The following is a 144,179-nucleotide window of genomic DNA, read 5'->3' as shown; positions in this document are numbered from 1 at the left end:
CATTTACCAAATCTTATGTGCAGCCCGTCCAACCTCCCGATTCCGACCTGCTGCACACGGGTCCGTGCATCAGGTCTGAAGGGATGTCCATGCGATTTGGGCCGATTTCACGGCCTGATCCATCTGATTGGGGTGAAATTGGGCCCAAATCGCATAGTGTATGGGGGCCTTAACTGACCAAGAGCTCCCAAAGTAAGTGCACAAAATATGGTATAAGAGGACTAATTTAAGGGGAGTGGGGGGATTTGCGCCAATGTTTTTTTCTGGCCCAGTGCACCAAAATGTCTAGCTATGTCCAGGGGCGAATTTAGGGGCCAGGCTGCCCCTAGGCACAACATTTTTGTGCCCCCCCCCCTATTTTAATGTAATCATATATGTATATACATTGTTATTTATATATTTCATAAAAATGTAACTGTAGCCCACCTTAATATTTGTTTAAGCACTCTGGACTGCTCATTGCACGGAGGACCTGGAGGGAGGGAGGCACTTATTAGTACAGTGATTAGCACAGTGTCTCCGTCAGTCTCTCTCCGGCTCACACACTGTCTGTGACTGACAGAGCGCAGGGAGGATCTGCGCGCCGCTCAGCTCAGCTGCTGGATACACAGCAGCCAATAGACTGTGTGTGTGTTGCACACCGCCGTCCGGGCTGCGAGGCACCCGGACGGACGGCGGATACTGCAGGCTGTGACGCGGCCGGGGACATTGCCCGGCAGCGTCTCAAGCCTCCTTCTGGCGGAGAGCGTCGGGACGTTGCTAGGCAACGTTCCCGGCTTCCGCCCGGCGGCAGATGACACGCGCGCCTGACGTCAGTCAGGCGGCGCGAAAATTAAAATAAATAGCCGGCGTCTGCTGGGCACAGACGCCGGTTATAGCTTTAGCTTAGTTTAAGATGCTAGCTCTCTGCCCTGTTGGCAGATAGCTTGTGCCTCCGGTCCCCGTGACTTCTCAGCCCATTTCTCTGCATTCTGTTCCTGGTCCCTTCGTTTCCTCGTTTTTTCCAGCGTCTCCTGGTGTGTCCTGTCAGCCACCTGCTTCAGCCAGAAAACCAGCTTCAGCCTGAGCCTGCGTTTGGCCCACTGTCTCCATCATCTCGTGGGTCACGTAAGTGCTCCTGTGGAGCCCCGGTCCTTCTTTCTGTCTTCCGTGGCCCGCCGTGGCCGTGCCCCTCCGTGGGTTCTGTATTCTCTTTTTCTTCAGCTCTTGTGGCCCGCCGTGGCCGTGTCCCTCCGTGGGTTCAGGGTTCCCTTTCAATTCAGCTTCCGTGGTCCGCCGTGGCCGTGCCCTTTAGGGGCTTTATTCTTTATCTTCTTGTATCTTTCTGTCTTTATTAACACCTGTCAGGCAGGGAGTGCCCTCTTGTCATATCCCGGTTTTGAGGAGTCACTGTCCCTGTAGCTTAGCTTGCTGGAGACTCCTCTTCCCATTTGGTTGTGTCTGCGACTTGGTCGCTTCCCGGTTTGGCCTGGTGCCGGCAGTCAGGGGTCAATTCCCAGTGAGGCCTGGTAGTTAGCAGTCCTCTTGGGTGCCCTGTGGCGATCGTTTACCCCTTGTCCATACTTAAGACCTGGCTGCATCGGGGTCGGAGCGGGCCTAACTCGCTCCTTCGGACGCGGCGGCCACAGGTGAAGCCTAGCTCTGCAGGGGTTTACCATCTGCCTCAGGGACTCAATAGAGTCAGAGTAGGATCCGCTGTGGCCGTCCTAACCGGCGGTCCCGGCTGCGGGCTCACGCCTGACCACTTGCTCAAGTCCTCCACCCATCTCACCTGGTGCCACCATAGGCATCGTAACAGTGTGTGTAGAGTAGCCAATGGGCGGGCGCCGGCAGCAGTGAGCCTGAGCTATTTCCGGACGTGCAGGGGGACCGTCGGACCCAGCCACTAAGCGGTGATGTAATGTGCATGGCAGAGTGGGTGGGCAGTGGTGGGTGACAAGCGGCGCTGCCGCCGACATATGATAATTCATGTCTGCGGCGGCGGCACTCGTCACTCGCCGCTGCCCACCTGCTGTGCCATTTAACAGAATGTCAGCCTGCCTGCCGCCCATAATTGGTGCAGCCCTGAGGCCGGTGCCTCACGGGCCTAGGCACAAATCCGGCCCTGGCTATGTCACTGGTACTCGAGTATCTGCTGCAAACACCTGTGATGCTGTAATTATATTACAGGTATATTTATTTCTTTGCCTAACATCCCTCTCTAATGCAAGAAGAATTAAACACATGTTTGATTCAATAGTTCTGCTCAAAAAAGACTCAAATTACAGCTGACATTTTGTTGCTACATTTATGAAACAAATTATTTTCACCCATGACAAGTTTATAAACAGAATATTCACAACATACTGATTTCTTACAAAGCAAACCTTGATACATGGCGCACTCAGCATTGTAATTGCTCTTTTGGAGTTCTAAATAGAATTTCAGATATTCGGTATTTGCATTCCCACAGTGCCCCCTGCTGTAAGTGTGGTGTATAACACTAGAGAGAACCAAACTTTTACATTGCACAAATTAAACCACCTTAAACGCCCATATACACTAGAAGATTTTCTTTCCAATCTGGCTGGTTGGAATGAAAATCTGGACATTTTTAGGAGCCAAATTGCCAATAGATCATTTGCTCTAAAACATGGAAAATAGACAAAAATGGTCATTCAGACAAGAGTTAAATCTATTTATGCAGATCACTGATTCAGACCTGGTCACTGATCTGCAAAGTTGCCGATGACTGTAAATTGATAGCTGCCACTCAGACCAAAGGTAAACCCGCCCTGTGCAAATCTGCGAGGGAATTGCAAAAATATTTCTATTCACCCACAGATCCTTACACAATTCTTACTGTCCTTAGAAACTGATTCCTGTTGGGTATCTGGTATTCTGTATAAGGCTTTAGGTTACCCACTGGGTCAGTGATTACGTCATGTTTAATGACTGAGGTTTTACCCAAACAAACTCTTTAGCCTCCTCCTGCTGAACAGTTGAAAGGGTTTTAGGTTTTGTTACTTCAGGCAACAAAGGAACTCATACCTCCAAACTGTCCCACTTTCCACAGGAACATCCTGCCCGGGGTCAGAGGTGTCCCATGGCGAGGCGGAGCAGTTGGGAGTCCCAGCTGCCACACACTGGGCAGCGGTGGATAGACGCTGTGCACATGCACGCAGCGTCGATTCCCCACAGGCAGAAGGGCAGCAGCGTCAAAACGGGGGCATGGCCTTGAGCGAATAACGTGACTTGAAGGTCATGTGCCCTCACCGCAAGGCCACACCCACAAATTTCGGGAAGTATGGGAACTGTGGGCATGATTGATGTAATCTGAGCATGTCTGGGTTGACCTGGGTGTGACCGTTGTAATCTGGGCATGTCTGGGCTGATCTGGGCATGACTGATGTAATCTGGGCATGTCTGAGCTGATCTGGGCATGACTGATGTAATCTGGGCATGTCTGGTTTGATGTGAACATGACTGTTGTAATCTGAGCGTGTCTGATCTGATCTGATCTGGGCATGACTGTTGTAATCTGGGCATGTCTGGTCTGATCTGGGCATGACTGTTGTAATCTGGGCACGTCTGTGCTGATCTGGGCATGACTGTTGTAATCTGGGCACGTCTGTGCTGATCTGAACATGACTGTTGTAATCTGGGCATGTCTGGGCATGCCTGTTGTAATCTGGGCATGACTGTTGTAATCTGAGCATGTATGGGCTGATCTGGGCATGCATGTTGCAATCTGGGCATGTCTGGGCTGATCTGGGCATGCCTGTTGCAATCTGGGCATGTCTGGGCATGCCTGTTGTAATCTGGGCATGTCTGGGCTGATCTGGGCATGCCTGTCACAATCTGGGCACGTCTGGGATGATCTGGGCATGACTGTCTCAATCTGGGCACGTCTGGGCTGATCTGGGCATGACTGTCGCAATCTAGGCACGTCTGGGTTGATCTGGGGATGCCTGTCACAATCTGGGCACGTCTGGGCTGATCTGGGCATGCCTGTTGCAATCTGGGCACGTCTGGGCTGATCTGGGCATGCCTGTTCTAATCTGGGCATGTCTGGGCTGATCTGGGCATGACTGTTGCAATCTGAGCACGTCTGGGCTGATCTGGGCATGACTGTCACAATCTGGGCACATCTGGGCTGATCTGGGCATGACTGTCACAATCTGGGCACATCTGGGCTGATCTGGGCATGCCTGTCGCAATCTGGGCACGTCGGGGCTGATCTGGGCATGCCTGTCGCAATCTGGGCACGTCTGGGCTGATCTGGGCATGCCTGTTGCAATCTGGGCAAATCTGGGCTAAACTTTTTTGTGGGCGGCTGCAATGAAACTTCTTTGGGGTGGCTGCAATTACACTTCTTTGGGGGCGGCTGCAATTACACTTCTTTTTGGGCGGCTAAACTTTTTTGTGGGCGGCTGCAATTAAACTTCTATGGGGGCACAGGGGGTATCCTGTAGTGGGCTGCCACACATTTTTTTAAATATGGCTATCCACAGGTTGTTCAGTCTGCCATTTGAGATTGGGATCTTTCAGCACAGAGACAAACTGCACATCAGTTTAACAGTTTAGCCGCCCAAAAAGAAGTGTAATTGCAGCCGCCCACAAAACAGTTTAGCCGCCCAAAAAGAAGTGTAATTGCAGACGCCCACAAAAAAGTTTAGCCGCCCAAAAAGAAGTGTGATTGCAGCCGCCCACAAAACAGTTTAGCCGCCCAAAAAGAAGTGTAATTGCAGCCAGCCACAAAAAAAGTTTAGCTGCCCAAAAAGAAGTGTGATTGCAGCCGCCCACAAAACAGTTTAGCCGCCCAAAAAGAATTGTAATTGCAGCCGCCCACAAAAAAAGTTTAGCCGCCCAAAAAGAAGTGTGATTGCAGCCGCCCACAAAACAGTTTAGCCGCCCAAAAAGAAGTGTAATTGCAGCCGCCCACAAAAAAGTTTAGCCGCCCAAAAAGAAGTGTAATTGCAGCCGCCCACAAAACAGTTAAGCCGCCCAAAAAGAACTGTGATTGCAGCCGCCAACAAAACAGTTTAGCCGCCCAAAAAGAAGTGTAATTGCAGCCAGCCACAAAAAAGTTTATCCGCCCAAAAAGAAGTGTGATTGCAGCCGCCCACAAAACAGTTTAGCCGCCCAAAAAGAATTGTAATTGCAGCCGCCCACAAAAAAGTTTAGCCGCCCAAAAAGAAGTGTGATTGCAGCCGCCCACAAAACAGTTTAGCCGCCCAAAAAGAAGTGTAATTGCAGCCGCCCACAAAAAAGTTTAGCCGCCCAAAAAGAAGTGCAATTGCAGCCGCCCAAAAAGAAGTGTAATTGCAGCCGCCCACAAGACAGTTTAGCCGCCCAAAAAGAAGTGTAATGCCCAGTAATCTGGGCATGCCTGTTGCAATCTGGGCAGATCTGGGTGTGCCTGTGCTGATCTGGACATGCCTGTTGTAATCTGGGCATGTCTGGGCTGATCTGGACATGCCTGTTGTAATCTGGGCATGTCTGGGCTGATCTGGTTATGCCTGTTGTAATCTGGGCATGTCTGGGATGATCTGGGCATGCCTGATGTAATCTGGGCACATCTGGGCTAATCTGGGCATATCTGGGCTGCTCTGGGCATGGCTGTTGCAATCTGGGCTTGCCTGTTGCAATCTGGGCTTGCCTGTTGCAATCTGGGTTTGCCTGTTGCAATCTGGGCATGCCTGGGCTGATCTGGGCATGCCTGTTGCAATCTGGGCATGTCCGGGCTGATCTATGCATGCCTGTTGCAATCTGGGCTTGCCTGTTGTAATCTGGGCATGTCTGGGTATGCCTGTTGTAATCTGGGCATGTCTGGGCATGCCTGTTGCAATCTGGGCACGTCTGGGCTGATCTGGGCATGCCTGTTCCAATCTGGGCACGTCTGGGCTGATCTGGGCATGCCTGATGTAATCTGGCCACGTCTGGGCTGATATGGGCATGACTGTTGCAATCTGGGCATGTCTGGGCTGATCTGGGCATGCCTCTGGGCATGCCTATTGCAATCTGGGCATGCCTGCGCTGATCTGGGCATGTCTGTTGCAATCTGGGCATGTCTGGGGTGATCTGGGCATGCATGTTGCAATCTGGGCACGTCTGGGCTGATCTGGGCATGCCCGTTGCAATCTGGGCATGCCCGTTGCAATCTGGGCATGTCTGGGCTGATCTGGGCATGACTTGCAATCTGGGCATGTCTGGGCTGATCTGGGCATGCCTGGGTTGATCTGGGCATGCCTGTTGCAATCTGGGCATGTCCAGGCTGATCTAGGCATTCCTGTTGCAATCTGGGCATGTCTGGGGTGATCTGGGCATGCCTGTTGCAATCTGGGCTGATCTGGGCATGCCTGTTGCAATCTGGGCTGATCTGGGCATGCCTGTTGCAATCTGGGCATGTCTGGGCTGATCTGGGCATGCCTGTTGCAATCTGGGCATGTCTGGGCTGATCTGGGCATGCCTGTTGTAATCTTGGCATGTCTGGGCTGATCTGGCCATGCCTGTTGTAATCTGGGCATGTTTGGTCTGATCTGGGCATGACTGTTGTAATCTGGGCATGTCTGGGCATGACTGTCACAATCTGGGCATGTCTGGGCTGATCTGGTCATGTCTGGGCTGATCTGGGCATGCCTGTTGCAATCTGGACATGTCTGGGCTGATCTAGGCATGTCTGTTGCAATCTCGGCATGTCTGGGCTGATCTGGGCATGCCTGTTGCAATCTCGGCATGCCTGTTGCAATCTCGGCACGTCTGGGCTGTTCTGGGCATACCTGTTGCAATCTGGGCACGTCTGGTCTGATCTGGGCATGCCTGTTCCAATCTTGGCACGCCTGGGCTGATCTGGGCATGCCTGTTGCAATCTGGGCCTGTCTGGGCTGATCTGGGTATGCCCGTTGCAATCTGGGCATGTCTGGGCTGATCTGGGCATGACTTGCAATCTGGGCATGTCTGGGCTGATCTGGGCATGACTGTCGCAATCTGGCTATGTCTGGGATGATCTGGGCATGCCTGTCGCAATCTGGGCATGCCTGTCGCAATCTGGGCATCTCTGGGCTGATCTGGGCATGCCTGTCGCAATTTGGGCATGCCTGGGCTGATCTGTGCATGCCTGATGTAATCTGGCCACGTCTGGGCTGATATGGGCATGACTGTTGCAATCTGGGCATGGCTGGGCTGATCTGGGCATGCCTGTTGCAATCTGGGCATGCCTATTGCAATCTGGGCATGCCTGCGCTGATCTGGGCATGTCTGTTGCAATCTGGGCACGTCTGGGGTGATCTGGGCATGCCTGTTGCAATCTGGGCTGATCTGGGCATGCCTGTTGCAATCTGGGCTGATCTGGGCATGCCTGTTGCAATCTGGGCATGTCTGGGCTGATCTGGGCATGCCTGTTGCAATCTGGGCATGTCTGGGCTGATCTGGGCATGCCTGTTGTAATCTTGGCATGTCTGGGCTGATCTGGCCATGCCTGTTGTAATCTGGGCATGTTTGGTCTGATCTGGGCATGACTGTTGTAATCTGGGCATGTCTGGGCATGACTGTCACAATCTGGGCATGTCTGGGCTGATCTGGTCATGTCTGGGCTGATCTGGGCATGCCTGTTGCAATCTGGACATGTCTGGGCTGATCTAGGCATGTCTGTTGCAATCTCGGCATGTCTGGGCTGATCTGGGCATGCCTGTTGCAATCTCGGCATGCCTGTTGCAATCTCGGCACGTCTGGGCTGTTCTGGGCATACCTGTTGCAATCTGGGCACGTCTGGTCTGATCTGGGCATGCCTGTTCCAATCTTGGCACGCCTGGGCTGATCTGGGCATGCCTGTTGCAATCTGGGCCTGTCTGGGCTGATCTGGGTATGCCCGTTGCAATCTGGGCATGTCTGGGCTGATCTGGGCATGACTTGCAATCTGGGCATGTCTGGGCTGATCTGGGCATGACTGTCGCAATCTGGCTATGTCTGGGATGATCTGGGCATGCCTGTCGCAATCTGGGCATGCCTGTCGCAATCTGGGCATCTCTGGGCTGATCTGGGCATGCCTGTCGCAATTTGGGCATGCCTGGGCTGATCTGTGCATGCCTGATGTAATCTGGCCACGTCTGGGCTGATATGGGCATGACTGTTGCAATCTGGGCATGGCTGGGCTGATCTGGGCATGCCTGTTGCAATCTGGGCATGCCTATTGCAATCTGGGCATGCCTGCGCTGATCTGGGCATGTCTGTTGCAATCTGGGCACGTCTGGGCTGATCTGGGCATGCCCGTTGCAATCTGGGCATGCCCGTTGCAATCTGGGCATGCCCGTTGCCATCTGGGCATGTCTGGGCTGATCTGGGCATGACTTGCAATCTGGGCATGCCTGGGTTGATCTGGGCATGCCTGTTGCAATCTGAGCATGCCTGGGTTGATCTGGGCATGCCTGTTGCAATCTGGGCATGTCCAGGCTGATCTAGGCATTCCTGTTGCAATCTGGGCATGTCTGGGGTGATCTGGGCATGCCTGTTGCAATCTGGGCTGATCTGGGCAAGCCTGTTGCAATCTGGGCTGATCTGGGCATGCCTGTTGCAATCTGGGCATGTCTGGGCTGATCTGGGCATGCCTGTTGCAATCTGGGCATGTCTGGGCTGATCTGGGCATGCCTGTTGTAATCTGGGCATGTCTGGGCTGATCTGGCCATGCCTGTTGTAATCTGGGCATGTCTGGTCTGATCTGGGCATGACTGTTGTAATCTGGGCATGTCTGGGCATAACTGTCACAATCTGGGCATGTCTGGGCTGATCTGGTCATGTCTGGGCTGATCTGGGCATGCCTGTTGCAATCTGGACATGTCTGGGCTGATCTAGGCATGTCTGTTGCAATCTCGGCATGTCTGGGCTGATCTGGGCATGCCTGTTGCAATCTCGGCATGCCTGTTGCAATCTGGGCACGTCTGGGCTTTTCTGGGCATACCTGTTGCAATCTGGGCACGTCTGGTCTGATCTGGGCATGCCTGTTCCAATCTTGGCACGTCTGGGCTGATCTGGGCATGCCTGTTGCAATCTGGGCCTGTCTGGGCTGATCTGGGCATGCCCGTTGCAATCTGGGCATGTCTGGGCTGATCTGGGCATGACTTGCAATCTGGGCATGTCTGGGCTGATCTGGGCATGACTGTCGCAATCTGGGTATGTCTGGGATGATCTGGGCATGCCTGTTGCAATCTGGGCATGTCTGGGCTGATCTGGGCATGCCTGTCGCAATCTGGGCATGTCTGGGCTGATCTGGGCATGCCTTTTTTAATCTGGGCACGTCTGGGCTGATCTGGGCATGACTGTTCTAATCTGGGCACGTCTGGGCTGATCTGGGCATGCCTGTTGCAATCTGGGCATGCCTTTTGCAATCTGGGCATGTCTGGGCTGATCTTGGCATGCCTGTTGCAATCTGGGCATGTCTGGGCTGATCTGGGCATGACTGTTGTCAGGGCTATTTTTCAGCAGGCTCCAGTAGGAACTGAGGCCCTTATTCTAGTTCACTCTTTCTGACAAAATATTTCTTAGATGGACAAAACCATGTGCACTACAGGTGAGGCAGGTGTTACTTGTGCAGAGATAATTAGATTTGGGTGGGGTTTTACACCTGCCTCACCTGCAGTGCACATGGTTTTGTCCATCTAAGAAATATTGGGGGAAATTTACGAATATGAAAAAGCTAGTTTTTCGTATTAGTAGTTTCCCTACGACTGCATACGACTGTTTCAGTCGTATGCAAAGTCGTGTTCCGGAGGGTCATTTACAAAGCAATAGAAGGGGAGATGGGGGAAATGGGTATGTCAATCGCACAGGAGGTAAGTTTTCGTCATAAGTATCGGTCCCTCATGTATGTATTGGGAGTATAACTCAATAAAGTCTGGAGGGTGTGCTACCACTGGACAGCTGATTAGAGCAGAAGTTCATGGGGACAGAAACGGGATGTCACTGTGTGGTGCACCCAAAGAATACGTATTAAAATGTAACCTTTATTTAATTAGATAGATAAAATGTAGCGAAAATATAACAGACACAAGACATTAAACATATAACATGTAGTAAAAATGGATATCTTTATCCATGCGACGTGGGACCCCCGTTCCCTTACTAGTAACGTATTCACTTTCAATTAGTGTTCTGAGAAACTGTCTTTTAAATAAGCTTTATTAGGTACGGTATATTAGGGAATAAGTCTCCGTATAGTTAACTGTGTATGTGACACAGAGTACAGATAGTAGCGGCTAGAGCGCAATCATATATGCGGCATAGTAGCACAATGCTCGATCACGATTGTGCCTTGCGGCCGGTTAATGCCTCAGAAGTCAGGGGGTCGCAGTGCTACGCGTCACGCACTGCGCTTCCCTCGCTGACTCTGGTGTTAGCGGAGCTATTAAGACACACGGACCTTAAAAAATATATAATTTTTATTTTATTTTTTTTATAAAAAAAAAAATTAAAAAAAATTATATAATTAAGCTAGACAGATCAGAAATGCATTCAATGGGTAAAGGGAGTGGGGGGTAGCCACGAAGGTACGGTCGGCGTACGCTTCGCCACTAGCTTCATCAGGACCTATATTTTTTAAGGTCCGTGTGTCTTAATAGCTCCGCTAACACCAGAGTCAGCGAGGGAAGTGCAGTGCGTGACGCGTAGCACTGCGACCCCCTGACTTCTGAGGCATTAACCGGCCGCAAGGCACAATCGTGATCGAGCATTGTGCTCCTATGCCGCATATATGATTGCGCTCTAGCCGCTACTATCTGTACTTTGTGTCACATACACAGTTAACTATACGGAGACTTATTCCCAAATATACCGTACCTAATAAAGCTTATTTAAAAGACAGTTTCTCAGAACACTAATTGAAAGTAAATACATTACTAGTAAGGGAACGGGGGGTTCCACATCGCATGTATAAAGATATCCATTTTTACTACATGTTATATGTTTAATGTCTTGTGTCTGTTATATTTTCGCTACATTTTATCTATCTAATTAAATAAAGGTTACATTTTAATACGTATTCTTTGGGTGCACCACACAGTGACATCCCGTTTCATTTACAAAGCAGTCATATACGACTGCTTTGTAACCCTCCGATGTCGTATTCATTCTTATTAGCTGGCCATATATACGGCCGCTAATACGAATTTTTCTAGCAGTCTGCACGGATCAGTCAGATCCGTGCAGGCTGCAGAGTGTAAAAAAAAATAGAAAAATAAATAAATATTAAAAAAAACGTCGTGGGGTCCCCCCCACAGCCGAAACCAGCACCAGGCTGACAGAGCCTGGAGCCGGTAATTAAAAATCAGGGAACCCGACAAATAGGGGTTCCCTGATTTTTAACAACCAGCCCCAGGCTCCTGCTCTGGGGCTGGTTCCCAAAATACGGGGGGGGGACAAAATGAGTAGGGGTTCCCCGTATTTTAAGAACCAGCCCCTGGCAAAACCAGCCAGCAGGTTAATGCCACAGCCGGGGGGGAGACTTTTTATGCAAGTCCCCCTGGCCAAAGCATTCATCCCTACCGACCAGTCAGCCTGGCCAGGGGCCCTGGGGGAGTGGGGACCCCCCCAATGAAGGGGTCCCCCCCTTCCAGGACTTACCTGACCAGGCTGAAGCCTGGTGCTGTCCCCGATGCCCCTGGGCGGTGGGCATCGGACTGATTCAAGTGTAAAAAAAAGATTAAACTATTGTTTTTTACTGTGGCACTACAAGTGCCAGCAAGCTGGGACTTGGAGAACCACAAGTCCCAGCCGGCTGGGCATTAAAGGGCCCGCTGGCACTTGTAGTTCCACAGTTAAAAAAATAGTACACAAAACACACTGACACAAATTTTAAATAAAAGTTTAATACACACATCACACACACACTGATACTTACCTATCTTGATCCCGTCGGTAGGTCGCTGGCTCCGGTGTCTGCGGCTCCGGGGTCGGCGTCCTGTCTGAAGAAAATCCATGGTGGACCTGTGGAAGGAAATCCTACTCACCAGGTCCTCCATGGATGGTCTTGTGTCTTCTGTCTTCTTTTCCAGGGCTTATTTCTTTATCTTCTTTCTTCTTCTTTGTCGGGTTCCCTGATTTTTAATTACCGGCTCCAGGCTCTGTCAGCCTGGTGCTGGTTTCGGCTGTGGGGGGGACCCCACGCTGTTTTTTTATTTATTTATTTTATTTTATTTATTTTTACACCGCAGCCTGCACGGATCTGACTGATCCGTGCAGGCTAAAACAAGAATACGACAGGAAAATGGTGTTCTATTTTTCTGCCGTATTTTCGTGGACAAAAGCAGCTGTATTTTCTATACGGCTGCTTAGTAAATCAGGAACCACCATTCTTTTGAATGGTAATTCCTGTCGTATTCTATCGATGGTGTAGACATTCGTATTTGTAAATACAAATACGAATGTTCCATCCCTAGGACTACGAATTGTTGTAATTTGGGGTAAGAAAATCCCAAAAAGACAAATTCGTAAAAAAAAGGTGTATTTCTCCCAACGAATACACCTTTTTTCTACGAATCCATATTAGTAAATTTCCCCCATTTTGTCAGGAAGAGTGAACTAGAATAAGGGACGCAGCAGATTCCGTTACAGTGTCTTATATAGCGCAGCAGATTCCGTTACAGTGTCATATATAGTGCAGCAGATTCCGTTACAGCGTCTTATATAGCGCAGCAGATTCCGTTACAGCGTCTTATATAGCGCAGCAGATTCCGTTACAGCGTCTTATAAAGCGCAGCAGATTCCGTTACAGCGTCTTATATAGCGCAGCAGATTCCGTTACAGCGTCTTATATAGCGCAGCAGATTCCGTTACAGCATCTTATATAGCGCAGCAGATTCCGTTACAGCGTCTTATATAGCGCAGCAGCTTCTGTTACAGCGTCTTATATAGCGCCGCAGATTCCGTTACAGGTTGTTATATAGCGCAGCAGATTTCATTACAGGTTGTTATATAGCGCAGCAGAATCCATTACAGGTTGTTATATAACGCAGCAGATTCCGTTACAGCGTTTTATATAGCGCAGCAGATTCCGTTACAGTGTCTTATATAGCGCAGCAGATTCTGTTAAAGGTTGTTATATAGCGCAGCAGATTCCGTTACAGTGTCTTATATAGCGCAGCAGCTTCTGTTACAGCTTATTATATAGCGCAGCAGATTCAGTTACAGCGTCTTATATAGATTCCGTTACAGGTTCTTATATAGCGCAGCAGATTCCGTCAGTGTCTTATATAGATTCCGTTACAGGTTGTTATATAGCACAGCAGATTCCATTACAGGTTGTTATATAGAGCAGCAGATTTCGTTACAACGTCTTATATAGCGCAGCAGATTCCATTACAGCGTCTTATATAGAGCAGCAGATTCCGTTACAGTGTCTTATAAAGCGCAGCAGATTCCATTACAGTGTCTTATATAGCGCAGCAGATTCCGTTACAGCGTCTTATATAGAGCAGCAGATTCCGTTACAGCGTCTTATATAGCGCAGCAGATTCAGTTACAGTGTCTTATATAGCGCAGCAGATTCCGTTACAGTGTCTTATATAGCGTAGCAGATTCAGTTACAGTGTCTTATATAGTGCAGCAGATTCTGTTACAGGTTCTTATATAGCGCAGCAGATTCCGTTACAGTGTCTTATATAGTGCAGCAGATTCCGTTAAGGTGCGTACACACGGGGGGAGATATATTGCTAGCAATATATTGCTTGCAATATATTGCTGAGCAATATATTGCTCAGTGTCTCCTTTTCATCAGTGACCAGAGATGGTCGCTGATGAAAAAGAACCTCTGCTGGGGGAGCCGCAGAGGTAATTAGCTGGTCGCAGCAGCAAGCTCCTGCGACCAGCGATTACAATGGGGAAAAAAACGGGAGCGCGCACCCGGCAATTTATCGCCGGGGCACACTTCCATCACTGGCAATACGGTCGCCTGCGACCAAATTCCCAGCGATTATAGCCCCTATCGCCCACGTGTGTACACAGCATTAGCCACGCCCCTAATTCATTACCGGGGGGGGGGGACTGAAATATGCCCTTGCTCCGGGCACCATGACACCTAGCTACACCGCTGGGCATGCCTGTTGTAATCTGGGCACGTCTGGGCTGATCTGGGCAAGATTGTTGTAGTCTGGGCATGTCTGGGCATGCCTGTTGTAATCTGGGCATGCCTGTTGTAATCTGGGCATGCCTGGGTATGCCTGTTGTAATCTGGGCATGCCTGTTGTAATCTGGACATGACTGTTGCAATCTGAGTATGTCTGGGCTGATCTGGGCATGCCTCTTGCAATCTGGGCATCTCTGGGCTGATGTGGGCATGCCTGTTGCAATCTGGGCATGTCTGGGTTGATCTGGGCATGACTGTTGTAGTCTGGGCATGCCTGTTGTAGTCTGGGCATGCCTGTTGTAATCTGGGCATGTCTGTTGTAATCTGGACATGTCTGTTGCAATCTGGGCATGTCTAGGGTTACCACCTTTTTGTTGAGAGATTCCCGGACAGTGGCCCGCCCCTTGACACACCCCCAGCCCACCCACTGCCCCGCCCCTGTCTCACCCCTAGCTCCGCCCTTTGACCCGCCTTATGTTGATTTTTCTTTAACCTTTGCTTCAATTTCATTCTTGATTTTGCATACCATAATGCTAGTTACATGTTACATCATACACAGTAATGCCCATTAAACATTATGGCACACTGTGATGCCCATTACATGTTACGCCATACACCGCAATGCCCATGACACGATATGCCAGGACTGAAAAAGTTCTTTATAAGGAGGACCAAGAAAGAAAGTGCGCGCCGTAGGCGCGCGCCCAAAAATTTCAACATAATGCCAATTACACGTCACACACCCATTACATGGTATACAAAATGCCATAGTATACCACATGCCATAATGCCCATTACATGTTATGCCATACACCATGATGCCCATTACACATTATGCTTATTACTTGTTATGCCAGGACTCAATTTTGTAAGATAGGGACAACACGGACACCGTAATGCCGATTACACATCACACATCCATTACATAGTATACCACATGCCATAATGCCCATTACATGTTATGCCACACACCGTGATGCCCACTAAACATATGCCACACACCGTGATGCCCACTAAACATATGCCACACACCGTGATGCCCATTAAACTCATGCCACACACTGTGATGCCCATTAAACATATGCCACACACCGTGATGCCCATTAAACATATGTTTCACACAGAGTTGCTCATAATACAAATGCCACACACAGATGCACATTAGATATGCCACATACCATTATACATATGCCACAGATGACCATAGACCATTACAGACATGCCACAACCCATGATGCCCATTATACATATGCCACACATTGCGATTTTATATTGCAAAAACAAAATGGAAAGTGTGCAGGATTATCAGCAGAGCCAGTACCTTGAATTTCAAGCAGCACACCCAGCTCAGCCTCTGTTTATCACACTTTCAACTTCATCTAGCAGCACTGCACTGAATGTACCTGTGACTCGGAGTGCAGAGGTCAGACAGTGCCAGTGTAATTATTCTGACAGGTCAGTCACAGCAGGCAGCCAGATTTAGAACCAGGCACTCACCACGGTGTGCCGTAACTTGAGTTGATGTGTGTGTGTCTCCGAGTCCGCCTGAGACTCACGCAGTGCTGAGCGCGTGCAACCCGCCGGAGGAGGAGCCTGGAGGAGCTCGGGAGGAGGTGGAGTCAATGACACACACACTGTCTGTGTGTGTCCGTCCCGCCTCCCTCCTCCAAGCGAGCGCCGCAGCGGAGTGACTGACAGTGTCACTCATGACACTGCGCCGCCCCCCGCTGCCTCCTTTGTCACGATCATGGCCGCCCGGCGCCGCTGTACACCATCATAACAAGTGGAGGGACTGACAGCAGTACGTGCGTGCCGGGCCGGCTGGACAGGGGGATCATTCCCGGACAATGTATAGTCCGGGGAAGCCACCCGCCCGGACTCCGGACGCCGGTCTAAATTACCGGACTGTCCGGAGTAATCCCGGACGGGTGGTAACCCTAGGAATGTCTGGGTTGATCTGGGCATGACTGTTGTAGTCTGGGCATGTCTGGGCATGCCTGTTGTAATCTGGGCATGCCTGTTGAAATCTGGGCATGTCTGGGCTGATCTGAGCATGCCTGTTGTAATCTGGGCACGTCTGGACTGATCTGGGCATGCCTGTTGCAATCTGGGCTGATCTGGGCATGCCTGTTGCAATCTGGGCTGATCTGGGCATGCCTGTTGCAATCTGGGCATGTCTGGGCTGATCTGGGCATGCTTGTTGTAATCTGGTAAAGCAGTCAGTACAGTAGTGCAGTACATTAGGGCAGATCTGGCACTGGGGGGGCTGCAATCTCCATCTGGTCAGTTGGTACAGTAGTGCAGTGCATTAGGGCCGATCTGGCACTGGGGGGGCTGCAATCTCCATATGGTCAATTGGTACAGTAGCGCAGTGCATTAGGGCCGATCTGGCACTGGGGGGGCTGCAATCTCCATTTGGTCAGTTGGTACAGTAGTGCAGTATATTAGGGCAGATCTGGCACTGGGGGGGCTGCAATCTCCATCTGGTCAGTTGGTACAGTAGTGCAGTGCATTAGGGCCGATCTGGCACTGGGGGGGCTGCAATCTCCATCTGGTCAGTTGGTACAGTAGTGCAGTACATTAGGGCAGATCTGGCACTGGGGGGGGGGGCTGCAATCTCCATCTGGTCAGTTGGTACAGTAGTGCAGTATATTAGGGCAGATCTGGCACTGGAGCATACTTGTCGACTTTTGCTGGCTGCCTTCCGGGAGAGGGCTTGTCTCTGGTAATCTGGGTTCAACATTAATTTTGATATTGATGTATAAATTTTGGTACTTGTGAGTTATCTGGACGCCCGATTTTTTGATTGTATGCCTTAAGTTAAGGCATACAATCAGATACGATGCGATGCGATATCGCATCGCATCGCATGCGACCATCGGATGCGATGACCCGATTTTTCCATAGGAATCAATGTTAAAATGATTCCTATGGAAAAAGGGGTCCTTTTCATAACCCCTACTATTCAAGTGGGCATGGAGTTGGATATAAACCTGTGGCGAGCGTAGCGAGCCACCGAGCCCGAAGCGTGGCGAGCGAAGCGAGCCCCGCGAGGGGACGGTATTCCGTGTCCCCTCGCGGGGCTCGCTACGCTCGCCACGCTTCGGGCTCGGTGGCTCGCTACGCTCGCCACAGGTTTATATCCAACTCCATGCCCACTTGGATAGTAGGGGTATGAAAAGGACCCCTTTTTCCCATTGAATTCCATGTTAAAATGGACTCAGTCCATTTTAACATTGATTCCTATGGAAAAATCGGGTCATCGCATCGCATCGCATCGCATCGCATCCGATGGTCGCATGCGATGCGATGCGATGTGCCCGATCCGACCCGATTTTGAAATCGGGCGTCCAGATAACTCACAAGTACCTAAATTTTTTATTGTGATCACTAAAATATGTCCACGTGACCTACAGCCTCAAAAATCATACATACACACAATTACATAGCCTACTGCTTTCAACATTAAACTAACTACTATGATCTCGGCATGTCTGGGCTGATCTGGGCACGCCTGTTGCAATCTTGGAATGCCTGTTGCAATCTGGGCACGTCTGGGCAGATCTGGGCATGCCTGTTGCAATCTGGGCTGATCTGGGCATTCCTGATGTAATCTGGGCACGTCTGGGCTGATCTGGGCATGACTATTGCAATCTGGGCATGTCTGGGCTGATCTGGGCATGGCTGTTGCAATCTGGGCTTGCCTTTTGCAATCTGGGCATGCCTGGGCTGATCTGGGCATGTAAATCAGTTGGTACAGTAGTGCAGTATATTAGGGCAGATCTGGCACTGGAGGGGCCGCATTCTCCATCTGTTAAAATAGCTACTACAGTAGTGCAGAATATTAGGGCATATCTGGCACTGGAAAGGCCGCAGTCTCCATCTGGTAAATCAGTTAGTACAGTAGTGCAGTATATTAGGCCAGATTTGGCACTAAATGGGCTGCAGTCTCCAGCTGGTAAATCAGTCTGTATAGTAGTGCAGTATATTAGGCCAGATCTGGCACTGGAGGTCCGCAGTCTCCATCTGGTAAAGCAGTCAGTACAGTAGTGCAGTACATTAGGGCAGATCGGGCACTGGGGGGCTGCAATCTCCATCTGGTCAGTTTGTACAGTAGTGCAGTATATTAGGGCAGATCTGGCACTGGAGCATACTTGTCGACTTTTGCTGGCTGCCTTCCGGGAGAGGGCAGCCAGCTCTGTTATGCAGGGAGTAAAAAAAGAGGCGGATTGGGGGCAGGGCCACAGATGGGCTTTCCTGTTGGGGGGCGTGCCTACAGTGATCGCGTCATTTTAGCCCCGCCCCCTGCCGTGCAATGCCGGTATTTCAGGATTGCGTCATTTTACCCACAGATTTTTTTTTTCTTTTTTAGGATAGAATGTTGGTCAGGTCCTGGACATCCTGGGCCAACATAAGGAGGTGCTGCCTCATCCTGGCAAGTGTCCCTCGGACGCCCTCGTGGACTTGTCTCTGGTAATCTGTAGGCATGTTAAAGGGGGTTCAACATTAATTTTGATATTGATGTATACATTTTTTATTGTGATCCATAAAATATGTCCACATGACCTACAGCCTCAAAAATCATACATGCACACAATTACATAGACTCCTACTGCTTTCAACATTAAACTAACTACTATGATGGCTTATACAATAAATTATCAATGGCTTATACAATAAATTATCAATGGCTTATACAATAAATTATCAATGTATGTTTAAAAAGGCCACCTAGACTTGAACCTTTACAGTACCCTTGAATGTACTGTAAAGCTACTACCATTATGAGTACTTCCCTTTTTTCATAAATATAATCTATACACTATGTCAATGCAATGTGGTTAAGGTGTTGCTCTCATTCCCTTCCTTTCCTTAATCCATACTAACCTATGTGTGATCAGCGGTGTAGCTAGGTGCCATGGTGCCCGGAGCAAGGGCCTATTTCGCGCCCCCCCTTCCCGGTAATGAATTGGGGGCGTGGCTAACATGTGTTGGCATGTTACATTTAAAAATATATAAGACACTGTAACGGAATCTGCTGCGCTATATAAGACACTGTAACGGAATCTGCTGCGCTATATAAGACACTGTAACGGAATCTGCTGCGCTATATAAGACGCTGTAACGGAATCTGCTGCGCTATATAAGACACTGTAACGGAATCTGCTGCGCTATATAAGACGCTGTAACGGAATCTGCTGCGCTATATAAGACACTGTAACGGAATCTGCTGCACTATATAAGACACTGTAACGGAATCTGCTGCGCTATATAAGACGCTGTAACGGAATCTGCTGCTATATAAGAAGCTGTAATGGAATCTGCTGCGCTATATAAGACACTGTAACGGAATCTGCTGCGCTATATAAGACACTGTAACGGAATCTGCTGCTATACAAGAAGCTGTAACGGAATCTGCTGCGCTATATAAGACACTGTAACGGAATCTGCTGCGCTATATAAGACACTGTAACGGAATCTGCTGCAGTATATAAGACACTGTAACGGAATCTGCTGCGCTATATAAGACACTGTAACGAATCTGCTGCACTATATAAGACACTGTAACGGAATCTGCTGCGCTATATAAGACACTGTAACGGAATCTGCTGCGCTATATAAGACACTGTAACGGAATCTGCTGCGCTATATAAGACACTGTAACATACCTCCCAGCTTTCGTGCTGAAGAAATATGGACACTCGAAAAGGGGGCGGGGTGTATGCAAATGAGGGTGCGGCTTATGCTAATTAGCCGCGACCTCATTTTCATACGAGAATAGACGCTATTCTATTATATTGGGGGGTCTCCCAACTGCCACCCCCCGCAGCGGGACAATGCCTGCCGCAGGTGGGACAGCGGGACAGGACCCGAAAATCGGGACTGTCCCGCTGTAATCGTAACAGTTGGGAGGTATGCTGTAACGGAATCTGCTGCGCTATATAAGATGCTGACAGCTGGAAATAAATAAATATATATACAGATAAAGATATATACAGCACAGCAGGGTGGCAGCAGAAGCCAGAGAGATTCACTCTCCCCCCCTCCCCTCCCCTGGGCCCCACGAATCCCCCAAATCCCAAGTTTATTACTATGTTTAGTAACATCATTAATTAGCTGTAAAAAAAAAAAAAAAAAAGAAGAAATCCACCTTGAATAATGAGATAACAGGGCGGCAAGGGCGGCAGCAGAAAACCTTCTCCTCCTCCAGGCTGGTGACTCTAGGAGGAGTCTGGAGTGCTGCTGCACTGCGCTGCAAGGAGGAGGAGAGAAAAAAGGGGAGAGAGAAGGGGATGGGATGGGTAGAGAGTAAAAACGATGTGGGAGAAAAAGAGAGGGGCGATAGAGAGGGTGAGTGAGACAGGGAAAAGGGGGAAAGGGAGGGAGTGAGACAGGGAAAAGGGGGAGAGAGAGGAAGTGAGACAGGGAAAAGGGGGAGAAAGAGGGAGTGAGACAGGGAAAAGGGGAGAGGGAGGGAGTGAGATAGAGGAGCTGAGACAAGGCAAGAGGGTACGTGGAGACAAGGGAAGAAGAGGAGAGAGGAGGAGAGGGGCAAGAGGGGGAGGGGAGAGGCGGAGAGTAGAATGGGAAAAGAGGAGTAGAGGGGAAGGGGGGACAGAAGAGGAGGGAGCTGGAGACATGGGGGGAGGGGATAGAGCAGACAGATGGGTGTGCAATGATTTGAAACTTGGAACAGTGGCCAGGCATCACTTTAATTCCCCTCACCTCCCTCCAAGTACAGACTGGTCTATTTCTCACCTGCGTTGGAAGTAGTGGATGAATGTCCTCTGCTCAAGCAGGCTCCGGCAGTGGGGGGTGGGGGCGGTACTGTGTCCAGACATCAACGGGTCAAAGCCCCAGCTCCAGCACTTGCCGCTGTGTGTAACTGCGTCCCAATGCCGGCAGTTCTTTTGTACACCAGCTGTTGGGTGACCGGTGCAGTGTCCTGTTCCCTGGGCCTGGCGCCAGCTCCAACAATCACGGAGGTGGTGGGTTTGGTGAACTGTGCCCAGCGGGTCTATTGTGCACCAATATTGTGCTGTAGCTGTCTTCCCCAGCTCCGGCTCCAGCGATCGCGGTGGTGGCGAGTGTGATGTTCTGCACCCTGGCGGGGGTGCAGACACTGAAATTTACCAATATGAAAAACCTAGTTTTTCGTATTGGTTGTTTCCCTACGACTGCATACGACTGTTTAAGTCGTATGCAAAGTCGTGTTCCGGAGGGGGATTTACAAAGCAGTCAGATACGACTGCTTTGTAACCCTCCGATGGTGTAATGATTCGTATTAGCGGCCGTATATACGGCCGCTAATACGAATTATTTCTAGCAGTCTGCACGGATCAAGTCAGATCCGTGCAGGCTGCAAGGTGTAAAAAAAAATAGAAAAATAAATAAATAAAAAAAAAAACGGCGTGGGGTCCCCCCCACAGCCGAAACCAGCACCAGGCTGAAGGAGCCGGGGCCGGTAATTAAAAATCAGGGAACCCGACAAATAGGGGTTCCCCGATTTTTAACAACCAGCCCCAGGCTCCAGGTCCGGGGCTGGTTCCCAAAATACGGGGGACAAAATGAGTAGGGGTCCCCCGTATTTTAAGAACCAGCCCCAGGCACAACCAGCCGGCAGGGTAATGTCACAGCCGGGGGACACTTATAATATAAGGTCCCGCGGCCAAAACATTCTCCCTACCGACCAGTCAGCCTGGCCAGGGGCCCTGGGGGAGTGGGGACCCCCCCAATAAAGGGGTCCCCCCCCTCCAGGACTTACCTGACCAGGCTGAAGCCTGGTGCTGTCCCCGGTGACCCTGGAGCGGTGGTCACCGGGCTGATGGTATTGTGTAAAAAATAGATAAACCATTGTTTTTTACTGTGGCACTACAAGTGCCAGCAAGCCTCCCCAGCAAGCTGGGACTTGGAGAACCACAAGTCCCAGCCTGCTGGGCATTAAAGGGCCCGCTGGCACTTGTAGTTCTACAGTTAAAAAAATAGTGCACAAAACACACTGACACACTTTTAAAATAAAACTTTATTACACACAAAGCCCACACATACTGATACTTACCTATCTTCTTCCCATAGGTCGCCCTGATGTCCTGTGTCGTCTTCGGGATCCATGTCGACGTCCTTCTTCATGTCGACGTCGCTGTCGGCGATGGTGTCCCCGTCCGGATCCGAAGAAATCCATTTGGGAAGCTGTGGAAGGAAACCATACTCACCTGTCCCAGCGCGACGTAGTCCAGGTAAGTGTCTTGGCAAAAAAACAAACCGACAGCCCCGAAACCAAACCGGACTCTGACGGAGACACACGGTGTGTTTACATCGTGCGGCTCCGCCTCCCGAATGCCGCTATTGGCCGCCTTGCGGCCTAGCGGCCAATCAGGAGCCGCTAGGCCGCAAGGCGGCCAATAGCGGCATTCGGGAGGCGGAGCCGCACGATGTAAATAAACACACGTGCGTCTCCGTCAGAGTCCGGTTTGGTTTCGGGGTTTTCGGTTTATTTTTTTGCAAAGACCCTTACCTGGACTACGTCGCGCTGGGACAGGTGAGTATGGTTTCCTTCCACAGCTTCCCAAATGGATTTCTTCGGATCCGGACGGGGACACCATCGCCGACAGCGACGTCGACATGAAGAAGGACGTCGACATGGATCCCGAAGACGACACAGGACATCAGGGCGACCTATGGGAAGAAGATAGGTAAGTATCAGTATGTGTGGGCTTTGTGTGTAATAAAGTTTTATTTTAAAAGTGTGTCAGTGTGTTTTGTGCACTATTTTTTTAACTGTAGAACTACAAGTGCCAGCGGGCCCTTTAATGCCCAGCAGGCTGGGACTTGTGGTTCTCCAAGTCCCAGCTTGCTGGGGAGGCTTGCTGGCACTTGTAGTGCCACAGTAAAAAACAATGGTTTATCTATTTTTTACACAATACCATCAGCCCGGTGACCACCGCTCCAGGGTCACCGGGGACAGCACCAGGCTTCAGCCTGGTCAGGTAAGTCCTGGAGGGGGGGGACCCCTTTATTGGGGGGGTCCCCACTCCCCCAGGGCCCCTGGCCAGGCTGACTGGTCGGTAGGGAGAATGTTTTGGCCGCGGGACCTTATATTATAAGTGTCCCCCGGCTGTGACATTACCCTGCCGGCTGGTTGTGCCTGGGGCTGGTTCTTAAAATACGGGGGACCCCTACTCATTTTGTCCCCCGTATTTTGGGAACCAGCCCCGGACCTGGAGCCTGGGGCTGGTTGTTAAAAATCGGGGAACCCCTATTTGTCGGGCTCCCTGATTTTTAATTACCGGCCCCGGCTCCTTCAGCCTGGTGCTGGTTTCGGCTGTGGGGGGGACCCCACGCCGTTTTTTTTTTTAATTTATTTATTTTTTCTATTTTTTTACACTGCAGCCTGCACGGATCTGACTGATCCGTGCAGGCTAAAACGCAAATAGAACAGGAAAATGGTGTTCTATTTTCCTGTCGTATTTGCGTGGGTGTTTCACACCACTAAGCAGCCGTATTGTCAGTACGGCTGCTTAGTAAATCAGAAACCACCATTCTTTTGAATGGTGATTTCTGTCGTATCCTATCGATGGTGTAGACATTCGTATTTGTAACTACAAATACGAATGTTCCATCTTTAGGACTACGAATTGTTGTATTTTTGGGATTGTAAATCCCGAAAATACAAATTCGTAAAAAAAAGGTGTATTTCTCCCTACGAATACACCTTTTTTCTACGAATCCATTTTGGTAAATGTCCCCCTGCTTGTCATCTGCGCGCACAGCCACTGAAGGGGCGGGGGGTGGGCACGGACGGCAGCGCGGCAATATATAAAATAATTAAAAGGGAGCAGGGGATAGCGTGCTGGGTCCTCGGGCCCCATAGCAATTGCATCCCCTGCACCCATTGTAGTTACGCGCCACTGCTAGTTGCAGGGATCATTTGCGGAGGGGGGGGGCGGGCCTGCAGCGCCATTCCACCAATCGGCGCCCAGAGCATGAGCTCCGGTGGCTCCGCCCTCCCTACGCTTCTGTGTGTGATGCTGTTGCTGCTGGTGAAGGCTAATAGCATCAGGGTTTTTACCTTTTGATCCAACAGGCTAATGGATACACTATGGCCTTGGTTAATATCGTTGTTTTCTGGCCATACCCTGGATTAGAATGGTCTATAAACACAAATCATTTTTTAACAATATCCCCCATACTCTATTTATGCCATAGTCCATAGTGTCATTAAAAATACATAACATGTATGCTAATCAAGTACATGAGGCATAGGGGGAAATTTACTAAAGGAAATTTGTAAAAAAAAAAAAAAACATACAAAAAAAACTATTAATATCCATATACAACATAGTATATCCACATGTCAATTATCAGACAATTATCACACATATAGTATATTCCATTTATTCTCATTGACACCCACTTATTCTCATTGACAACCATTTAACCTCATTGACAACCATTTAACCTCACATTTTAGTTTAGTTAATAATGTTAAAAATAGTGCATACACAGGCGATTATATGTTTAATGTGGAAATACTCACATCTTTCAAGACGGCGCCTCAGACGCTGGAGGAGCCCTGCTGTCACCTCCTCAGGTCGGACCATCGCCTCTCCAGCTGGGCTACGGTCCTCCACACGTGGGTGCGGGGGAATATTCTGCGCCGGGCAGCAACATACGCGCGGCGTTTGTCTCTATTTGAAATAAATGGGCCTACACGGCCCAGCCTCCGCTCCATCACGGAGACTAGGGCCAGCAGTTCCGCAGTGGAGAAGGGTGCTGCCCTCTGGTAAGCCATCTTTGCTATGGTGCATTAAAACAAATCATGTCCTGTGATTGGTTGTTAAGTGTTATTTGGTATTAACTTTATTGATAATATTTATATGAACAGTATGTATGCGCATCAAAAATCGGCTAAACCATCGCATCGCCGAGCAACGCATGCCATCGCATAGCTGGCCTTCGCGTTACTTACTGCATGCATTTATGTATATGCGTATATTTAGTCAAATACATACATAAACATATGTGCAGCTCTCCAGTCTACACCATTATTTATGACACATTATTAACCTCAGCTGCCTGCCTTAATCACCTATTGCTACAAATATATATTTTAAATAAATTAATGTATATTTGCATTAAGAAACACATAACCAACACATAAATATCTTACAGGCCCCAAAAATTATGAAATAAAAAATACTCACCTAACATGGATCCAAACATCAACTAAAATATAGAACAAAATTATAAAGTTAAACATATATGTACAAGGTATACATTTTACCAACAACTTTGGTCATCCAAAACAAGACACACAGTGCACTTGCAATTTGTGAAAATATGCCATCATGCCTATTGTGACCTTGTGAACCCACATTTATTAGACATTTGTCACTTTAGATGTGTTTATTATGACTAAATAGTGGGTGGCAGGGCCGGCGCTACCCACTCAGCAGCTCCTGCAAAGCGGGGAGGCGCCATGCTGAAAAGGCGCTGTCTCCCTCCCTGCTCTGCTAAAGCTGCCTCAGCCCTCACTGCCTCCTGCATACCACCCGCAGCACCTGTCTGAGAGCGGGCGGGGGGCAGTATAAAGATCTGCTCCCTGCACAGTGAGTGCACACAGCCTGCATGCCGCCCGCAGTGCCTGTCTGACAGCGGGCGGCAGTATGGAGAGGCTGAGCACCTCCCTGCACCGCGCACACACTGTCCTCCTCCTGTGACCTGCCCCCTCTTCCTCACGGACACTTGCGCTGAGGCATGTTGCGCCTGCAACATTTTGCGGACACAGCACTGAGATGGTCTATGCATACATGTACATGCACCAGAGATCCTCCATAGGATTGCATGTTGCATATGCTCCCACAATCAGGCTGCAGCTTGTTGCAATGGCAATGTGAAAGGGCGCAAAATGTATGGTTTGCAGGAGGGCGCCGGACACCCTAGCACCGGCCCTGGTGGGTGGTCTTAGCAACATTCAAACATGTACCTGAAGAAACGTGAAACCACAGAGTCCCGCAGGTGGTATCCCCTGATGTTTTCCGGGGTGCGGGATGGGGGCAGGGCACCCTCTTGCGGCTCAGATGTTACTTCCCACTCGTCAAAAGGGACATTATGCAGCACAGCGATATTGTGCCAAAAGCAACATACCGCCACAATCCTCGACACCATTTCTGGGGAGTACTGCAAGTCACGACCAGTGCAGTGGAGCACACGAAAGCGACCCTTTAATAGGCCAATTGTGCGCTCCACCACTTGCCTGGTGGCAACATGCGCCCCATTGTATGCCTCCTGTGGACCAGGTGTTGGGGAGCTGTACGGTGTAAGCAGCCAGGGCATACATGGGTAACCGGAGTAACCCACGTATCACGGCCTTCAAGCTCTTGGAGTCTTTGCCAAATCCCGGTTTGTCGGATAACATCAAGTTATGGGCACTTCCGGGAAACTTCGAGTTGAAGGCGAGAATTTCCATGGATGGTCCACATACCACCATCACGTTGAGTGAGTGGAACCTTTTTCGCTTTCTATAGATCTTCTCACTGCGTGATGGCGGCATGAATGGTACATGGGTCCCATCCACAGCTCCTATCACATTAGGGAAGCCAGCAATTTGATGGAATGCCTGCTGGCTCGTGTGAAGGGTCTCTTGTGCAAAAGACATGGCCATGAAGTGCCCTTTGCGCCTAAACATGGCTGACATCACACGCCTTAGGATTCTGCAGAAAGCAGGCTGGGATATCCCAGCAAGTACTGCCACTACTTGCTGGAACGATCCTGAGGCGCAGAAATGCAACACCGCCAACAGCTGAGTGTGAGGCGGTATTGCCGTCCTGAGCCGATGAAGAGGTTCCAGATCACTCTCGATTAAAGAGAGTATTTCTAGAATCACATGTGGGGGTAACGGTACCTAGTAAGTACCTCATCATCGGGCATCCCAAAGAGTGTCACCCGTGCGCGAAAGATTCTTGTACATCCTGGCCTCCTTTGGCGACGAGTGGGTGGAGCTGCAAATGCCCTCAGCCCATGGACCAGATAAACCATTGCTGCTTCCGCAACCTAAAGAAAAATATTACAATAAAAAGGTACACCTAAGCAAAGAAAGGGCCACACTAAACTATAGTAGAAACATATGGAACCATACGTACAGGTGATGGCCGCCCGGTCAGCTCAAGAATATCCATAATGATCTACAAATATGGAAACAACATAGCACCTCAGACACAAGTTCTATATCAATATATATCTAACACACATGCTACTAATATAGTGTAAACATGTAGTTACTACAACCATGTATTCACACACATGGAGGAGGTTGATTTAACAATATGAGAATAAAGATGCCAAAAGGGAGGCCAGGTGACATGATTGCTTTATGCAAACAATGATTACTGCACAAATTGAGTGTGATATTTTAAAACCTTTAGGCCTAATTATGACTCTAAAATGAAACTTTGTACAAATATACAAATAAAACATGTAGAACCGTACCTTGCACCTGGACACACTGTAGATCTAGATTCACAAGTACATAGCATCAAGCCAGTATATATAGGCCTATCACACGTGATTTGGATGAAATTAGTGATTAGTATGTGATGTGCTGTGGAATGGCTTAGAATCTGGAATGGGTTAGTTACATTTGTTCTACCTATAATACAGGGGCGGATTGGGAGTTAAAAGCAGCGGGGGAAATATGTGGAAGCAGCCCGGGGGGGGGGGGCATGCCGCGCACCAGATTTTTTGGGGGGCGTGGCCTAGTGATATGGGGTGTGGCCTATTCAGACAAGGCCATGCCCCATATTCGCTGCTGTGGGGGCATGGCTACTGGCTCTCTGAACTGCTGGCTATGTCCCCAACCCCTCAGGCTGCAGAATAGGCGCATGGGAGGGGGGGCGCAGGGTGGTGTAGGAAGTAGGGTGACAGAGGGGAGACGCAGCGTGGCATAGGATGTGGGGTGGCGGAGGATTCAGGTAGGATGTGAAAAGGAAGACAGATATGAGGAGTCAGGGTCCGTGGCTAACCTAGGTGCTGAAAAGAGCTGAAAAAGTAGTAGGAGAGGGAGAAAAGGGTGCGCAAAAGGAGAGGGTACCCGATGTGGAAGGAGATATGGGTAGGTGTGCCAAGCAACAACCTGCCTATCTAATAGCAAAGGAGTGGAAAACCTAGGGGGTAGAGTGAGCAGGCAAGTGGTGGATGTGATATGGCAGGGTGTGCAAAGCAACACCTAACTGCAGAGCAGCGGATAAGGAGAAATTGAAGGAGTGCAGGTGTGTGTAATGTGGCTATGGGGAAGCCTCCCTTCCTCATAGCCACATTACACACACCTGCACTCCTTCAATATGCGCCGGGGGCAGGGGCTGACTGGCAACTTTTAGCCCAGGGGGCAACACAAGCAATCAGCCCACCACTATAGCCATTCTGCAACCCCTCTCTAGTATGCAGCAAGGAATATATGTATATATATATATATATATATATATATATACACACACATATACAGACATACAGTTGCTCGAAGTGGAAAATTTAAAGTGGGGGTATGGAAAAACAAAGGAAGTGGCTATGCGCGTGTCTTTAAGTATAGTGTACCACACCACGTACCCCTTATACACAAAAGTAGGACCCCTTATACTATGTAGTACTAGTGCCCCTTACACATTATGCCACAAGGTATGAGCCAAAATTCAAGGACAGGGAGAGTGACTGCAGAATAGAGAGAGAGAGGGAGATAGAGAGAGAAAGAGAGAGTGACATCGAGGACACAGGGAAAGAGAGAGTGAAAGCAGGGACAGAGGCAGTGACAGCAAGGTCATGAAAATAGGAAGTGACAGTGGGGACAAAGGGACAGGAAGTGTGAGAGACGGTGTGAGGAAGAGACAGGGAGTGAGAGAGGGTGTGAGGAAGAGAGAGAGAGAGAGAGAGGGTGGAGGGAGATAAAAAGATGAAAGAGACGGGGGAGAGAAATAGATAAAAGAGATGGGGAGAGAAAGATAAAAGAGATGGGGCAAGAGAAAAATATGAAAGACGGGGAGAGAGAAAAAGAGATTGGGACTGAAAAAAAGACAAAAGAAACAGGGAGAGAGAAAGATGAGAGAGACGGGGCAAGAAAAAGAGATGAGGAGAGAAAAAGATGAAAGAGATGAGAGGGGTATATGAGAAATGAGGCGGGGAGAAAAAAGTGGAGAGGGGAGGTGGAGAGCAGAAGTTTAAAAAGGGATCACTTTTCCCCTCATAATCCCGCTCCTCCACCCCCAGTAGTAGGGGCCTGGGTACATCTGGCAGTGCATGGTCCTTTCTCCAACACACCAGCAGTCACTGCCGGGTCTCCTACTCACCGGCGGAGGTGGGTCCCAGTCTCAAGGGTAGCAGTGGCCCGAGGCTCTCCAGGGTAGTGGCGACATCAGGCTCTCCAGGGCAGCAGTGGTGCCAGGCTGTCCAGGGTAGCTGGTCTCTATATGAGGGTGTACAGGGGTACATTGCCCTGCTTGGGTTCACTAAGACATGAAGAGAAAATATAAGTGGGGAGAAAAAACATGGAGGTAACAAGAGCTGAGAGAAATTAGAGAAAGAAAAGGGAAGGAAGAGAAAAAGGGGAGAGAGGGAAAAGGAAGGATTGAGAGATGGGGAGCAGAGAGAGTTTGAGCGGGGGAGAGAGAGAGATGGAGAGCAGAGAGAGATGGAGAGCAGAGAGAGATGGGGATCGGAGAGAGGTGGAGAGAGATGGGGAGTGGAGAGAAAGAAAGATGGAGACTGGAGAGACAGGGACACACAGAGACAGGCACCACTGTGTATATCCAGGGCAGCGGTGCCGCTGGGATGTACAGGGCAGCGGCGCCAATGAAAGTGCCAGTATGCCATACCGGCCCACTTCGAGCATACACACACACACATATATATATATATATACACACATACATATATATATATATATATATATATATATATTATATACACACACACACATATATATATATATATATATATATATATATATACACACATACATACATACATATATATATATACATACATATATATATATATATATATATACATACATATATATATATATATACATACATATACATATATATATACACATACATATATATACACAAACATATATATATATACACATACATATATATATACATACACATATATTATCAGTAAATGTGCACATACATTGGTGGCCAGGGCCAGGCTGGCAGTGGCGGCAGGAGGACAGTCCTGGACAGTGGACGCATTTCAGCGCGGCGCGGAGGTCGCGGCTTGGAGGTCACAGTCTCTGACCCGGCCTCGCGCACAGCACGCCGGCACACGCAGCGGCACCAGAGCTCACCTGCTGCTCTTCAGCTGCCGCCGGGTAGAGGGGGAATGGGCGCTAGGAGGTGCTGTGCGCGAATGCGCAGCAGCCCTCCCGCAGCCATTTTTCATTTGGGCAAAGTGCTGCGGCCGTTACTCGCGGCCCGGCCAGCCCAGGGGGGAGAGTGGCCGGCCCCTTTTAATGAGTTTTGGGTCAGCCCACCGGGAAATGGCCCGGTTTCCCGGTGGGCCAATCCGCCCCTGCTATAATACAAGCAGTGACGTGCGGTGAGGTTAGTGGTTGGTGAGGCACTGGCTTGGTGGACTGTGGGGAGTGCTGGGTCTGCATTACTTCTGTGCTGACAGGCAGCTGTGGGACCTGCCGCCTGCATAAGCAGCAGAAACCAGCAGAGCAGCTCTTGCCTGTCAGCGCAGAAGTAACCTGGACCCAGCGCTCCCCATAGACCCGTCAGCGCTAGCTCCACCAAATTGCACTTAATATGTGATATTTAATAATTAGGCCCCATCATCTCACATATATGCTATCCTATAGGGTATCCTAGTACATACTATAGGGTCTCACAGCACATACAATGACCCAGCCCCACCAAGTCTACTGCAGCCCACAGGTGGCACATGAGTGATGCCCGGGCACAGAGCGGCTGCTACAAGTGTGAATTATTGAATAGCAGAGTCTGGTGGCCACTATGACAGGTAGCAAGGAGGTGGCATGGCTGGATGGAAATCCTGGCAGGGCTTCTAGTTAGCAATCTGGGCGATAGCTGACTGTACTCTGCTCAAAACATGCTAGTGACAATGAGGAAAAGACTGTCACTGTCTGCCTTGATGGGGTACATTGATGAAGTCTATTAACCCCTTCCCGACATTTGACGTACATTTACGTCATGGTCGGGAAGCACTTCCCGACACATGGCGTAAATGTACGTCATGGATTTAAACTGTCACCGCGTCTATAGACGCGGTGACAGTTTCAACATGTCTGCTGTCCCTGACAGCAGACATGTCCGTGCATGCCCAGGGGGGGCTGCGATGCCGCCCCCCCGTCGGCGATCGCTGTGATTGGCTGTTCAGTGTGAACAGCCAATTACAGCGTTTTCCTGTGTCACCGGCGAATAACGTTCGCCGGTGACACGGGATCAGAGGTGATTGGTGCTGTAAAGTACAGCACCAATCACCGCGGGGTGTAAGGGTGACACTGGTGTCACCCCACCTCACCCCGCCCGCCCCCAAAGGCCGTGATTGGTTCGTCGGACCGACGGACCAATCACAGCCAAGGAGGGGGATTTAAACTAACGGTGACTGCACTGCAGACGCCATTCCGGTCTGGAATAGCGTGCAGTGCGGTCACCGTACCCCCCTGCCGCCATACTGACCAGAACCTTGCTCCATACTTGCTCCATACTTACCTGATCGCTGCTTCATCACTGCTTCCTGGATCCTGTTGCTACTTGTGCCTTCCTGTGAAATTGTGCTGAAATTGTGCTGCTGCAGTGTACTAGCTAGATAGAGAGAGAGATAGATAGAGAGATAGAGAGAGATAGAGAGAGATAGAGAGAGATAGAGAGAGATAGAGAGAGATAGAGAGAGAGATAGTGTCAGAGAGTGCTATATTTTGTGCTGCTGCAGTGTGATATAGTTATAGATAGAGAGAGAGAGATAGAGAGAGAGAGATAGATAGAGAGGCCTAGTGACAGAGTGCTATATTTTGTGCTGCTGCAGTGTGATAGTTATAGAGAGATAGAGAGAGATAGAGAGAGAGAGATAGAGAGAGAGATAGTGTCAGAGAGTGCTATATTTTGTGCTGCTGCAGTGTGATATAGTTATAGATAGAGAGAGATAGAGAGAGAGAGATAGATAGAGAGGCCTAGTGACAGAGTGCTATATTTTGTGCTGCTGCAGTGTGATAGTTATAGAGAGATAGAGAGAGATAGAGAGAGAGATAGAGAGAGATAGTGACAGATTGTGCTATATATTTTTGATATAACTGACTGCTGCCCCCTCCTTTTGTGCTGATCAGTATAAATTAACTGATCAGCAACTTTTTGGGGGCGCAGGTTTTTTTTTTATATATAGATATACCTGTCAGTGCTGCTGCTGCAGTGTCATAGAGTGATAGATAGTGAGAGATAGAGAGATAGAGAGAGATAGTGACAGAGAGTGATAGAGAGTGCTAAATTTTTTGTCTGCTGCCCCCGCCTTTTGTGCTGATCACTATATCTGAGGTGATCAGCAACTTTTTTGGGGGTACAGAGGTTTTTTTTTTTTTTATATATACCTGTCAGTTGCACCAAAGGTTGTGCACCTGCTGCACCTCACTGGTAATCAGTGTCGCATCACTGATCACCCTTTTTTTTTGTGTGTGTGCTGTGGGGTCTTTTTTTAATTTTTTTTTTACACACACTGTGATTTTGTGGGTGTCCTGTGGCCGCTGTGCGCTGATCAGTGACGTACATCACTGATCATCTTTTTCGGCACAGGGTTGATCTATATTTTTTTTTTTTTGATCAAATTCCTGTTGCCTTTGAGCGCTGTTCAGTGACAGACGTTACTGACCAACATCTGTGCTCAATTTTTGGCGCAGGACCTTTTTTTTTTTTTTAACCCCTTAAATTTTTTATTTTTAACCCCTTCCTTTTTTTTTTTTTTATTGGTATAAAGTATTTTTTTTTTTCTGCACCACATACACACTACACACTACATACCCCCCGGATTGAAATAAAGTTTGTACCCCCCCCTACACTATACACGTGTTGAAACATTTCACTACCAGTAACACAAAAATAAAAATGGCATCCCAAATGTCCTCCCAAATGTCCTCCCAAATGTCCTCCCAAATGTCCTCCCAGTCATCCAGGAGAATGTATTCAGTGGAGGAGGCATATGCCATGCTTGCTTCTGACTCTGACACAGCCAGTGATGCAAGCGGGGAATTTGAAGGATTCGCCTTAAGCTCCTCTTCCTCCTCTGGTGATGAGGGACCCCCTCAAAGACGCCCCCGTAGAGCAGCTGAGACCCCCCCCCCCAATAATTGATCTCGTATGGACCCCACCACCAGACAATTTTGAGCCCCAGGTTCCTGAGTTTTTGGCCATGCCAGGAATCCAATTTGATTCCACAGGTCTCAGAGAAATTGACTTTTTCAAATTATTTTTCTCTGATGATTTTATAAATTTAATGGTGGACCAAACTAATTTATATGCCCAGCAGTTTATTGCTCAAAACCCCACGTCATCATTTGCTAGGTGGACCCCTGTAGATGCAGTAGAGATGATGACGTTTTGGGGTCTGGTGTTTCATATGGGCATAGTAAAAAAGCCAGAAATTAGGCAATATTGGAGTACAGATGTTCTGTACAGTACTCCATTTTACCGTATGGCCATGACCCGGACTCGATTTGAGACAATTCTTAAATTTATACATTACACCGATAATGCACAGTGCCCACCCAGAGATGATCCCACCTTTGACCGGCTATTCAAAGTCAGGCCGGTCATTGATCATTTCAGTGCCAAATTTGAAGAGGTGTACATCCCTGAAAAATTTATTTGTATCGACGAGTCCCTTATACATTTTAAAGGAAGGGTTAAATTCCGCCAGTACCTTCCCAGTAAGAGGGCAAGGTATGGCATAAAAATGTACAAACTGTGTGAAAGCACCTCAGGGTACACCCACAGGTTTAGGGTTTATGAAGGGAAGGATTCAAGAATTGAACCGCCAGAATGCCCCCCCTCCCTCGTAGGTGTTAGTGGGAAAATTGTCTGGGATTTAGTGCACCCCTTCCTGGATAAAGGTTATCACCTCTATGTGGATAACTTTTACACCAGCATCCCCCTGTTTAAGGCCCTTGGTTCAAGAGGTACAGCAGCTTGCGGTACTGTGCGCAAGAACCAAAGAGGCCTCCCAAAAACGCACATTGCCCAAGTAATGAGAAGGGGTGAAAGCAGGGGAATATGCACCGAAAATATGTTGTTGGTCAAATATAAGGACAAGAGGGATGTCCTTATACTGACAACAATTCACGGAGACAGTACCACCTCCGTCCCTGTACGAGGTACCAGTACCCACACCTCAAAACCTAATTGTATCCTGGATTACAATAGGTACATGGGCGGAGTGGATCTTTCAGATCAGGTACTGAAGCCGTACAGTGCCCTGCGGAAAACAAAAATCTGGTACAAGAAGGTGGCCGTGTATATCATCCAGATGGCACTGTATAACGCTTACGTGCTATTCCGTTCTACCGGCCAGAGGGGGACATTTATGCACTTTCAAGAGGAAGTCATAAAGGGCCTAATATTTGGGAACCAGCAGGCAGAGGGCCCCAGTACTTCTAGTACTGGCCCCCGTATTGTACCAGGGCAGCATTTTCCTGATGAAATCCCCTCCACTGGAAAAAAGGGCAGGACACAAAAAAGGTGCAAAGTTTGCTATAAAAAGGGAATAAGAAAGCAAACTATTTTCCAGTGTGACACTTGCCCCGACAAACCCGGCCTATGTATAAAGGAGTGTTTTAAAATATACCACACATCTATGGAATATTAGGTTCATAATTTCACCGTGCTTCGGGGGTCTTGCTAATGCCACATAGCACCCACCATTCATTCCACCAGAATCTGAGCCGCAAAATCCAAAAATCACTCCTTCCCTTCTGAGTCCTGCCATGCACCCAACTGGTATTTTTTGGTCACATGTGAGGCATTGCCGTACTCGGGAGAAATTGGGGCACATATTTTGGGGTGCTTTGTCTCCTTCATTCCTTGTGAAAATGAAAAATTTTGAGCCAGAACTGCATTTTTGTGTAAAAAAATGTAATTTTTCATGTTCACTGCCCACTTGTATCAAAATTGGTGAAACCCCTGGGGGTTTGAAATGTACACTATACCCCTAGATGAATTCCCTGAGGGGTGTAGTTTGCAAAATGGGGTCACTTGTGGGGGGGTTCCACTGTATTGGTGCTTTGGGGGTCTTGCTAATGCGACATAGCACCCACCATCATTCCACCAGAATTTGTGCTGCAAAATCCAAATATCACTCCTTCCCTTCTGAGTCCTGCCACTTTTTGGTCACACATGAGGCATTACCGTACTCGGGAGAAATTGGGGCACAGATTTTGGGGTGCTTTGTCTCCTTCATACCTTCTGAAAATGAAAAATTTTGAGGCAGAACTGCATTTTTGTGTAAAAAAATGTAATTTTTCATTTTCACTGCCCACTCGTATCAAAATTGGTGAAACCCCTGGGGGTTTGAAATGTACACTATACCCCTAGATGAATTCCCTGAGGGGTGTAGTTTGCAAAATGGGGTGACTTGTGGGGGGGTTCCACTGTATTGATGCAACATAGCACCCACCATTCATTCCACCAGAATCTGTGCTGCAAAATCCAAAAATCACTCCTTCCCTTCTGAGTCCTGCCATGCACCCAACTGGTATTTTTTGGTCACATGTGAGGCATTGCCGTACTCGGGAGAAATTGGGGCACAGATTTTGGGGTGCTTTTTCTCCTTCATACCTTCTAAAAATGAAAAATTTTGAGCCAGAACTGCATTTTTGTGTAAAAAATGTAATTTTTCTTTTTCACTGCCCACTTGTATCAAAATTGGTGAAACCCCTGGGGGTTTGAAATGTACACTATACCCCTAGATGAATTCCCTGAGGGGTGTAGTTTGCAAAATGGGGTCACTTGTGGGGGGGTTCCACTGTATTGGTGCTTGGGGGGTCTTGCTAATGCGACATAGCACCCACCAAAATTCCACCAGAATCTGAGCTGCAAAATCCAAAAATCACTCCTTCCCTTCTGAGTCCTGCCATGCACCCAACTGGTATTTTTTGGTCACATGTGAGGCATTGCCGTACTCGGGAGAAATTGGGGCACAGATTTTGGGGTGCTTTTTCTCCTTCATACCTTCTGAAAATGAAAAATTTTGAGCCAGAACTGCATTTTTGTGTAAAAAAATGTAATTTTTCATTTTCACTGCCCACTTGTATCAAAATTGGTGAAACCCCTGGGGGTTTGAAATGTACACTATACCCCTAGATGAATTCCCTGAGGGGTGTACTTTGCAAAATGGGGTGACTTGTGGGGGGGTTCCACTGTATTGGTGCAACATAGCACCCACCATTCATTCCACCAGAATCTGTGCTGCAAAATCCAAAAATCACTCCTTCCCTTCTGAGTCCTGCCATGCACCCAACTGGTATTTTTTGGTCACATGTGAGGCATTGCCGTACTCGGGAGAAATTGGGGCACAGATTTTGGGGTGCTTTTTCTCCTTCATACCTTCTGAAAATGAAAAATTTTGAGCCAGAACTGCATTTTTGTGTAAAAAAATGTAATTTTTCATTTTCACTGCCCACTTGTATCAAAATTGGTGAAACCCCTGGGGGTTTGAAATGTACACTATACCCCTAGATGAATTCCCTGAGGGGTGTAGTTTGCAAAATGGGGTGACTTGTGGGGGGGTTCCACTGTATTGGTGCTTGGGGGGTCTTGCTAATGCGACATAGCACCCACCAAAATTCCACCAGAATCTGAGCTGCAAAATCCAAAAATCACTCCTTCCCTTCTGAGTCCTGCCATGCACCCAACTGGTATTTTTTGGTCACATGTGAGGCATTGCCGTACTCGGGAGAAATTGGGGCACAGATTTTGGGGTGCTTTGTCTCCTTCATACCTTCTGAAAATGACAAATTTGGAGCCAGAACTGCATTTTTGTGTAAAAAAATGTAATTTTTCATTTTCACTGCCCACTTGTATCAAAATTGGTGAAACCCCTGGGGGTTTGAAATGTACACTATACCCCTAGATGAATTCCCTGAGGGGTGTAGTTTTCAAAATGGGGTGACTTGTGGGGGGGTTCCACTGTATTGGTGCTTGGGGGGTCTTGCTAATGCGACATAGCACCCACCAAAATTCCACCAGAATCTGAGCCGCAAAATCCAAAAATCACTCCTTCCGTTCTGAGTCCTGCCATGCACCCAACTGGTATTTTTTGGTCACATGTGAGGCATTTCCGTACTCGGGAGAAATTGGGGCACATATTTTGGGGTGCTTTTTCTCCTTCATACCTTCTGAAAATGAAAAATTTGGAGCCAGAACTGCATTTTTGTGTAAAAAAATGTAATTTTTCATTTTCACTGCCCACTTGTATCAAAATTGGTGAAACCCCTGGGGGTTTGAAATGTACACTATACCCCTAGATGAATTCCCTGAGGGGTGTAGTTTTCAAAATGGGGTGACTTGTGGGGGGGTTCCACTGTATTGGTGCTTGGGGGGTCTTGCTAATGCGACATAGCACCCACCAAAATTCCACCAGAATCTGAGCCGCAAAATCCAAAAATCACTCCTTCCGTTCTGAGTCCTGCCATGCACCCAACTGGTATTTTTTGGTCACATGTGAGGCATTTCCGTACTCGGGAGAAATTGGGGCACATATTTTGGGGTGCTTTTTCTCCTTCATACCTTCTGAAAATGAAAAATTTTGAGCCAGAACTGCATTTTTGTGTAAAAAAATGTAATTTTTCATTTTCACTGCCCACTTGTATCAAAATTGGTGAAACCCCTGGGGGTTTGAAATGTACACTATACCCCTAGATGAATTCCCTGAGGGGTGTACTTTGCAAAATGGGGTGACTTGTGGGGGGGTTCCACTGTATTGGTGCAACATAGCACCCACCATTCATTCCACCAGAATCTGTGCTGCAAAATCCAAAAATCACTCCTTCCCTTCTGAGTCCTGCCATGCACCCAACTGGTATTTTTTGGTCACATGTGAGGCATTGCCGTACTCGGGAGAAATTGGGGCACAGATTTTGGGGTGCTTTTTCTCCTTCATACCTTCTGAAAATGAAAAATTTTGAGCCAGAACTGCATTTTTGTGTAAAAAAATGTAATTTTTCATTTTCACTGCCCACTTGTATCAAAATTGGTGAAACCCCTGGGGGTTTGAAATGTACACTATACCCCTAGATGAATTCCCTGAGGGGTGTAGTTTGCAAAATGGGGTGACTTGTGGGGGGGTTCCACTGTATTGGTGCTTGGGGGGTCTTGCTAATGCGACATAGCACCCACCAAAATTCCACCAGAATCTGAGCTGCAAAATCCAAAAATCACTCCTTCCCTTCTGAGTCCTGCCATGCACCCAACTGGTATTTTTTGGTCACATGTGAGGCATTGCCGTACTCGGGAGAAATTGGGGCACAGATTTTGGGGTGCTTTGTCTCCTTCATACCTTCTGAAAATGACAAATTTGGAGCCAGAACTGCATTTTTGTGTAAAAAAAATAATTTTTCATTTTCACTGCCCAGTTGTACCACAATTGGTGAAACCCCTGGGGGTTTGAAATGTACACTATACCCCTAGATGAATTCCCTGAGGGGTGTAGTTTGCAAAATGGGGTCACTTGTGGGGGGGTTCCTAACTTTTAGCATCTTATGGTGCCTTGAAACCTACATGGTGCCTAAAAAATAATCTCATAAAAAGGAGGCTCCAAAATCAAGTAGGTGCTCCTTCTATTATGAAGCCTGTGGTTTGGTCACCGTGCACACTAGGGCCACATATAGGATATTTATGAAAACAAAAGAATTGGGGGAATCAATTTTTAGTCACATTTCTCTAGTAAAATGTACTGTGTTCCTTATAAAAATGTATTAAAATTGCAAATCTGCAAAAAAAAAGAAATTTTGAAATTTCACCTACACTTTGTTTTAATTCCTGTGAAACACCTAAAGGGTTAACAAACTTCCAAAATGCTGTTTTGAATACTGTGAGGGGTGCAGTTTTTGAAATGGCATCATTTATGGGGGTGTCTCACATACAAGTCCCTCAAAGTCACATCAGAACTGAACTGGTCCCTAAAAAAATCAGTGTTTGAAATTTTCTTGAAAATTTGAGAATTTGCTATTCATATTGTAAGCCTCCTAGTGTCCCAAAAAATTAAAAGGAAGTTGAAATAATGATGTCAACATAAAGTAGACATATGGTCTTTGTTAGTTATTCACTATTTTGAGTGGTATGATTATTTGTCTCACAAGCAGAAAATTTAACATTTTGCAAATCGCTAAATTTTCCATTTTTTCACGATATTTTGGTATTTTTCACAAAAAAACACAGACTGTATCGACCCAAATTTACCACTAATTTGAAGTACAATGTGTCACGAAAAAACAATCTCAAAACCACTGGGATAAGTAAAAGCAAAAAAAAGTTATCCCCACTTAAGTGAGACATGTCAGATTTGAAAAAAAGGGCTCTGTCAGGAACGCAAAAACTGGCTCTGTCAGGAAGGGGTTAAGGCTGTCCCTGCTGTGCTATAATCTAATGGCCATGTTCTGGCTGGGGACAGAGTAGAACAGGGTACCTGTCTTCAATTGCCAGCTCCAGTCTGTTGCCTCTCTCCTCATGGGTCTTGTTCACACGGCCTGTCCCCTCATTTGCTTGCGCAGCTCCTCTGCCTCCGCTGTGTTGGTTGGTGCACCCGCTGTGGCGCTGGACTGGAGGCATGAACAGTTAAGCTGCCCATACACGGCCCGATGCCGGGCTGTGCGTTCCTTGCTTTGAGGCACCTCATCGCACAGTACAAGAAGTATGTGCTTGCACATACTTTTTGTACTTAGTTCTCATCACATTGCATCGCATTGCATGCACAACGCATGCACATGCAATGCAATGTGATGTGATCTGTGCTATTTAAGCCCACAACGCACGCCCGTATCGGGCCGCGTATGGGCAGCTTAACTCTTCTGGCAGGAGGGACTCGGCCCTGCGCTCCCATCCCGCCGTCTCCCGCACGAGTGATGTGTGCATCCGCTCCCCGTCCAGCCTACTCCCCTCCAATCTCACTAGTCTCCACCCGCTGGTCTGTCCCAGCAGCGCTCCTCTCCGTCCACACAAAAATAAGGCTGCGGCTAGCAAGAAGGAGGGCACCGGCAGTGAGGAGAGCTCCAGCGGGTAATCACAGCGAGGAGAGAGCAGGCAGTGAGGAGTCGGCGGGCAGGAGTTGAACTAGTGCCCGGCAGCATGGAGCAGAATCAGCAGAGTCAGACCTCCATCTGTAGAAACGGCACCTGTAGAAGTGCCTCAGTGACGTGCTTTCTGCCTATATGAAAGTACACCCGTCACTGAGGCAGATGTGATTGCCCAATCACATCTGCCTCAGTGACAGGGGTGTGCTTTCATATAGGCAGAAAGCACGTCCCTGTCACTGAGGCACTTCTACAGGTGCCGTTTCTACAGCTTTCTTGAATGGGCTTTTAAAGCCTGGTGCTTTGCCCCGCCCACTGCCCGCCCCCATTTTTTGTCTCTTAACATTGTCAGCAGGAGGCACCGCTCTTGGTGCCTCCTAAACCAATAAAAACGGGGTAAAAATTATAATAATAATAATAATAATATAAAGCATATATTTATTACACATAATAAGTATTTGCTTTTTATTATTTTATTATGTTGCTCAATAATGACAGGGGAGGCACTGCCTCCCCTGACTGCACGTCCCTGAATACAAGTGTTGCACATTACAATTCGCCATTCACATATTGTATGAGCTGTATGAGCTGTGATGGCGAAGATTCCCCCAGAACGTTGAATAGAGCGAGTGGCCAGCGAGGGGGTTAAACAGAGAGGATCCCTGGTTCTATGAGTTCCTCCCTGTTTAACCCCCTTCCCGCCCATTTTACACACACTCACAGATTGACACTCACAGATTGACAGCATTATACACCCACTCACAGATTGACAGCATTATACACACACTCACAGATTGACACTCACAGATTGACAGCATTATACACACACTCACAGATTGACAGCATTATACACACACTCACAGATTGACAGCATTATACACACACTCACAGATTGACAGCATTATACACACACTCACAGATTGACAGCATTACACACACACTCACAGATTGACACTTACAGATTGACAGCATTATACACACACTCACAGATTGACAGCATTATACACACACTCACAGATTGACAGTTCTGAGCTATTATATAAGAGATAGGAGATTATTATATAAGAGATAGGAGATTATTATATAGGAGATAATTAAAATAGATATTAACTGAAAACTATAGACACAGTTGCTTTGACTATTACATGTACACCTAATATATCTCCCTGGCCCTGGTGCTACTGTTTACGCGAGGTGCTATGGAACTACACATCCCAGCATGCTCTGCCACAGAATGAATACCTTTCAACTTTAAAGATTCCTTAGTTGGGACACTGTGCGTGCCTGCGTAAGGGGGGCAGCCTCATTGCAAGGGGCGGAGTGGCATGGCACCCCATTCAAACTATTGTGGTGGTTATGGTCATTTACATCTACAATGTCATATGGTCGACCACTAATGGTCAACAGTCCAAAGGTCGACGGGGTCCAAAGGTCGACAGTGAAAAGGTCAACAGGGTAAAAAGGTCAACATGAGTTTTTCATGTTTTTAGGTGTCTATGTCAACATGGACACCGTCTAAATGTTCCGCGTCCTCTCGCAAGGCTCGCCATGCTTCAGGCTCAGTGCCTCGCTGCTCTCAGCACACTTTTACTTTTGTCTGTCGACCTTTGGACACTGTCGAACTTTTGTCTGTCGACCTTTGGACCCTGTCAATCTTTTGACTGTCAAGCACTAGTGGTCGAACTTATGACTGCCGACCTAGAGTCAATCTATCATGGGCTTGGAATCATTTGGTCTACAGTATGTTGGTTGACAAGCATTAGGTCGACACCAATATGTCGACATGGTTCTAGGTCGACATGGGTCAAGGTTGACATAGGTCTAGGTCGACATGGGTTTAGGTTGACACAAGCATTAGGTCGACACAAGCATTAGGTCGACAGTGTCTAGGTCGACATGGGGTTTTTCTTTCTTTTTTCTTGTCAACCTAAACCCATGTCGACCTAGACCCATGTCGACCTTGACCCATGTCGACCTAGAAACATGTTGACCTAGAAACATGTAAACCCAATGCTTGTCGACTAACATACTGTAGACCAAATGACTGTATCCCCTATCATGAGTCCGGATACCATTGTGGTTGTATGCCCAGCACTCTAAAGCTGTGTACACATGGGGGCGATTTCAGCACATATCGCTGAGCGACCATACTGCCAGTGATTTCATGTGCTGTGGGAGATAAATCTCCAGTAGCGCGCTCCAGCTGCCAGCCCTTCATGGCCGCTGGTCGCAGGAGCCTGCTCCTCCCATTATGGCTAAAAATCGCTGGTTGCTGGTGCACAATGCACTGTACAACACCTGACTACACCTGTGCACCAGCGATTTCTAATCAAAATGAGGTAGAGACAGAATGAGACAGAATAGCTTGCAATTTTCAGCCAAAATCACTGGTCACTGATGAACACGGTACACTGAGCAATATTTTGCTGAGAGATATTACCAGTACACTATATATTGCTGAGAGATATTACCAGTACACTATATATTGCTGAGAGATATTACCAGTACACTATATATTGTTGAGAGATATTACCAGTACACTATATATTGCTGAGAGATATTACCAGTACACTATATATTGCTGAGAGATATTACCAGTACACTATATATTGCTGAGAGATATTACCAGTACACTATATATTGTTGAGAGATATTACCAGTACACTATATATTGCTGAGAGATATTACCAGTACACTATATATTGCTGAGAGATATTACCAGTACACTGAGCAATATATTGCTGAGAGATATTACCAGTACACTATATATTGCTGAGAGATATTACCAGTACACTATATATTACTGAGAGATATTACAAGTACACTATATATTGCTGAGAGATATTACCAGTACACTATATATTGCTGAGAGATATTACCAGTACACTGAGCAATATATTGCTGAGAGATATTACCAGTACACTCAGGGGCGGGCTGGGCCGGGGGGCAGAGTGCCATATGCCCCCCGGGCCGCTTACCCACCCACTGGCTGCGGGCCGTGCTGCGGCTGGATCAGCTTCTCCAGCCCTCCTGCACTGGCCGCGGCTTACAGAACACGGCCGCGGCTACAGGAAAATGGCCGCCGGCCCCCTGCACTGAGGACATGTTCTCAGTGCAGGAGGCCGGCGGCCATTTTCCTGTAGCCGCGGCCGTGTTCTGGAAGCCGCGGCCAGCGCAGGAGGGCTGGAGAAGCTGATCCAGCCGCAGCACGGCCCGCAGCTAGCGAGTGGGTAAGCGCTCTCCCCCCCCCCCCCTCCCTCACCCCAGCATATTTGTTTCTGGCACTGTGTGGGGGCATATCTGGCACTGTGTGGGGGCATATCTGGCACTGTGTGGGGGCATAGCTGGCACTGTGTGGGGGCATATCTGGCACTGTGTGGGGGCATATCTGGCACTGTGTGGGGGCATATCTGGCACTGTGTGGGGGCATATCTGGCACTGTGTGGGGGCATATCTGGCACTGTGTGGGGGCATATGTGTATCTGGCACTGTGGGGGGCATATCTGGCACTGTGGGGGCATATATGTATTTGGCACTGTGGGGGCATATGTGTATCTGGCACTGTGGGGCATATGTGTATCTGGCACTGTGGGGGCATATGTGTATTTGGCACTGTGGGGGCATATGTGTATCTGGCACTGTGGGGCATATGTGTATTTGGCACTGTGGGGGCATATCTGGCACTGTGGGGGCATATGTGTATCTGGCACTGTGGGGGCATATGTGTATCTGGCACTGTGGGGGCATATGTGTATCTGGCACTGTGGGGACATATGTGTATCTGGCACTGTGGGGCATATGTATCTGGCACTGTGGGGGCATATGTATCTGGCACTGTGGGGGCATATGTGTATTTGGCACTGTGGGGGCATATGTGTCTCTGGCACTGTGGGGGCATATGTGTCTCTGGCACTGTGGGGGCATATCTGGCACTGTGGGGGCATATGTGTCTTTGGCACTGTGGGGGCATATGTGTCTCTGGCACTGAGGGGGCATATGTGTCTCTGGCACTGTGGGGGCATATGTGTCTCTGGCACTGTGGGGGAATATGTGTCTCTGGCACTGTGGGGGCATATGTGTCTCTGGCACTGTGGGGGCATATGTGTCTCTGGCACTCTGGGGGCATATCTGGCACTGTGGAGGAATATGCGTATTTGGCACTGTGGCAGAATATCTGGCACTGTGGCGGCATTTGTGTCTGGCACTGTGGGGGCATATGTGTATTTGGTACTGTGGCGGAATATCTTGCACTGTGGGGGCATATCTGGCACTGTGGACATCACATTGTGCGGTGTAATGGGCATCATGGTATGGGGCGTAATAGACATTACGGTGTGGGGAGCATTGGGTAATTGCCATCACAGTATGAGGTGTAATGGGCATCAAGGTGTGCAGCATAATGTGTAATTAGCATCACAGTGTGCGGTGTATTGAGTAATTAGCATCGCAGTGTTGGGCGTAATGTGTAACTGGCATCATGGTGTTCAGCATAATGTGTAATTGGCATTACGGCATGTGGCTTTATGTGTAATGGGTATTACAAGGTTCGCTAAAATGTGCAATCTGCAGGTACACAATACAATCATGGTACAGGCAACGCCCCTTATGATAGGCCACACCCCTAATTTTTCGGCGCGCCTACGGCGCGCAAAAGCATTCCTTCCGACGGTGACTTGGCTGATTATGGGCCAGTGCTCTGGACTTGCCCCCTAGGCTAAAAGTTGCCAGCCAGCCCCTGAGTACACTATATATTGCTGAGAGATATTACAAGTACACTATATATTGCTGAGAGATATTACAAGTACACTATATATTGCTGAGAGATATTACCAGTACACTATATATTGCTGAGAGATATTACAAGTACACTGTATATTGCTGAGCGATATTACCAGTACACTATATATTGCTGAGAGATATTACCAGTACACTATATATTGCTGAGAGATATTACAAGTACACTATATATTGCTGAGCGATATTACCAGTACACTATATATTGCTGAGAGATATTACCAGTACACTATATATTCATACCTCCCAACTTTTGAAGTTGGGAGGTCGGGACGTTCGCGTGGCCTCGAGAAAAGGGGGCGTGGCCTCACGGGGTGACGCGAACTCCGGCCACGCCCCCGTTTTCGACGCTCGTCGGCGCTGAATAGATGCTGTGCGCATGCACACAGCGTCTATTCTTGGCAAGCTGGGGGTGCTCCCAACTGTCCCCCCCACCGCGGGACAATGGCGGCCCCGGGCGGGACGCGGGAACGTCCCCGAATATCAGGACGTTCCCGCGGAAATCGTGACAGTTGGGAGGTATGCATATTGCTGAGCGATATTACCAGTACACTATATATTGCTGAGAGATATTACCAGTACACTGAGCAATATATTGCTGAGAGATATTACAAGTACACTATATATTGCTGAGAGATATTACAAGTACACTATATATTGCTGAGAGATATTACAAGTACACTATATATTGCTGAGAGATATTACCAGTACACTATATATTGCTGAGAGATATTACCAGTACACTATATATTGCTGAGAGATATTACCAGTACACTATATATTGCTGAGCGATATTACCAGTACACTATATATTGCTGAGCGATATTACCAGTACACTCTATATTGCTGAGAGATTTTAAGCCAAAATCGCTCAGCGACCAAATCGCACCGTGTGTACAGAGCTTCAGGCTATTGCATCATCATGGCCACGTCCCCACTGTACAACGCTGATATTATAGGCATTGTACAGCGAGAGGCGGGGCCACGATGCTGCAATTCAGTTTTTTTCACTTTGCGCAATGCAATAGAAATATGATAGGTAGAATCTTGGTTGCTATGAGTACAGTACTTGTACCAGTGGCGTAAGTGTGTCCAATGTGCCCGGAGGCAAGATACATAGTTGTGCCTCTCCCCACCCACCCCCCCCCCCACACACACACACACACACACACACACACCACCTTTTATAAATATACTGTATATATGTATGCATGTGTGTATGTATGTACAGTATGTTATGCATATTATGTTTAAAATAAAGCGACTGTGACGTCTATCGTCCTACTAGGAGAGGGAGTCAGCCACAGAAGCCAAATCTACAGCTTTCAATGATCCGATTCAAACTTGCAGGGAATATGAATATGTCCAATGTCAATTCTTTTTGTCCACTAGATGGAGCCAAATGTTAGAAATTGTAATAAACATAAGTCGCTGCCTGTACATGCACATACACATGATGGGGGGAATTTACTAAGAAGGTCGATTATGGCCGATCCCGTGTATGAACAACCCGGGATCGGCCGCAATTGGCCAAAAATACGAATTTAGAATAAAGCAGATTTACTAAGCTGCCCTATGCTCCTGATTCGTTTTTTTCCCATGGTGAAGCCATCAGTATTTGGCTGCCAACTTTACGTACGAGCCGCCAGCATCGCACGGATCAGTCAGATCCGTCATATCAGTCAGATCCATGCAATGCTTCTTAGTGTATAAAGAAGCACTGCATTTCTATGTCGACATTTTACTTGTGTCGTTACCTTTGTCAATGTCTAACTAATGCATGTCTAATGTTTGCTGTCGACCATTGACTGACTAGACATTGAGCTACACCACACCCAATTCTATCTGATCCATAGTTGCCTACCCTCCTGCATTCTGCAGGAGACTCCCTGAAATAGCAGCAATCTCCCTCTCTCCCTCATTAGTCTAGCAATCTCCCTCATGTCACCTGGCCCACATTACACTGTTACATCATAGTTACCTCCCCTCCTGCATTCTGCAGGAGACTCCCTGAGATAACAGCAATCTCCCTCTCTCCCTCATTAGTCTAGCAATCTCCCTCATGTCACCTAGCCCACATTACACTCTTACATTTTTGGGACAAAAAGGAATGAGAGATAGATACATCAGGGTTGCCGACCCTCCCGAAATTTCCGGGAGTCTCCCGAAAATTGGGGCTCCCTCCCGGCCCCCCGGAAGGGTGGGCAACCCTCCCGGATTCAGGGGGGACCCCCGCTGTCCCCCGGATCGCGGCATTAAAATGCCGCAATCCTCGGGTCTCAGAGGAGGGGGCGGAGCTAAAATGACACAATCGCGTCATTTTAGCCCCGCCCCCCTCCACAAAGATCTCTGAATTCGCTGGTTTACCAGCATGGGGGCGTGGCTTAGTGATGTCACGCTTAAGCCCCGCCCCCTGAGCGGCTACTGAATCTCTCCTCTCCGGGCTTCTCCCGGAGAGGAGAATGAGAAAGTCGGCAACCCTGAGATACATTTACATTGAATCATCAGCACCATTTCCCAGCATTTTACCAAGTATAGTAGCTCTTACTAACTGCTTTGGGGCTCATCTACATTTGGATATAAGTTATTTTTAAAGATTCCTCTCAGATGTAGCAGTACACACCCACGCTTCTAGGTGCCACATTCACAATCTCTTTTCACAATCTCTCCATATATGGAAATAGACACGCCCCTTCAATAGGGCGCTTTGCAAAATTCTACTACCAACCATAATCTCCCTTAAACTAGTTTTCAAAAGTAAGCAAGTATGATCTGATCCCTACAGGAGGAGGCTGGCCTACAAGCAGCATTGCCCACCGGGTGCTTCCCCTGTGTCCCGGTGGGCCAGTCCAACCCTGCTGGTGGACAGAGCTACACTAGTGAGAAAGGGGAATCCTCATGTTGGAGAACAAGAGTAACTAGTAAATACACATGTGGCCCAGCGTACGGCCGAGGTGTCCGCGACATGTGGCCGAACCAAGAAGATCTTTCATCCAGTGACAGCCTTCTGTTGCGGTGCTATAGTTACACCCCCCCCCCCCCCCAATCCCCCGCAGACTTACCTATCTCGCTGGTCCCGGCGGCTCCGTTCTTCTGCTGAGGACCACCACAAAATGGCCGCCTCCATATAGCACACAGTTCTCTGAAACTGTCTGCTGTATGGGGGCGGCCATTTTGTGGTGGTCCTCAGCAGAAGAACGGAGCCGCCGGGACCAGCACGATAGGTAAGGCTGCGGGGGATTGGGGGGGCTTTGCATGGGCGGCGGGGGGGGGGGCGCCCAAAACTTAGCTACGCCACTGGGCCCAACCCTGACAGTAATTACAGATGGAAGCTGCTGGATGGGTAAGAAAAGATTCTACAACTCCATATAGAGGGAAACAGCTGCGGGTATACCCTGTGCTGTACTCATTACACGTCTCCTGCTGCCTTTATTGTGGTGGAGCCGTCCAAAGTAAATTACACACTACAAGCTGTGTGCGATCCACAAGCTGCAATCAGAGCCCCGGCTATATATATATACCGCAGCAAATCATTTCCACACGTGGGCCCTCAGCAACACACATTACACACTGGTGTTACGTATCCCGGACACATTACCGTAGAGATGGGCAAAGTGACTCACTAAGGAGAGCGGTGATCAATTGATCGTTCAGTGAAAAGATCCAGTTCACTTGCCCACTTTGAGTGAAAAGAATGGTTATTTACGGTTTGAGTGTACTAAGGGCCTGATTCAGATCCATTCGGTACTGCGTGCATTCGCACGCAGTACCGATGCAGTGCGTCTGCGCATGCACAGGCAGGTATATGCGCATGTGCAGGCGTATGGTGCATGCACCCACGGCGACCTTTCGGGTCGCCGGGTGCACGCACCCATGCCGGCGTGGGGGGGGGGCGGAGATGGGCGGAGGGCGCCGGGCTGCCCCATTACCATATGGGAACGCCCAGCGTTCTCATGGTAATGAGGCAGTGACACGGGTGTGGGGGGCGGGTGGCTGACATCACCAGATGTCAGCTGTCCGGCCGTATCCACGCCAGCGTGCACGCATATATACGCAACTGAAAAGTCACTTATATATGCGTGTACGCTAAACATCAAAGATGTGGGCGGTTACCCGAGCCATGGGAATGGATGTTTATGCAAAACATCCATTCGCAGCTGTTTGGGTGAAGCCGCACTTTGAGGGGGCGGACGTTCGCCGGGCGGGGTTTGGTGGACTCGCAAGGCTGCGAATTCGCAGCCTTGCGAATCAACCTGAATAAACCCCTAAGTGTAGTATCTGTTCACTTTATTACATTTCTACTGATTCTAGTAATGTAAAGCGAATTTCGTACATTAATCTCACAGGTGGTTATTTTCACTTATTTTTATTACTTATCCTGACACTTTTCTTTAAAGCTCTCCGTAGTACATCTCAGCTGCCACAGGTGGCAGTGCTGCGTTCAGACATGGTGTAGTTCACTGATTCATACAGATCACTGATACAGCCTGAATGAGTCACTCAGTACAGTTCCTCTAAACTACCCTGTGTGGCACTGCTGTGCTCAGGCAAATGCATTGTATGCAGGGGTGCCGATTTATGTTTTTGCTGGTGGTGCCCAAGGGGGCATGTCCTTTATGTAAGGAGTGTGGTCCTGCAATGGGTCCCCACAGATCCCCCCCCCCAGTCTGGGACAGAGGCAGACGGGGATCCAGGCAGTGTCGCAGCGGGGTCCCTGACGCCCTGGGGAGGCAGTGGGGTCCCAGCGGCGGAATCCCTGTGGCGGATGGGAACTGCCGCAGGAACCACGCTGCTGACTTCCAATCCGCTGCAGGGACCCCGCCGCTGACTGTGTTTTCAGACTCAGCGGCACAAGTTAGCGGCAAGCGGCGGGTGAGCTCCGGCCATGGCCCGTGGGTGCTCATCATTTTCCATGGGTGCTCGGGCCCCGGAGCACCCACGGTTTCGGCGCCTGTGATTGTATGAAAACAAAACTGAACATATTAACAATAGGCCTCCAAGAAGAACTGAAGCACGACCATTCACCATTTAGTGAGCAACAGCTCACTCGCTCTATCAAAAGAACCCTTCAAAAGAACTCATGAACGACCCATCTCTACACTGCGGGGAGGACTCTGGATACTCCGGGGACACTGGTTATTGGGTAAGGGGATATTGCCCCGGGTCACTGTTACACTCTAATTGTGCGAGGGTCGATTCTGGTACAAGGCAAAAGTCAGCTGTTGGGAGGGGTCCCCATTATACAGTGGGGTGAAGGGGGGGGGGGTCATTGGAGTTGCCTGATCTATGCCATCAGATTCTGCAAGCAAGGCAGGGGGTGCACTAGTTTTGGGGTACAATTAAATTTTTCTCATTACTCTGATAGGGGCATAGTCATTACTTATGGGGTGTCAGACCTAGTGCCAAATTATAATTATCCTACCCTGCTCCCTAACCCCCCCCCCCCCCACACACACACACACACAGCGTAACCCTAAATGCCCCCTAGTGCCTAAACACCTCACCACCCTCTGTCTGACCCCGCCACATACTTGCGTTCAGGATTCCGGTACCGGTCTTCTGGCCGCTGCAGCAGCAACCATCTAGAGCTCAACCCACTCAAAACCGTCTTGAGATGGTAGTGGACTTTAGGAAGAAGGCTGTTGGTGTTCCTCCACTAACAATTGCTGACAGTGTGGTGTCGCTACTGGACTCCTTCAAGTGCCTAAGAACCACAATCTCCCGGACCTTAAATAGGGGCCCACCACTCATACTATTGTTGGAAAAGCGCAGCAGAGGCTATTCTTCCTTAGGCAACTGAGGAAGTTCAACATCCCACAGAAGATTCCGCTCCTCTTCTACTCTGCAATTGTGGACTCTGTACTGTGCTCCTCAATATTAGTCTGGTACGGCTCCGTCAGCGAGAGAGACAAATGCAGACTCCAAAAAGGTAATCAGAAGATAATCGGGACAGACCTTACCTCTGTCCAGGACCTGTTCCCGTCCAGAGCAAAAAAGCAGGCAATGAAAATAATCAAGGACCAACTACATCCTGGCCAAAACTTGTTTAACCTGCTGCCATCAGGCAGATGCTACAGGGCTATTCCCACCAGGTCCATCTAAAAAGTTTCTTCGCTCAAGCCTGTTGACACGTGAACTCATGAACACCTCACTGTCTAGTGGCGCCATAACCCTCTGCACATAATCTAACACGGTGTCCCCTTGGAATAACTTTCTATATGACTGTACATGTTCCCCATCTGTTTATATTGTTTATTGTTTATACTGTGTGCTGTTTACTTGTTACCCACCTGGCTGCTGCACAGTCAACCGAAAAAAAAAAATCCTAGTATACGCAAGTATAACTGGCCAATAAAGCTGATTCTGATATTGGTGATGATATTTGGACACCAGAATGCTAACCGTAGCACATAAAGCTCAGTTAAAGATGAAATTAGCTAGCACAGGTAATCTGAGTAAACTCAGCCGTAAAGTAGCAGCACCCCATACATACATACATACATACATACATACATACATACATACATACATACATGGGGAACTTTATATGTTGTGCATGTAATAAAGTGGAGAGTGATACACAACCAGCATATCAGCTCATAACTGTCATTTTTCAAACCTACTCCATAACATGACATTTAGGAGCTGATTGGCTCTCCACTTTATCACTTTTGGAAGCTTAGTACATCTGGCCCTTAGTCTGCTTCATTACCACTTGTTTTTTATTCAAACAGAAGGATTTATTATTGGTAAAATCTTACATCACATATATACCATGGCCATCTTGGTTAGATGTTGCTAATACTTGCTGTCTCACCTTAGGGGGCGAGTCCCTCTCTGCTCCTACCTCCAATCTCTGTCTTCACAGCTCCCTCTCTCCAGATCCATCAAGTTTGAAACAGATCAGTGTCCCTGCAAACATTGCTTTCACTTTCTTTTATGACATCTTTTAGCACACAAAGGAGTAATTTGGTCTGTCGAGTGACAGAGGTGAGGAGTAGTTAGCCATATATATATATATAAATGTATAGACAGGGGGTTCATAAAAGTATAAGCGACCTACGGTTTCTAGGGTAATGCCGCCCATACACGTCCCGATACGGGCGTGCGTTCCGTTCTTAACTAGCACGGATCACATTGCATTGCATTGCATTGCCTGTGTTGTGCATGCAATGCGATGCAATGTGATGAAAACAAAGTACAAAAAGTATGTGCAAGCACATACTTTTTGTTCTGCGCGATGAGGTGCCGCGGGAGCGCCCACCTCGAAGCACACATCGGGACAGCCCGCTTCGCAGCGTGTATGGGCTGCAATAGTCTGATCTAGTCTAATCTCGTATATAAATCACAAATTGGTTAGATGAGCTAGGGTTGAAATTTTTTTAAATTTATTGAAGAAAAATGAATTCATATTTTTATAAAACGGAATACATATGATAGCTAAAAATCTAGGAGGAGGTACAGATGGAGCCACTGTCCTCTATACCTATAATAGGATTAAGTGAGTAATTGGATTACTTTGCTAATCCCCTACTGTATTGTTCTATGTATTGTATTGCAGCTGAGAACAAAAGGATAGCCATGGCTAGCAAGATAGATGAGATGGGCTCCTACTGTAGGTCCCACATTAACTTACCTCCTCAAAAAGATAAGGACTATTGTTCCACTGTCTAGGTTTTATGTATTTTTTTGTTATTTTTTTTTTACTTTTTGATTTTTATCTATCCATTTGTATTCCATTTTATAAAAATATGAATTCATGTATCTTTAATAATCAGATCAGTCTAGGGCCCTTATTCAGATCTGTTTGCAGCACAAATTTGTTCTCAAAATTGGCAAAACCATATGCACTGCAGGTGGGGCAGATGTAACATGTGCAGAGAGAGTTATATTTGGGTGGGGTGTGTTGAAACTGAAATCTAAATTGCTGTGTAAAAATAATGCATCCAGTATTTAGCCTGCCTGCAAAGAAACAAAATAACTCACCCAAATCTAAAGGGGTGTACACACGGGGAGATTTTGACTAATGGACAGTTTGACTAAGCAATTTTGACTAAGCAATTTTGGGAGAGATTTTGGCTAGATGCACTGGAGATTTTGACTAAGTGATTTTGTCTAAGCAATGATAGTCTATGATCTAGTCAAAATGTTCTTGCCTGCAAAGTCAATCTATACTAAGCAATTTCTGCTAGACAATATTGACTACGCAGGAGATAAATAGGGAGATTTTGGCTAACCTTTTAGGAGATTTTGACTATCTAGTCAAAATCTCCTGTTAAAAGTTCTCCGTGTGTACACCACTTTACTCTCTCTCTCTCTTTACATGCTACATCTGCCCCCCTGCAGTGCAGCATGGTTTTGCCCATTTTGAGAACTAATTTGTACTGCAATCAGATCTGAATAAGGGCCTAGATCAGACTATCTCTAGACTAGATGCCGTAGTTCGCTAATACTTTTATCAATGACTATACATTTTCCTGACACCCACAAAACATTGGGAGTATCTAGTTATAATAAGATACCTGGGACATTGGCAAAACCTTCCCTAGTGGCACCACACTTCTCTCTTTTTTTCCAGATATATATATAGGCACTGTGGACTGTTCCCTGTGCTCAGAGGAAATGACTGGTCACCAGCCAGACGTGCATCTGCACACTCTCTGATAAGGGACCAGGGGAGATGCAGAATACATAGAGAGAAATATTATCCTCCCAGCTGTACCCAGGATGGTGACATGTGCATACCTCCCAACTGTCCTGCTAAACGCGGGAACGTCCTGCCCGCGGCCAGCAGTTGGGAGCCCCCCCCCAATCTGGCATGCGCACAGCGTCTATTCAGCAGCGCAGTGGGCTAAAATGGGGCGTGGTCTAATTTGCATAAATGACACCCTCATTTGCATACACCACACCCCCTTTGTCGCATCAGTGTCTTTATTCTTTAATTAAAAAAGTTGGGAGGTATGCATGTGGCCCATTCTGAGTAACACATAATGACCATATCCAGTAAAATGGTCAACTGGGCATATATCACAGTCAGACTCACACTTATACACCGGGGAAGGGGATGATACTGGCATTGGCATATAATCACATCGGTACTTGTGTATTCTCACGGCGCCCCCGATATTGATCGCACGATGTTTTTATCGCATCGCATGCCATACACCCAATGGCATGCGATGCGATGCGATTTTAGACCCCTATTCAAATAAAAATTGTATAAGCATCCTAATGGGTGCTTTTAAGCACCCTAATGTATACCTGTGAAGTTATGTGCGTCCCCTCGCGGGGCTCGCTGCGCTCGCCATGCTTCGGGCTCGGTGGCTCGCTGCGCTCGACACACTTTATAAAATCAGCTCTACGCCGACGTGGATAGTGGGGGTATGAAAAGGTTGTAGGACGCGTCCCACTGCCGCCCCTCGCTTGCCACGCTTCGGGTTCACGTTTATAGTGGGGGGTGGCGTGGGGGTGCATTTAACATTGTAAGCACCTATTAGGGTTCTTATACCATCGCATCCCATCGCATTGTATGCCATATACAATGTCATACAATTTTAAAATTGTATGACATTGTACAACATCGCGTAATATCGCATCGCATACCATCGTATGCCTTATGGTATGCGATGCGATGGGCGCCGTGATAATACACAAGTACCATCACATTGGGCCCAATGTTAAATGCCCCCCAGACCCCAATTTTCATTGTATACCCACCCTGATGGGTCAAATGCCCCCCCATTGTTAACGCCACCCCACGATGAACGCCAACCCGAAGCGTGGCAAGCGCAGCGAGCCTGCGAGGGGCGGCGGTACGCGTCCTCCGACCTTTTCATACCCCCACTATCCACGTTGGCGTGGAGATGATTCTATATAGTGTGGCGAGCGGACGCGCATTACTTCACAGGTATTACGCGGCCTCTCGCGGCCTCTCGCGGGGCTCGCCACGCTTCGGGCTCGGTGGCTTGCTGCGCTCGCCACTCTGTATAAAATCAACTCCACGCCGACGTGGATAGTGGGGGTATGAAAAGGTCAGAGGATGCGTACCGCCGCCCCTCGTGGGCTCGCTGCGCTCGCCACACTTCGGGTTGGCGTTCATCTTGGAGTGCCGTTAAAAATGGGGGGCATTTCACATACAAATTACCCATCAGGGTGGGTATACAATAAAAAATCGGGTACATTGGCCCATTTAACATTGTTCCCTATGTAAAATCGGGTCCATTACATTGGTCGCATTGTGTGCCATTATAATGGCATACAATGGACCCGATTTTACATAGGAATATAACATTGAGTACAATTCAATGTTAAATCGCGTCGGTCGCGCCGGTCGTATCGCTTGCCATTATAATGGCATGCGATGGACCCGAATTTTTAATTGTCGGAAAAAGGCTAAAAATAGCCCAAAATCACATCGGTCGGGTCCATCGCATACCTTAACTTAAGGTATGCGATGACCCATGACGGGCACCGTGCTAGGAAACAAGTACCAAAAATTCTTGTCGACCTTTTGCTTGTGTCGATCTTATGTCAATGCCAACCTTGTGCATGGCAACATTTTGGTGTCGCCCTATTGACATGCTGCTAGCTGGGAATAGGATCCCCAGGCAGTGCTGATTGGCAATACTAAAGCAGGAGGTGCCCAGTGCAGACATCGTGACAATCTGTGCGCTGTGTGGCGCATGGTAATCCTGATGACTTGCCTCACTGATGGCCCCCAGCAATGACAGTAAGGAGAGTCATTGGCTGACGCACACCTGCATTGCTTACATTATTATTACCCACTATTCCTCATAGTGCGAGGTGGTCAGGGCCGCTGAGACATACAGTGGGCGCAGGTACTAGAGGAGGTGTCACCGATCACAGCCTCTGGTGCTAGTCAGCCAATGGGCGGGGCTAGCTCAGGAGTGGATCGGCATCATTGCTGCCACTTGGAACGGCGCATTACCCCATGTTCTGAACTGATAAAGTGGAGAGTGATAAAGTAGCAGCCAATCAGCTCCTAACGGTCACATTACAGGCGGTGTTTGGGAAATGACACTTAGGAGCTGAACGGCTGGTACTCTATCTCTCGTTATCACTCTCCTCTGTATCACTTGTTAAGGCTTCATTACATTTGGCCCAATGTGTGATGAGTATTGGGTCACTGCCAAGAAGCAAAACATCCCTGGATATTGTATTAAGATGTTGTCATAGCTTATACACTTGTTATGTATGAATAAATAATAATGCATAGATACTTCTCCACTAACCGCATCATGTGATGGTAACTATAATACATCAATTATACATTGTAGCATAGTGCCGCAGTATACACAGGGATACAGTGCCCATTACTATATTATCAGCATAGGAGAAGATGCGGCAGGGTTCTGTGATAATTGTACGATTCCAGTAACGTAAATCCGGAGAGACGTCTAAAGGCCCGTACACACTGGGCGACTTTGAGCTGAAAGTCGCTCAAAACAGCAGTGTGTATGCCCGGGCAATGAGCGGTGAGCGCTGCTGCCTGCTCCCGCAACATCGCTGGGAAAGCCCTTCATCTGCTGGTTATACCGTGAGGGGACGCAGATTACTTTACATGTGTTCCATGTCCCCTCACTGCTCACACTTTATTAAATCAGCTCCACACCAACGTGGATAGTGGGGGTATGAAAAGGCCAGGAGGACGCGTAAAGCGTCCGCTCGACAAGCTTCGGACTGGCATGGATAGTGGGGTTTTGAAATGGAGGCATTTGCCAAATTAATTCCAAAAGGATGGACAAAAAGTGAATTTCGCAGTTTAGGTAATGTGTCCGTAAAGCGGTATCCTTTCTCAGACACCAGACACTTAAATACACCAGGTATAATTAGTACACAAGACTTGGTATAAATTTGCATGCCGCAGGGAGCCGGGGGACGGTGGCAGGCAGGGGGATGGAAGCCTCCCTGCCTGCACCGGAGTCTGTGTGGGGGATAGGAGGGCCCCCCCCCCCCCTGGGAGAGCTGTCAGGGGCGCTGTGTACGCTGACTATGTGGGAGGCCCCGGGGCGGGGCCAGGCGCGCACCACTCGCTGCGCGTACTCACCTCGCTGCGCTCCGCCTCCTACCTTCGGGCCTGTGACGGTCCCGGTACCTTCCTCTTGCTGCACTGATCTCCAGGAGCGACTGCACCTGTAGGGGGAACCAGGGGGAAAACCCCCTAAGGGGGGGAGGGGATGCTCATCACAGGCACTATTGGCCTCAGAGTGGTTACGCCCGCTTGTGGAACACGGCAGGCGTAACTGAGGTGGGGGAACGCTCCGGGGAGGGGAAGGAGCACAAACAACAAGACAACAGATTCAATACAATTTCTACTCACCAGTCGTTCACTGGTCCACCGTCACACTTCCAGTGCGGATACCGCCACCTGAAAAGGAACTCACGTAACCTCCTGCTCCCTAAGGCAGGGCAAAACACCAACGCGCCTGCGACTTACCTCCTGCGCACCCTGCGGCCTGGAGCCGGCTTACGTAACTCGCGACCTAGCGCTGGATCCTTAGATGCCCCAGCCTAGCGTCGCGCGACCCAGGACCTAACGCCGGATCTTCCGATGCCACGGCCTAGCGTCCTGCAACCTGGCGCCTAACGCCCGCGCAACCTGTGACCTAGCGCCGGATCTTCCGATGCCACGGCCTAGCGTCACGCAACCTGGCGCCTAACGCCCGCGCAACCTGTGACCTAGCGCCGGATCTTCCGATGCCACGGCCTAGCGTCACGCAACCTGAAAAGAACACAATCTGCACAGGGCCACGATTGGTGAACCCCAGTACAGCATACAGTACACGGTGTCAAGTAAAACAGTACAATGTAAAGAGACCACACTGCACCAACACCTAGCGAGGGCCTACCTCCCTCTGGCTGTTCCTAGCCTTGCCGCGATACCCCTTGCGGCGATAACTGCACCCGAGGCCTGTCGATACAGGCCTGTTCCTCCTACTGAGAGGCCTCAGCCCTCGCGGGGTCTGGGCCTCGTACACGGACAGGGTCTTGCGCCCCACAACCAGCTGGACCTGGTGCCCAGCGACTCAATAACACAATGGGGCCGAGGGGCCTGCTATGTAAGGGCCTAAAGCCCAGAGCACCACTGGGCCTAATGCCCACCAACACACAAAGGGCTGATGCCCAATAACCCAAAAGGGGCCTAATGCCCAACAACATGAAAGGGGCCTAATGCCCAACAGTACACAAGGGGCCTAAGGCCCAACAATACAAAAGGGGCCTAAGGCCCAACGATGCTAAACCTTAGGTCCCCACGGGCCTAGAGCCCGACTACAATGCACACAGGCCTGGTGCCTGAATTGGGCCCACGGACCTATTGCCCGCACACCTGGTGGTCTAGGGAGGGGACCCACATGATGGACTTACCCGTCCTAGGGCCTTCCGCTGGACCAAGCCTGGTCCAGCCACGAGGGTGGTCCGTCTTCACCGGAGGTGGGATGCTTCCCACCACCTCCGGGCTTCCTGCGGTCTTCACCGGGGCAGCGGGGGCCGGGGCAAGCTCTTTTGCGTTGCACCCCGCCGCACCCGGGCTTCTTCCGTCTTCGCCGGCTGTCCCCGGCACTCTGTCCTTCGCCCGGCGGGCGGCAGCGTGTAGCAGTCCTGCGCACACAGCTGCCGCCTCCCGGGGCTTCCGGCGGCTGCTCCTGCTCTGTCCAGCGCTCTCCGCTCTCGTCTTCCTCCGTCGCCGCACTCTTCTTCCCGCCCCCGGCGCTGGTTAGTTCAAACCAGCACCCGGGGGCGGGGCTAGTGACGTGGCGAGCCAGGAATGGCTCGCCGCCGCCACTTCCCATTGGGCGCCAGAGCGAGAGCCATGATTGGCTCTCCTTTGGCGCCGTATTCGAATCCCCTTTGTTCGTGGGGATCAGCGGCAAAGGCTCGCCGCTGCCCCCACACCCGGCGTCACTGGAGGGTCTGCTTCCGGCTCCCTGGGGTGGCGCCAGGCCACCCCAGGCCAGGAAGCAGGCGCCAGCCAGCAGCAGGGCCAGTGACCGCACTAGTACACTGGCTCTGGCTGCAGGGGGCGGCGCCACCCGGCGGCGGCACTGCCCCTTTCGTCCCGGTGCAATAGCACCGGGGCGTATTTCTACACTTGCCCCCCCCTTTTCCTTTGTGGTCCCCACAAAGTGAGCCATTACCTGCGTTCCGGCGTCAGGGTCACCCTGGTCCTCTCGGGAGGTCGGTCCTGGTCCGGGTGTCCCATCTGGGGTGCCTGGGCCAGAATCTGCAGAAGGAAAACTCACCTCCACCTTCTCGTCTGGGGGTGTGGCTTCCGGGTATAGGTCTCCTGTGTCGCGGGTGGTTGTCTCCAGGGACTGGTCCTGGTCCTCTGTGGGCAGTGGACTCCTGCGTTTGGCTTCCGGCCTCCTCCGCCGACTCCTCTGAGGGAGGGGTCGTTCGCCGGGGTCACCCGCCATAGGCCAACAGGGAGATTCCCCTTCCAAGGGCATCACCTCTACCCATTCTTCTCCCATCCGGCAGGGGGCCTCCATCCGGTTTTCCTGTTGAGGGGTTGCCCTCTGGCCACCGGCTGTTCCCTCTGGGGCACTTCCTACCTCTCGGGCAGCCGCCCTTGAGGGAGGGGGGTCGTCCTCCTCTTCCATAGTCTCCCAACCGTCGTCCTCAGATCCTCCAGGGTCAGTTTCTTCCCGCGAATCGTAGTCCATAGGCCAGGGGCATTCAGGGCGCATGTGGTCGAGGTCGCCGCAGCCCGTGCACCTCTCAGATTCCTCTTCGCTCCAGTCGTCCTCTGAGGACCAGTTGGTGGGGGCAGGGTGGTCGACATACCCTTGGCACCAATTCTTAATCGTTTGGGCTGAGACGTAGGGGCAATCCGGTGGCTCGTGGTCCACCTCGTTGCAGAGTTCGCACCAGGGTTCATCCCATTCGGTATCCTCTCTTGCTGTGTAGCCTTCATCTCTCTCGCTGGTATCTGCTAACCACTGTGCCCTCGGCGAGACATCTCGCTCCAGGACGTCCTCTTCCTCCGCGGACTTCCTTCCTCCTATCGGCACGCCCCTACCTTCCGGAGCTTCTGGTCCCAACCGTTCGAGTTGGAGACTGGTCCGGCCTGGGGAGTCGCGAGGGTTTTTTGGTGTGCCTTCCTGCCCTGTCCAACATGGGGGCATCTCCGCGATCCAGAAGGGAGATATCACGGCCATCTCCGTCACCAAGGGGTCTTGCTGCCTTGGCCCCTTCCACTCCGTCGATCTGGTTATTTCCATTGCAGCCTGGCTCTGGGGGCAGTCGCTGGTAAAGTGTCCAATCTGCTGACACGTCCGGCAAGGGGTCATCAGAGCCTTCGCGAGCCTCTCCTCCCGTCGCTGGTCCTTGTCGCGCTGGATGGACCTCTGTACAATCCTCATCAGGTCCGCTCCTGTCACCGTCACCCAACCGTCTTCATCAACACAGGGGTAAGGTGCTTCCGGAAGGTCCCTCCGGCGGGTCTCCCTGGGGGTGCCCCACATCGCAACTGTGGATTCAGATCCTGCCGACTACGCCAAAATGTGGGAGGCCCCGGGGCGGGGCCAGGCGCGCACCACTCGCTGCGCGTACTCACCTCGCTGCGCTCCGCCTCCTACCTTCGGGCCTGTGACGGTCCCGGTACCTTCCTCTTGCTGCACTGATCTCCAGGAGCGACTGCACCTGTAGGGGGAACCAGGGGGAAAACCCCCTAAGGGGGGGAGGGGATGCTCATCACAGGCACTATTGGCCTCAGAGTGGTTACGCCCGCTTGTGGAACACGGCAGGCGTAACTGAGGTGGGGGAACGCTCCGGGGAGGGGAAGGAGCACAAACAACAAGACAACAGATTCAATACAATTTCTACTCACCAGTCGTTCACTGGTCCACCGTCACACTTCCAGTGCGGATACCGCCACCTGAAAAGGAACTCACGTAACCTCCTGCTCCCTAAGGCAGGGCAAAACACCAACGCGCCTGCGACTTACCTCCTGCGCACCCTGCGGCCTGGAGCCGGCTTACGTAACTCGCGACCTAGCGCTGGATCCTTAGATGCCCCAGCCTAGCGTCGCGCGACCCAGGACCTAACGCCGGATCTTCCGATGCCACGGCCTAGCGTCCTGCAACCTGGCGCCTAACGCCCGCGCAACCTGTGACCTAGCGCCGGATCTTCCGATGCCACGGCCTAGCGTCACGCAACCTGGCGCCTAACGCCCGCGCAACCTGTGACCTAGCGCCGGATCTTCCGATGCCACGGCCTAGCGTCACGCAACCTGAAAAGAACACAATCTGCACAGGGCCACGATTGGTGAACCCCAGTACAGCATACAGTACACGGTGTCAAGTAAAACAGTACAATGTAAAGAGACCACACTGCACCAACACCTAGCGAGGGCCTACCTCCCTCTGGCTGTTCCTAGCCTTGCCGCGATACCCCTTGCGGCGATAACTGCACCCGAGGCCTGTCGATACAGGCCTGTTCCTCCTACTGAGAGGCCTCAGCCCTCGCGGGGTCTGGGCCTCGTACACGGACAGGGTCTTGCGCCCCACAACCAGCTGGACCTGGTGCCCAGCGACTCAATAACACAATGGGGCCGAGGGGCCTGCTATGTAAGGGCCTAAAGCCCAGAGCACCACTGGGCCTAATGCCCACCAACACACAAAGGGCTGATGCCCAATAACCCAAAAGGGGCCTAATGCCCAACAACATGAAAGGGGCCTAATGCCCAACAGTACACAAGGGGCCTAAGGCCCAACAATACAAAAGGGGCCTAAGGCCCAACGATGCTAAACCTTAGGTCCCCACGGGCCTAGAGCCCGACTACAATGCACACAGGCCTGGTGCCTGAATTGGGCCCACGGACCTATTGCCCGCACACCTGGTGGTCTAGGGAGGGGACCCACATGATGGACTTACCCGTCCTAGGGCCTTCCGCTGGACCAAGCCTGGTCCAGCCACGAGGGTGGTCCGTCTTCACCGGAGGTGGGATGCTTCCCACCACCTCCGGGCTTCCTGCGGTCTTCACCGGGGCAGCGGGGGCCGGGGCAAGCTCTTTTGCGTTGCACCCCGCCGCACCCGGGCTTCTTCCGTCTTCGCCGGCTGTCCCCGGCACTCTGTCCTTCGCCCGGCGGGCGGCAGCGTGTAGCAGTCCTGCGCACACAGCTGCCGCCTCCCGGGGCTTCCGGCGGCTGCTCCTGCTCTGTCCAGCGCTCTCCGCTCTCGTCTTCCTCCGTCGCCGCACTCTTCTTCCCGCCCCCGGCGCTGGTTAGTTCAAACCAGCACCCGGGGGCGGGGCTAGTGACGTGGCGAGCCAGGAATGGCTCGCCGCCGCCACTTCCCATTGGGCGCCAGAGCGAGAGCCATGATTGGCTCTCCTTTGGCGCCGTATTCGAATCCCCTTTGTTCGTGGGGATCAGCGGCAAAGGCTCGCCGCTGCCCCCACACCCGGCGTCACTGGAGGGTCTGCTTCCGGCTCCCTGGGGTGGCGCCAGGCCACCCCAGGCCAGGAAGCAGGCGCCAGCCAGCAGCAGGGCCAGTGACCGCACTAGTACACTGGCTCTGGCTGCAGGGGGCGGCGCCACCCGGCGGCGGCACTGCCCCTTTCGTCCCGGTGCAATAGCACCGGGGCGTATTTCTACAACTACGTGGGGCGCCCGCGGAGTCACTACGCTGACTACGCTAGGCAGCCATTGGGCTATGCTGACAACGTAACTTAGCCTATGCTGAAAACGTAGCGTAGCCGGGCGCCGTGATATTACACAGTTACCTACATAAGATTACAAGAGATAGGTAGAAGCTCAAACTGGTCTGAAGATAATCTTCTAACACTAATGGAGAATATGGGAATAAAAGCATAGCAGCAGTTCTAAAGAAGTATGGAATTGAGCAGCAACTAACAATTGCGGTACTTGTGTACTAGCACGGCGCCCACGATATTTGGTTGCACTACATATAATCACATCGCATCGCATGCCATACACCCGATTCACTGCGATGTGATGCGATTTAAAATTGTATAAGCCCCCTATGCGATGTTAAATTGTATAAGCACCCTAATGGGGTTTACAATGTTAAATGCACCCCCACGCCACCCCCACTATGAATGTGAACCCGAAGCGTGGCGAGCGCAGCGAGCCCGCGAGGCGCGGCGGTACGCGTCCTACGACCTTTTCATACCCCCACTATCCATGTCGGCGTGGAGTTGATCTTATATAGTGTGGCGAGCGCAGCGAGCCACCGAGCACGAGGCGTGGCGAGCGCAACGAGCCCGGCGAAGGGACGTGTATTACTTTACATATATTCCGCGTCCCCTTGCCACGCTTTAGGCTTGGTGGCTCGCCACACTATATAAAATCAACTCCACACCAACATGGATAGTGGGGGTATGAAAAGGTCATAGGACACGTATCGCCGCCCCTCGCGGGCTCGCTGCGCTCGCCACACTTCGGGTTCACATTCATAGTGGGGGTGGCGTGGGGGTGCATTTAACATTGTAAGCCCCCATTAGGGTGCTTATACAATTTTAATTTGCATACCATTGTATATGCGATACAATGGTATACAATGCCATACAATTCGATGGTATACAATTTAATATTGTATAACATCGGCTGCCATCGCATCGCATACCATCGCATGCCTTATGGTCTGCGATGCGATGGGCGCCGTACTAGTACACAAGTACCACAATTGCATACCCACTAGAACACAATGGTGTAAGTGAGCCTGGCTACTGTACAATTGGGGAAAAAGCACAACAAAAACCTACAGAAATACTTTGGGGCAGAAGCAGTCTACCTTGTGCATCCATAGTTTCATTACAGATAAAAATCTTCAGAGGTGTTGTCTGGAACTAAGATAGGGCATCAATCATCCAAAAGTATTTGGAAGCAAGGCTTATGCTCACATACCTAAAGAGCAAAGGCGTAAGCTGGTTCCCAAATCAGTGGTGTGCAGCATGTTTGGCTATTGCCAAGGAAGCAACAGATACTGACTTTGGGACACCACATAGAAAGAGATCACGAACTCAAAAGACTTGCCTATAATGTAGCTGAAACAATAACTGGAGAACGAGTTACATTAGATATGCCAGCATCAGAAAGCATGTATGAATTAGAAACTGACAGTACAGACATCCAGACTCAACAACATGTGGATGTTCCATGAAACACATGTAGGCAAACCTGTTAAAAAATATTCTGCCATGGTGTGAACCGCAAAACATTCAAGAAGCAAAGTCAAGAAACAACTGTCGGCACATGTCGGCTCCAAATATTTTTTTAAAACTCATGTCGACCTTTTATTTATTACCAGTTATTTATATAGCGCACACATATGCCTCATGGCTGTACAGAGAATATTTGAACATTCACATCAGTCCCTGCCCCAGTGGAGCTTACAATCTATACTCCCTACCACATGAACACGCACACACATTGGGGGCTATTTTCGAGAATTCGCAGCCTTGCGAGTCCACCAAACTGTCTTGCGAATGGTTGGATTGCGCCACCCATTCGCAAGGGTGATTCACAGGCATGGGTTTGCGAATGGATGTTGCGCAGTCGCCGACCATCAAAAGATGTGGAGGTGCACGCATATAAAAGTGACTTTAAAGTCACTGAAGGTGCCCATACACATTGCGATAACAGCATGCAATGTGACGTGTTATCGGGTGGATCGCATCGCATGCGATTTGCGTGCAATGCGATACGTGGGCAGTACAAAAAGTATGTGCAGCACATACTTTTTGTACTGGTCAATGCGATGCCCGTGGGAGCGTGCATTGCATCTTGTAGCTGTGCACGTTGCCTATCGCAACGTGTATGGGCACCTTTACATATGCGTGTACGCTGGGAAGGAAATGGGCCGGCAGCTGATATCCGGTGATGTCAGCCACCTGCCCCATGGCCTCATTAGCATGAGAACGCTGGCCGTTCTCATGTGAACGCCTATGAGCGTTTGTCTCCGGCGCACCCCAAATCGTCCCCTGTCCTTGGTGCATGCACCCCGGAAACAGTCAGTTTGCCTTGGGTGCACGCACTCTGGGTATGCACATGCGCAGAAATGCACACAGCGCCACCATCGGTCCCCGTGCGAACATATTCGCAACCAGAATAAGGCCCATTCATTCTAGGGTTAGTTTGTTGAGAGCCAATTAACCTACCAGTATATTTTTATATTGTGGGGAAAAACCCATAGTACCCAAAGGAAACCTACGCTTCCACGCAACAGGGACGTTTTGACTGTCGACCTTTCCACTGTCGACTTAATGCCTGTGTCGCCCTATAGACCCTGTCGACTTTCAGTGGTCGACCAAATGACCGTATCCCTGTAAGCAGGGGGATGTGAAGAAGCCGGAGAAGAAGGAGGAGGAGTAGAGACTTGGAGGAGGAAGAGGAGGAGGTGTAGGGACTGGGTTGTGTCTGAGGGGGACTGGGAGGAGGAGGTGTAGGGACTGGGAGGGGTAGGTGGTGCCCGGTGGCACAGTAGTAAGTAGCATTATAGCCGGTCTCCCGGTGACTGACATTACTCGGTGTCTCGGGCGGCACCAGCGGGTGACTGGACGCATTCTCCCCGGGACCGGCCACGCCGGGAGGCACCGGCACAATGCTCCGCTCCGGGAAGAAGGAGGAGGAGACCCTCATAGAGATGTCTGCGGCCACGGACGGTGAGTGTGTAAGTGAGTGACCCTGCGCACATCCCCCCCATGAACCAACGGAGCCAGCAGCGCTGCATCACCCGGCGGCAGCTCAGCATCACCCGGGCACATCGCACCCCACCATGGAGCGACGTGTCGGCCGCAACACAGCTGTCCCCCCGCCCGTTTAAACAGGTGAGCACCGGGGCGCCCCCTCCCTATCCCGCCTGGGGCGCTCCGGTGACTTGCACCGGCACTGGGTGACCATCTCACAGGCTGGGTGCTAGGGGGGAGAGTCACCCAATGTGCGTCACCGTAGTGCCAGCTCACCCGGGGCCTCACCCTGTGTACATTACACAGCACCGTGCATGCTGCCAGCCCGGGCGGTTATACAGTGTTTGGGCACAGCTGGTATTGTGTCTGGCCTTCCTCTCCTGTGTCAGGGGGTGCAGTCTATGAGGTAGTGCTGCCACTCTGCTGCATGTAAGGTGGCTGTGCCCCCCTGGTGTGTGACATGTCCTGTGTGTGTGTGTGTGTGTGTGTGTGTGTGTGTGTGTGTGTGAGAGTGTGTAGCTGTGTCCCCCCTGGTGTGTGTGTGTGTGTGTGTGTGTGTGTGTGTGTGATATGGGTAGCTGTGCCCCCCTGGTGTGTGGTATGGGTAGCTGTGCCCCCCTGTGATGTGTGGTATGGGTAGCTGTGCCCCCCTGTGATGTGTGGAATGGGTATCTGTGCCCCCCTGTGATGTGTGGTATGGGTAGCTGCGACCCTGTGATGTGTGGTGTAGGAACCTGTGACCCCCTGTGTTGTGTGGTATGGGTATCTGTGTCCCCCCTGGTGTGTGGGGGGTGTGTGTGTGTGGTATGGGTATCTGTGTCCCCCCTGGTGTGTGGGGGTGTGTGGGGTATGGGTAGCTGTGCCCCCCCTGGTGTGTGTGTGTGTGTGTGTGTGTGTGTGGTATGGGTAGCTGTGTCCCCCCTGGTGTGTGTGTGTGTGTGTGTGTGTGTGTGTGTGTGTGTGTGGTATGGGTAGCTGTGTCCCCCCTGGTGTGTGTGTGTGTGTGTGATATGGGTAGCTGTGTCCCCCCTGGTGTGTGTGTGTGTGTGTGTGTGATATGGGTAGCTGTGTCCCCCCTGGTGTGTGTGTGTGTGTGTGTGATATGGGTAGCTGCGTCCCCCCCTTGGTGTGTGTGATATGGGTAGCTGCGTCCCCCCCTTGGTGTGTGTGATATGGGTAGCTGCGTCCCCCCCTTGGTGTGTGTGATATGGGTAGCTGCGTCCCCCCCTTGGTGTGTGTGATATGGGTAGCTGCGTCCCCCCCTTGGTGTGTGTGATATGGGTAGCTGCGTCCCCCCCTTGGTGTGTGTGACATGGGTAGCTGCGCCCCCCCCCCCCCCCCTCCCTTGGTGTGTGTGACATGGGTAGCTGCGCCCCCGCCCCCCCCCCCCCCCCTTGGTGTGTGTGATATGGGTAGCTGCGTCCCCCCCCTTGGTGTGTGTGATATGGGTAGCTGCGACCCCCCCTTGGTGTGTGTGATATGGGTAGCTGCGTCCCCCCCCCCCTTGGTGTGTGTGATATGGGTAGCTGCGTCCGTCCCCCCCCCCCCCCCTTGGTGTGTGTGATATGGGTAGCTGCATCCCCCCTTGGTGTGTGTGATATGGGTAGATGCGTCCCCCCTTGGTGTGTGTGGTATGGGTAGATGCGTCCCCCCTTGGTGTGTGTGGTATGGGTAGATGCGTCCCCCCTTGGTGTGTGTGGTATGGGTAGATGCGTCCCTCCTGGTGTGTGTCAGTAACTGTGCCCACCTTGTGTGTATGATAGGGGTAGATGCGTCCCCCCTGGTGTATGTGGTATGGGTAACTGCGTCCCCCCCCCGTGATGTGTCAGTAACTGTGCCCACCTGGTGTGTATGATAGTGGTAGATGCGTCCCCCTGGTGTGTGTGTGTGGTATGGGTAGCTGTGTCCCTCCCCTGTGATGTGTGAGTAACTGTGCCCACCTGGTGTGTATGATAGTGGTAGATGCGTCCCCCCTGGTGTATGTGGTATGGGTAACTGCGTCCCCCCCTGTGATGTGTCAGTAACTGTGCCCACTTGGTGTGTATGATAGTGGTAGATGCGTCCCCCCTGGTGTGTGTGGTATGGGTAACTGCGTCCCCCCTGTGATGTGTCAGTAACTGTGCCCACCTGGTGTGTATGATAGTGGTAGATGCGTCCCCCTGGTGTGTGTGGTATGGGTAACTGTGTCCCTCCCCTGTGATGTGTTAAATGTGCCCAAAAGTCAGATGTTGCTGAGATGCTGCCAACTTTTAGGAATGTTAAATATTAGCAAATCCTTCTAGAAGTTGCACTGAGCCCTTTGCCCGCGGCTCGGAGGGTAGATGTGGCTGCTGCTGTATATTCGGTTTATTGCAGAACATTTTGAAGCCCCGTGTGGTTAAGGTGCCCACACACGGTCTGTTTTGGGCTTGCAATGTGTGCCCCCGCGCACATCACATCGCATAGCACAAATAGTATGTGCTGTGTCTAGTTCGCACCTGTGGGCACTTTTATATTTTGACTAACTTTCTATTCGATTTTGCTTATATAGTCTGAATCAAATCGAGCGGTTTTCAGGCGCATTCGATCCCTTTGCGCGACATTGAAATTGAATAGAAAAATAGACTGTGCGGGCAAGACTACATAGTATAGATCTGTAAATCTAATGTGCACACAGCGCTGTGCGATTCGATCCCAATCAAATCAGGATTGGATAGAAAGTGAATGGCACCGTGTGCACAGGGCTTTAGACCCATATGGGGAGGTCTGTATACAGATAATGGTGTGTTCCATTGGCTGTTACTGTATACCTGGAGGAGGCTGATCAGCAGCGCAGACAGCATGGGGTCTGTGTGTCACACAGCAGTGTACAGTCAGCCATCATGTACTGTCACACAGCATGTGGGAAAGTGAGGTTACATAATGCTGTGAATCATATGTAAAGAACATGCCTTCCAGCGGTGATTATGACTGATGTCACTGGTGAGCGCCAGAAATACCAGACAGCATCTGCATCTAATGGCGAGTTACCTGTCACAGGTAATTCTGTGCAAAGAAAAATGGTTTGTACCGGCGCTGGCTGAAATATACACTTGAGACGGTATATTGTTATAAATTTTACTAGTTAAATCACAATATTTTACAAATAAATAAAAAGATATTTAAAATTCGCCCTTACCTTACACTAGACACTGCAAAAACTCTAATCCATGCTCTCATCATCTCACGCATTGATTATTGCAATAGTCTCCTTATTGGCCTTCCCCAATACAGACTCTCACCACTACAGTCCATTATGAATGCAGCTGCAAGGCTAATCTTCCTAGCCAGACGTTCATCGTCTGCAAAGCTACTCTGTCAGTCACTTCATTGGTTACCTGTATTCTACCGTATTCAATACAAAATTCTTTTACATACACACAAAGCCATAAACCAAACTACACCAACATACATATCCTCTCTTATCTCAAAATATCATCCAACACGACCTCTACGCTCCTCCCAAGATCTGCGTCTCTCATCCACACTCATTACCCGCTCCCATTCCCGACTGCAGGACTTTCTTCGGGCTGCACCCACTCTGTGGAATGCCCTCCCAAGCACAATAAGACTCTCCTCCAGTCTCCAAACCTATAAGCGTTCCCTGAAGACTCATCTCTTCAGGCAAGCTTATCAAATTCCAGAACCAGTCATAGAACCTTGCGTTCTGGTGGAATCGATGCAATAAAGAATACAGTATCTATCCTTATGTATCAATGCCTATTTCCCTATAGATTGTAAGCTTGCAAGCAGGGCCCTGCTACATTTTGACTGTCTGTAAATACCCTGTTTTGTTTCACTGTCTGGAATATGCTGCGCTATATAAGAAACTGTTAATAAATAAATAATAAATAAAGATATACATTTATAATAAAATTTTAAAAAGATGACTAATTTGTAGGGCTCAGTCTCTTCATATGAATTGGTGGTATATAAGGAATGAGAAAGTTATAACCAGCTGAAAAAGGTAAGATATATTACCATCCTTGTAGATATAATTTGTATTCCAAGGGTTAATTTTGACCAATTGTTCCCAGTGCTCTGAATTTCAATGAGCTCAGGATTCCCTTATGGCTCACCTAGGTATCCAATTCAAGGATTATACTGAATCCCACAGCCGCAGCTTGATTCCTGGATCCAAATATGTGGTGTGCTGGTAGCAGGGATGGTTGGTGTAGGTCTCTGGGATGGGTTACCCCTTAGCTGGTCAATTGCTGGTGCTCAACGCGTTTCCCCGGTAAAGTAAATATCCGGCTCCTGGATCCATATTTGGATCCAGGAATCAAGCTGCGGCTGTGGGATTCAGTATAATCTCTGAATTGGATACCTAGGTGAGCCATAAGGGAATCCTGAGCTCATTGAAATTCAGAGCACTGGGAACAATTGGTCAAAATTAACCCTTGGAATACAAATTATATCTACAAGGATGGTAATATATCTTACCTTTCTCATTCCTTATATACCACCAATTTGTATGAAGAGACTGAGCCCTACAAATTAGTCATCTTTTTAAATTTTATTATAAATGTATATCTTTTTATTTATTTGTAAAATATTGTGATTTAACTAGTAAAATTTATAACAATATACCGTCTCAAGTGTATGTTTCAGCCAGCGCCGGTACAAACCATTTTTCTTTGCTTGCCATAAATATTAGGGACTGACAATCCCTAGTACCGGCTGCTGCTAATTGCGCACCCCACACTTTCTATATTTCCTTGTCTACAGGTAATTCTGTGGCCGGCTTACCTGAAGTGCTGGCGGTAATTACAAATACTCCAGGTCGATGCCTTCATAAAAAAAAATATAAAAAATAAATGTCTGTCTTTGACGTCGATTTGTTAGACTTTTTGAGGGGCCTTTTTGTCCGGACGGCTCTAGTGTATTAATTATTTTACTAAGTCGATTATAGAACTTTTATCTTTGAGTAGCCCATTGATATTCGGTGTTATTGGGGTAGTGCTGTGCACACCCTTCCCTGGTACCGCCCTGGGCTGTGAGGATCCTGGTCTGGTACATCTACCTCGGAGCTTAGAGACAGCGCTGTTGCTCCTCTGCCATTTTGGAGCGTGACCTTCGCTGGGGTGAGGATTTGGAGAGCGAAGCAATAACTGTTAAGGTGGCCATACACACGCAGATTTATCTTCAGATCTGGCTGGTTGGAACAAAAACCTGGTTATGGATGAGAGCAAATGACAGTTGACCATTTGCTTGGAAATGCTGGAAACCTGACAAACTATCACTCATCCATTACCAGGTTTTTGTTTCAACCAGCCAGATCTGAACATAAATCTTACTAGTGTATGGGCACCTTAACACCTGCACTCTCTGGCTAATATCTCTCTCCCCGGTGCACTGCACTCTGTGGGCCAGATGTATCAAGCTTCAAAAGTGAGAAAATGGAGAGTTATAAACAACCAGCCAATCAGCTCCTAACTCCGAAGTTACAGGCTGGGTTTGCAAAATGACAGGTAGGAGCTGATTGGCTGTCTGTTTATTGCTCTTCACTTTATCATTTTTGAAGCTTAGTGCATCTGGCCTTGTGTGAGGTAACGGTGCGAGGCCTGAACAGCTGATGACAGTGGAATGGGGGCCTTACAGCTGTATGATTGTGGTCATTAGGTCGACAGTGTCTATTTCGACAGTCAAAACGTGAACTACTATTGGTCGACAGTCAAAAAGGTTGACACATGAAAAGGTCAACATGAAAAATGTGTGTCTGCCAAACTTGGGTGTTGCTGAAGGGGTATCCCTGTATAATTTAGGGTTGCAGTGTACTGCTGAAGCTAGCATTGTGTAACTGTTGCAGAGCGTTAGTCTTCAAGGGAACTGAAGTATGTGTGTTGCTGTTTAATAATGGGCCCACTATTGAGGTTAGACTATCAGGTCAGGATGGCGGTGATAATGGTGCAGGCCATAATAAAATATTATTCTACAGCGATATGTATGGTACAAAGGCCGAATGTCGCGGGACGTCCTGTTACATCACAGCGCTGCATGTATAACATCAGTATTAAGAAACGGATGGACTCTTTCTTTATTGCCGCTGATTATTGTTTTTACAGTATTGCGCAGCAGAAGTGACGCGGTTATATATAGTATATATGTACTGGGAGAGTAGGCAGCATAATCTCACTGCGGGGTGAAGGAGAACGAGCTGATTAATTATATAGATAATAGCGAGTAGGCGTGAATCCCTGATTGTATATTATCGCATTGCCATAGCAACTGCAGCGCAATAATGAACCCTATCTGTTTATTAGCAAAAATCAGCTGTGGCCTCTGTGGCCTGGACCCATATTTAGCCGAGCAATACCCTGCAGCTACTGCCAATCACGTTACTGAGGTACGAGGCACATGTATAGTTTTCTACTTTATAGAAGAATGCCTCATGCCTGATCACGTAATCTCGTGAGGCTGTATATGGGTACGTCCCATAGAAATATCGGACCTCAACTCTGTGTAGCACGTGGTGCCTGTACCCCAAAACTTACTTTTCTTCCTTTCCTTATTTTCATTGTTTTCACTGTGATGATTTGGGGTTCCTGGGAGCTGTACAGAGAAGTAATGTTCTGCAGGATCCTCCTGTACAAGATTATGGGCATTATTCTGGTTCACTCTTAGAGGCAAAACCATGTGCACTGCAGGTGGGGCAGATACAACATGTGCAGAGAGTTAGATTTGGGTGGGGTTTTCTTCAAAGTGAGATCTATATTGCAGTGTAAAAATAAAGCAGTCAGTATTTTCCCTGCACAGAAACAAAATAACTCACCCAAATCTAATTCTCTCTGCACCTGTTACATCTGCCCCCCTGCAGTGCACATGGTTTTGTCCATCTGAGAAGGAATTTGCCTCTAAGAGTGAACTAGAATAAGGCCCTATATATATATATGTGTGTGTATGTATGTATGTGTATGTATGTGTATATATATATATATATATATATATATATATAATGGTGCGTAACCATTGCTCAATGTTCGGCAGCAGTGAGAGGGTTAATCCCCCCATCTTGCTGGGCACCGCCCTCACTGCATAATACATATATTTTTAGCATCAGAGGTGGTCCCCTCCCCTGGCTGATAGTGATTACTACCCTTCCTTTCACTTTAGCTTACTTTCTAGAGGGGAAGATATTCTGTACCAGGCCGTACTGGCAGGGAGATCTTCTGTGCCAGGCCATACGGGTAGGGCTGCGGTATCCTGGCGCCCGCCGCTGTATAATGTATATTATGTGCACTGTAGGTTAGGGCTCTCCCCTCCCTGGTGTGAAGCTGCACAGACGGCTGTCTGCCACGGAGGATTTCTCGCCAATAAACGTTACATAAATAGAATTACTGCTCAGTTCCGGCTAAGACCTTGTCTGGAATCTTATACGTTTTGTCAAATTGGTATTTTGGCCCCGAGTTACCCCCCTATTACTAGCATACGCTGAACAAATTCCCTGTTATTATCACTAAATTCCTGGACAAGGTTCTGGGGTTTTATTTGAACCGGATGCCGTGTGGTAACCAGCTGCTGCTGTGCTAAAATTGGTCTCCAAGGTTACATGGAAATCCGATGGTGTCACGTCCTTTCCCCCTCAGCATTTTATCTGTATGTCCCACCCTCCCTCCACCACAGGATAGGGGCCTGCACCTAACCCCAGTAGTGGCTTTTTGTAATACCCTTTAAGTGACCTTGTTGGATATTAAACCCGCATTTGGCAATTACTCCAGAAGCCAGCGCGAGCCAGGTCAGTAATGAAGTGACTGGAGCAGTGAGTCCAGGCCTTAATGATAAATTAGGTCCATCCCCTCACACAGAAGAGATGGCCACATGCACCTACAGTAGTTACTTGAGGCCACAGTAGGGCTCTGTGCCGGCCCTGGGGGGCAAGTTACTGGGTCTTGGAGTGCTATCCGGATGGCTAACAGACAATGTCTAGGTAGACAGGCAAAAGGTTGACACATGAAAAGGTCAACATTCATTGTCTATTTTTTTTAAAAATGCTCTACCATCCATGGGGACTCTAATTGGTGAGGGTACAGTAAGGCATGGCGAGGGTACGCAAGACACAAAATGTGGGTCCACGTTCTCAGTGTCGACTTGACACCAAAAAAAACTTTTTCATGTCAATCTTTTGCTTGTGTTGACCTTTTGTCACTATTGCCCTATTGGATTTTGTGGACTGGGTAATACATCCACAGTGTCTAGAGCTGGGGTAGCCAACCCTAGTCCTGGAGAGCTACCAACAGTGCATGTTTTGCAGGTCTCCTCTCAGAATCACGTGAGCTAATTAGCTCCATCTGTGTATCTTTTAAAATGTGTCAGTGATTAATGAGTGCAGCTGTGCAGCAGCTAGGTTGTCTGGAAAATGTGCACTGTTGGTAGCTCTCGAGGGCTAGGGTTGGCTACCACTGGCTCTAGATAGACCGCCGATAGGTCTACCCTAAAAGGTCGACAGGGTCAAAAGGTCAACATGAAAAAGGTAGACACATGACATGTCGACATGATCCTTTTTTCTTTTTTAAAACATCCTTGTCAGCGGATAGAATATAAATGTATGGCGAGCAATGTATGGCGAGCAAAGCTTTGCACTAATTGGCGGTACATGTCAATAGTTGTCGTCATTGAAACAAAAAAGTGAAAACCTCATGTCAACCTTTTCATGTGTCTGCCTTTTTTTTTTCATGTTGACCTTTTGGCCCTCCAGCTGTTGTGTAACTACACATCCCAGCATGCCCTGCAACAGTTTTAGCATGACCAAATAGCAAAACTGTAGCAGAGCATGCTGGGAGGTGCAGTTCAACAACAGCTGGAGGGGCCAAAGGATTCCCATCCCTGATGCACCTAGCCATTGTCTGTGGGCTTGCTCTATTTCCTGGCTCCTGTGGTGTTGCATTGCGGACCAGGGTGTTCCGAGGAGATGTAAAACCGCACACACACACACACACACACACACACACACACAAACAAACAAACAAACAAACAAACAAACAAACAAACAAACACACACACACACACACCTTGTTTGTAGTGATGTGACTGTCAGTTTGCCCTGCATGCTGACATGTGTGAGGTGTCAGTGGCTCTCTGTATCACAGAATGTAATCACCTGGATATGACACTGCCTGCAGGTAGGGGACAGGTGTGCTCATTGTTTAGTGACCCGTGTGTCTTGTCGCTCCACCTGGCGTGTGTGTGTGTGGGGAGGGGGGGGGGGGGGTTACTGGTTATATATGATCTATTTGAGCTAAAGAGTAGTTACAGCTGTCACACGCAGTCTGGGATATACTTGGATCCCCAGCACCTACACACTGGAGGGCATCCTGAGCATGTGACCATAGCAGTATACTGGGAACCAGTCATGCAGACACCGTATAAATGGTCTTATTGTCTCTCCACCGGATCACACCGAGGATTTAGTGGGGAAATGTAATCGCATTTGTGTTATTGCTGCTATTTAATTCATTAGAGAAACGAGAAGGTGTTGGAGGGTATTGTATGTCCTCTGTCTTTAGACTGTAAGCTCTTATGGTTAAAGGGGGGGGGGGGGGGGTAGGGGGGAGTTATTGTTAGGCTGCAGGGATGGGGGGTTAGGGTTAAGCTGTGGAGGTAAGCGTTAGGCTGTGGGTGGGGGGTAGGTTTGGTTAGGCTCACGCTGTGGGAGGAAGGGATAGGGTCAGGTTGTGGGTAGTGCGTGAGATTGGGTGTGGGGGGAGATAGAGAGGGTGATAATTAGAGAGTCTGGTCCTGTGTGGGTGATACCTGGGCGTTTCTGCCAAAAGCGGAAAAGAGGCGATCCCTGCACTAATCTAACATAGGCCATCTGACTATCAGATTGGCTGACTGCTGCCCCGCCCACAAGGGCCAGCTCTGTCCTAATTGGATGGCATTAAAAAGCTACCTTTCCCCTGAGGTTTCCCGTATCTGCTTCCTTATATAAAGCAGATTAGCCCAGGTGCTGTGCAGGCAGCTGTACCCTGCAGCCGGCCAGCAATGGCTGCTCTGTATCCTTCACAGACCTATGGTAAGTGCTTAGCTATGCCGCTGGCTGTATCTGTACACCCCCCCTCCCCCCCCCACAACAGTCTTATTTGCTGAATTTCTTTATGCCCCATTACCCGGGGCTAATGCATGAATGAAGATTGCACTAATGATATTGGGTCAGGACTTTAATTTACCGTAATCAGGGCAGCTGGGAAGCAAATATTGTACTATATAACTTATGTTAGATAGAGCGCACTCCCCTCCACCTCCCCATGTCTGTGTAACCTTTCCTCCGCTCCTTATCAAATGCAGCGCTAGCGAAGGCCCTCTCCTTACCTCTTGAACTTTGGGATATTATAATCAGTCAGCACATCGCAGTTCACAAACTGTACAGACATGTTCTTATGTCCTTATATACTGTAGGCTGTCCCGTGACACAGAGCATATTGGGAGATGAGGGTCATTCAGGACAGGTCTGCATGGCAGGCAATAATGTGAGGAGGCAATAGGATGCCACAGACTAAGGGTTATATAGTGGGAGGAGCAGGGTCCCCAGCAGCACAGAGTATATCAGGAGATGAGTAATGTGTCAGTGAGGACAGGGCTGCATGTGACAGGGGCAGTGACATGATGTGAGGAGGGGAATGGGGGCAGCAGGAAGCCACAGACTGAGAGTTATATAGTGGGAGGAGCAGGAGACTCGGCAGCACAGAGTATATCAGGAGATGAGCGCTGTGTCAGTGAGGACAGGTCTGCATGTGACAGGGGCAGTGACGTGATGTGAGGAGGGGAATGGGGGCAGCAGGAAGCCACACAGGCCCTTATTCTAGTTCACTCGCAAAGGCAAATTCCTTCTCAAATGGACAAAACCATGTGCTCTGCTGGTGGGGTAGATGTAATATGCGCAGAAAGAATTAGATTTGGGTGGGGTTTTACTTCAAAGGGAGGTCTATATTGCAGTGTAAAAATAAAGCAGTCCTTATTTTCCCTGCACAGAAACAAAATAACTCGCCCAAATCTAAATCTCTCTGCACATGTTACATCATTCTGCCCCACCTGCAGTGCACATGGTTTTTGTCCATTTGAGAAGGAATTTGCCTTTGCGAGTGAACCAGAATAAGGGCCACAATGTATATATCCTATCCTCCACTTCCACAAAACTACATTGGTAGTGTGGTCTTCACATTAGCCAGTATTTGCCTGGTCCTTATACTGTAGGTAACTAATATGAGAAGGTACGTACAGTAGTACTGTAAGTAACTAATATGAGGTACGTACAGTAGTACTGTAGGTAACTAATATGAGGAGGTACGTACAGTAGTACTGTAGGTAACTAATATGAGAAGGTACGTACAGTAGTACTGTAGGTAACTAATATGAGGAGGTAAGTACAGTAGTACTGTAGGTAACTAATATGAGGAGGTACGTACAGTAGTACTGTAGGTAACTAATATGAGGAGGTACGTACAGTAGTACTGTAGGTAACTAATATGAGGAGGTACGTACAGTAGTACTGTAGGTGCAGTGATTTACAATATGAAATGCATCAATAATTGACGACTGCTGTAGTTCTGTCTCCTGCAATCTTCTGTTCATTATCTGGCACTTTATGGTCCAGGGCAGAATAAACTATCAAACTTTAATTTGTAGCTTATTCTTAGATAAGAACTACAAACATTGTAAACTTTTACTGCGGAGCAGATATACTGTGTGTGCATGTGGCTGTATGACACATGTCAGCCAAGAGCCGCTCAGTAATGCTGCTATCTGCAGTGACCATACCAGGGTGTGCATGTGGCTGTATGACACACGTCAGCCAAGAGCCGCTCAGTAATGCTGCATGCTGCTGTCTGCAGTGACCATACCAGGGTGTGCATGTGGCTGTATGACACATGTCAGCCAAGAGCGGCTCGGTAATGCTGCGTGCTGCTGTCTGCAGTGACCATACCAGGGTGTGCATGTGGCTGTATGACACATGTCAGCCAAGAGCCGCTCAGTAATGCTGCGTGCTGCTGTCTGCAGTGACCATACCAGGGTGTGCATGTGGCTGTATGACACACGTCAGCCAAGAGCCGCTCAGTAATGCTGCATGCTGCTGTCTGCAGTGACCATACCAGGGTGTGCATGTGGCTGTATGACACACGTCAGCAAAGAGCCGCTCAGTAATGCTGCGTGCTGCTGTCTGCAGTGACCATACCAGGGTGTGCATGTGGCTGTATGACACACGTCAGCCAAGAGCCGCTCAGTAATGCTGCATGCTGCTGTCTGCAGTGACCATACCAGGGTGTGCATGTGGCTGTATGACACATGTCAGCCAAGAGCGGCTCGGTAATGCTGCATGCTGCTGTCTGCAGTGACCATACCAGGGTGTGCATGTGGCTGTATGACACACGTCAGCCGAGAGCGGCTCAGTAATGCTGTGTGCTGCTGTCTGCAGTGACCATACCAGGGTGTGCATGTGGCTGTATGACACATGTCAGCCAAGAGCCGCTCGGTAATGCTGCATGCTGCTGTCTGCAGTGACCATACCAGGGTGTGCATGTGGCTGTATGACACATGTCAGCCAAGAGCAGCTCGGTAATGCTGCATGCTGCTGTCTGCAGTGACCATACCAGGGTGTGCATGTGGCTGTATGACACGTCAGCCAAGAGTGGCTCGGTAATGCTGTGTGCTGCTGTCTGCAGTGACCATACCAGGGTGTGCATGTGGCTGTATGACACACGTCAGCCAAGAGCGGCTCGGTAATGCTGCGTGCTGCTGTCTGCAGTGACCATACCAGGGTGTGCATGTGGCTGTATGACACATGTCAGCCAAGAGCAGCTCGGTAATGCTACGTGCTGCTGTCTGCAGTGACCATACCAGGGTGTGCATGTGGCTGCATGACACACATAAGCCAAGGGTGACTAATGTAATGCTGCTGTCTGCAGTGACCATACCGGGGACCATACCAGGGTTTAAAAAAAAAAAAAAAAAAAGTGTGTTTATTATTTTATTATCGACTATAAGAAGAAGAAAATTATTTCTACATTAGCGGAAGATGATTCAGCAGTCAGAAGTTGTTCAATAACGGGTAATACATTAGGATTAATGAATGTTGGGGGAGAAGCTTGATGCTAGGCAGATTTAACAACTCTCATCTGAATCACCTCCCTATATCGTGCGCGTGTGTGTGTGAAATTTGCTTCATTGGGTCAGATTACTCAAGGTGCATATACACTGGCCAATATATCGATACACCATCGACCAGTGTGTTCGAGCGATATACCTGTGAACAGCGTCGTTCACAGATATATTGCTTCGGCTCTATCTAGAGATGGTATAATCAAGCTGACTGCGGTACAAATGTAGGCACCTGTACCTGAGCATGGATAGCCTTAAAACCTGTGCTGTTGGTGTGCCTTGAGGACCACTACTATAGAGGACACTGCTCAGCTGTTTGTAATCATTAGGCCCATTGGGGCAGATGTATTAAGCCTTAACAAGAGATAAATGCACAGGTGATAAGGAGAGATAAATGTCCAGCCAATCAGCTCCTTATACCCCTTTTACACCGCCGAAAAATCCGGGTTAGCGGCGGGTCAGACCCGGATCTTCGGCGGTGTAAATCCCTAACGCCGTGTCCCTTTACACAGGACTTCTACCCAGGTCCTGGGTAGAGGGCGGTGTAAATGGGAACGCCGGGTCGGATGACCCAGCTCCCATTTACATGAATGGGGAACGTCCAACCTGCGGACCGCAGCGTCCGCAGGTTGGACGGGTTGTCAGCTTGACACTGACAGCCGGCGCTGCTGTCTGCTATACCCTGCAGACAGCGGTGGGGGAGGGAGGTGAACGGATGCCTGTGTGCGGCATCCATTCACCTCCTGTGCGACGGTGGGGGGGGGGGGGGGCGGCGCGCGCAGTGACTGGGGGCAGCCCAGCAGCTTACCTTAGTGCTGGGCTGCCCCCAGCAGCGTTCCGGTCCGGCGGTGGCGGTGATTGGCGCTTGGAGATGACATCATCCTGTCATCTCCAAGCACCGGAAGGGGAGGGGGGTGCGGGCCGGGCTGTCCGCCCGGTGTAAATTGCACTAAACGCCGGGTCACACCCGGCTTGAACCTGGGTCTAAAAAAGCCGGGTGCGACCCGGCGTTTTGGTGTAAAAGGGGTATTACTGACTTTTTTCAAACACAGGCTGTAACATGGCAATTAGCAGGTGATTGGCTGGACGTTTATCTCTCCTTATCACCCTTGGATTTATCTCTTGTTAAAGCTTATACATCTGCCCCATTGTTGCATAGTTTTGCTGGATCTTCTATGTTAAGAAGGACTCTTGGCTACAGCGATGAGCTCTAACAAGGGTGAAGCAGTTCGGGGGTGTGAGCCTGCCTCAGCAATGTCCTTTATTACGGAGTACCCAGCAATGGCTGCATTGTAAGTCTCATTTCCCAGATTGCTTTCACTCCAGGCGTTCGCGTGCTATGAAGAGACATTGCAATTAAATGAAGTCCTCCTGGAGATAGCCCAGTTATTAATGTGTAGTAACAATGGCGTGAAGCAGAGGACGGCTGCCGGGCCTTGTAAAGCTGCTTTATAGCGGTCTCATTACAGACATTGCTGCATGGGGCCGCGGCCTGCACACAGGAGATAACATTGCTCACTGTGCTGGAATGAGGATCTCCTGTCGGTGACCCCTACCCCTGACTTGTAGCTGTACAGGAATGAGGTATCACAATGCAGATGATTGGCAGCGTGCATTATACATAGTGTTCATTCTAACCCCCTGCATCTATCCAAACCCGTGCAGTTCCTCTTCCCTACTCTGGCTCTTCTAGCATAGTGATGTCTGCATATTAGTGATGAAATACAGACCACACTGTGCTACAAGCACCACAGCAGAGTGCAACACTCCTGATGCATGTGCTGCTGCTGTATCCTAGTGTCTACCTTGCGCTCGTGCCACTGCTGTATCCTAGTGTCTACCTGGCGCATGTACTGCTGCTGTATTCTAGTGTCTACCTGGTGCCTGTGCCGCTGGTGTATCCTAGTGTCTACCTGGCGCATGTACTGCTGCTGTATCCTAGTGTCTACCTGGCGCATGTACTGCTGCTGTATCCTAGTGTCTACCTGGTGCCTGTGTTGCTGCTGTATTCTAGTGTCTACCTGGCGCCTGTACTGCTGCTGTATCCTAGTGTCTACCTTGCGCTCGTGCCACTGCTGTATCCTAGTGTCTACCTTGCGCTCGTGCCACTGCTGTATCCTAGTGTCTACCTGGCGCATGTACTGCTGCTGTATTCTAGTGTCTACCTGGTGCCTGTGCCGCTGGTGTATCCTAGTGTCTACCTGGCGCATGTACTGCTGCTGTATCCTAGTGTCTACCTGGCGCATGTACTGCTGCTGTATCCTAGTGTCTACCTGGTGCCTGTGTTGCTGCTGTATTCTAGTGTCTACCTGGCGCCTGTACTGCTGCTGTATCCTAGTGTCTACCTTGCGCTCGTGCCACTGCTGTATCCTAGTGTCTACCTTGCGCTCGTGCCACTGCTGTATCCTAGTGTCTACCTGGCGCATGTACTGCTGCTGTACTCTAGTGTCTACCTGGCATCTGTGTTGCTGCTGTATCCTAGTGTCTACCTTGCGCTCGTGCCACTGCTGTATCCTAGTGTCTACCTGGCGCATGTACTGCTGCTGTATCCTAGTGTCTACCTGGCGCCTGTACTGCTGCTGTATTCTAGTGTCTACCTGGCGCCTGTACTGCTGCTGTATCCTAGTGTCTACCTTGCGCTCGTGCCACTGCTGTATCCTAGTGTCTACCTTGCGCTCGTGCCACTGCTGTATCCTAGTGTCTACCTGGCGCATGTACTGCTGCTGTACTCTAGTGTCTACCTGGCATCTGTGTTGCTGCTGTATCCTAGTGTCTACCTTGCGCTCGTGCCACTGCTGTATCCTAGTGTCTACCTGGCGCATGTACTGCTGCTGTATCCTAGTGTCTACCTGGCGCATGTACTGCTGCTGTATCCTAGTGTCTACCTGGCGCATGTACTGCTGCTGTATCCTAGTGTCTACCTGGCGCATGTACTGCTGCTGTATCCTAGTGTCTACCTGGCGCATGTACTGCTGCTGTATCCTAGTGTCTACCTGGCGCATGTACTGCTGCTGTATCCTAGTGTCTACCTGGTGCCTGTGCTGCTGCTGTATCCTAGTGTCTACCTGGCGCATGTGCTGCTGCTGTATCCTAGTGTTTACCTGGTGCCTGTGTTGCTGCTGTATCCTAGTGTCTACCTTGCGCTCGTGCCACTGCTGTATCCAATAGTAATTAATTTGAATGATACAATTTACATAAATAATTGAGACCACAAACTGCATTCAGTATTTTAATGTTAATATTTATATTTAGTGGGCACCTGCTTTTAGTTATGTGGTTTTATAAAACAATGATGTGAATAATTATGTTGGTTAGTCTCTTCTGTTTGGATAGTGTACAGAACAATTCTCCCTGGATGCACCTCCCGCTGATGTATTTAAAAATTTAATTATTAATTGAAACAACTGTTTATCATTTTGTGTGTCTGTGTATTTACCACCTACTATCCTTGCAGAGCCGCTGTCTGCCTGTCCTGCTGTCCCCTGACAGTGTGACTAACACATGATGCTATAACTGTAACGCCCTTAGGGATGGATTTGTGTCCTACAAATTAACATTTTGTTTTATTTTATGCATAAAGTAACTCTTCTTTTTTTTTTTTTCTTGCTTTTATATTTTTAGTTGTTTTACTATTTTTCTGCGGTTTCTTGTTTTCCCTGTTTAATGCATGGAATCGTATAATGCAGAATGTTTTTATTTTTCCTCTTCTATTCGCCACTAACGATTCATACTAACCTTTAATTTGCTATATTTGTTTTTGTTTAAAGATGATATTTCTGTACTTACGGAAATCAGGACCCCCGATACGGAAGGTAGAGTACTAACTGCTCCTAACATGTATTGTGGCGTGTCCTCTTGTGCGTTACATGTGATGGGCCATGTCTGTGTAGCCCACTGATTCCATGTCCTGTCTGGTACAATATAGCTGTTCCTTGAGGGTGACCTCACCTTGGTTCCACGCTGCTTAATAGTTTTATGGGATTTCAGAGTACATCTCATTTGTAGATTAGCTTACAAGGAATGTCTGGGTATCTGGGGAAAGAGACCTAGATAACGTCCAGGGATTCCACTAATAAATATATCACGCGCTCTGCAATCTAAACGTATTCTTTTTAAAGCCATAAAATAAATAGAATCGGAAATCTACCTGCGCAGAGGACACCCGTCATTGAAGTGCAGCCGCTGGGACACCGTCGGGCATATTCCTCATGCGTTAGTTGGCGATCTCAGCGCAGTATATAATATTTGTAAAAGCAAATTATTATTATTTTTTAAATAAATGTCAGTTGCGCAGCTCAGCTTTGGCCTCACTAGCGCCAGTTGCCGATTGCTCATTGCTGGATGGGAGACCGTTTAGTGAAATGAGTGATTGGTGGAGGGACCAACCACTCATGTGGAAGGACAACATATAATTTGGCTTGTATGTTGTTCTTATAGTTAGTTTTTGCATCTGGGTGTGGTATTTTAAGGCGACTGTCTAGGTGGACATCACTGCCGCGGTGCTTCTAGCACAGTCTGTCCTGTATTTCAGCAGAGGGATACAGATCAAGCTGTGCTAGAAGCACCACAGCATAGAGCGACACCCCCTGGCAGGAAAGGGGAACTGCACAAAAGACTTAGGGTTCTACAATGGTTTCCACCACCCAGCTGGCAGCCGGTAGTGGCCAGATCTGCCCGTTACTCTTCATAGGGCCCGTGTGCTAGGAGAGATGTTAGATGTCTTGTGCATGTACTTCTATATGTGGTGTTGTGTGCATCTAGCAGACTGTGTATCTGTGCCCTGGTGCTACATATGGTATGTGCAGTCATGGGAAGGTTCCCGTCCATATGTCTACCATGTTTATTACATCATTTCTTGCCTATCATGCGTGGGCTATATATGTGCCAATCCCTGGGCCCAGCCCTAGTGACAATCGGCCAGGTCGCTGCTAACATTGTCCGTAAGTTCAGGCGTCCGCTCTCTGACTGGGCAGCTGCGTCATATTCAGAACACATTAAGCCCTGTTGCAAATAACCCACGTATCCTGGCTCACAGCAACTCTCCTATTTACTAATATGTCTGCATGATGCTTGGCCCACAGCACCTAAATGTTGTGGCCTTGTGTGTAATCTGGATAACATGTACACACCGTAGCCCAGTTGGGGAATTACTCGCCCTGCTAGGAGTGGATTCTGGAGGCCAGAGGTACGGGAATGCCTTCTACAGCCTTTGAAGCCACCATTTTACTATTTCCTCAGCATGTGGTTACTGACAGGAAGTCTGCTGTGCGTAGGAAAATATCCCCCTCCCCCCTCCTCCTTCCATCCATGATCATATGTTACCTCAGAAAAGTCTCTGATCGCCCCTGGGGCTGTGATCGCTACTAGCAGCTCTGTCTTATAAACCCGCACATTTAGGGGTATGATAGGGTAACAGTGTCTAGAAATCAGGCACAGGCCTGCCACAGTTTTAGCACTTTCTGAAAACAAAACTGTGGCACGGCATGCTGGGACTTGTAGTTTCACAACAGCTGGGGAGCCACAGGTTGCCTACACCTGGTCTAGATGGACTCTGCATGTTGACCTTTTGGTATCTACCTATTGAATATGTCAACAAAAGCACAAGGCTAACCTGACAACGGTCGACACATTCAATTATTATTATTATTATATTTTTTGGGTGGGGGCGATGACTTTTTTCTAGTCCAACATCTATATGATTGTGCAGGGTAGCGCCCCAAAGCACGGTGAGCGAAGCAAACCATGCGAGGGTACGCTTTATGCTAATTGGGGGTCCATGTGCTCCGGTGTCGACATTGTACATTTTGGAAAGTATGTCACTATCTGTTCTCCCCGCTGGTGTGAGTAAGCGCTCAGCCTTGTGTGACAGCCCGGCGTTCTCCGCATCCTGTCACTGGGTTACATGAGTCACAATCAGGGTCTGTATCTCTGCAGCAAGAGCCACCCAGACCTAACCAAGCATATAATAAGGAGAACGATGGTTCTCCTGCAGATTTGTGTGGAGGTTTCCTGACGCTGGAAAGTAGCCGGAACCTTGTTGATCACTGTTCTCTCTCGTTTCCTAGGAGAAGACCTCAATGGGCCGCTGTATGAGCTTAACTCTAATGCCGATTCCGAGGTGCCGAGTAACTCTGAGGTAGGTGTAACTTTGTGTCTGTCATGTAATATCGTGGCGCAAACAGAACTTGTGTCAGACTAATCTAATGTGACATTAACGTTCCTAAAGCCTTTTATTAAGAGCAGAATGGCCGAGGCGCAGGTCCTTGCTTTGTGGAGCATCCCCTTGAGCTCCGTCGGGGTTTGCTGAGCAAGGTGGCGGCATTGCGGAGGAGCAGAATGGAGGCACTAGGTGCAGCGTAGTGATAAGACTCTGCGGGTGAACTGCCAGAGATCGGGTCCTGGGGACATCGGCCCTCTCCTTCTGTATAGCAGACTGAGCTGAGCAGTATTTCTGGGGAGATCTTTTTGTAATAAAATGAGGCGAGGGGCACTGGATGTGAGGTTTGTAGATTGGCCCTGTGTCTCTCCACCTCATTCCACTGAGTGCCTCATTCCTGATTATAGAGTCCGTATCCTTATAGACTGCTGTATTCCTGATCGCTAATGGTTCCTAATCAGAAGAAACCCTGCACAGTGATGGGTCCCAAATACAGCTCCGCCGTTTCCCTGGTGATTGGAGTCTTGAAATAATTTTTTTGGAGATAGATAAAGTGCAGGCGTTCCTGCTCATTTTTTTTAGGACATTCTTTGAAACCAGCTGATTTTGTTTCCTTGGGAAACCTCCACATTTCCCCACCAGAGTTGGCTCACATGGAAATATGCGTTTTCCTATGTGGCTGGTGTACAGGAACCTTCTACCGATACCGCACAGTAATTACCGGTGTCAATGTGCTCCTCACGTCTTTGGCACCATCCATGTGTGAGTGTTGGTGGTTATTTACCCCTACGTATGACTGCATTGAGGTTAGAGCGCCCCCACACCCCCCCAGAGAAGCCTATCGCAATGCAGCACAAAGTCTTGTTGGGTTTTGCACCCTCTGTATATAGCACAACACAAGCCCTATCCGCCTGTCTCCTCCGCCCAGCCTCTGCAGATTCTGCTCCACCGCACCAGCCCCCAACTTGCTCTAAAGGTCATGCACTTCAGGGAATATCTGGCTTCCCCATGTTCCCTTGTGGTGGGTGATGAGCATTTCCCGCTGTGCCTGGGCCATTTGTAGACTCCACACGCACCTTCATTCTGCCGTTCATGGTTTCTGTGCGAGGAGGGGGGTCTCGGTACAAGATATCTGATCCGCCCTATGCAGAATGACTGAAACAAATATTCCATGCACAGGTGACTTCACTAATATCTCTGTCTGCGTTATGCTAACATCTGTGCATAAACAGGGATACCCTTAATACCTGCACTGTTGGGGCACCTTGAGGACAGTGTTTGGAAACCATTTCCAATATGTTACAGTGTTTATCTATTCTGCAAACATGAATGAGTGATTGCCAATCCCTTGTATAGGTGGCACCAGAACCAGGGACCCATTGCCCAATCGTGGCTGCGGACATTTCCCCACATGCCCTATCTCTAATCCATGCCTAATGCCAGCAGAGGGCACAATTATACTGCATGTTAATTAACCCCTCTGACTTATGTAATTGGCTACAAGCACAAGTTCTCTTAATAGGAGTATTCATAATGACTCATTCCACCACCTGCATCTTCCAGAACCCATACAGTTCCTCTTCCCTGCCTGTGGTGTAGCTCTCTGCTGTGGTGCTTCCAGCACAGGTCTGGTCTGCATATCAGTGCTGAAATATAGACCACACTGTGCTAGACGCACCACAGCAAAGGGTGACCGTGCAGGCAGGGAAGAGGAACTGCATGGGTGTTGGAATATGCAGGCTGCTGGAATGAACCACTAACGACCTTCCTCTGTGTATATAGTAATGCCCTGTTCTGTAGTGTGGTTGGTGTGTGTGTGTGTGTGTGCCTGTGGCTGTCCTGTTACAGTGTGTGACTGTAGCACCAGGCTGGAAGATGACCTCTTACTGTAACCCTATGAATTGCTGAATTGGGTGGAGATCCCTCCCCTGCCTTGCCACCAGTAACCGCTCATCTGCTATCCCAGTAACATACCCGTATCCTGCACCCACGCTAACCTCACCTGTTTGCGCTGACATACGGATGACGACCGTTTTATTTTGTGCCTTGTTACTAACCGCATTATTTTTCCCATAATGCCGCTCTCAGGGCCTGAGCAGCACAGAAAGTACCTTTCTCATCACCAACCACCAGAGGGTAAGCGGCGGCCGAACCGGTTGCATGGTGTTTTCGTAGATGGGCGTATCGGGTGGCGGTCGCTGCTGTAGTTGCATGCCTAGTAGTGTGTGCGGCGCATGCCAATGAGTTACCTTCCATACACATTTTGGGGTTCTATGTGTATCCAACTATATATCCCAGGAGTGGCGGAGGGTAGCTGGTGCCAATGGGCGCTGTGGGCTTGACCAGTTCCGTGAGTATACAGTCTATCCGTTGCTAGTGAATTGACGGGCTGGGTATTTGCAGCCCAGGTGAGGTGTATAGACAACCGGTACAGAACACACTATATCCTCATTCGGTAACATTTCAGCTACGGCTGTGACCCTGCCGGTATTGAAGCCGGCGGGGAGACCGTGTATGGAAGGTGATATTGGCATGTGTTATTTAGTATCACGGTGAAGGGCGCTGGGTCGGGTCGTGCTTGGTTGTGTTGTGTTGGCTGTTGCTGCACTAACTTGTTCATTTACTACATAACCTTTCAATACCAGACTCCCTCCATCCACATCCACACTGCCACCATGGGGGTGATTCAGGTTAGGTAAATCAGCTGCTTGCCAAGCTCTTAAACCTCGCCCGTCAGCACTCACAAATAAGTCTGATATGACTTTTATCTGGGCCGAACAGGGTGGGGGGAGGCACTGATGTCATGGGACACCAGCTGCCCGCCCAGTGCAGGCTTCGACCTGCCTGCGTTTGCATGGGGACGACCAATGATTTTTACTCCTCTCCGCTTCGCTGTGTGCAATCTCCCTGGTTACTGTGATAGTCGCTGAAGGCGTTCGCACTGCAGCTCTGCATACACGTATTTTTGCATATACACATGCATCGGACCCTGGTGCAAATATGCTGGGGACCGAATGAACCTGAATCAGGCCCCATATCTACTAAGTTTATGTGAAATGAGTAGTAGAACGGAGAGGTTACGTCGTAGTATACAGGAAAGCCCTGTGTTAGTAACTCCCGGACCCTGCAAGGTCTCCTACAAGGGACTGTGTGAAGAAATATAAACAGGATGCAGTTCTTGGAGTGGACAGAACTTCCTCCATTTATCCTTTGTAGCTGCGCTCTCTCCAGGGGATGTGTACTGTCACCTCTGCAGAACAATGCGACCCTGTAAATGACATGGTACAGTGACTAGCTGCTGCACATTGCTCCGCAGCCAGCTTCTCAAGTTATGCGTCTGTGTATGCGCTACACTCGTGGCACGCCTGCGGTTAAATTACGCATGATGACATATCTGAGTTCCACCATCTTTTTCAATGGCCAAATCATTTCAATGGATTTTCTCCTCCGTTGAAAACCCATTGAAAAGAATGTTAGGTGCTTTGCTAGTAAATAATGAAATTGCGGCATTTTCCCTCGAACAGCGCTAGGTGCTCGGGACTGGCTACCAGTAGAGGAGGAGACCAGTGAGTGGATTAGTAAGTAGCATAGGCTGGAGAAGGAATCATGGCGTTCTAGAGCCGGACCCAGGTTGTCTGCTGAGACTGCCGCTTATAGTGTACCTGTATTCTATTGCAGTTCTTCCTTCACTTAGGTTGGGTGTAAATGCTGACACATGTCGGCAGTAGGTACAGTCCTCAGGAAAGTCATCGTCACTTGGTCACCGCATGTTCGCTCACTACATGTTATCTTGGCTGTCCATGTTTTCTGGGTTTCCAACAGGCACCTAGTAATTATTTCTGTTTTGTGTTCCCTTAGTTCCGTTCTCCAGGTTACACACCAATATACTGTATCATATTCTCCCTGAGACTAGAAACTGAAATATGCTAGGAATGCTGATCTTCTAGTACAGTCACTAACAGCCCGTTCCTCTCGCTGTATGTGTGTGGCTGCTCCTAGCACCTCTGAGTGGGCAGCGGGCATATGCTCTGGCACTTGTGAGACGTCTCTGTGGGTGGCAGAATACAGCCTGGGACCCGTAGTTTAGCGGAAGACCCTTATGCTGTTTATTTTTGTTTGTTCCGTTAAGACCAATATTTTATTATTATGGTTCAGCTTTACATTGTTAAAAATTTGCAGATTACTCCACAGAAATGGCGCAAGCTCGGCCTCTTCCTGAAACGTCGCCTAAGGGTACAGGACCTGCCTGCGTTGGTTTGACTGGATGTGGTTTTTGGAGACTGCTCAATTAAAAATAAATGTTGTCTTGTATAACAATTAGACTAATAATATTTACATATTTATATCTATAAAACGGCAATAACCTTGATGTGAGCGAGATGTGCGCGCTTCAGCTGCCTGTGCAAGGATCAGTCTGTGAGCTCTGGTTCTATAGGAACCTGGGGCCCAATGTAATAGATCCGGCTTTCTGCCACCAAAGTGGTGTCTGTGAAGCGCTATAACGGTTATTTATAAGGACTTGTTTGCGAATGGAGCAACTAATATTTGCCTGCAGTATAAGCGCATGGGAGGGAATATCCGGTTATACTACCATGATCCGCTGAACTCTGTAACCACTAACAAGTCTGGACGCTCCGTTGCATGTGCACAGGGATCTGCTACTTCTGTCTGGATTCTGTTAATGGCATTTGTAACAGAGTTGGCCAAATTTTTAGTGTTTGTATTATTAGGCATGTCAGGCACTCACGTCCTTACGTCATTTTTACTGGCGGCTGCTATCGTTATTCTAATGGCTAAAATGAACACCTAAATCTGGTCTAAAACGAGCCGATAGGTCCTGACGCGCAACCTTAATCCTGGCCAGTTTGTACCATCAGTTGGTGACTTTACACATGCGGCGGTAGAGGTTCTCAAGGCGCACTTTGCCAACATTCCTGATTAAGAGCTGTGCGGGATGCTGCATTGTATGCACTGAGACACTCCATAGGCGCCCCCACAACCCCGAAATGAGGAGAGTGCAGAAGCGTTACTATCACATTAAAGTCTGACCTCCGATACTTCAGAACTTACCCTGTATAAGAAACTGTCCTCTTAATACCATTCTGGCAGCAGACTTATTTATGGATTTGAGTTAACGACGACCAGGAAGAGGTAGGTGGAAGCTCTCATTACGGTTTAGTGCATTGATTGCGCCAAGTCCAGCCTAGCGGTGCAGAACAAGTCATCTTTTAAAACCTGAAAGGAGTCTGAAAGGCCGCCATCTGCGATCTGGTTCCAAATAAAGGCCCCCTTGTGCTTACACCGTGATTGCTGCTGAGAATCTAGGAACAGGACACTGGGTCATCTTATGTCTCGCGGACGCCCTCCAAGAACATCTTTGTACAGACCATGTGTGATTAACCTGCCTTCACGGAGGATGGGACCGGAAATCCTCCATAAGTCGCAGGAAAAGTGGTTGTAGGACCTTCTGCAATTTTCTTTTCCTACTCCTAACGCTGCTGTAGGTGCATCTATAGTGACTTCTGTAACGTGTATTATGAAACAGCGCTGTTTAGTAAATGTGCCCCCTAGTCTGTATGTCTGGTCTCTCAGCCTAGATGCTACGTCCGGTCTCTCCTCCTAAGGGACATTTCTCCTCTGAGCTGGTGTCTCCACACCTCACTACTCTGAGATACGTCCTGCCACCGTGTGATGATGCCGCAAGGACCTGTCCATTTCTCAGGACAGAGGAACCGGACTCCCAGCACCTCAGACGCGGGGAGTACCTGGCAGGTGCATTCATAAAGGCAAAATCTGCCCAGCTCGTGGCCCAGCCTGCCTTCCATCCAATAATGCCCAAGTCGGGCACAGCACTGCCCAAATACAATGTAGTGGTTCTGCTGCTGGTTTTGTTATTGTTCCCTACTGTACATTGTACCGCGGTTTATGTGTCTATTGGGCTTATTGCCAGCATGAAGGTAGCAGCTCTTGCTGGGTAAGCCGTTCTGCACAATGATCGGTGGTGTTGGCACAGAGTAGGTAAATGTTACATGTGCATTTGATAAAGTATTACTGAAGCCTACGTTGGCAGGCGTGGTGTAACATAGAGGTTACCTGTGGACACGGAATCTAAGCCAGGTTTGTGTTATTTACTATTCTAGATCTGTAACCCCTTCAGGATACTGGTTAGTAGCTACATATAGTCAGTGTGTCCTGGGCCGCAGAGTCCAGTAGACTGCAGGGATCCATGTTGTACTTGGAGGTTTATGGCTAGTTATAAGCTGCCCAGCCATGCGGTTGTAATTTACTAGACCATTACAAATTGCCTAATAAGCAAGGAACGTTAATCTGAAGCCACTGCCCAGACATAAAGAGAAACCACCTCATGCACATTTGCCATACATTCGCAGACCCTGAAACATCAAAGAGCCTTTACCGTCTGTGCAAATGTAAGTCAGAGGCTGACTGTAATCTGTGTCTGAGCCAGGTTGGAAGTGGTAAGCGCTGACGTTCGAGACACACTTTAAGAACACCTGGGCATGGGATTGGTACGATTTTGACTGCCGGGATGCCGATCGCCGGGATTTTAACTGCATCCCCTGGGCACGCCTTTTTTTTTTTCAGCCACACCCAGAAAACTCCATGTTTCCGCCCGCAAACACCGGCATCCTGTCACAGAAACTGTGTCTACATTGTGATGACGAATTATATTTGCGCAGTGCAATGTTGAGAGATTGAACAGACTTTGATATATGATAGCTGAGAATCTGCCGATCAGCCTGGCTGCAGGAGAACACACGACTGACGCGTTTTGTACAGGACTGACGCGTTTCGGCTAATGACATCTGTTGCCAAACTAAACCTTAATCCACTTACTCGGGCCAAAGCCCTCCATAGGTCAGAGTCTGTTTTTTAGGAGAGAGAAAATCTATCTGGTAACATTTTTAGACCCATGATTGGTGACGGTGGGACATTACATGTCTGTAACCTCTGTTCCCCTCTTTTATTTCCACAGATAGATAAACATCACCAGAGTAAGGACTCTGTCTTCTTCCGCGATGGGTTCCGGAGAATCGATTTCGTGCTGTCCTATCTGGATGAACCACAGATGGAGAAGAAAGCCGTAAGTTAGCGCCTTCCTTATAAGCCAGGAGTATATCCTCCTTACATTGTGTTTCGTGTATATAGAACATTTTCTGTTTATTTATAATGCACCTAGACAGATTGGATTCATCGCAGTCCAGCCAATCAGCGTGGTAGCCAGAAGCCAGTCTATGCGGATGTTAACGTATGCTGACCTAGACACTGTACACCTATTACCGGGGAACCCTTTATGTAGGTAGGGTTCTGCCCAGCGCAGAGCAAAGTGGCATTCATCAGTAACCAATCTGCTCTAAAGGTGCCCATACACATACTGATTACCCGGTACTTTTTGTGCTAAAATAGCATCGTTGTGCACAGTGTCGGACTGGGGCATTTAGGGCCCACAAGGGAAATATAGCCGCAGGGGCCCACTGAAGGGGTGTGGTCAGCCACTGGTAGGTGTGGTCATCAATGTGAGCAGTGGCGTCACTAGGGTTGGTGTCACCCGGTGTAGGAATTCGCAGCTTCACACACACACAGGGCCTTATTCTAGTTCACTCTTTATGACAAAATCAATAAGATTTAGTGAGATCTATATTGCAGTGTAAAAATAAAGCAGTCAGTATTTACCCTGCACAGAAACAATATAACTCAAACAAATCTAAATTTCTCTGAACATGTTACATCTACCCCACCTGCAGTGCACATGGTTTTGTCCATCTAAGAAGGATTTTGTCAGAGTGAACTAGAATAAGGCCCAAACACACACACCCTCCCTAACCATCCAGAAGACGTAATGTTTGTGTGCGCCGGAGGTGCGCCGAAAATTTAGGGGTGTGGTCTATCATAAGGGGGCGTGGCCTGTACCATAATTGTATTACGTACCTGCAGATTGCACATTTTAGCAAACTTTGTAATACCCATTACACATAAAGCCACATGCCGTAATGCCAATTACACATTATGCTGCACACCGCAATGCTAATTACTCAATACACCTCACACTGTGATGCTAATTACACATTATGTCGCACACCTTGATGCCCATTACATCCCACACTGTGATGGCAATTACCCAATGCTCCCCACACCGTAATGCCCATTACGCCCCATACCATGATGCCCATTACACTGCACAATGATGTCCCCAGTGCCAGATATGCCCCCACAGTGCCAGATACACATATGCCCCCACAGTGCCAGATACACATATGCCCCCACAATGCCAGATACACATATGCCCCCACAGTGCCAGATACACATATGCCCCCACAGTGCCAGATACACATATGCCCCCACAGTGCCAGATACACATATGCCCCCACAGTGCCAGATACACATATGCCCCCACAGTGCCAGATACACATATGCCCCCACAGTGCCAGATATGCCCCCACAGTGCCAGAGACACATATACCCCCACAATGCAAGATAATCCCCCACAGTGCCAGAGACACATATGCCCCACAGTGCCAGATATTCCGATCAGCAACTCACCATTGTTGCTGTCTCCCCATCTGCTGCTGCTGTGCGGGGGGACGTGGGGTGGAGCGCAGTACATGTCCTCCAGCTCTGTCCACTCAGGCTGAGGGCAAACAGCAGCAGGTGTGAATACACAGGTTGCAGTCCCTGGAAGCCCGCAATCATAATTAGGTTGAGAGAAGCTGGCCGGGCCCGGGGCCCTGTGTGCAGGAAGTGGGGGGGAAGAGAGACTGATGTTCACTGGTCCTGGACGGTGCGGGCGTACAGCACTGATGGCGCCATTGTTAACATGAGGGGAGCCGCTCTTCAATCTGTCTCCAGCGCTGCGCTGTCAGTGTGACAGGCATAGCGCAGCAAGTATTAGCAGGCGCAGCTGACAGCAGCAGGGTCGGCAGAGCAAGGAGCGCTCAGCCGGCAGCTTTCAATCTCGGCAGCAGGGACCCGGGAGTACAGCGCCGCTCTGCCTCCCGCGCAGAGCCAGATGTGAGGCCGGGATATGGTTGTCTGACATGACTGCCCGCAGCCGACGCGGGGGTAGCGGCAGGCGGAACTGCGGCAGCATGTCAGTCACAGTCAGACTGTCCGTATGCCGGGTAGCTGCCGGTGCCCGGCGCCCACCCAGTCACCGCTGCCGCTTGCTCCCCCAAGCGGCAGTGGTGGCTGCCTTACACAAGTTACGCCCTGTGCTGAGCGCTCTCCTTCCCTCCCCTCTGAAGCGGCGGCAGCGGCGGACAGTGAGGGACTGGGTAGCCACGCCCACATGCCAAAGAGGGCGTGGCTACACATCGGCAGGGCCCACCGGGGATTTCCCCGGCTCACCGCCGGGCCAGTCCGACACTGGTTGTGCATGTGATGCGATACTATTTTAGCACAAAAAGTACCGGGTAATTGGTACGTGTATGGGCACCTTTAGGCCACTAGATCGTTCATGGCCGGCCTTCTGATTGGAGGATCAATGATTGGGATTGTCTGGCATGTGCAGCTACTACAGCAGTGATGCCTAACCTTGACACTCCAGCCATTGTTAAACTACACACCCCAGCATGCCCTGCTACTGTTTTACTATTTGGCCATGTTAAAACTGATGCAGGGCATGCTGGGATGTGTAGTTCAATAACAGCTGGAGTGTCAAGGTTAGCCATCACTGCACTACAGCAATAGTTCCAGAGGACTACAATGTGTCTTTAACCTTTTGATTGCCAAAGTTGATGTGCAAAATATCCACTTAAAATGCTCACAGCGACGTTTTTGTTTTTTTTGGAGGGGGGGGGGGGGTGTCCAATATTTAACAAAACTTAAATGAATTGACTTCAGACCATTTCTAGCATAACTAAAGTTACTTGTCTTCCTTGACTACGGCCCTGGCATTTTTAGCAGATATATCTCTCACAGCAACGCTGGCCCTCAAGGGTTAAGTCTCCTATATGTTATAACATAATAATAAAACACAATTTTAAAATAAAACAAGAAAACGGTGTCCACGTATTACCTTCACTAGGCCACACCCACTAATTATACTATATCTCAATAAGATTCACAGGAGAGCTCTTGGAGAAAATGAGATTCTGGGGAAGAGAAGACAAACAATGACACTTATACTTCTCATCGTGAGCTTTACAAACCACACACATACTTGTTATATTCCTATTCCAGAATGTTTCCTTTGCTTTCTGTTAATATGACCGTGGAGGAAAATGGGTGTATACCTTCCTCTGTGTAACATAAACAGGTCGCACTGTGTGTAACTTGTAGATACACTTCTATGCATAAACAGCGGCTGGAAATAGTGACACCGATAACCTCCGCTCTGCAGTGATCACACGTCTCCTGTGGAGGGATTTGGCAGCAAGCCTCTGTCTGCAGCAGAACGGCATCGCAGGGCGTCTCCTCCCTCTGAGTGCAGAGCGCAGCTACAGGCGGCTGGACAAGCGCTGCCCGTGTCACAGGCTTTATTTTCCAATAACATTTGCGTAACGGTTTTACATATCCTGGTCTCTTACAAAGCGGTATTTGTTAGGAATTCTTGGCAGATACAGTGCAGTACCGGTCAGATATTTTATCCTGAGTATAAATATCGGGGAAGGGGCAGATTTATCATCTGTGCAGTGTTATTGTGACAGGCGGTGTGACTGACACCGCCGGGACAGCTGGCTGGGGGCACTGCAGAAGCGGCAGCTGAGATTTAGCATTGGGTAGCGGTTAAGGTTACTGTGTCATCAGGTTACTGCATCATAGACTGTCTGCATTACAGTGGAAGGAAGAGTCCAATATCTGCAGCATGCACTAAGGCGGGTTCCCAAGCACCCTAATGGTGCAGCACAGATGAATAAACCAAGATCACTGAGGTGCTGGTTAAGTTGTCTGTGCACAAACATGGATATCCTTAAAACCTGAACCATTTGGGTGTTTTTGGGAACCTCTGCACTAAAGAAGTTGCACATTTTCTGCCCCACCAATCCGAATTTGCATATGTCTGCCCCAAGGAGGAGAAGGGGATCAGGACAAACCATAGTAAATATGGGCAGATTGAGAACTCCCGCACACTGCGAGATATCAGAGGTTTTTTATCAGAGGTTTTTTATACACGGTTCTCGAAGCTGAGAATTCTGCACGGTTTCAGATTTGTGGGGGTTTGGGCCAAAGCGCTTACACATACGCCTTATACAGATCACCCGATGACCGCACCGATCACCCAATTGGCAAAATCGGTCCAAAACTTGTACAGTGTGTCGCAGCATCTTGCGATGAGACATAGTAAAATAGTAATTAGGATGAAAAAAGATGTTAATCCATCTAGTTCAACCTATCTGACTTGTAACTACTGACTTGAGTAAGTCATATCTATAGGATTCCATTAAGGCGCCCATACACACTAGGCGACTTTAAACTGAAAGTCGCTCAAAACAGCAGGTTTGAGCAGCTTTCAGCTCAAAGCCGCTAAGTGTGTATGGCCCGGCGGTGAGCGCTGCTGCGCGCTCCTGCAACATCGCCGGGAAAGCCGTTCATCTGCTGCAGATGAGCTGCTTTCAGGATGGCTTTGCATAGCACTCCGCTATGTAACGCCGCCCCCCCCCCCCCCCCCCCCTCCGTCGGCGCCAGGCAGGAGTAAAGCTGCTCAGTGTGTATGCACTGAGCGGCTTTCCCCGCAGCGATAAACGCTATCATCGCTGTCCATACACGCTGGGCATAGTCGCCCAGTGTGTATGGACCTTATGGGGGGTATTCAATCTTTATCGAAATGGATTGTTTCTCGTTTTTTTTTTCACTTTTTCACATGGAAGAGTCCCCAGCTATTCAATCTAGTCATTTTTCGAGTATGTGAAATGTTTTTTTTCACTATGCATTTTCGTTTGATTCGTTAGCGATATTTCCACTTTTTCACTTTTTTTTTTATTTTTTTTTCGACTTTTCACTCAGACATATTCAATGATATGATACCGATATGAATGTTTCCGCGTGTATGCTCTTTTTCTCAATTTTCCTTTCACCATGTCACGGGTGATGAATTCATAGATTCAACTCTGTATTTTGTTAAGTAATGGCTCGTTTGATCTCCAGAATAAAATATATGCAGGATTGTTTGCCCTTATTTTGTTTTTTTGTTATTTGTGTGAAATATTAGTTGTTTTATTACAAATCACTTCCCAGCATTGATGCCATTGCAGTTGATTCCCAAGTGCCAGAGACAGGCCCCAGTTCTCAGCTGCTGTGGGAAAATGGTAAGTAGCTGATTCATGTGCCCCTGCACCACTGGTCTTCAATCTGTGACACTCCTGATGGAGGGCCACAGGTTGAAGACCCATTCCCTAGTTTAAACCCAAAACAAACCAAGGGCGCATGCGCTGTGTGCCAGGTGTAACTCGGTGCCATGTCTGTCTAACAGGGCCACCACTGACCAGCTCTCTATGTTCCCATTAATGTTTCCCCTTGCAGGTCCTTACGTCTCCTGCTGCCTCCGCAAACTGCCCTTTGCAGTTTAATGTCTGCCTTGATGCCATTGCAGTCAGAGCCGGCCCTAGCCTAAATGATGCCCTAGGCAAGATTTTGGCTGGTGCCCCCTAGCACCGCCACTAGTTCCGCCTCTGACACTGCTCCCCTTTCCCAGCACCATCAACCCTCATCATAGCAGTCATCATTTTGGTGCTCCTACCTGCAATATTTTAAATAGAAACAGTGCACACATTTGGTGCGCAGCCCAAATAGGGGTGCGTTCTTGCTGGGAAGGGGCATGGCCACACAATTTTACCCCAAATTCAAATTATGCCACACAGTAGTGCAACTTTATTCACATTATATCATGTGAGAGTGTCCCTTATTCATGTTACATCACATTGTAGTACCACTTTACCTTATATACATTACTCATCAAATTATACCCTTAGAAAAAAATCCTGAGAAAATATTGTATTTTAACCACCTCCATGGCCACACTGCAACCCAGCACAAAGCAGTGTGTGCTGGGCAGAGGAGAAGAGCTGCAGCTGCTGCTGTCACTTAAGGGGAGGGGGCCCAGGGCCCCCACTGGGCCCTCCCATCAGGCTTTGGCCTGGGTAATTTGTACCCCCTACCCCTTTCTCTCGGCACCCCTGATAATACCACACAGTAATGCCCCTTACACGACACACATTATTTATGTCCTTATAACCGTAATGCCCCTTACACATTATGCCAACCTTTATTAATGCCCTTCATACACATGACACACATAATGCCCCTTACACATATGTTTCACATTACTAATGCACTTATACACATGACACACAAAATGCCCATTACACATGTCGCACATTATTAATGCCCTTATACACATGACACACATAATGCTTGTTACACATATGTCGCACATTATTAATGCATTTATACATGACACACATAATGCCCCTTACACATATGCCGAACAATATTGCACAACCAACCCACCCGCAGACCGCACTCGCACAGCCGCTAATACTGTGACCTCTGCCTCTGCTTGGATTCAGATGTTTCCTCATACATCTTGTCTCAATAGGCCATGCAGCTCCTGGCCCTTCTGCTAACGTTGGGTGCCTTTTTTGCTGAAAATTCGTCTTATTTGCATTGTTATGACCAGCACACACAAGGAGCTTCCGATGATTAAAATGATATGCGGCATGCCTATATTTTGTGTGCGACTGTGGCTGTACCTGCATACGGAATGCTATGTTACAGTGATTTCCATGAATACACTACAGCCTCACTCACACAGAATATAGGCATGCTGCATATCATTTTAATCAGCAGAAGCTGCTGATGCCCCTAGGAATTCCAAATGCCCTAGGCAATTGCCTAGTGTGCCTATGCCTAAGGCCGGCCCTGATTGCAGTTGATTCCCAAGTGCCAGAGACAGGTTTCGCTTAGCGAAAAAGTCACGCCCATTTTTCGATACATTTCACTTTTTTCACTTCTTGCTGTCTCCGAAAAAAAACCTTTTGAATACATCGAAAAAAAAAATAGCGAAAAAGGATTCTTGATGCGAAATAAACGAAAACATATTGTTAAACGTAAAATAGTTTTTTTCGGAGCACATTGAATACCCCCCTATGTGGTCAAAAATGCATCCAGTTTTGAATTAAATTCATTAACAGTAGTTGCTGTAACCACCCCCACCGGCAATGAGTTCCAGAATGTTACTGCTCTAATGGTGAAGAATCCTCTTCTTTATTTTCCTCGAGCCTCAGTACATGCCCGCGTGTCCTCAGTATAGGCCTGTTAGTGAACAAATCATCTCCCAGTTCCATATGATTCCCAATCCTGTATTTGAACATATCACCTCTCATCCTCTATTTCTTCAGTGAAAACATATTCAGCCTGGATAACCTATCTTTGTATTCTAGTGATTCAAGACCTTTTACTAGCTTAGTCGCTCTTTTCTGTACCTGTTCCAATTCATTTATGTCTTTTTAAAGGTGCGATGCCCAGAACTGAACACACCAATGCCTTGTAAAGAGGCACTATCACATTGGCATCCCTTGAATCCATACCCCTTTTAATGCATGCCAGTGTCCGGTTTGCTTTTGCTGCTGTACTTGAGCAGTGAGCACTATTACCCAATTTATCATCTATGATGACCCAAGTCCTTCTCTACAGCAGCATTCCCTATAATAACTCCATTTAGCCTATAAGTAACTTGTTCATTTGTGTTCCCATAATTAATTTTACATTTTTCAACGTTAAACTGCATTTTCCACCTTTCCAGTTTATTTAAGTCACTTTGTAGTGTTTCCACATCCTCATTTCCTTACTCCATTTTGTGTCGTCTGCAAATATTGTGTGTTTCGTGCGGTGAAGATGAACATGGTGGGGATTTCCTGCGGTGTCACCGTTCCCTGCATATTATCTGCATGAGTTACAGCTGTGCACACTTATCTGGTTATGTGTGTGACGTATACTCAAGCTGACCCCAGAACCTCAGCTCACATCACCGGAATGCTCTCTGTAGTGAGTCACGCTGTACGGTTCATTCCCTGTTTGCTGCTGGCGTTGTGTGCAATCTGCGGCCTGGCAGACAGTACACACAGTCTTTATACAGTATGTCTCTGGTGATAGGCTGCAGCAGTCATTTCCCTGCAATTACAGGAATCTACTTACTCACTGAGGCCACCTAGTGGTGGGTGATTCTATGTGCTTAATAAAGCCTCCGTTTTACTGCTCACCCAAGCTCACAAGGCAGGTTCTTGGGATGGCTTTTGTCAGGGTCAGCATGTAGCAAATAAATGTATATTTCTGTGTCTTGGCATGGTATGACCATGTAGTAAAAGATATTTGTCCTGATTCAGGCTGGGTTGTCATTTTGCGAATCCTTTCAAAACGGCAAATTATGGCGGCAGGCTGCATGGGGTCGCCCAGCATACCGGGTCCCGCCCCACGTGGTGCCTGCTAAATTTTGCAGGCACTTTGCTGAAGTACAAGCGCTTTGCTACATAGCGCAGTGTTCTTACAGCTCAGGCTGACATGTGTCGGGTCATAGCATCTGCGTGTGTTGTCACGCAGCCGCCATGACCCTTCCCCGAGCAGTCTGGACATGTCTGCTCCCACAAAACTTTCTGTCACTGCCCCAAATGGTCCCCCCGCCCCCCATCGTTACTTAAACTGCGGTCGCAGTGAGAATGCAGTTTAAGTACACGCGGCGCTTGTGCAGATTCCCAGAAATTGCTCCTCAGCAATGGACTCTGGTAGGGATTGCCATCGATACATCCCCCATCGATGGCTTTTAAGCAGGAATCATCGATGGCGATAACAGTCTATCACCAGCCATCAATGGTTCCCGCCATCGCTTAGCTGCGCATGCGCAGGAGAACGGGCCGCCTCCCAGCCAGACACCACCTGGGGTACCGTGCTCACTAATGAAATATGGCCGCAGAAGTTGCAAAATGTGTAACCCGGACCAGTGGGGTAGACAGGAGACGGACTGTGTGACTTACTGTCCAACTGGCAAGGGGAAAAACCAAAAACATCGGATGCCGTCCATTGATGGCATTACACTATCGACCCTCCCCTTTTGATGCCCAAAACATTGACCACTAGGTCTCAACCATCAATGTTTTGGGAAAATGTATAGTCGTTGGCCATCCCTAGACTCCGGCCCATTGTCACTAACTGGGTTGTTGCAGACAGAGGTAAGGATTTCTGTTTCAGCGGTGTATAGTATTCTCCTATCCCTCTATCATCCCATCCTATAGCATCTGCCGCAGTAACATTAATATTTCATGTTGTCAGAGAGCTGGTCCATCAGGTCAATGTAACCCTTTTATTTCTCCCTGTAGGAGAGGAGGAAACAATTTGAAATAAATCTACAGAAGGCCGGGCTGGAGATAGAAACTGAAGACAAGAAGGTGGGTAGGACCCGCAGGTCTCTGGGAAACCAAGAACCCTTCCCGGATTTGTACTAGTCTGTGAATTATCTAATAACTGTGATTTGGTGTCTGAGCTATGTAGCCCATGTATCATAGTCTCCTACTTAGGGCGGAATGTAATAGCACACAAGTCAATTTAAAGCACCAGTTAGTTTAAAGGCAAAATAAGGTTGGAAAACAGACTTTTATATAGTGGAAGGAGCAGGGGCCCCAGCAGCACATAGTATATCAGGAGATGAGTGATGTGTCAGTGAGGACAGGGCTGCATGTGACAGGGGCAGTGACATGATGTGAGGAGGGGAATGGAAGCAGCAGGAAGCCACAGACTGAGAGTTATATAGTGGGAGGAGCAGGGTCCTCACCAGCACAGAGTATAGCAGGAGATGAGTGATGTGTCAGTGAGGACAGGGCTGCATGTGACAGGGGCAGTGACATGATGTGAGGAGGGGAATGGAGGCAGCAGGAAGCCACAGACTGAGAGTTATATAGTGGGAGGAGCAGGGTCCCCCAGCAGCACAGAGTATATCAGGAGATGAGTGATGTGTCAGTGAGGACAGGGCTGCATGTGACAGGGGCAGTGACATGATGTGAGGAGGGGAATGGAGGCAGCAGGAAGCCACAGACTGAGAGTTATATAGTGGGAGGAGCAGGGTCCTCACCAGCACAGAGTATATCAGGAGATGAGTGATGTGTCAGTAAGGACAAGGCTGCATGTGGATTCAGTATGAAATCCCGGCGGTCGGGATCCCGGTGTTCAAAATCCCGACAAGGGGGGGACGTGGATCGCCCCCCCCCCCCCCCCCCTGCGGGCTCGGCACACTAATTTATTCTCCCTCCAGGGGTGTCGTGGACACCCACGGAGGGAGAAACTGTTGGGATTTCAGCGGTCGGGATTCTGAACGCCGGGATCCCGACCGCCGGGATTTAAACTGCATCCCCTGCATGTGACGGGGGGCAGTGACATGATGTGAGGAGGGGGCAGAAGGAAGCCACAGGCTGAGAGTATATTACAAATACAATGCTTCTGTATGTCTCCAACATTACTATGTAGTTCAGGTAATGGGTTGTAGTAGATTCCTGAAAGGAATCAGCAGATGTAGTCAGGACAGTGTAAGGATTAATAGGCGCTCGCTCATTGTATCTGTATGTACTTCCAGCAGGTGTCACCCGTCAGCTTCCTGTTGGCGGTTCTGCCTTTGCGCGAGGTAGCGGCGCGGTTCTCTGTGTGTTACCATCACCAGTTATACATAGTGCGGCATTGTATACCAAGCCAACGATTTAATTTTTTGGTTTGTTCCTGCAGGAATCTGAAAATGGAAAAATATATTTTGTTAAAATCCACGCACCCTGGGACGTTCTCTCCACCTACGCGGAAGTGCTGAAAATTAAGGTGCCTATTAGGGAGAATGACCTGACTGAGAAGATGGTCAATCCTTTAAGTTACGTTTTGAAGCTCTTCAGGCTGCCAGACCAAGTTATGAATCCGGAGCCAGATTATTTCACCGCCCCATTCAGCAAGCAGCGACAGGAACTGTTCCTTATCCATGACGAGAACACGTTCTTCTCCCCAGCCACCAGGAACAGGATAGTAAGTGATGGGGCGGAGGACACATGGGGTGATCATAATGCCAAGTGCCCGCTCGCATTGTATCTGGTCACCGGCATTTATCTTCTAATCTTCCCTCGCTCCAGTCTTTGCTGCCTGATCTCCTTTCCATCGCCGTTACATCATCTGTACCCTCTCCACAGGGCTTTACCTGCTCTCACCCAGGTTGCTATTCAGTTACATACTTAAAATATAGGTTGAGAGTAGGTCGCCTCAATTAATGGCAATCCCATTCAAACTGAACCTGTTGCTCTATGGACATTGCCACCACACTCACACACACACCTACACACAGACACAGATACACACTTAGGCTAAACTAAGAAGCCAGCTTGCATTTTTTTAAAGCAAATATTTATGAAACAATGAATGCTGCCATTTGCACAGATCAATACAGACCTCTCAGGGAACAGCCCTATAATACAATACCAGACGCTCTCCACAGCTTTATCCAAACTAAAGGACCATACACACTGGGCGACTGAGCTGAAAGTCGCTCAAAACAGCAAGTTTGAGCAGCTTTCAGCTCAAAGCCGCCCAGTGTGTATGGGCCGGCGATGAGCGGTGATATGGTGAGCTCCCGCATCATCGCACCGGGAAAGCCGTTCATCTGCTGGTATTACCAGCAGATGAGCGGCTTTGAGGATGGCTTTGCATAGCACTGCGCTATGCAACGCAGTCCTCCCCCCGCCGTCGGCGCCGGGCAGGGGGAAAGCCGCTCAGTGTGTATGCACTGAGCAGCCTCCCCCCCCCCCCCCCCCAGCGATGATGGCGATCATCGCTGTCCATACACGCTGGGCATAATCGCCCAGTGTGTATGGACCTTTAGGGGCTGATTCAGCACTGTTCACACAGGTCCGAATTTGTCCCTGTCCCTGATGGTGGGGGTCTGTGCATGTGCAAAACCCCCGGAGTGAATGCTTTCGCCAAGTTATACACTCGCTGGGGTGTTCGCAAAATGATGGACACGGAGGGGGTAGTCTCAGGGGTCCGCCCAGTGGCAGGATTGCATGCGGTCCTTCTGTGTGCAATATATCACATGTGATTCCATTCTCCTCTGTCGGGAGGCGGTCCGAGTCAGAGGTTGGACGAACAAGCAGGTCTCAGATCCGATGCTCACACGGGACCGCCCATAGGATTGGATGACAAAAACATTTGGCCACATTTCAACTGATTTCTCGGCCCGATCCATCGGAATCGGGTGAAAAGTGGCCAAATCGCACCATTGTGTGGCCAGCTTTAGAAGCCCTCTTGTCCTATTGAAATCAGTTTTAACCCATAAAAACAGCACAGAAAATAACTGTGCACATAATGGGCCCGATTCTGGTTCACTCACAAGAGGAAATTCTCTCTCTCTCTAATGGACAAAAACATGCAGGGGGGGCAGATATAACTTGTTCAGAGAGAGTTAGACTTCAAACTGATATCTGTATTGCAGTGTAAATATAAAGCAGACAGTATTTACCCTGCACAGAAACAAAATAACTCACCCAAATCTAACACTCTCTGCACATGTTACATCTTCCCCCCTACAGTGCAGCATGGTTTTGTCCAATATCAGGCCCAATATCCCCTGCATATCACAAAGTTTGGTTGGTCCCAGGTCACATAAAATGTGCAAAGGGGTATGAATGTGCAGTGACTACGCTCTATAGCAACTTGTAACCGAGTATGAGAGGAGTTCCGGGTCTCCCACCTACCCGCAGTACACGTTGATGATTAGTTATGAGTGGGGAGCAGATCACTGGTGCAAGGGCGTGACGACCCCTCATCTGTTGTTCTGAAACGTCCAGCGATGGTTTATCTCCTCCAATGAGGATTACTGAACAATCTCTCTCCATGCAGGTGTACTACATTCTCTCCCGCTGCCCGTACGGAACATCAGAAGATAAGAGGAAGTTTGGATTGAAGAGGCTGCTCAGCAACGGAACGTACAATGCCGCTTATCCCCTCCATGATGTGCGTATAACACAGTGTATACCTCTATGGGAAGGTCCTACTTGGCGGCTTCATGCTGCGCTCCAGGAACGCTGGTCTTCCCCAGGGCTCTGCGGGTCACTGGTCTGCCTCTAATGTTCTGTGTAAAGCTTGGTTATCCCGAGTCGTATTGCTGGTGTCATTACATCTGTACATTGCTGGGTTCCAACTTGTCGACCTGCCGCCTGTATTCCTAAACAGGGGCGGGTCCTGTGATGTCACTGCAGGACAGCTGACTGCAACCTCACATGTTACACCTCTGTCTGATCCCATTACCTGTAATAGAAGTGTGAGATGGTACTGTAATACGCAGCAATGGGATATCAGGGTAGCACTAAACTGCGTATTTCACTCTCATGCCTAAAAATGCCAGTTTGGAAGTATAATGGATATTCTCTTAATTGAAGAGACCTTTATAAAATTATAATAATGAATAAATGGATAACGATGTCATGTTCGGAGCTGGTTGGTGTTGTACCTACTCTCGGTCTTACTCATCCCTGCAGTGTCAGTACTGGAAGAAGTCTCCGGAGGAGAAGTGTGAAAATGAGAGGTACACCCTGTACAGTCACTGGGCCAGGTTTGGCAAATTTTACAAGGAGCAGCCTCTGGACCTCGTTAGGTGAGTGGTAGATGACTGAAGTGCGATGATGTGTATTAAGCCCGATATTCTGGAAGTAGCTACTGCTGCGGGATGTCCAGTGGGCTGAAGCACCTGTGAAACTAATCTCTGAGCCTTTGTGCTCAATGCTGACTTTCCTCCTGCAGGGTGATGTCACCGGTGCTGCTCTGGAGCTCACTTAGCATTCTCTGTGCATTCTACGTTCATGAAGATGCATAAATAATAGTTACAAATTCATATTCAAACAACCTTATTTTTGTTTCTTCCCTCTCCTTCCAGAAAATATTACGGAGAGAAGATCGGCATTTATTTTGCCTGGTTGGGGTTCTACACGGAAATGTTATTTTATGCTGCTGTCGTTGGCTTTTTATGCTTCCTTTATGGCCTGGTAACAATGGATGACAGCATCAGTAGGTAAGAGGAATAATTGCTACATCGTAAACCAGTACTTCGATCACGTCAGTGGGATAAATGCCTTTGAGAAAATGTTGAAATTTATTTAAAGAAAAAAAAATTCCATTTGGGAAAAATCTTAAAGATTCCTTGGATTTAAAAAACAAACAAACAAAAGAAACCTAAATACATATATAAAATGTCTCTCCCTTCATTTACTTTGAACCTGCTTCTGATGTCCTGGGCCAACCCATAGTGGTAGGGACCTTCTGACATGTCAGCTTCAGTCAATAACAGACAAAAATGGCTGCGTTTGGCCCATCCCGCCACACATGGGGTCAGATGTAGCACTTGACTCGGCCATGACATCAGGATGGATGTGAAGAAGCCAAATATAAAGAATCTATTTAGCATTTTTGCTTGTTTTTGTTTATTCAGGCTGAAATAATGATTTATAATTCAGCAGAATCTTGGGACTACAGTACCACAGTCCACAAAGTCATTTTGAAGTGAGCAGAGAGGCTTCTGAATGCCACTCTGAGCTCTGTGTGTACTGTGACATCTTCTCCCTTCTTCTCCCCTTGTGCCTTCACGTGACACGCTGACTGCTTGTGAATACGTAACAGGCTGACTGTGTGTGTGTCTGGCTGGCAGCCATACTTCACCCAATCAGATTTAGGAATGTAAACAAAATGTGCATTTCTAAGCTTTAAATAGCCCATAGTGTTATGCCCCTTTCAGACCGCACTTAAAAACCGGTATTTTGCCGATTTTTTTTACCGTTTTAAAATGGTAATCTGTGCGGTCTGAAAGGTGCAGAACCACTTTACCGTTTTACAAAAGCCGTTTTTGTAAAACGGTTAAAATGGGGGGTCCTACCCGTTTCAGACCCGGTATTTTGGCATCAAAATCGGGTCTGAAACGGTATTTAGGACCCAGCCAATGAGCTGGGTCCTAAATTCAGTGCAGTGAATATTTAATGAGCGCTCATTAAATATTCATAGCACCGGAGCAACCCACCGCCACCCTGCCGCCACCCCCCCCCCACCCCCAGAGCTGCTGTACCTTACCTCTGTACCACCTCTGTACCCTCTGTCTGCGCAGTATGCAGACAGCTCTGTTGTAGGCTTGGCGCCACTGGGCTTCGGTGAGACGCGGCGGGTGCGACGGGTACCCTGGAGACAGGTAGCAATGGGAGTGCTGCGATAGGTCCGGGGGAGGGGAGAGAGTTCCAGCCCCTGGCACACAGCGGGGCTCAGGCTGTCAGAGTCCTGGAATAGAGCCACGCCACTGCCCTCCTCCCAACACTCCCTCCCCGGGCATCCGAGCTCCGTCCTGCTGAACACCCAGGCTCCCCCCTTGCTCTCCGTTCTGTCCCCGCTGGAGACTGATGTGCAGAGCAGCGGCCGGAGCCCGGGGGACGCGTGTCTCGGGTAGATGTGCACGCAGCAGCTCCCCGCGCACCCACAAGCTCCTGCGCCCACTGCTTGTGCTCTTCAGCAGCTTCCGATCCAGGCTGCGGGAGCCGGGCCCGGGGGTGGCCGGGCTCTGGGGGGATGAGGATGCGGGGGAACCGCACTGGCTTTGACCCTGTATTTGGAAAGCTTCCAAAAACGGGTCTGCCAGTGTAAAAAAAACGGCACTATACGGTATATTAAACGGTAATATACCATTTAAGAGATGCGGTGTGAAAGGGGTTTTACCTGGCAGACCCGTTTTTGGAAACGTTTTCAAATACGGGGTCAAAGCCAGTTATGCGGTCTGAAAGCAGCATTAGTCTGTTGTGCTTTAATTGTGTGCTTATATCCTCTTGTGCCTGCAGCAAAGAAATCTGTGACAAGGACATTGGCGGACAGATCATCATGTGTCCTCTATGTGATCAAAGATGTGAATTCTGGAGACTAAACTCCACCTGTGAACCTTCGCAGGTCAGTGACACCCCCCCACCCCAATTAATGTTCTTTATTTCTATGATAACCAAATCCTCTCTGACCTACTTCTCTCTCGCACGCAGTATTCTCATTTGTTTGACAACGTGGCAACACTCTTCTTTGCAATGTTTATGGGAATATGGGGTAAGTAGTCCCTCACTAGTATAGGATAGCATATGCCATAGCACACAAGGGAACCTTCACAGAAACTGTTGCACAATGAAATGTGTAGTAACCCTTAGCAACCCCTCAGGTCGTTCTTTTCCTAAATTCTACTTGCAAATTATCAGTCTTAGTGTTGCTATGGATACGCTGCCAATTCCATTGATTCCCATCATTGTATGTCCACACCTCAAACAGCATCTACAGTGCAATCATCTCAACTCCAGCGGCCAAGTTCAGTGATCCAACCGTACGGTGATCCGGTCATACAGTGATCTGATGATCCGGTTATTCGGCAGACCATCCTGTTAGCCAATTTATTGCTGACTATAATAAAATGATCGCCACATTTACAACTGAAGAATCATGGGTTCCTTGCCTATATAGCGTTTGTTCTAGAAACCTCTATAGGTGTGTATGTAGTTCTGTGCAGATTTACCCCTTCAGTATTCTTTATACTGAATTGGTATGTATACGTTTTATGTATATGTACATTGTTGTTTATTGTGCTGTTTGTTGTGCACACATCTTTGCGGAGCTGGGTTTGGTGGCGCTCACTCACTGTCTGGCTTTGCAGTAACTTTGTTCCTGGAGTTCTGGAAGCGGCGACAGGCCAGGCTGGAGTACGAGTGGGACTTGGTGGATTTTGAAGAAGAACAGCAACAACTTCAGCTAAGACCGGAATATGAAGCCAAATGTACTCAGAAGAAGAAAAACCCAGTCACTCAGGTAATGTCTGTACCTGTAGCATACACACAGCCATCTAATATTCATGAAAAGGCAGTCTATTACATCACTGGGAGTAAGTGACATCAATGAGCATGCATCCTATGAAATCACTGGGAGTAACTGACATCATTGAGCAAGCAGTCTATGATATCACTGGGAGATAGTGACATTACTGAGCATGCAGCCTATGAAATTACCAGGAGTTAGTGACATCACTGAGCATGCAGCCCTGTAAATCATTGGGAGATAGGGACCTCACTGAACATGCAGCCTATTAAATCATTGGGAGTTAATGACGTCACTGAGCATGCAGCCTATTACATCACGGAGATAGTGACCTCACTGAGCATGCAGCCTATTACATCACTGGGAGATAGTGACCTCACTGAGCATGCAGCCTATTAAATCATTGGGAGTTAGTGACATCACTGAGCATGCAGCAGATTAAATCACTGGGAGATAGTGACATCACTGAGCATGCAGCCTATTACATCACTGGGAGATAGTGACCTCACTAAGCATGCAGCCTATTACATCACTGGGAGTTAGTAACATCACTGAGCATGCAGCCTATTAAATCATTGGGAGTTAGTGACATCACTGAGCATGCAGTCTATGAAATCACTGGGAGATAGTGACCTCACTGAGCATGCAGCCTATTAAATCATTGGGAGATAGTGACCTCACTGAGCATGCAGCCTATTAAATCATTGGGAGATAGTGACCTCACTGAGCATGCAGCCTATTAAATCATTGGGAGTTAGTGACATCACTGAGCATGCAGCCTATTAAATCATTGGGAGTTAGTGACATCACTGAGCATGCAGTCTATGAAATCACTGGGAGATAGTGACCTCACTGAGCATGCTGTCTATGAAATCACTGAGCAAGCAGCCTATGAAATTACCAGGAGTTAGTGACATCATTAAGCATACAGCCTAAGAAATCACTGGGAGGAAGTGACCTCACTGAACATGCATAGTCCAGCCTTTCACACGCAACCCTCCATTCCCTTACCAAATGCGATGCATAAATGGTCACTATTACATAAAGTTAGGTTTCCCATACTCTCCTTTTAAACAGGGACACTAATGAATTACACCTGTTTATTGGCTGGCTACAAACTGCATTTCAACTGGTTCTACTACACAGAACCTGTGTAATCCTTGACCGTCCTGTCTTTAAAGGGATAGTCTGGTTAGCCTACCTAAAGCACAAGTTGGAGTCCAGCGTGAGAGTGTGACGTATCGTCTGCACTAGGCCTCAGAACCTAAGATATTTCATGTTAGATTTACCAATATTTTCCATCTATTGGGCCCAATTCAGACCTGATTGCACAGCTACAAATTAGCACAGCGTCCGATTATTGATGAACTACGGATGGGCCACAGTACGCTGGCCAGCGTTGAAGTCTCGCTACTTTTTCTATTTGCAAGCTGATGGCAAGGTGATTGACTGGAAGTGGGTGTGTGGTGGTTGTAGCCGCGGTTTCATGGGAGTGCCAAGAAAAACCCAGCCATGCCAGAATCAGTGTCAGGGGAAAAGCAGGCGTTCTTGAGCGTTTTAGTGGAGGGTGTGTGATGTCAGCACCAGGCCGGATATACCTGTATTAGTGGAGGGTGTGTGATGTCAGCACCAGGCCGGATATGCCTGTATTAGGGGAGGGTGTGTGACGTCAGCACCAGGCCGGATATGCCTCTATTAGCGGAGGGTGTGTGACGTCAGCTCCAGGCCAGATATTCCTGTATTAGGGGAGGGTGTGTACATCTGCACCAGGCTGGATATGCCTGTATTGGGGAGGGTATGTGATGTCAGCACCAGGCCGGATATACCTGTATTAGGGGAGGGTGTGTGATGTCAGCAGCAGGCCGGATATGCCTGTATTTGGTGGGGTGTGTGACGTCAGCACCAGGCCGGATATACCTGTGTTAGGGGAGGGTGTGTGACGTCAGCACCAGGCCAGATATGCCTGTATTAGGGGAGGGTGTGTGACGTCAGCACCAGGCAGAATATGCCTGTATTTGGTGGGGTGTGTGACGTCAGCTCCAGGCCGTATATACCTGTATTTGGTGGGGTGTGTGACATCAGCTCCAGGCCGTATATACCTGTATTTGGTGGGGTGTGTGACGTCGGATATGGCTGTATTAGGGGAGGGTGTGTGATGTCAGTACCAGGCCGGATATACCTGTGTTGGGGGAGGGTGTGTGACGTCGGCACCAGGCCGGATATACCTGTATTAGGGAAGGTTGTGTGACGTCACCACCAGGACAGATATACCAGACTGTTAGGGAAGGGTGTGTGATGTCAGCTCCAGACCGGATATTCCTGTATTAAAGGAGGGTGTGTGATGTCAGCACCAGGCCGGATATGCCTGTATTAGGGGAGGGTATGTGATGTCAGCACCAGGCCGGATATACCTGTATTAGGGGAGGGTATGTGATGTCCGCACCAGGCCGGATATACCTGTATTAGGGGAGGGTGTGTGACGTCAGCTCCAGGCCGTATATACCTGTATTTGGTGGTGTGTGTGACGTCAGCTCCAGGCCGTATATACCTGTATTTGGTGGGGTGTGTGATGTCGGATATGGCTGTATTAGGGGAGGGTGTGTGACGTCAGCACCAGGCGGGATATGCCTGTATTAGGGGAGGGTGTGTGACATCAGCACCAGGCCGGATATACCTGTATTTGGTGGGGTGTGTGACGTCAGCTCCAGGCCGGATATGCCTGTATTTGGTGGGGTGTGTGACATCAGCACCTGCCGGATATGCCTGTATTATGGGAGGGTGTGTGACGTCAGAACCAGGCCGGATATGCCTGTAGCCATCGCAGATGCCAAGTAAGTCTCTGGCTGCTCCGAGCCTGCGATGACTGGTGACCAGTGTAACAATGATTCGATGGTGCGCCTGTAACAAAGCGTTTTGTACATATTTGCTCAACTGGGAAGTCTTGGTACGTCATACACATCCATTTGCAAGGCGGGATTTCACTATAGTGGGGCGGCCTTTACCTGATCACTGGCCATTGCACATTTGCTGCTGTGCGGTCAGGTCTGAATTACCCTCATTGTTCTCTGGTATCAGGTGATGAAAGCAGTGTCCTGAAATGGGAACCCTGTGAGTAAAGTCTCCGTCTGTACTGAAACTGTTCCTAAAATCTTCCTGATTTACGGAACGTTATGAGCACCTGAATTAATATTTGGTAACCGTTTATTGTTGCCTGGGATACCTATCCCATGCAGGATACAGCGTTAGATACAATGGTAACTGTTAATATACTGTATTTTTGTTTTCAGGTCCATCCTCTTCGCTATATAAATATGAAATGTTTAAATATAACAGAACCTTTTTGGCAGCAGAGTATTACATCTGCCACTGCGTAGTTTCTAGATACAAATTTTAATTGGTTATTCTCTATTATCTGACGTTAATGCGTCATATTACGTGTACCCCAGCAGCCATTTTGCGGACTGAACCCTTATTCAGCCAATACACTTGTTACCCTTTGGCGATATCACTGATCATGACGCCTCCACGACCTAACTAGACCAGAATGTATTGCCAGGCTATGAGCTCCGCCCACAAAATGGCCACCCTCCACAGTGCTTAGGCCACTGGGACACCGGTATATCCTGTTTTTCACACTGGTTTTTTTCTTGTTCTCCATGGACCACGTTCTGACTTGTTGTCAGCCTTTCTACATTTGTAGGAAATAGAACTGGTCATACATCAAAGTCCAGCAAATATCTGTGGGAAAATATTACTGTGCTGGATGTCCATTGTGTTCTGGGTAAGAAGCGCGCCCGGGGCCTCGAACGCTACACAACTAACCAGATTAACGGTTTCTGTCGGTTTTGCTTCAAGAGTGAAATCGGGGTCTCTGGAGTGGTTATCGCGCAATGTTGCGGTGTGGGCGGGTAAAAGGGCGCTATGGAAACCATCTTGTGCTGATAAAATCTATCGTGGATAATACCAAGTGGCAGTATTACTGTAGAACGTCAATACTGCGCCAAACACAAAGTACAGTCTGATTAGGGAGATAAATCCATCTGCTGGCTGTGACTGGTACTACACACTAGTGGTATTTTCATGATGTCACACTTCACTTTTACTAGATGTTACATGCAGCAGATTAATAGACCTGTTATACATGTATAATATTTATATATTACGTAGCTTCACACATACTTATCCCTGGCGGGGGTATGTTCGCAGAGGTTACGGAGTGGATTAGGGTCTGCCTAATACAACAGGATGGTTTCTGTGCCCGCTTCACCCCAGCACAGCACTTGGCCAAGTCCTATATTCTACTTTGTGGTGAGCATCTACTTGTTGGTGAATTGTGGCCTTGCTTGCTTGCCTATTTCAGGAGATGGAACCTTATTTGCCCCTAACTAGCAAGGCAGCACGGTTCTGCTTCTCTGGAACCACGGTGCTCTTCTGGGTGAGACATCTTCTTCTTTTTAGTTTTGTTTTGTTTTTTACTCCTAATACTTTATTAACCTCTTCCTGTGGTGTTGTCGTTCTGTATTCTGTCTGCTCTTCTCCGCTTCTCTTATAAGTTCGTTATTTACACTCCGATCACAGTTATGTTCCGGTAACCCAGGTTCAGCAAAATGCAAAAATGCTAATTTAATTCCAATATTTCAGTGTTGGGCAGAATGGCCGCCCACAGGCGGCGCTGCGTGTCACACGGTGGCTGCCCACAAGTAGCGCTGTCTGTCACGAGTGGCTGCCCACGGGTGGTGCTGCATGTCATGCGGTGGCTGCCCACGGGTGGCGCTGCATGTCATGCGGTGGCTGCCCACAGGTTGTGCTGTCGCTCGGTGCCTGGCCACAGGCGACACTGCATGTCACGCGGTGGCTGCCCACAGGTGGTGCTGCTTGTCGTGCGGTGGCTGCCCATGGGTGGTGCTGTCTGACGCCCGGTGGCTGCCCACAGGCGACACTGCATGTCACGCGGTGGCTACCTACAGGTGGTGCTGCCTGTCATGGGTGGCTGCCTGTTAGCATTGCAGACAGCACTCCTCTGACTTTGAACTACGTACTGATGATTTGTGAGGCAAGATGTTCTCACACTACAGAGAACTGTGCCCAGGACAGAACATTCATGATTTATACAGTTAGTACATAAGCCCTGACTGCGCTTTTGTTTAGCCTGGGTAACAGAACCTGACAATGCATTGAAATGAGCTTGTTTAGTTTAATGATAATCAAATCTTTACATAATAGAATGTTGCTATAATTTCCCACTAAACCCAAGAGTTCTCCCGTTTGTTAAAGCGGCAATCCTTAACGCAGCACAATCAGCCTGGGAGTGTCAGCGGTTTCTTCTGTGGTTTTAACCATGTTGATATCAGAGGGGAAATTTACTAAGATGGAAGTTCTATCTCACATGGGCTGTTGCTATGGGCAACCAATAAGAATCTACTTATTTATTTAGCACCTTCTAGAAGATAATAGATAGTATCTGATTGGTTGTCCATGGCAACATCCCATGTGAAATAGAACTCCCATGTTAGTAAATCCCGCCCCCCGGAGTCTCCCATTTTCCTAGCACTTGGATGTGGCTCAGACCGGCTCTGCGTATACAGCTGCATCCAGTATGATGATCAGAGCTGCTCTGTGTTGTGTCCAAGGGCATCTAACGTAAACAAGTTGATGTTATAATATACAGGTTTTGGTCAGAAACACAGAAGAAGGGCAAAGCTTCGGCATTGTATATAAATTGCGTGAAGGCGCGCGCAGCCGACTAAAGTTATCTGAGGGTGGAAAATAGATTTGGTGGATATAAATATATTAACTTTTACAATTTAGTACTGTAGCATCCTTAACAGTGTCTTGTTCTGCTCATACTACCCCCAGCAGGAACATACACTGCAGAGCATCTCGCTGCACTCCCAGTGGCCCTAAACTTTGACTTAATTTGACTCTGAGTTAATTACTAACCTTGCACAACATTCTCTGTCAGTTATCACCCCCCCCACTGTCTTCTCCTATAACTCTGTGATTTGTGCCCTCTCCAGATCATGCTGATCATAGCCAGTATGATCGCGGTTATAGTGTATCGGCTGGCGGTCTATGCCGCCTTCGCCAGCATCATGGAGAACAACCTCACGCTGGAACCCATCAGTGGATTGCTGACGCCACAGTTGGCCACGTCCGTGACCGCGTCCTGTCTGAACTTTATAATGATCATGATCCTGAACTTCCTGTATGAACGTGTGGCCATCTGGATTACCGACATGGGTAAGGTCACCGGGTCTAGTGCTGGGTACAAAAACTGGGACTGCCGTGGGAGATGCCATGGTGGGCTAGGGATCAATCAGTCAGCAGGGGATTGCCATAGTCATCTGTCTAAAGGTCAGATGGCCAGTGTAGCAGTCCATTATATCCTATCACATGTGGTCTGATGCCTGGGCAAGATTACCCAGTCTACCCTGGCTAATGTCAAGTGATCCAGTTCCTTAACAGGCATTTAAAGGATTAATCTCTCGCCGTAATAACTATAGTAGTGAAAGGCCTTTGTGGCCTAGTCTGGACTGGGGCAGATGTGTAAAATGTGTTACACTCATGTAAAGCTGTAACAGGCATTTGTTACATTGTGTCTTCCACCAAGAACTAGTCACACGTGTCTGTTACAGAATAAAGTGCCGCAGTCCGTTCCCAGGGCTGTTGTGTAACCACACATGACATTGTCTAGACATGTTATTGTGTATGTAGAGAAGAGTGTGATAAGTCCGTACACACATGTGGGGCCATGTTCTCCCTCCTATTTGTATATCTGACGTCTGCAAGGCGTTCTCTGACCAAATTAAAAACAAAATAAATTGCCATGTGCTTTTATACCAATTGGGAATAGTGGGCGTATTATTCTGTAAGTTTTCCTAATGGATTGGATGACACCAGATTCTTTTTTTTTTATACTGATTTTAGTTTTATATAATTTGAGTATTTTATATTGTAGTCCATAAAATATGTACCTTAAAGATGGAAATGTTTAATGCCGTCTTAGTACTGGCTGTATATGGTTTGTGTACATCGTTGAGGGCAAGTGCTCTGCGCAGGTTTTTCTATGTCACGGGCAGTGCCTGTTTGGCCAGCCGTGACTGCCTAGGGGCAGGGAGAGGGCGGCGCCAGTCATGGTGGAGTCTGCTGTGCCTCAGCTGCTGTTCTTACTGTGCCCAACTCTGAAGCAGGCTTCGACGGTGATCTGACTATAGAGACGATGTATCCTGGCTTATCGCTACGGTGTATGTGAGACTATATTCAGATGTTCATGGATTTTATTTATTCTTTTATACTCAGAGATCCCCAGGACTCACCTGGAGTACGAGAACCGCCTCACCATGAAGATGTTCCTCTTCCAGTTCGTCAATTACTATTCGTCGTGTTTCTACGTGGCTTTCTTCAAGGGCAAGTTTGTGGGTTTCCCTGGCGAGTACACCTATATGTTCAGCCAATGGCGCAATGAGGAGGTGAGTCAGGTGACGGCGTGCCCTTTCCCAACGCCTGCACGGATCTTTCTCCCCTGACTGATAACACTGATGGGGGTTTGCCCGCAAGTTGCCATGGAATAAAGGAGACATTGCCATAGCTGACTATAGATGAATCTGTTATTGATTGGTGATGTCTTCTTCACTTACCTTATAACTGCGCAATTCCATATTAACATTCCACACCCACTGCGCTTCTGCCGGTCTCATGTCGTTATTCTGCAGCCCTACACGTGGACAGATTTAGGGAAATGTAATTATTATAATCTGATCCGGAATCCTCTGTCCGTTACCTACGGAATGTATGTAACGCCCCTTTAACACATGGCATGTGGACCCGCCTCTTTGGCTAGGTCTTGCGGACTCAGCAGTCTGCGGACGGCTGTCCCAGGGCTGCCAGTGACCATGCCCGGTACCAGAGTTGTTCCCAGGACATACACTTGTCACCTGTATTGTAAATGGTGTGACCCTGGTAATGCATAGAAGGGTCTGATTAGTGGGGGCCGTAGCAGATGGAGGTGACCCCATCTCCAAGCGTTCACTAAGCCAGAGGACCCGGGTCCAGCGGGAACGATGACGTGAAAGTATTGAAACTCCAGCTTCAACCCATGCTGGGCTTTACGAAGTTATGAGTTCTATTAAAGATGGGAAGTTGCCCTTGGCAACCAATCAGATTCTGCTTCTATATTTAGCACATTCTAGAAGAGAGTAGAAAGAATCTGGTTAGTTGCTCACATCTTAATAAATTTACCCCAAGGTCTAAGTTGGGATCAAACTGGGTTTTATGTGTGACTGGGGATAACTGACATGAAACACGTGAGGAACCAAACCGGAAGACACCCGGGGTCTATCCAGCTGTTACTGTATACGTGGTTCCATTGAACACTGATCTATTTATTACCAGTTCTGTATATAGCGCACACCTATTCCGCAGCGCTGTACAGTCCCTGCCCCAACAGAGCTTATATGTTCCCTTTCATTCGAGATCACCCATATACTGGGGTTGTTATTTGTCAGATCCCGCTTAACACAACAGTGTGTTTTTGTATTGTGGGAGGAAAGTGGAGCACACAGAGAAAAGCCACAGAAATCATAGGAGCACATACAAACTCCACACCGACACAGCCCTAGGGAAAACGTACCCATGACCCTCTGCACTGCATGTTAATCACTGCATCACCGTGCAGTAATATTTATATTGGTATTCTGACGGCCGTTCTCCTTCTGTTGATCACTGTAGGACAGTGTATTGTTACTCACATGTACAACCAACACCAGTACAGGTATAATACAACTAGAGACGGGACAATGACATTGTATCTCCTTCCCTTAGTGTGACCCAGCCGGCTGTCTGATAGAACTCACCACTCAGCTCACCATCATCATGGCTGGAAAACAGATCTGGGGAAATATTCAGGAAGCTCTATTTCCGTAAGTAGTGGGTTTATGTCTCATCCTCTAAAGTGTCACCAATCTCACCGATGACACGAGCCAGGCAGACCTGCTGAGAGCCGTCACTCTGAGGACACGAGCCAGGCAGACCTGCTGAGAGCCGTCACTCTGATGACACGAGCCAGGCAGACCTGCTGAGAGCCATCACTCTGAGGACACGAGTCAGGTAGACCTGCTGAGAGCCGTCACTCTGATGACACGAGCCAGGCAGACCTGCCGAGAGCCGTCACTCTGAGGACACGAGCCAGGCAGACCTGCCCGAGAGCCGTCACTCTGATGACACGAGTCAGGTAGACCTGCCCGAGAGACGTCACTCTGAGGACACGAGCCAGGCAGACCTGCTGAGAGCCGTCACTCTGAGGACACGAGCCAGGCAGACCTGCCTGAGAGCCGTCACTCTGAGGACACGAGCCAGGCAGACCTGCCCGAGAGCCGTCACTCTGAGGACACGAGCCAGGCAGACCTGCCCGAGAGCAGTCACTCTGAGGACACGAGTCAGGTAGACCTGCCCGAGAGCCGTCACTCTGAGGACATGAGCCAGGCAGACCTGCTGAGAGCCGTCACTCTGAGGACACGAGCCAGGCAGACCTGCCTGAGAGCCGTCACTCTGAGGACACGAGCCAGGCAGACCTGCCCGAGAGCCGTCACTCTGAGGACACGAGCCAGGCAGACCTGCCCGAGAGCAGTCACTCTGAGGACACGAGTCAGGTAGACCTGCCCGAGAGCCGTCACTCTGAGGACATGAGCCAGGCAGACCTGCTGAGAGCCGTCACTCTGAGGACATGAGCCAGGCAGATCTGCTGAGAGCCGTCACTCTGAGGACACGAGCCAGGCAGACCTGCTGAGAGCCGTCACTCTGATGACACAAGTCAGGTAGACCTGCTAAGAGCCGTCACTCTGAGGACACGAGCCAGGCAGACCTGCTGAGAGCCGTCACTCTGATGACACGAGTCAGGCAGACCTGCCCGAGAGCCGTCACTCTGATGACACAAGTCAGGTAGACCTGCTGAGAGCCGTCACTCTGAGGACACGAGCCAGGCAGACCTGCCCGAGAGCCGTCACTCTGAGGGCACGAGCCAGGCAGACCTGCCCGAGAGCCGTCACTCTGAGGACATGAGCCAGGCAGACCTGCCCGAGAGCCGTCACTCTGAGGACACGAGCCAGGCAGACCTGTCCGAGAGCCGTCACTCTGAGGACACGAGCCAGGCAGACCTGCTGAGAGCCGTCACTCTGAGGACACGAGCCAGGCAGACCTGCCCGAGAGCCGTCACTCTGAGGACATGAGCCAGGCAGACCTGCCCGAGAGCCGTCACTCTGAGGACACGAGCCAGGCAGACCTGCCCGAGAGCCGTCACTATGAGGACACGAGCCAGGCAGACCTGTCCGAGAGCCGTCACTCTGAGGACACGAGCCAGGCAGACCTGCCCGAGAGCCGTCACTCTGAGGACACGAGCCAGGCAGACCTGCCCGAGAGCCGTCACTCTGAGGACACGAGCCAGGCAGACCTGCCCGAGAGCCGTCACTCTGAGGACACGAGCCAGGCAGACCTGCCCGAGAGCCGTCACTCTGAGGACACGAGCCAGGCAGACCTGCTGAGAGCCGTCACTCTGAGGACACGAGCCAGGCAGACCTGCTGAGAGCCGTCACTATGAGGACACGAGCCAGGCAGACCTGCCCGAGAGCCGTCACTCTGAGGACACGAGCCAGGCAGACCTGCCCGAGAGCCGTCACTCTGAGGACACGAGCCAGGCAGACCTGCCCGAGAGCCGTCACTATGAGGACACGAGCCAGGCAGACCTGTCCGAGAGCCGTCACTCTGAGGACACGAGCCAGGCAGACCTGCCCGAGAGCCGTCACTCTGAGGACACGAGCCAGGCAGACCTGCCCGAGAGCCGTCACTATGAGGACACGAGCCAGGCAGACCTGCCCGAGAGCCGTCACTCTGAGGACACGAGCCAGGCAGACCTGCCCGAGAGCCGTCACTCTGAGGACACGAGCCAGGCAGACCTGCCCGAGAGCCGTCACTCTGAGGACACGAGCCAGGCAGACCTGCCCGAGAGCCGTCACTCTGAGGACACGAGCCAGGCAGACCTGCCCGAGAGCCGTCACTCTGAGGACACGAGCCAGGCAGACCTGCCCGAGAGCCGTCACTCTGAGGACACGAGCCAGGCAGACCTGCTGAGAGCCGTCACTCTGAGGACACGAGCCAGGCAGATCTGCCCAAGAGCCGTCACTCTGAGGACACGAGCCAGGCAGACCTGCCCGAGAGCCGTCACTCTGAGGACATGAGCCAGGCAGACCTGCCCGAGAGCCGTCACTGAGGGCACGAGCCAGGCAGACCTGCCCGAGAGCCGTCACTCTGAGGACACGAGCCAGGCAGACCTGCCCGAGAGCCGTCCCCCCGTAAACATAGATTTTTGTAGCAACAAAATCGGCGAGTCTGTAAGCCGGTTCCGTAAATAATTGTGATCTATAGGCCCGGGGTACACGGAGTGCATGCTCAGCTGGCCAGGCTGGCATCCCTATGACTTGTTTATATCTGAGATGGGACAGCAGGGAGCATGAGATTATAGGGGTTATTCAGACCTGATCGCACAGCTGCGAATTCACAGGCCGTGCGATTATTGATGGACTGTGCATGTGTATGGTTGCAGTACGCATGCAGGAGGCCACCCTGTGATACAATCTAGCGTCTTTATTACTTATTTATTTTATCGCTGGCTGTATGTAAGTTGATTGCCAGGAGTTCTGGAGTTTGGGGGTAGAACCGCCTGCTTTTTCTGGGAGTGTCAGGAGGTGTGGCCAGGTGTTTTCAGAGACTGTGTGATGACCGCTCTGCCCCCGATCAGCCTGTTTCTATCACACTGGCTTAGTAGATTCTGGGCTGTGCGCACTGGGAAAATCATATGATGGGCTGCAATATTGCGCAGGGCGGGATATCACTCTGGCGAAGCAGCGATTACCTAATGCACCGATCTGAATAACCCCTATAGTTACAGAATGTAGTTATCTAATGAGACCCTCGTGTTCAGCGGCTGACCTGTAGCTGCCTTCAGAGAAGATATTGGAAAATGGGTCTATTGATCCTCCCTAAGTCCCGCGTAATGGGGGCTGTATAGTTAACCCTTTGAGTGCCAAATTCTCTTGCGAGACGTTCAAAATATCCACGTAAAATGCCAGCGTCGCTCACATTTGTTATATAAATTGAAATAATTTAAAACTTTATGTATAAAAAGATTAGGTACTTCTGTAGTTTCACGGCGCCGCCGCGCGCACACTCTGGCTCAGAAACTTGGCAGACTGCCAGAGGCTCTGATTAACCGTGCGCGTGCCGCTCTAGCTCAGACAGAGTGTGCTCGCGCCGCTCTAGCTGTACTGACAGCTACGTAAACAGCGTGGCGGCCGGGCAGCAGCAGCAGCGCTGGCAGGTCACTGTGGTACTTGTAGTTCCACAGTGAAATAGGCAGCGCCTGGGCAGCGCTGACAACAGCGGGGGCAAGTGGACACACCCCGGGCACAACGCTGACGTGCCGGGGCTTGTAAAGTACTCACCCCGGCACAGCGCAGTATCCCCCATGTACACGCTAAATCCAATGGCTTGCAGCCTAGATCTAGGCGCTAATGCCCCTGGATTCACACTCCCTGCAAGCCGCTAAGAAGGAGGGGGGCGCCTGGATTTAGGCGCAAAACCCTCTGAATCCAGGCGCCTTGCGAGCCGCTAAGAAGGAGGGGGCGCCTGGATTTAGGCGCAAAAGCCGAAGGAGGGGGGCGCCTGGATTTAGGCGCAAAAGCCAGGCTCCCTGGGAGCCGCAAAGGTGGTTTAGCATCTAAATTTAGACGCTAAAGCGCCTGGATTTAGTTGGGTGGAGGGGTACATCTAAATTTAGACGCAAAAGCATCTAAATTTAGCTGGGTTTAGGGGTACACTATTAAAGCCCGTCCACAGTGGCAGTAGTCGACGCAACAGCTGTCGACTGTGTAAATCCCACTATCCACGCCCACCCGAAGCGTGGCGAGCGGCGGCGGTACGCGTCCTACGACCTTTTCATACCCCCACTATCCACGTCGGCGTGGAGTTGAGAATAGAATAGTGTGGCGAGCGCAGCGAGCCACCGAGCCCGAAGCGTGGCGAGCGCAGCGAGCCCCGCGAGGGGACGCGGATACCTTCACAGGTAAACGCGTCCCCTCGCGGGCTTCACAGGTGTCCGCGTCGCTGCGGACACCTGTGAAGCCCGCGAGGGGACGCGTTTACCTGTGAAGGTATCCGCGTCCCCTCGCGGGGCTCGCTGCGCTCGCCACGCTTCGGGCTCGGTGGCTCGCTGCGCTCGCCACACTATTCTATTCTCAACTCCACGCCGACGTGGATAGTGGGGGTATGAAAAGGTCGTAGGACGCGTACCGCCGCCCCTCGCGGGGCTCGCTGCGCTCGCCACGCTTCGGGTGGGCGTGGATAGTGGGATTTACACAGTCGACAGCTGTTGCGTCGACTACTGCCACTGTGGACGGGCTTTAATAGTGTACCCCTAAACCCAGCTAAATATAGATGCTTTTGCGTCTAAATTTAGATGTACCCCTCCACCCAACTAAATCCAGGCGCTTTAGCGTCTAAATTTAGATGCTAAACCACCTTTGCGGCTCCCAGGGAGCCTGGCTTTTGCGCCTAAATCCAGGCGCCCCCCTCCTTCTTAGCGGCTTGCAGGGAGTGTGAATCCAGGTGCATTAGCGCCTAGATCTAGGCTGCAAGCCATTGGATTTAGCGTGTACATGGGGGATACTGCGCTGTGCCGGGGTGAGTACTTTACAAGCCCCGGCACGTCAGCGTTGTGCCCGGGGTGTGTCCACTTGCCCCCGCTGTTGTCAGCGCTGCCCAGGCGCTGCCTATTTCACTGTGGAACTACAAGTACCACAGTGACCTGCCAGCGCCTGGGCAGCGCGCTGCTGCTGCTGCCCGGCCGCCACGCTGTTTACGTAGCTGTCAGTACAGCTAGAGCGGCGCGAGCACACTCTGTCTGAGCTGCTAGAGCGGCACGCGCACGGTTAATCAGAGCCTCAGAGCCTCTGGCAGTCTGCCAAGTTTCTGAGCCAGAGTGTGCGCGCGGCGGCGCCGTGAAACTACAGAAGTACCAAAGATTATATTTCCTATATAAGGGAACGGTACAGGTCATTATCATGAATAAAAATCCCCATTATTTGGGGCCTGTCCCTAACAACGTGTCCACCGTCCTGTCCTACAGGTATATAAAGAACTGGTGGAGCAGACGGAAAACCACCCACGGCCCAGAAAACTTATACAGCCGGTGGGAGCAGGACTATGATATGCAGGTGTTTGGTGCTCTGGGCCTCTTCTATGAATATCTGGAAATGGGTAAGAAGTTCCGTGGAGCCGGGACCCTCACTGGCACCATATCGGTTGCTGTATGCCCAAGTACAATAATGTAGGCCTGCTTCTGCTAGCCACACCCCTCTCCGTACTTCCTATAAGCGCTGTTCCTATTGCAGGCAGCCAGGTATTCGCAATGGTTAAACGTTGGTCCGTTATGCTCGACGTTGCAGGCTTATATGAATCAGGCCCTGTATGTCTATACAGAATCTATAGTGGATGAATTGGGTGCAGATGATTATAACATTAAACACCTAATAAAGCATATGTCACCCATGCACATGGCTGCAGGGCTGGGCTGCAGAGCTTACTGCTGTCGCTGGTAAATCTCCTCTGAAGAGACTGTTGTCAGACCCATCTTGCCCTGCACATTACTGAGATGATCACAGCTGTATCATTGCCAATGTTACCTATATCCCGCCTGTGTGACCTGTATCTTGTTTTTCTCCTACAGTCATTCAGTTTGGCTTCATCACGTTGTTCGTGGCGTCTTTCCCGCTGGCGCCGCTTCTCGCTCTGCTCAACAACATCCTGGAAATTCGCGTGGACTCATGGAAACTGACCACACAGTTTAGACGCCCGATTGCATCCAAGGCTCACAGTATTGGAGTGTGGCAGGAGATCCTGAACGCAGTGGCCATTCTGTCCGTGGTGACAAACGTGAGTATTTCACCAGGGCTCAGCGCCGTGTGCCCGGCCATCTATTTGTATATCAGTCCCATCAGCCCCTTCCCTATCACACGTACACACATTACAGAGAGCGTATCAGTCACATCAGCCCCTGCCCCAGTGGAGCTTACACCCTATATTCCCTATCACATGTACACACATTACAGAGAGCGTATCAGTCATATCCGCCCCTGCCCCAGTGGAGCTTACACCCTATATTCCCTATCACATGTACACACATTACAGAGAGCGTATCAGTCATATCAGCCCCTGCCCCAGTGCTGCTTACACTCTATATTCCCTATCACATGTACACACACATTACAGAGAGCGTATCAGTCACATCAGCCCCTGCCCCAGTGGAGCTTACACTCTATATTCCCTATCACATGTACACACATTACAGAGAGCGTATCAGTCACATCAGTCCCTGCCCCAGTGCTGCTTACACTCTATATTCCCTATCACATGTACACACATTACAGAGAGCGTATCAGTCACATCAGCCCCTGCCCCAGTGTTGCTTACACCCTATATTCCCTATCATATGTACGCACACACATTACAGAGAGCGTACCAGTCACATCAGTCCCTGCCCCAGTGCTGCTTACACTGTATATTCCCTATCACATGTACACACACATTACAGAGAGCGTATCAGTCACATCAGCCCCTGCCCCAGTGCTGCTTACACTCTATATTCCCTATCACACGTACACACACATTACAGAGAGCGTATCAGTCACATCAGCCCCTGCCCCAGTGCTGCTTACACTCTATATTCCATGTACACACACATTACAGAGAGCGTATCAGTCACATCAGCCCCTGCCCCAGTGCTGCTTACACTCTATATTCCCTATCACATGTACACACATTACAGAGAGCGCATCAGTCACATCATCCCCTGCCCCAGTGCTGCTTACACTCTATATTCCCTATCACATGTACACACATTACAGAGAGCGTATCAGTCACATCAGCCCCTGCCCCAGTGTTGCTTACACCCTATATTCCCTATCATATGTACGCACACACATTACAGAGAGCGTACCAGTCACATCAGTCCCTGCCCCAGTGCTGCTTACACTCTATATTCCCTATCACATGTACACACACATTACAGAGAGCGTATCAGTCACATCAGCCCCTGCCCCAGTGCTGCTTACACTCTATATTCCCTATCACACGTACACACACATTACAGAGAGCGTATCAGTCACATCAGCCCCTGCCCTAGTGCTGCTTACACTCTATATTCCATGTACACACACATTACAGAGAGCGTATCAGTCACATCATCCCCTGCCCCAGTGCTGCTTACACTCTATATTCCCTATCACATGTACACACATTACAGAGAGCGTATCAGTCACATCAGCCCCTGCCCCAGTGGTGCTTACACTCTATATTCCTTATCACATGTACACACACATTACAGAGAGCGTATCAGTCACATCAGCCCCTGCCCCAGTGGTGCTTACACCCTATATTCCCTATCACATGTTCATACATTACAGAGAGCGTATCTGTCACATCAGTCCCTGCCCCAGTGGTGCTTACACCCTATATTCCCTATCACATGTACACACACATTACAGAGAGCGTATCAGTCACATCAGCCCCTGCCCCAGTGCTGCTTACACTCTATATTCCCTATCACACGTACACACACATTACAGAGAGCGTATCAGTCACATCAGCCCCTGCCCTAGTGCTGCTTACACTCTATATTCCATGTACACACACATTACAGAGAGCGTATCAGTCACATCATCCCCTGCCCCAGTGCTGCTTACACTCTATATTCCCTATCACATGTACACACATTACAGAGAGCGTATCAGTCACATCATCCCCTGCCCCAGTGCTGCTTACACTCTATATTCCCTATCACATGTACACACATTACAGAGAGCGTATCAGTCACATCAGCCCCTGCCCCAGTGTTGCTTACACTCTATATTCCCTATCACATGTACACACACATTACAGAGAGCGTATCCGTCACATCAGCCCCTGCCCCAGTGGTGCTTACACTCTATATTCCCTATCACATGTACACACACATTACAGAGAGCGTATCAGTCACATCAGCCCCTGCCCCAGTGCTGCTTACACTCTATATTCCCTATCACACGTACACACACATTACAGAGAGCGTATCAGTCACATCAGCCCCTGCCCCAGTGCTGCTTACACTCTATATTCCATGTACACACACATTACAGAGAGCGTATCAGTCACATCAGCCCCTGCCCCAGTGCTGCTTACACGCTATATTCCCTACCACATGTACACACATTACAGAGAGCGTATCAGTCACATCAGCCACTGCCCCAGTGGTGCTTACTCTCTATATTCCCTATCACATGTACACACATTACAGAGAGCGTATCAGTCACATCAGCCACTGCCCCAGTGGTGCTTACTCTCTATATTCCCTACCACATGTACACACACATTACAGAGAGCGTATCCGTCACATCAGCCCCTGCCCCAGTGCTGCTTACACTCTATATTCCCTATCACACACACACATTACAGAGAGCGTATCAGTCACATCAGCCCCTGCCCCAGTGCTGCTTACACTCTATATTCCCTATCACATGTACACACACATTACAGAGAGCGTACCAGTCACATCAGCCCCTGCCCCAGTGCTGCTTACACTCTATATTCCCTATCACATGTACACACATTACAGAGAGCGTATCAGTCACATCAGCCCCTGCCCCAGTGCTGCTTACACTCAATATTCCCTAGCACATGTACACACACATTACAGAGAGCGTATCTGTCACATCAGCCCCTGCCCCAGTGGAGCTTACAATCTATATTCCCTATCACATGTACACACACATTACAAAGAGCGTATCAGTCACATCAGCCCCTGCCCCAGTGGAGCTTACAATCTATATTCCCTATCACACGTACACACACATTACAGAGAGCGTATCAGTCACATCAGCCCCTGCCCCAGTGCTGCTTACACTCTATATTCCCTATCACATGTACACACACATTACAGAGAGCGTATCAGTCACATCAGCCCCTGCCCCAGTGGAGCTTACACTCTATATTCCCTATCACATGTACACACACATTACAGAGAGCGTATCAGTCATATCAGCCCCTGCCCCAGTGCTGCTTACACTCTATATTCCCTATTACATGTACACACACATTACAGAGAGCGTATCAGTCACATCAGCCCCTGCCCCAGTGGAGCTTACAATCTATATTCCCTATCACATGTACACACATTACAGAGAGCGTATCAGTCACATCAGTCCCTGCCCCAGTGCTGCTTTCACTCTATATTCCCTATCACATGTACACACACATTACAGAGAGCGTATCAGTCACATCTGCCCCTGCCACAGTGCTGCTTACACTCTATATTCCCTATCACATGCACACACATTACAGAGAGCGTATCAGTCACATCAGTCCCTGCCCCAGTGCTGCTTACACTCTATATTCCATGTACACACACATTACAGAGAGCGTATCAGTCACATCAGCCCCTGCCCCAGTGGAGCTTACACTCTATATTCCCTATCACATGTACACACACATTACAGAGAGCGTATCAGTCATATCAGCCCCTGCCCCAGTGCTGCTTACACTCTATATTCCCTATTACATGTACACACACATTACAGAGAGCGTATCAGTCACATCAGCCCCTGCCCCAGTGGAGCTTACAATCTATATTCCCTATCACATGTACACACATTACAGAGAGCGTATCAGTCACATCAGTCCCTGCCCCAGTGCTGCTTTCACTCTATATTCCCTATCACATGTACACACACATTACAGAGAGCGTATCAGTCACATCTGCCCCTGCCACAGTGCTGCTTACACTCTATATTCCCTATCACATGCACACACATTACAGAGAGCGTATCAGTCACATCAGTCCCTGCCCCAGTGCTGCTTACACTCTATATTCCATGTACACACACATTACAGAGAGCGTATCAGTCACATCATCCCCTGCCCCAGTGCTGCTTACACTCTATATTCCCTATCACATGTACACACATTACAGAGAGCGTATCAGTCACATCAGCCCCTGCCCCAGTGGTGCTTACACTCTATATTCCCTATCACATGTACACACATTACAGAGAGCGTATCAGTCACATCAGCCCCTGCCCCAGTGGAGCTTACACCCTATATTCCCTATCACATGTACACACATTACAGAGAGCGTATCAGTCATATCCGCCCCTGCCCCAGTGGAGCTTACACCCTATATTCCCTATCACATGTACACACATTACAGAGAGCGTATCAGTCATATCAGCCCCTGCCCCAGTGCTGCTTACACTCTATATTCCCTATCACATGTACACACACATTACAGAGAGCGTATCAGTCACATCAGCCCCTGCCCCAGTGGAGCTTACACTCTATATTCCCTATCACATGTACACACATTACAGAGAGCGTATCAGTCACATCAGTCCCTGCCCCAGTGCTGCTTACACTCTATATTCCCTATCACATGTACACACATTACAGAGAGCGTATCAGTCACATCAGCCCCTGCCCCAGTGTTGCTTACACCCTATATTCCCTATCATATGTACGCACACACATTACAGAGAGCGTACCAGTCACATCAGTCCCTGCCCCAGTGCTGCTTACACTGTATATTCCCTATCACATGTACACACACATTACAGAGAGCGTATCAGTCACATCAGCCCCTGCCCCAGTGCTGCTTACACTCTATATTCCCTATCACACGTACACACACATTACAGAGAGCGTATCAGTCACATCAGCCCCTGCCCCAGTGCTGCTTACACTCTATATTCCATGTACACACACATTACAGAGAGCGTATCAGTCACATCAGCCCCTGCCCCAGTGCTGCTTACACTCTATATTCCCTATCACATGTACACACATTACAGAGAGCGCATCAGTCACATCATCCCCTGCCCCAGTGCTGCTTACACTCTATATTCCCTATCACATGTACACACATTACAGAGAGCGTATCAGTCACATCAGCCCCTGCCCCAGTGTTGCTTACACCCTATATTCCCTATCATATGTACGCACACACATTACAGAGAGCGTACCAGTCACATCAGTCCCTGCCCCAGTGCTGCTTACACTCTATATTCCCTATCACATGTACACACACATTACAGAGAGCGTATCAGTCACATCAGCCCCTGCCCCAGTGCTGCTTACACTCTATATTCCCTATCACACGTACACACACATTACAGAGAGCGTATCAGTCACATCAGCCCCTGCCCTAGTGCTGCTTACACTCTATATTCCATGTACACACACATTACAGAGAGCGTATCAGTCACATCATCCCCTGCCCCAGTGCTGCTTACACTCTATATTCCCTATCACATGTACACACATTACAGAGAGCGTATCAGTCACATCAGCCCCTGCCCCAGTGGTGCTTACACTCTATATTCCTTATCACATGTACACACACATTACAGAGAGCGTATCAGTCACATCAGCCCCTGCCCCAGTGGTGCTTACACCCTATATTCCCTATCACATGTTCATACATTACAGAGAGCGTATCTGTCACATCAGTCCCTGCCCCAGTGGTGCTTACACCCTATATTCCCTATCACATGTACACACACATTACAGAGAGCGTATCAGTCACATCAGCCCCTGCCCCAGTGCTGCTTACACTCTATATTCCCTATCACACGTACACACACATTACAGAGAGCGTATCAGTCACATCAGCCCCTGCCCTAGTGCTGCTTACACTCTATATTCCATGTACACACACATTACAGAGAGCGTATCAGTCACATCATCCCCTGCCCCAGTGCTGCTTACACTCTATATTCCCTATCACATGTACACACATTACAGAGAGCGTATCAGTCACATCATCCCCTGCCCCAGTGCTGCTTACACTCTATATTCCCTATCACATGTACACACATTACAGAGAGCGTATCAGTCACATCAGCCCCTGCCCCAGTGTTGCTTACACTCTATATTCCCTATCACATGTACACACACATTACAGAGAGCGTATCCGTCACATCAGCCCCTGCCCCAGTGGTGCTTACACTCTATATTCCCTATCACATGTACACACACATTACAGAGAGCGTATCAGTCACATCAGCCCCTGCCCCAGTGCTGCTTACACTCTATATTCCCTATCACACGTACACACACATTACAGAGAGCGTATCAGTCACATCAGCCCCTGCCCCAGTGCTGCTTACACTCTATATTCCATGTACACACACATTACAGAGAGCGTATCAGTCACATCAGCCCCTGCCCCAGTGCTGCTTACACGCTATATTCCCTACCACATGTACACACATTACAGAGAGCGTATCAGTCACATCAGCCACTGCCCCAGTGGTGCTTACTCTCTATATTCCCTATCACATGTACACACATTACAGAGAGCGTATCAGTCACATCAGCCACTGCCCCAGTGGTGCTTACTCTCTATATTCCCTACCACATGTACACACACATTACAGAGAGCGTATCCGTCACATCAGCCCCTGCCCCAGTGCTGCTTACACTCTATATTCCCTATCACACACACACATTACAGAGAGCGTATCAGTCACATCAGCCCCTGCCCCAGTGCTGCTTACACTCTATATTCCCTATCACATGTACACACACATTACAGAGAGCGTACCAGTCACATCAGCCCCTGCCCCAGTGCTGCTTACACTCTATATTCCCTATCACATGTACACACATTACAGAGAGCGTATCAGTCACATCAGCCCCTGCCCCAGTGCTGCTTACACTCAATATTCCCTAGCACATGTACACACACATTACAGAGAGCGTATCTGTCACATCAGCCCCTGCCCCAGTGGAGCTTACAATCTATATTCCCTATCACATGTACACACACATTACAAAGAGCGTATCAGTCACATCAGCCCCTGCCCCAGTGGAGCTTACAATCTATATTCCCTATCACACGTACACACACATTACAGAGAGCGTATCAGTCACATCAGCCCCTGCCCCAGTGCTGCTTACACTCTATATTCCCTATCACATGTACACACACATTACAGAGAGCGTATCAGTCACATCAGCCCCTGCCCCAGTGGAGCTTACACTCTATATTCCCTATCACATGTACACACACATTACAGAGAGCGTATCAGTCATATCAGCCCCTGCCCCAGTGCTGCTTACACTCTATATTCCCTATTACATGTACACACACATTACAGAGAGCGTATCAGTCACATCAGCCCCTGCCCCAGTGGAGCTTACAATCTATATTCCCTATCACATGTACACACATTACAGAGAGCGTATCAGTCACATCAGTCCCTGCCCCAGTGCTGCTTTCACTCTATATTCCCTATCACATGTACACACACATTACAGAGAGCGTATCAGTCACATCTGCCCCTGCCACAGTGCTGCTTACACTCTATATTCCCTATCACATGCACACACATTACAGAGAGCGTATCAGTCACATCAGTCCCTGCCCCAGTGCTGCTTACACTCTATATTCCATGTACACACACATTACAGAGAGCGTATCAGTCACATCAGCCCCTGCCCCAGTGCTGCTTACACGCTATATTCCCTACCACATGTACACACATTACAGAGAGCGTATCAGTCACATCAGCCACTGCCCCAGTGGTGCTTACTCTCTATATTCCCTATCACATGTACACACATTACAGAGAGCGTATCAGTCACATCAGCCACTGCCCCAGTGGTGCTTACTCTCTATATTCCCTACCACATGTACACACACATTACAGAGAGCGTATCCGTCACATCAGCCCCTGCCCCAGTGGTGCTTACACTCTATATACCCTATCACATGTACACACACATTACAGAGAGCGTATCAGTCACATCAGCCCCTGCCCCAGTGCTGCTTACACTCTATATTCCCTATCACACACACACATTACAGAGAGCGTATCAGTCACATCAGCCCCTGCCCCAGTGCTGCTTACACTCTATATTCCCTATCACATGTACACACACATTACAGAGAGCGTATCAGTCACATCAGCCCCTGCCCCAGTGCTGCTTACACTCTATATTCCCTATCACACGTACACACACATTACAGAGAGCGTATCAGTCACATCAGCCCCTGCCCCAGTGCTGCTTACACTCTATATTCCCTATCACATGTACACACACATTACAGAGAGCGTACCAGTCACATCAGCTCCTGCCCCAGTGGTGCTTACACTCTATATTCCCTATCACATGTACACACACATTACAGAGAGCGTATCCGTCACATCAGTCCCTGCCCCAGTGGTGCTTACACTCTATATTCCCTATCACATGTACACACATTAGAGAGCGTATCAGTCCCATCAGCCCCAGTGGTGCTTACACTGAATATTCCCTCTCGTGTACACACACATTACATAGAGCGTATCAGTCACATCAGCCCCTGCCTCGTGGTGCTTACACCCTATATTCCCTATCACATGTACACACATTAGAGAGCATATCAGTCACATCAGGCCCTGCCCCAGTGGTGCTTACACTCTATATTCCCTATCACATGTACACACATTACAGAGAGCGTATCAGTCACATCAGCCCCTGCCCCAGTGGTGCTTACACTCTATATTCCTTATCACATGTACACACACATTACAGAGAGCGTATCAGTCACATCAGCCCCTGCCCCAGTGGTGCTTACACCCTATATTCCCTATCACATGTTCATACATTACAGAGAGCGTATCTGTCACATCAGTCCCTGCCCCAGTGGTGCTTACACCCTATATTCCCTATCACATGTACACACACATTACAGAGAGCGTATCAGTCACATCAGCCCCTGCCCCAGTGCTGCTTACACTCTATATTCCCTATCACATGTACACACACATTACAGAGAGCGTACCAGTCACATCAGCTCCTGCCCCAGTGGTGCTTACACTCTATATTCCCTATCACATGTACACACACATTACAGAGAGCGTATCCGTCACATCAGTCCCTGCCCCAGTGGTGCTTACACACTATGGGGTAGATTTATTATAGCGGCGCCTATCGCGCCGCTATAACAGTTCCTGCTTCGCCTCATTAGCGAGGCGAAGCAGGAGGGGACACCGACAAGATCTATTAAGATCTTGCCGCCGGAGTGGGGGAGCGCTAACTCCCCCCTCCGGCGATGTCCCTCCTGGAGACAGCGCATCAGTTAATACTGATGCGCCGTCTCCTTCCCCCCCCGGCCGGCTGACTGCGCATGCGCGGGATCTCGCTAGTCTCGCGAGATCCTAGCGCAGCTCAGCGCCAGCAGCAGGGACAGAGCTGTCCCTGCTGTTAGGTATAGGGCATCGCCGCCTGCAGCTGGCGAAGTGGACAGCTGCAGGCGGCGGAACGGTCAGGGATGCTGACCGTTCATAAATCTGGCAGGAGGCAGGGGCGCAGTGCAAAATATCGCCCCTGCGCTATGCCTCCTGCCCCACACCGCCGGCGTTAGAGTAAACGCTTGGCGGGTGTGATAGATCAGGGGAAGCGCTATCCCCTGCTATAATGCACGGGGATAGCGCAGATTCCCCTGATCGCCATATAATAAATCTACCCCTATATTTCCTATCACATGTACACACACATTACAGAGAGCGTATCAGTCACATCAGTCCCTGCCCCAGTGCTGCTTACACTCTATATTCCCTATCACATGTACACACACATTACAGAGAGCGTATCAGTCACATCAGTCCCTGCCCCAGTGCTGCTTACACTCTATATTCCCTATCACATGTACACACACATTACAGAGAGCGTATCAGTCACATCAGTCCCTGCCCCAGTGCTGCTTACACTCTATATTCCCTATCACACGTACACACACATTACAGAGAGCGTACCAGTCACATCAGCCCCTGCCCCAGTGGTGCTTACACTCTATATTCCCTCTCACATGTCAGCCACTGATGCTGATCACTTTCATGTAATAGTTTCACTCTGTTGTCTTTTGCTTCAGGCTTTTATTGTAGCATTTACTTCTGACATGATCCCCCGCCTGGTGTTTTATTACGCCTACTCGGAAAACGACCGCTCTCCCATGTCCGGGTACATCAGCAGCAGTCTGTCTGTGTTTGATGTCAACGATTTCAATAACATCAGCATGCCGCTGGAAAATGCAATGAACGTCATATTTTGCAGGTGAGCGGAGATGAGTTTTGTGTTTTAATTCTTATTATTTCTTTCTGCGTAACTATTCCTACAAACAAGCTCCAGATTTGGGATCCAGTGAATGCTTGATAATCAAAACCATTTATCTCTTGTGGCTGTAAGAGGAGACACCAGCAAGGCCCAGGACACATAGATTACACACTTACCTACCAGGGCCCATCAGAGCAGCTGTGTCACCAGCAAGGCCCGGACACATAGATTACACACTTACCTACCAGGACCCATCAGAGCAGCTGTGTCAACAGCAAGGCCCAGGACACGTATATTACACACTTACCTACCAGGGCCCATCAGAGCAGCTGTGTCACCAGCAAGGCCCGGACACATAGATTACACCATGGGTCCTCAAACTGCGGCCCTTCAGATGTTGTGAAACTACAAATCCCAGCATGCCTTGCCACAGTTTTGCTATAAGGGAGTGTTAAAACTGTGGCAAGGCATGCTGGGATTTGTAGTTTCACAACATCTGGAGGGCCGCAGTTTGAGGACCCATGGATTACACACTTACCTACCAGGGCCCATCAGAGCAGCTGTCACATAGGGCCTTATTCTAGTTCACTCTTTCTGACAAAATCCTTCTTAGATGGACAAAACCATGTGCACTGCAGGTGGGGCAGATGTTACTTGTGCAGAGAGAATTAGATTTGGGTGGGGTTTTACTTCAAAGTGAGATCTATGTTGCAGTGTAAAAATAAAGCAGTCAGTATTTACCCTGCACAGAAACAAAATAACGCACCCAAATCTAATTCTCTGCACATATTACATCTGCCCCCCTGCAGTGCACATGGTTTTGTCCATCTAAGAAGGATTTTGTCAGAAAGAGTGAACTAGAATAAGGCCCATAGTTACATCACAACTAGGAATCTGTCTCAGCTAGAGTTCTTTCTGCTTTGGTGCAGAGAATATAATAATGGGACAGGTCAGGTTTAGGTAGTTACATACATGACTGTGTTGGTAGCAAGGTTTCCAGTTGGTCTCTGTATTCACCTTATTAAATGAACTTCTGTAAAGTCTCTAGCCTGCCCACTTGTGAGTTGGAGATTTTAGTTGAGAAGTATAAATTAAATGTTAAAGCTGCCAGCATGCGCTCTCGCCACCCTCTCTCTACTGTCCGTGGCTGCTGCTTCTCCAAGCTAAGACCTCTGGCTGCCACTGCTCTGACCAGACACTGGCGCATCTCAAATGTTTCCGGGGGGATGGGAGGCGAACTGCCCTCTTGCCCCACCTCTCCCCCCCCCCATTCCGTTGCCTGTTCCGACACCTGAGATAAACAGGCTGACCTGCAGAGTAATCGTTGACCAAGACTATGCAGGTATAGAAAGCCCATACAGAAGCTCACATTTCTTGTGCCATCTTCCATCCCCCAGGTACAGAGACTATCGCTATCCACCAGACCACGAGAGGAGATACCTACACACCATGCAGTTCTGGCATATACTAGCTGCAAAAATGGCATTTATAATCATCATGGAGGTAGGTGTTCTTTCCTCTGAGCCTTGTGCGCGGTGTTTGAAATCATTGGAACAGCGCAGTGGAGTCTGTATGGTCCGTCTATTCTTGTGTGGGGTAAATGGTGCTGTTCCGGTGACACCGCAACAATTGTTTAGTATTTTGTTAACTTGCGGTCTACTTGGGACTGTAGCATAGAAAGGGTTAAACAGTCTATTGTCCCTATGCGGGTATCCATAGTCCTACCAGATGACAATTCACCACGATGTCTGTCAATTGTCATCTTCCGGAAATCCCTTGTTCCTCAAGACCCGCATGCCTCAACCACCCGTAAAGAGTTAATATATGTTTCTACTCCAGCACCTGAGTCACAATGTAGCTGCCTTCAGACACAATTGGCGATATTGCTAGTAATGTGCTGATTACAGGTCCGTGCAACGTTCAGGAGACTTATCCCAAAGGAAATCTGAACCGCATTTGTCCATGAATGCCCATGGCCGTAGCGGAAGGTCACAATGGTGGATAAGATGGTGTTCGCACAGCGCTCAGAGGAGGGGAGGGGGTGAACCCTTAGCAGCCTGCACCTGTAGGGGGGAATCCTGGTCACCTCTTATTTGGAATCTAATGCAGGTTTATGGTGGTGCTGGCGCTCTGGGGTTGCAGTGAAGGGTGAACGATGTCTAGAGTCACTGGGTGTGTAGTCTGTGGCGGGGAGCAAAAACTGTTGGCTGGGTGTTGCGAAAACTGCTTTGCTGTAGTTGGAAATGTGGAATATGCTGTCCCACGAAGAGAGATGTTTGACCATCTTCGACAGTGCTTGGTTAGCAACACCACTCTTGTATCTTACCCGGGGTAGCCGCGCCCCCCGTAACGGAAGGTCAACTCGACACTATATACTCTAGATAGAAGGGAACGGACCGTTCTATAGGAACATTGTGCTGCGTAACTGTGTGTTATGTAATGGTTATCTCTATTGCAGCACGTGGTGTTTATCGTCAAGTTCTTTGTGGCCTGGCTGATCCCTGACGTCCCGTCCGAAGTGAAGGCCAGAGTCAAGCGAGAAAAGTATTTGACGCAGCAGATCCTCCACGAATATGAGCTGAAGAAGCTGGAGAGGAAGCTGCGCGAGAGAGACGGCTGTGCCGCCATCTCCAAAGAAATCACCGCAACGGAGGGGAAGGTTCAGCTCTCGGCGGCCATGTAGCGAACGTTCTCCTGCACTTCACAACACTTTATGCTTCCGAGCCATATAATACGGCCTTGTGCTCTACTTTAGTTCTGAGTCTCACCGGAGGTGCGGTAAAGATCGCTGGCAATGCTGCAACCAATTACAGGGCCATTGTTCTCTGGCAGGCCGCAACCAATTACAGGGCCATTGTTTGATGCACTGGCCCCTGTGATGGTCTCCCGTCACTGCATTGTCTGATGCCCAACGCCTTTCATTCAGCTGGACTCTATGTAGAGGTATTGGAAAAGGGCAATGGGAGGTTCCCCCAACAAACTGCTACACGTACAGCATTTTCCCGACAATGTATTTTATTAAACGTTTTTCTGAAATGGTTATTTACAATATGAGACCCGTATAGAGAACCTTATTCGCCTGTTATTCTGAGCTGTAGCGTGGGTATTACGCTCCATGTGGGCACTTAGTTTGCACTTCTATACCAAGATACTGGCAGAGTTTGTACCTCGCCTTCAGGATCTTTAAATACAGATTTCGGGAAGCGGTTTAGTGGCATCGGATAATCTGTGGTATAGAACGGTTTATAGTGTTGTGTAAATATATAGCCACGAGCTATGCTGTATATTTAATTGCTCCTATATCAGGTTTGGCACTCATGCTGTTCCCTTTCCCCTATGCCACTACTTTCTACAGCCGTGTCCTGTTTACAAACGCCTCTCGGTGGCACCTAAAACCGCACTCACTTCATACCAAAGCTGCAGATATATCGTCATAACAAAACTTTTTTTTTTTTTTTTAAACGCTTTGCTGACTTCAGTACGTACAACTCATTACCATGGTAAGGATGCCCCTTTAATGGCCGCGAGGCCGCCTTGTCCCGGGATTTCTCAGGGAAGACTTCACTGTGTAAGGTCCGGTGGTCTTCATGTATCTTCCGTGTGTCTCAGACCGTGGACAAGTCTAAACATTGGCTGAATGTGACTGACGTCTCTCGAGTAACAGTAATTATGGACAATCTACAGAGCCGCCAACTTCCGCCATTGCGGTGTCTGTAGCATCTGTGTTTGGCACCCAGCGGATCCCGTAGGGTTGAATGTGGTTACTGCGCAGGAAACTGTGTGGTTATTGGCAAATCAATGGGCTATTATTGTGCTTTACCCAAGCCTACCTCTCAGAAGTGCTTTATATTATCTTCCAAACACGTTTTATGAAGAAGTCGTTAGCAGTGACTGTTTGCATGAGACCTTTCTGTGCACACTATTTAATGACCTTTTTTTATTTAGACTGATTTCATTATTCTAATTATTATTATTTTGTTTGCGTTTTAGCTTTGATTCCTATGTGTCATGTGCCTTGTATTCAATTACAGTGCGTTCCTGTAAACGCCCCACCAGTGCTGATGTGTGTCTGTGACTGTGATTAACGCTGACCCGCAAGTAACTGTGCAGGTAGGTGCTACCCAAAGCAACCAATCAGATTCTATGTAAAACTTAGACTAGGAAAGCCGGAATCTGATTGGGCAATTTGGGAGTTACCACCCTTTCTGTACGGTTCCCTGTAGAACAGTGTTCAAACCATCCCCCTATTCATCTGCGTAAGATAAAAGCTGTGCGAGTGTCGGACCTTAAAGGTAATCTATTTTATAATAATTGATGCTGAATAATTAGGAATGCAAACGTGGACGAACGTCAGGCGGGCGTCAGCGTCTGCTTTAGAACTCAGCCGGACTGCGGAGCCCTTGTTAGGTTGTGCAGATAAAGGCAGCATTAAGTCTAGTGCTAAATGCACCTACACGTGTGTGTGTGTGTGTGTGTCTGTGTGTGTATGTATGTGTGTGTATGTGTGTGTGTGTATATATATATATATATATATATATATATATATATATATCTATATCACATCTCTGGTCATTGAAGAAAGTGTAACGTTCAGATTTGTTTCCTTTGGGTTTTATTGGCGGTTTCTATAGTCGGCCAATGAGGTGGCAGTGTGTCTCTGTGTCCAGACATCAGTGCGAATGGGCCATATCCGGCCCTGCAAGCAGTGCGCCCTTAGGGATAACGGTGTCTCCAGATCCTGGGAAGTGCTTCCTAATAACGGTCACATTAATCAGTTACTGTATTATACAAGACTGGGCGCTGTACCCGGCTCTGCTCAGCGCCCCTTACCCGCAGCACCAGGCATTGTGAAATGCGTTAACAGTGCAGGGGACCCCTCCCTTATTTATGGGGCAGCACTGGGGCACTTTCCAGGCGTTCCAGTGACCCCACCAGTTCCTAATGAGGCGATGGTGCTGTGAACATCCCATACAGTGGTTGGGGCGCTACACAAGAGTGACCCATGCAGTTTATATAATCGGATGTTTTGCTTAGAAACTCTTTGTATCACCAGTGCCGTCTTATGTGCCAAGGTCGAGAGGCTGACCCATCTTGCCGGGCACTCCAGTTCTAACAGTATTTTATAATTTTTACAATGATGTTTTACACCCGAAAGTATTTTATTTTTTAGTTACAGAAACGTAATCTGCGTCAGACCTGACGAACATGCACGGTGTATAGCGCCTGCTTGTGGCGGCACGGTGTATAACGCCTGCTTGTGGCGGCACGGTGTATAGCGCCGGCTTGTGGCGGCACCGTGTATAGCGCCGGCTTGTGGCGGCACGGTGTATAGCGCCAGAACGTGTGGCGGCACGGTGTATAGCGCCAGAACGTGTGGCGGCACGGTGTATAGCGCCAGCACGTGTGGCGGCACGGTGCATAGCGCCAGCACGTGTGGCGGCACGGCGCGTAGCGCCAGCACGTGTGGCGGCACGGCGTGTAGCGCCAGCGCGTGTGGCGGCACGGCGTGTAGCGGCACGGCGTATAGCGTCAGCACGTGTGGCGGCACGGCGTATAGCGTCAGCACGTGTGGCGGGTGGCGTATAGCACGTGTGGCGGCACGGCGTATAGCACCTGCTTGTGGCGGTACGGCGTATAGCACCTTCTTGTGGCGGCACGGCGTATAGCGCCAGCACGTGTGGCGGCATGGCGTATAGCGCCAGCACGTGTGGCGGCACGGCGTATAGCGTTAGCACGTGTGGCGGGTGGCGTATAGCGCCAGCACGTGTGGCGGCACGGCGTATAGCGTCAGCACGTGTGGTGTATAGCGTATAGCACGTGTGGCGGCACAGCGTATAGCACCTGCTTGTGGCGGCACAGCGTATAGCACCTTCTTGTGGCGGCACGGCGTATAGCACCTGCTTGTGGCGGCACGGCGTATAACTCCTGCTGCTGGGGGCACGGCGTATAGCGCATGCTTGTGGCGGAACGGCGTATAGCGCCAGCTTGTGGCAGCACGGCGTATAACTCCTGCTGCTGGGGGCATGACATAGGAGTATCCTGTGGTGCCAGCTGTCACTAGAACACTTTCCTCATTATTCAATATAGAAGTGTAATACAAATACTTGTTGGACGGGACATTAATTAGCAGGTTTTCTGATTTCTGTGACCCGCCCTCAGTTTAGTTTGGGATCGGAGACCCCATACAGTGGTGTGTTTGCAGCTGATTGTATCTTAAACTCCAAGCAATGACTGACAATACTGGTCTATCCTTATTTCTACTTAATCGCTGTCATTCTCTATTTGTCTGTCTTAATAGCATGGTTATAATGTTATTTAAGTTAATTTCCAAATTTCTCTCTTCTAAAGAGGTTTTCCCCTATCCAATAACTGGAACTTGCTGGTTTGCATATGCAGTTCCTGCCTCTTTCATTACAAACATGACTGTATTTCTGTGCTCTTCAGCAAGATGTTTATATCATCCATTCAACACGTTATTGGTTATTTGGCAGTTACACAGCACACTGGCCGGCCATTCGCAGTTCATACAGACCAGTTTTTCTGTCTCTTGGAAATAAACGCATTTCAGATGTTCTAAAGAATTTGCTGAAACACCCAGAAGGTCAGAAAGATAATGCAGGATTTCTGTCTATCATCATCCGTCAAGCTCTGACGCTAAATGGTCCTATATTGTATTTCAGACTGTTATAGGATGCGCAAATATGTTACTGCAATCCCACCACCCGCACGGACACGGCGGAGGCAGCCATATTGTGTGCCGAGCCAGTCATCGTGAGAATAACCCCCTCACTCGCATAAAGGCTGCCATTCTGTGTGTGCCCATGACGTCCGGGTGAGGAGACCCTCAATTTCATCTTAAAGTGTAAATATCTGTCATAGGGTTGAATAATGACGTTGAAACATGAGGGGAAGAATTTTACAGAGAACTTTTTACTGATTTAAGTGATATTTTTTTCTGTATTTCTACCATAAATTGTTGTCTGTGATCTAACTGATTAGTGAATATTTTTGAATGCCTGTGTTTTTTCTTTTATTACTTTTGTACCTGATCTGTGTATTGTTTCACCTGGTCTTCTATGAAGAAAATAAATGCTCACCAGAATGGTCTGACTCCCTTTTTGTTTTCACCGCGACGGACGTAAAAACCTCTTGTACAGTAGCTAGAAAATGCGCCGTACATACAAAAAGGCTCCGCCCATCCTATATTAAAGGCTATTCCTACTCCCCATACATTACACATATCTCAGGCGTACTATAAATTAGGTACTGGCCAGAGGCCTCTGTGACCCTGGCATCATGTGATCACCCAGATTGGCAGTTTGTGCATTAGTACTCATGAATATTCATACCCACCCAAAGGGTCCGATTGGCTATTCTCATGTAGGCGTTACACAAGTCGTGGTAGCTGCGGGCATTCGTTCCAACATTTAATTCGCTCATTAATGCCCTTGAGCTCTGATTGAGTTTAGACACTGGGCCACGTTTAATGAAAGACGGAACAAACCTATTCTGTTGTCCACTACTAAGAAGGAGGCTAGCGGTATGGCTAAGTTTGAAAAAAAATCTCATTAAAGAACTTCACCCGTTTCCTATGCTTCTGTTTGCAGCGCTCACCATTTTAGTACAGTTGCCATTGTTTCACTTCTCTTCCCTAGAATCTGTTTAGTTTTTTTAATCTTAGAATGCAGTAATTAACCCTTTTGAGTGCCAACATCTCTGAGATGCGCAAAATATCCGCTAAATATTCCAGCGTCGCTCACATTTGTTATAGAAATTCAAATAAAAAATGTAGCGTAAGAAAAGATTACGTTTCCTATATAAGGTGACATTACCGGTCATTATGGGGGATACAAATGTTTGCTTTGCAATTTTCACCCCTATTTTGACAAATTCTCTTGGCACTCAAAGGGTAAATGAGGTAATAGAAGCCTCTCCTAATAATTGGATGACTTTTGGGGAGACCCAGAACTCAACAGGAACTATGCCAATCGGCAGCCAGCGATGATCGGTGATCCACTGGGGGATCATGGAAATAAAGCACGTGAAAAAGTTACGATTCCCGCTGGGATTGGGATTGTCCCAACAGGCTTAATACAGTATTTAATTGTCCCAATACACCACTGATATATGGGCACCTTTACACTTCGGGGTTCAGTGATACTGAACTTATGTACAAACTTGGTATTGTCTGGGATAGAGGAGAGTGCCAACATCTATGCCAGGCCTGGGTAATGGCTGGGGGCTTGGCCAATGCTGAAATGCGTGGCCATTCCACCTACAGTATATAACCTGAGCCAATGGTATCCGAAGCAGCACATGATTCCATACTGCCTCGCTTCCTCACCGCGATCTGCAGATGAAGGACTATTGGCAGCAAGTAGAATCTCCCAGAATGCATCTGGGGTCCAGCTTTTAGCCACGGACCTCACTTCCCCACACAGTGCGAGAGGCCCGCACCCTAGAATCCTTCTAAACACTGACGTGTGCTCACGCATTTCACTAAATACCATAGAAACGCAATATCACAACAGATAAGAAACTCTTGGCCCCTCTAGTCTGCCCTTAAACACATGTGCAAACTAGGGTTGCTGGAAGCCAATTAACCTAGCAGTATATATTTGGGCTGTGGGAGGAAACCGGAGTACCCAGAGGAAACCCACGCAAGTACAGTTAGGGGATTGAACCCATGACCTAATGCTAACTACTACACCAGGCATGTCCAAACTACGGCCCTCCAGCTGTTGTGAAACTAAAAGTCCCATCATGCCTTGCCACAGTTTTGCTATTAGGGAATGCTAAAACTATTGCAAGGCATGCTGGGATGTGTAGTTTCACAACAGCTCGAGGGCCACAGTTTGGACATGCCTGCACTACACCAACCATGCTGCCCGTATGTTCTGCATAAAACACAATAATGCTTCGTTCGCCCTTCTGTTCGTATATGTAAATGTAAAGCAATTGAGTCCTATTGGGAGAAAAGTGCTACATCAAAAAATAAATAAAAAAAAAAACATTTTATTATGACTATTTCTCTTTAAAGTTTGATATATTTCACCCTATGGGCCAGATGTAGCAAGCTTCCAAAATTGATAAAGTAGAGAGTGATAAATAGCCAGCCACTCAGCTCCTAACTGCCATGTTACATCTGGTTTTCATAAAATAGCAGTTGGGAGCTGACTGGGAGTTTATCACTCTCCACTTATTTGAAGCTTGATACATCTCGTCCTATATGTGAAGGTCAAGTGGAAAGAAGTGAATCTGAGAAAATAGTGCTCAGAGGTAACTATGCTCCAAGGAGAATAACCTTGTATAAATAAAATATACAAAACCAGCTACAACTTGTCAAAGGTCACACAGGGATTGTATACAATGAATGGTGCGGATGATCCAGATTAATCCATCCGATTCTCCCCTAATCAACATACAGGGGAGACATAATAAAAAGCAACATGTTGCAGATCAATTAGATATAAAAGGTTTTAATTTGAACAATGCACTTACAAAGTAGTGACTTGTTTAAAAGGCATAAACCGTATGGTCCCAGGCAAGCAGCAGGCATGCAGATGTAAGGGGTCGTCCTTCAGTCTGGGTCCCTTGGTCCGGAAGCAAGGGGGGGCTTAGTCCAGGATTCACCGTAGGCCAGTGGTTCCCAAACTCTTTTGACTCACGGCACCCTAAAGCATCAAAATATTTTCAAGCCACCCCTAGGCCAAATGCTTCTTGTCGAGAAATTCAAATATAAAAAATATTAACTTAAGTGCATTGTGTTTATGTCACAGTTATCTGGTGAGGGACAGGATTTGCTTCCGTTTGTCCACATATATTATGATTGGCAGCCACAAGCACTGGTTTTGCCTGGTACATTGACCATAAATAATATGAATTGATCTTGGTCCACCAACCCAAGGCCACCCCTGCAAGTGTCCTGAGGCACCCCAGGGTGCCTAGGCACACAGTTTGGGAACCACTGCTGTAGGCGCACACTCTCTCCAGGGAACCACACGTCAGAATAGCAGTGGAATCACGCTTAACGCATTTTGGAAATAGGTGGGGC

The 144,179-nt window shown here is 49.0% G+C and overlaps 1 protein-coding gene across 9 annotated transcripts; it reads left to right on the top strand.

The window, feature by feature from the left end:
• Nucleotides 1–65,568: 65,568 nt before the first annotated feature.
• ANO5 (anoctamin 5) lies at nucleotides 65,569–141,227 on the top strand. 9 transcript variants are annotated; one of them, XM_083164003.1, is made up of 22 exons: nucleotides 65,569–65,820; nucleotides 82,722–82,766; nucleotides 85,020–85,090; nucleotides 87,200–87,247; nucleotides 92,106–92,213; nucleotides 101,437–101,505; nucleotides 102,830–103,114; nucleotides 104,978–105,091; nucleotides 105,616–105,731; nucleotides 106,011–106,145; nucleotides 107,947–108,052; nucleotides 108,139–108,199; nucleotides 108,795–108,946; nucleotides 112,653–112,733; nucleotides 114,970–115,192; nucleotides 116,252–116,421; nucleotides 117,773–117,870; nucleotides 123,126–123,256; nucleotides 123,726–123,931; nucleotides 133,944–134,125; nucleotides 135,523–135,628; nucleotides 136,584–141,227. In XM_083164003.1, exons 1-22 carry the CDS (start codon nucleotides 65,760–65,762, stop codon nucleotides 136,806–136,808), a joined length of 2,793 nt encoding a protein of 930 aa, XP_083020129.1. In that variant the 5' UTR covers nucleotides 65,569–65,759; the 3' UTR covers nucleotides 136,809–141,227. The 9 variants fall into 9 exon arrangements, with proteins under 9 accessions (XP_083020129.1, XP_083020132.1, XP_083020131.1 ...); XM_083164004.1 differs by lacking the exon at nucleotides 112,653–112,733 and adding an exon at nucleotides 113,313–113,387 and having other exon boundaries at nucleotides 65,571–65,820; XM_083164006.1 differs by lacking the exon at nucleotides 87,200–87,247.
• Nucleotides 141,228–144,179: the final 2,952 nt, after the last annotated feature.

The sequence above is a fragment of the Crinia signifera genome, chromosome 11 (assembly GCF_055691185.1).
Source record: "Crinia signifera chromosome 11, ASM5569118v1, whole genome shotgun sequence".
In the NCBI taxonomy this organism is placed as follows: domain Eukaryota; kingdom Metazoa; phylum Chordata; class Amphibia; order Anura; family Myobatrachidae; genus Crinia; species Crinia signifera.
Note: the sequence above shows the minus strand (reverse complement) of the source record. Positions and strands in the feature narration are given on the sequence as shown.

What these genes read in the sequence shown, in the direction of transcription:
- ANO5 (XM_083164003.1), top strand. Translation starts at nt 65,760, where the DNA reads ATGCTCCGCTCCGGGAAGAAGGAGGAGGAGACCCTCATAGAGATGTCT. An exon ending in AATGTTTATGGGAATATGGG is followed by an intron (nt 108,200 to 108,794) that starts GTAAGTAGTCCC and finishes CTGGCTTTGCAG; the next exon opens with TAACTTTGTTCCTGGAGTTC. An exon ending in GGATGTCCATTGTGTTCTGG is followed by an intron (nt 112,734 to 114,969) that starts GTAAGAAGCGCG and finishes TGCCCTCTCCAG; the next exon opens with ATCATGCTGATCATAGCCAG.